The sequence below is a fragment of the Canis lupus genome, chromosome 25 (assembly GCF_003254725.2).
Source record: "Canis lupus dingo isolate Sandy chromosome 25, ASM325472v2, whole genome shotgun sequence".
Lineage (NCBI taxonomy): Eukaryota > Metazoa > Chordata > Mammalia > Carnivora > Canidae > Canis > Canis lupus.
Window position 1 is genome coordinate 17,036,632 of NC_064267.1, and position 121,896 is coordinate 17,158,527.

The window sequence follows — 121,896 nt, forward strand, 5'->3', positions numbered from 1 at the left end:
AGCTCTCTGTAATTACATATGTGCCCAGACTTGTCAATATCCCAAATGGGAGTATCTCAGCACCTAGATTCAGGCTGATTGGAAGCCAGATCATCAGTAATCAGCTTTTAAATGTATATAAGTATATACAGTCTTGTAGCTATCATATTATAAGCCCTACTGGCCACCAGAGCCAAGAGATGCAGAGATATCCTCTGTGTGGCAATTATAAAAATTGGGCTCCAGATGAGTGTATAACCTCTTTTGTGGTAGGTACTAGGAAGCTGGAGCAAGGTAGAAATGCCAAGATGGTGTCTACAGCCTATGTTCCCTGAGAACAGCTCTGTAGGCCATTAGATATCTGCTAAGTCTGAAGCCTGCCCCTCAGGCTTTTCTGTTTTTGTTTTGTCTTTTTTTTTTTCTTTTAAAGATTTATTTATTTATTTATTTATTCATGAGAAAACACAGAGAGAAGAAAGAGAGAGAGAGACAGAGACAGAGACACAGGCAGAGGGAAAAGCAGGCTCCATGCAGGGAGCTGGACGCGGGACTCAGTGCCGGGTCTCCAGGATTACACCTTGGGCCAAAGGCGGTGCTAAACCGCTGAGCCACCCAGGCTGCCCTTGTTTTGTCTTTTTAATAGTGGCCATCTGAATGGATGTGAAATGACATCTTATTGGGTTTGGTTTGCATTTCCTTAATGATTACTATGGTGAGCATCTTTCAAGTGCTTTTTGGCCAGGCATCTGGTTTTAACCTATTATAGACTGTCAAATGGTAGCTATTTTCAGCCAATCTGCATGTCATTTATAAGACTACATAACAAAACATCCCATAAAACAAACAGTCTGAAGGCCAAAGAGCTTTTTCAGGTGACTCCAAAGTTAAGCACATGTCATGTCAGTTGGGTTCTATTAGATTGGAGAGCTTCATTGTGTGCTCAAAGTACACAGTACTTCTAGCTCAGTCAATGTTTAAATAAGTTGATGAATACTCACTTGGGAGGTTTACAAAGACCTCTTAAAAGAAGGGATATTTTATCATGTATAGTAAACTCCAGGTCTATATGGCCTAGATGGCTTCACTAGTGCTTTCTTCTATCCATTTAAGGAAGAAATAAGACCAACTCTACACAAAATAGGACACTTTCAAACTCATATTATGAGGCTGATATTGTTCTGATACCAGAGCCAGATTGTATATATAAATACATATTTTATATATATGTATTTATTTCTATGTATACATTTTATGTACATATGTGTATAAAATTATATAGGCATCCTCCTTCTTCTTTCTACACTTCTTAGTTATCCATTACAAGCCAAGAAAAAAAATGCATTTCACAGCTTTTACCTTGATGGTAAGGTGCAAAGGGTGGAAGCATAGCATTAGCAATGTAGGCTACTCTTTGGTGTGACCCATCAAATTCCACCCCATGCTCAGAATCGTAGCCTTTTGAACTGGTTGGCCACCATCTGAAAAAGGAAAAAATTCTGTAAGCCAAAATGAATTGAAAGGTTGACATGCTTTAAAGGAGGCTGATTAGGGATAAAAATATACCATTGGATGTTCTTCTGATAAACAAAGTAAACAAAACCATGGGATAGACCCATTAGAAGGCATTTGTGAGACACTCAGACTCTGAGAATTGATGCTTTGATGAATTAGAAGGGCAGGGAAAGATTGCAGGGTTAGTTTCCACTTGAGCAGGGGTTTGTTTACCCAAGTATCTGAAGTCAGAGCCAACACATCTAACGGTACTGACTCTGTGCAGTGTTTCTTTGCATTTGAGGGGTGGGCTGCAGTCTCTAAAAGTGGGTTTTTCTTTAAAGAGTGGAGCAATGATCTCATCCTTGAGTCCCACACAAGCCCAGTAGGCAGCCCTCCAGGCAAGGGTGGGATTGTCAGGATGCTTTCCATTGGTACAACAGGAGGACTAAAGGGGCTTTCCACAGATGTGGAGTTTCCTTGGGATCACATTATAGTTTTTGACCCTTCTGTTTCCCTGCTGCAGTGTTGGCTATTCGATGGTAGGGGGCATTGTTTTATTCAGCTTTGTATTTCCTCAAACCTGACCCATTGCCTGGCACCCAGTTGGTTTCCAGTAAATAGTGTACCTAGTTGGGGGCCTTAAGACACCTCTCAGTTCCCTAAGGGCTTCATTGTATGAGGGACATACCCCTGCAGTTCCTACAAGTAAGGTGGACATCTGTGCATTTCTCCTGAGCCCCCTGAAGCCCATTTAGCATTCATTACTTAATAATTAGTTGTATCATGAGCTAGCTTAACACAGAGGCCCAAACTTGAGTAGTTTTCTGCAGTGGCTCCCTAATGTGGCTCAGCAAGCCTGCAGATACTTAGAAGGGCAACCTGGTTCATTCCAACCCTGTGGTCCCCCTTTGATTGGCTCTGGCCTCCAAGCCAGTTCTCAGCATTAGGTTCTTCTCTTCTGCTTCCTGGTTTCCCTGAGCCCTCAGTGGGGAACTCATCCCTTAGAGTGTTTAGTAGAAGTCCAGACTTTCAGCTGAGAACCCAAGACTTTGGGACCTGAACAGATTGGAATTATTTAAGGGTAGCATGTCAGTAAAGAGCAGGGAGTTCTATTTCAAATCTCTAAATGACTTTACTAACACCCACCATTTTTTTTAATACACAGTTAAATTGCTATAACGAAAAAAATTTTTTTAAAAATAAAGCCATAAATAATATAGAAGTTTCTTTTTTTTTTCCTATAATGGTCCAGATGTAGTGGTCCAGGCTTGTGGGAAAGTTCTGCCATCTTATGTTTGGTGAAGACTCTGGTTGTTGATGTTTTCCTACTAAAGAAAAGAAGGAAAGAGGTAGAAGAAGCTCTCCCCTGATGTGTTTTAAAGATACTGTACATGACCCCTGCAATCACAATCCAGCACAAGAACCTAACCCAGGGCCACAGTCTATGATGCATACCTAGGGCCCTGTTAAAATCTCTGCTCCAGGGCCTGGCTGTTCCATCCTCTCCTCTTTATACCAAGACACTTGTTTCCCCTATAAAACAAAATATTTGCCCTTGTCCCTAAAGGTGACATTTTGCCTTCTGCCTCTGTACTGTTGTAATTACTGTCTTTGCTGGAAAACTCTCCCTTCCTTTCCAAAGCCAATCCCTACTCATCCTTCTGGGTGGGAAGGCTGCTGAAGTAGCAAACCTGAGAGATTTAGAGCCAGCTGTACAAAGTGCTCCTTATATCCTGGAAAACACCATGTCTCTCCACCCACTGCTCGTGCCACAGCCCCAGAAGTCATCCTGCCTCACCCCTACATCTGACCCATCACCAAGTTCTATATTCCAAAGAGCTCTCAAATCCCAGCTGGTCTCTCTCTGCTTCCACTGCCACTATTATAGGAGCCCCCAAACCAAAATGTGTTTGAGAGTGAAAGGCACCTCAACAGGTGGCAAGAGAGGACAACAGTCATAACTTGGGTAGATTCTAGGCAAACCAGGGCCTGGGTAACTAGGCTCTGAGGTCACTCTAGTTTCTAGCATGGTTTGGATCTCTGGCCCTCCTGCCTGATTTCCCTGTTTCCAGGCTGGCCCCCTCCATTCCATTCGCCACACAATAGCCCAAGTGCTCTGTTTAATACATAAAACTAATCATGGCACTGCCTGCTACAAACCTTTCAGTGCCTCTTAGCCATTTTAAACTCTCAATGACATTATTATTATCACATCCTAAATAGTTGATTGGTCTGGGAGTTTTAGTTTAAATGATGTGAAGTTCTTGCTATAACAATAACTCCTGGTGCTGTTAGTTCCCAACATTTTATAATTACTTCATATCTTACAGTTTTCATTAGCAAATTAGCTGTAGATTTAGTTAATTAATAAAGCAGGGAACTTCAGAAAAATATATGATAGAAATAGATAGATAATCTGCCAATGGCTCCCTAGTGCCCTCAGGACAAAATACAAATTGATTAATGTGATATTCTAGGTTCTTTGTAACTGGCTCCTGCCTACTTTTCTAGTCTTAACTCACCTCTCTAGCCGGGCTCCTAAATATTCCATCTCCTGTCTCTGAGCCTTTGTACTATGTTCACTCTGCTTGAAGATCATCCCATAAGCCTTGTACCCAGCAGATTTCTATTCCCTTTTCAATTCTCCATGTAGACATCATTTACTCTAGGAAGCTGTATATTCCAACATATTACATTATTTTTGTAATAATTGTCCAGTTGTTTGGTGCCATCCATGGAAGTCTGCAAGTTCTGTGAAGGGAAGGCCTATGTAAGTCTTGTTCACTGTTCTATTCCTAGCCCTTAGCACAGATGGCCCTGATCCCACATGATCTTTGGTCAAGTGTCCATGTTTTCAGAGTCCTCCTTGCTGCTATGGTAAGTCCTCTCTCAGCCATCTCCACATTCCTTTCATGTGTTGTGGTGTGCCGAATGGTATGAGGCTATCCTCAGGCCGTCTGCTCAGGAGCCTCACCCAGCCAGGCCACTATACAACTATCCTGCCTCAAGGGGTCTGGAGCTCCACAGAGGGCCTAATGGCCTTCCTGAGCTGTGGGATCCCCTTAGTCTTTTCCAGGGCTGCTGTCAGCTTTCATCCAGGCTGAGCGAGGTTACTTTTCAGAGACACTACCAAAATGTGTCTCCATGGCCCTTATCTTCATCTCTCTGAAGTTCATCTTCAGCTCAGTGACCTTTAATCTCCTCTTGGGTAGAACAACTTGCTTTTACGTCATCATGAAATTTTCCTGAATCAGTTGTTTATGGCATGAATTTTGAAAGATTGGCACTCATATAGGTTTTGGTAACTCAAAAAGTATTTTCTTTCAAAGCTTCTGTCTCTGTCACAAGCATCAAAAGTCTATTTTGATGACTCATTTCTTTGGGTTGTGATCTGGATTTAATGATGCAAAGGAATGTGGGATAAAAAGGAACTAATAAGAATGAGTTCATATGTCAAAATACTGCCTCTATACAGACACAACAAACACACAGACACTTTTTACAATAAAATGGGGTTGCCCCTCCTCCTGTGTCTCTGCCTCTCTCTCTCTCTCTATGTCTATCATAAATAAATAAATAAATAAATAAATAAATAAATAAATAAATATTTTTTAAAAGGACAAATTTCAAATAAATAAATAAATAAACAAATAAATAAATAAAATGGAGTTGCATGCACAGGTATTTATCCTATAGAAATCATTACAAAACAAAGTAAAAAGGAATACATAAAAAGTTTTATAGTGTTTTTTGTTTGTTTTAGAGAGAGATGGAGAATAGAGGGAGCATAAGGAGAGAGACAGAGAAAATCTTATTTATTTATTTATTTATCCATGGTGGTACAGAATAGAATGGTTTCATATTGCAGCATAGCAAATTAAATATATTCTTAGACTTGCCTTTTTAGAAAAACTCATTAAGCAATGAAATCAGAAGTTCTGGGGGTGGAGCTCAAGAATCAGGTTTTTTTTGTGTGTTTTTTAATTAAGTTATTCTAATATGCAGCCTGGTTTGAGAACCACTGAATAAATCCATTAAATCACTCTAAGGAACTGGTTTTTCATACTAAAAAAGGTCATCAAGATATTTCTTTTAAAGATTTATTTGTACATTATTTTAGAGAGAGAGAGAGCGACAGTGCGCAAGAGTGCACGGGGGGAGGGGCAGAGGGAGAGGGAGAGCCAGGATCTCAAGCAGACTCCCTGCTGAGTGCAGAGCCTGGCAGGGGCTCCTGTCTCACGACACTGAGCTCAGGACCTGAGCTGAAATCAAGAGTCAGATGCTTAACTGACTGACCTACCCAGGTGCCCCAATAAAGATATTTTTGCAGGGGGTGACTGGCTGGCTCAGTTGGTAGATCATGTGACTTTTAATTTCAGGGTCATGAGTTCAAGCCCCAGGTGAGGCATGGAGTCTATTTAAAAAAAAAAAAAAAAAAAACTTTTGTAAATAAACATAGATTCTCCATCTGAAAAACACCCTTTTCCCCTGATTTCCTGGCTTTAATAAAAAATATTCTTTCCACCACATTAGGTAGACTTATTGTTTCATGTCTATTTCTTTTTCTAGTTTCTAAGCTCCATGAGGACAGGATTAAGACATTTGTTTTGTTCATTACTGTTTTCCTCCCCCAACACACAAATATCCCAGTTTTTGAGACAAATTAGTCACCCAATAAACGTTTGTTGAATGATCAATAAATTTAGAGTTGCAGAAAATTTGTAACAAAGAATACTTTATCCATGTAAAAATTGATGTAGAAGAATTAAAAAAAGATATTTAATTACTAATATTATATTAGTAGTTAATGCTTTTATTAGATAAAATGCTTCCATAGGAGTTTAGGAATACAAATTTATATTATGGGTAACTTTGAAATAAAAATATACAAGAAAGAGGAATTAAGTGCCATTAATGGAGATGGAGATGAAGAAGAGGGGAGCTGTAATTCACTCCCATGGTATTGAGTTTCTTTTTACAATGGACATATTACAATATTTTAATTAACTTAAAAACTACTTTTATACTGATAAGTGAATTCAGTAAAGTCACAAGATACAAAATCAATGTGCAAAAATCCATTGCATTCCTGTACACTAATAATGAAACAGCAGAAAATGAAATTAAGAAACAATCTCATTTACAATTGCACAAAAACAATACAATATCGAGGAATAAACTCAACCAAAGAGGTGAAAGCCCTGTAAAGTGCTGATGAAAGAAATTCAAGACAACACAAAAAAATAGAAAGGCATTCTATTCTAATGGATCAAAAGAACAAATATTGGGCAGCCCTGGTGCCGCAGCGGTTTGGCGCCGCCTGCAGCCTGGGGTGTGATCCTGGAGACCCGGGATCGAGTCCCACATCGGGCTCCCTGCATGGAGCCTGCTTCTCCCTCTTCCTGTGTCTCTGCCTCTCTCCCTCTGTGTCTATGAATAAATAAATAAAATCTTAAAAACAAAACAAAAGAACAAATATTGTTAAAATATCTCTACTACCCAAAGCAATCCACACATTTAAGGCAACCTCTATCAAAATGCCGCCAGCATTTTTCACAGAACTAGAACCAAAAATCCTAAAATTTGTATGGAATCACAAAAGACTCTGAATAGCCAAAGCAATCTTAAAAAAAAAAAAAAAAAACAATGCTGCAGGTATCACAATTCCAGATTTCAAGTTATATTACAAAGGGTAGTAATTAAAACAATATGGTACTGACATAAAAACAGACACATAAATCAATGGAGTAGAACAGAAAACTCAGAAATAAATGTACAATTATATGATCAGTTGATCTTCAAGAAAGGAGAAATGAATATACAATGGGAAAAAGTCTCTTCAACAAATGGTGTTGGGAAAACTGGACAGACACATGCAAAAGAATGAAACTGGACCACTTTCTTTCATCACACACAAAAATAAACTCAAAACAGATTAAAGTCCTAAATATGAGACCTGAAACCATAAAAATCCTAGAGAACACAGGCAGTAATCTGACTTTGGCTGTAGCAACATTTTTCTAGATATGTCTCCTGAAGCAAGGGAAATAAAAGCAAAATTAAACTATCGGGACTATGTCAAAATAAAAAGCTTCTGCTTAACAAAGGAAACGATCAACAAAACTAATATTCAACCTGCTGAATGGGAAATGTTTGGAAATGACATATCTGATAAAAGGTTAGTATCCAAAATATATAAAGACCTGATATAACTCAACACCCAAAAAACAAATAATCCAATTTAAAAATGGGCAGAAGACATGAATAGGTATTTCTCCAAAGACATACAGATGGCTAACAGACACATGAAAACATTCTCAACATCACTGATCATCAGGGAAATGAAAATCAAAACTACAATGAGATATCACCTCACACCTGTCAGAATGGCTAAAATCCAAAACATAAGAAATAACAGATGTTGGCAAAGATGTAGACTAAAAGTAACCCTTGTGTATTGTTGATGGGAATGCAAACTGGTGCAGCCACTGTGGAAAACAGGATGGATGTTCTTCAAAAAATTAAGAGTAGAACCACTCTACAATCCAGTAATTGCACTATTGGGCATTTCCCCCCCAAAATACTAAAACACTAATTCAAAGGGACATATGGACGCCTATGTTTACTGCAGCATTATTTACAATAGCCAGGATATGGAAGCAGCCCGAGTGTCCATTGATAGATGAATGAATAAGGAAAAGGTGATGTGTGTGTGTGTATGAATATTATCAGCCATATAAAAGAATGAAATCTTGCCATTTGCAAGGACATGGATGGAGCTAGAGGGTATTATGCTAAGTGAACTAAGCCACAGGAAGTCTGATCATACCATATGATTTCAGTCACATGTGCAATTTAAGAAACAAAACAAACAAGAAAAGGAGGAAAAAATGAGAGAGAGAGAGAGAGAGAAACCAATAAATAGACTCAACTATAGAGAAGAGACTGATGGCTCCCAGAGGTGGGGGGGCAGGTGGAGGAAATAGAGTACAGAGACTAAAGAGAACACTTACCATGATGAAAAAAAAATTAAATGATAAAAAAATTTAAAAACAAACTGTTTTTATCATGTACAACATATCGTGAATGTTTGCATTTGTAGTGGAAGCACAGTATTCCATCCCAGAGATGCAACAAAAATATTAACTTTCTGCATTTAGGTTTTCTCTAATTCTTAAAAACATTTAAACAAAGTTGGGTGAGTGTCCTTTTACATACTTGCATACTTAAATACTGACTTTTTAAAAGTCTTTATCACAAAAAATGTTCAAATATGCAAACATAGACTAGTACAATGACCCTCCATGCATCGCATCCACCTCCCACAATTACCATCTTGTTTACACATACACACCCAGCAACTTCCCCCATCCCTGATTATATTGAAGCAAATTTCAAAAATAATATCATTTCATCCATAAATGTTTCAGTATGTGTCATTAAGAGAGAAGATTCTGCTTTTAAAATATAACCATAATACCAATATTACACCTAAAATAATTTTAAACATTAATTTCCTAGTATTAGTAAATGAATAGCATTCAAATTCTCACAGAACTTCAATCTTTTTGTACAATTTCTTTTGCTAGCTAGGATCCAAATAAGATCTGTCTCCTGGCTGCTATACTTCTTAATTGTTTTTTTAGAGCAGCTTGATTGAGGTATAACTTACACAACATAAAATTCACAAACTTGTTTCTCTTTTTATCCATAAACTCCCCTTCCATCTCTTTTTTTCTTTGCAAATTTTTGATGAAGAAAGTGGGTCACATTTCTCACAGCAGCCCCATGTAATGTCACTTAGTGAGTTTCTCCCATCCCCTATATTTCCTGGAAAGTGGAGTTAGATTTAGATGTGGGATCAGACTTAAGCTTTAAATTTTTGGCAAGAATATTTCACCGGTGGTGGTGTGTACTTTCATACACAATGTCTGTGTGTTTATCAACCATTGATGCTTCATGACTGGAGTCCATAGAAGGTCACACAGTGGTGACCTTCTACTGTGTTTTCTTCATTTGTTAACTGGAATACTTTGTAAATAGAAGCCTCCCCTCATCCCTCTCAGGTTACCCAGTACTATATTCATACTGGAATGGCAGAAATGAATACTTAATTCTTTCCTTTTATGTGCCAGTCTGAAAATAAAACATGGGTCTCTCACATTCTCTGAAAGTGACCAGTGAGGGCCTTTCCATTGCTGTTTTTACTACCCTTTTGAATTCATAGATATAGATATTTTTAAAGTGTTTCTATCCAATGTAGTAAGATTCCTTGTTGTGACTCAAACTGTCCTTTCTTTGGCCGACGAGAGCTTTCAATTCCATCCTGGACTTTTTTAACTTAACAGGAGAAGTCAAGTCAATTCTTCCTGCCGGCGCAGGAAGATATTCCAGGCTCGTTCAACCCACTCACTCTAGGACCTAATAATGTCACAGACCAAGGAAAGCACAAGGAAACAAATAAAAACTGAACAAAGGCCCTCAGTTTAACGGGAAAAGGCCCTGGGGCATGAGTCAGAATATCTGAGTTTAAGTCCTGACTCTGTAAGCTGTTGAGTATTTCATTTGACACAACTGGTATACTCTGATTCTCTCTCTTTTTAAAATTTTCTCTTATTTGTCTTATTTGTCTATGAGGATAATAATAGCAGGAACAGCAGAAACAATGACCATGGCCTGCTTGAGCAGGTGTCTGTGTAAAGTCATTTTAAAAACCGCACTCTAGGGGATCCCTGGGTGGCTCAGCGGTTTAGTGCCGCCTTCAGCCCAGGGCCTGATCCTGGAGACCCAGGATCGAGTCCCACGTCGGGCTCCCTGCATGGGGCCTGCTTCTCCCTCTGCCTGTGTCTCTGCCTCTCTCTCTCTCTCTCTCCCCCTCTCTCATAAATAAATAAATAAATAAATAAATAAAATCTTTAAAAAAAAAAACGCACTTGAACTATACGCTATCGCCTGGGGACCCTACCTGAAGAAGCTGTCCACCAGGGCAGGCGGTGGTTTCTCTTCCTTCATCTGCCTAGTGGTTTCTTTAAAATGCTCTCTCTAAAGGGCTCTTGAAACTCCTTTCTAAAATACCAGTGAGAACAAGGCTGGAGATGAATCTCCAGAACTCAGTGCCTGAAAGAGTGTGGGCAAGTGGGCACAGGCATGTCACACTGTTGAGAGGGTCAAGCAGTAGGACTTTCCCGAAGGGTCATTAGCCTGTATGTAACCACCTTCCTTTGATTCAGCAATCCTACCTCCTTGAGGGAGCAATAAGACAAATGAGATAAGATGAATTTGTGAGAATGACCATTACAGAATGATTTGTGAAACCTTAAAAATTGGAAAGAATCTAAATATATAAGTAGTTATGAAAATGATGAAACATCCATGATATAAAATGGAATACCATACAAAAACTGAAAATAATTTCATAGGTCTATATTGACTGACATGAGACATATCTGTTCTTAAACCTAGACAAATCAAGACACAGAAACTGGGGTGGGGAGGGACATAGGGGAAACCAGAAACAAGCAGAGAAGTCAATTCACAAATATGCAGCAAAAAGCCAGGGGTGGTCAATGCCTCATGTCTTCCCTTGGGGTGGAGCCCAGCACCTGGCCATGCCCACGAAGCTCTGTAGCACGCAGACAGGAGCCAATCTCTGGTGGTAGGAGCACTGCTCACGTGAGCTGCTCCCCTTGTACTTTTTCTCATTTTCTGAAATGTTTTACAAGGAGCATATGTTATTACAACAACAACAAAAACTGAACGATGTTTGTATTGGTTTCCTGGGGCTGCAGTAACAGAGAACCACCCTCACAGCCGCCATGGTTGTCTCACGGCTCTGGAGGCTGGAAGACTGAGGGGTGGTCAATGCTGGGCGGAAAAATAAAACAGGAGAGGAAGGAGGTGACTGGGAAGGTGGTAAGGTTTTAGCTTGGCAGATCAGGAAAGGGTTCTTTGAAGAAATGGCCTTTGAGGCAGGAAACCTGAAGGAGAGGATGAGCCATGTGAGTATTTGAGAGAAAACCAAGTGTGGAGATTTCCTCCTTGTGTTCAAGAATAAGCGAGAAGCTCCCGTTCTGGACAGAATGGAGGGGAGGGCAGAGAGTTAGGTGGGGGTCACCTTTTATTTTGTTGGTGACGGGAAGTCACTGGAGGGGGAAGAAGGGACCAAGGGGTCCTGGCTGCCAAGGCTTCCCCTGGCTGCTGGTGGAGAACAGGCTGGGGGGTCAGGGGGGTAGGCACACAGGAGGCTATGGAGGCACACAGGAGGCTATGGAGGCAGTGCAGGCAGGAGATGCCACAGCACTCCAACTCACTGGGGGTCCTGATGAGTCAAAGAGGGGGCACCTTCTACCTTCATATTTGGTAAACAGCTAGTCTTCCAGAAGTGTATCTTTTTAATTATCTTTTTTAAAAACAAAAATGTGGGTCCCTACTACATATGCAAGGGAAGACTGAGACCAAGACTGGCAGGGCTGGTTCCTTCCAAAGGCAGAATCTGTGCCAGGCCTCTCCCCAGGATGCTGATGTTTCACTGGCCATCTGTGGTATTCCTTGGCTTGTAGATGCATCACCCCGATCTCCACTTTCATCTTCACATGGCATTTTCCTTGGCATGCGTGTCTGTGCCCCAATCTCCCCTTCTTATAGGAACACCAGTCACAGTGGATTAGGCATCCGCCCCCCATGAGCTCACTTGATTACCCTGTTTCCAGATAAGGTCACATTGTGAGGTGCTGGGGGTCAGGACTTCATCATATATTTTTGTGGGGAGGGAAGGGGGCACAATTCAACCTATAGCAGAAGTGTTTCCTTAAAACAAGAAAAAATGAATTTCTGAAATTTAAATGTCAGAAATGTGTGGAAACCTGTGTGTGAGGGGAGGATACTTACCTGGAAACATGACCTCTTGGATACGTTTTCTTTCAGGTCAATGATTTCACTATGTCTAAAGCTGCCTAGGAATATCTCAATCGCAGTGTTCTGGATCATGCCAACGGAGCACAACTTTCTTTAAGATGATGTTTTGTTCATCATTTTAATCCTCTACCACCGAGACTTTCCTGCATTAAAAGATTGGCCCCACTTTCTTGTGGCAAAAGGCCTCTTAACTAAGCCAAGAGGAGCCGGTCACCTCCCAGAGGGACCTTCCTCTCCCGTGGTGGGTCTAGATGTCCCACAAGCCGGGAATCTATCTTAGCCACCACCGTCTCCTTGCATGCAGCAAGGAGGGACTTCCTTTGGAAGTGGGAGGGGGGGGTTGGTCTCATTAAATGCTTTTAGAGTGTCTTTTATTTTTCTTCTTTAAAGTTTATTTTTGTATCCTGTTGTTAAATGAAATGTAACCTCCCTCTGTGCAGAAAGGAAGGAATAGTTAATTTTCTTTTTTTTTTAAATCAGAAAACCTAGAATTTTTCTGGCAATTATACAGTGACTGACATAGCTTAGTCACTTTTACACAATTCTTTCCTGTTCTTTGTGTTTGTTTTGTCCTGAGGTAATTCTAGTACTTCAGCTTCTGTGGCCCTGTGTGGTTCCCGTGTGCTTTGCCTGCGCCCCCCCTCGCTGTGGGAGAGTAGTGGGGGTTCCTTCTTCTCTTCTCCCCAGCTCTGTTTGCCATTCACACACCACTGACTTCTCCACATCGCCTGCCAGATGGGGCGTGAGGCCGCCTGTGAACATCAAAGCCCCTTTCCCACCATCTTTGATCCTGGCCTACAGGCGAATCCTGCCCAGGAAGTGGGGGGTGACACAACATAGATAGAGGAGAAAGCTAAAACGTCATGCCAGAACGTGCTGGTAGGCTTTGCAAAGCCAGCCCACCAGGTTTTGTGAGGATCCCACCGAGAGGAGATGTGGGCTGGGAAATGCAAGGAAGGGGACCCGAAGGTGCAGGCTAATGGTGCCCGCACGCTTTCGCTCCCTACTCTCTTAGGAGCTGGTGGCTAGACAACCACTAGTGGCCTAGATCTGCTGCCAAAGTCCTTTATTCAAATATTTTCTCCGTTTTATTCATTTATTCACTGGTAACATATTTTCGGCCCCAGCGGCAGCATTAACCACAACGTTAACTGCACCTCCTCTGGGCCAGGTGTTACACTCCGCACTTCACAAGAACCTTGTGAAGTAAATATCACTGTTCTTCCCACTTCCTTTTTTTTCCCCTCCAGATGGGGAGCCTCGGAGGCCTGGTGGGGATGCAGAGAGCAGGGTCCTGGCGGTGTCCTTCCAAGGCACTTGGCTCAGGGCGTCTCCCTGTGGTTTCACTTGTGAATGCTTTACCAAGAGTGTCAGTAGGTCACAAAGTGGCCCAACACTGTACAAGCCAGACTCAAATCCAGCCCTACTGCAGTCTTCCCAGTCTAACTGGAACCACCCAGTGAGGCAGCCGGATAGGACCCCCAGCAAAGGAAAGCCTGCCCCACGGAAGGCTGTCTTGCCACTTGCCAAAGCCAGACGTGTTGTTCTAGCGTACTTCTTTGGAGGTGTCTTTAAAAGATGCTTTCACTTTCTAGAAAATATATGTATCTTATTTTATTAGGTTCTTTTAAAAAGAGATTTATTTATTTATGTATTTATGTATTTATTTATGAGCGTGAGAGAGAGAGAGAGAGAGAGAGCACAAGCAGGAGGAAGGTCAGAGGAAAGGGAGAAGCAGGCTCCTTACTGATTAGGGAGTCAGACGTGGGGCTAAATCCCAGGACTCGGGGATCTAGTGCTTGAAACAAAGGCAGGGGCTTAACCGACTTGAATCACCCAGGAGCCTGAAAATATATGTATTTTAAATATAAAAATATAAATGTGTAAATACATTCATATACTCAGATGCTTCCCTTAAAATTATCAATCTATGCACATTAACGCTAAACATCTTCCACAGAGAAAAGGCTTGGGTTGGGTGCAGATCAAGTTATTTATCAAACCAACAAGTGCTGTTTTATTTTTATTTATTATTTTTTTAAGATTTTATTTATTTATTCATGAGAGACACAGAGAGCGAGGCAGAGACATAGGCAGAGGGAGAAGTAGGCTCCTCCCAGGGAGCCCGACAGGAGACTTGATCCTGGGACCCTGAGACCACACACTGAGTCAAAGGCAGACACTCAGCCACTGAGCTACCCAGCATCCCAATAAGTGCTCCTAGATTTCTGATCTGCTCAGAGCCCTCGGGTGCACCCCTGGGCTTTGATGTCACGTGAACTGGAGGCAGTTCCCTGCCCTGCTCTGGTCCCTGCAACTCGAGAGTGGCAGACCCTGATGTTCATCTCAGGTTCCGTGGCCTCAAGATATGAAGTGCCTGGCGCCTTGTTGGTGCCTAGTGGACAGAAACTCCTTTAAGGAGATCCCAGCCTAGAAGAGGATCTGATAGCTAACGTTTCCAATATTAGGGTAATTACATAAGTATATGGAGCATGAATGGTATTCCCTTATACACCAAATGAGAAAACATGGAATTTTTTAAAAAGCTACCAAATGTAATCTTTTCCTTAAAACCTCATTTATAGACTGAAATGACTACTCATTGGGTTTATCTTTCAAGACCTCTCTTTATGTTGTATTGCCTTAAATTGTTCATTATTTTTTACAAACACAGCACATGTTAATTGCACAAAATTAAGGGAAAAAATCAAGGTGAAAGAAGAAAACTTAAGAATTGTCCATGAACCTGCCAGGCAGCAATAAGCACCACAAATATTTTGGTATTTTCCATTCCTTTTATGTGGAAACACATCTACATATAAATATAAAACAATAAATACATGCATATTAGGCATGACACTGTAACATTTGATAATCTTCTTTTCTATAAAATTTTTCATTGATATGCACATCCTACAGAAACCTGTTTTTATGCAATATATAACAAATATCTTAACATATTGTTGAATCTTCAATAGCATGTTTCATAATTCTAGTATTCCACTTTGTGAACATATCACCTCTCTGGGATTCTCGAGTTGCCTAAGGTCAAACAACTCTCTGAAATGAATTTCCATTCTTAAGCAGGACTCTTATATCAAGATCCTGCACATTCTCACAGGCCATTTAGGGAAACTCATGGGCCATAGGACTATCTCTATCAGGATCCTGGGGCTCTTGATAAAATGCAGATTCTTGCCTAACTGAACAAGAAGGCCAGGATTTGGGGACCAGGAACCTTCATTTAAATAAAGTAAGCTCATTTGGGACACCTGGGTGGCTCAGTGGTTGGGCATCTGCCTTCAGCCTAGGGCATGATCCTGGAGTCCCTGGATCGAGTCCTGCATCCGGCTCCCTGAATGGAGCCTGCTTCTCTCTCTGCCTGTGTCTCTGCCTCTCTCTCTGTGTCTCTCATGAATAAATAAATAAGATCTTTAAAAAATAAATAAAATAAAATAAAGTAAGCTCATCCAGGAAATTCTTATGAGAATTGAACCTTGAAAGCTACTGGCCTTTTATCATTTTAATGTGAACATTCTTCCTTGGGGTGTCATTATCCAGAATAATTGAGGAAGTAACCTCACTTGCTTTCATGTTCCTCTGTGACACCTAGATTGTAAGGTCTGCTTAATGGGAGGTTGTGTGGGGATGAGATATCTCAGGGGAGAAGAGCCAGGCTGTCTCACCTACCCACTGAGCACTATTGGGCAAGCCACTTTCACCTCTCAGAGCCTTAATTTTCTTATTGCAAAATGATGTTGGTGAAAATAATTATCTCACAGGGTTGCTACGAGGACTGTATGAGATAATGTCTGGGAAAATCTCTGCAAACCCAAATCTGCTCTAAAATATTATTACTATTATTATTATTATCCACAGCTCAATTTTTTCCTCTCAGTCATGAGGGTCCTGGTTAATGGTTATTTCTACACCTACAGTGTCTAATATGGTAGCCTCTAGCCACCATAGTGACTTTTGAACATTTAAAATGTAGCTAGTCTGAATTTTATTATAGAAGTGCTGTAAGTTAAAACACAAAAAATTTTTTTAAAGATTTTATTTATTTATTCATAGAGACACAGAGAGAGAGAAGGAGAGAGAGAGACAGGCAGAGGGAGAAGCAGGCTCCACACAGGGAGCCCGACGTGGGACTCAATCCTGGGTCCCCAGGATCACACCCCTGGCTGCAGACAGCACCAAACCACTGCGCCACTGGGGCTGCCCAAAAACACGAAATTTTGAAGACTTAGTACAAAATACAGAAGGTAAGTATCTCTATAAATTTTTAATGTTGATGACATGTTAAAATAATAATTTGGGTTAAATAAAATATATTATTAAAATTAGTTTCCTTTTTTTCCTTTTCCTAATGTGGCTGACTAGAAAATATTTAACTGCACATGTTATTTGCATTATATTTTTATTGAATAGTGCTATTCTAGAGACATTTTCAAAAAATACTTGAATTAAAATTCCCAAGTTAAAATGAAGAATGTCAGCAATAAGAAAACAAAGAATCCTATTAAAAAGGGGGCCAAAGACCTTAATAGACACCTCACTAAAGAAGATATAGAGTTGGCAAATAAGCATAAGGAAAGATGCTCCACATCGTATGTCATCAGAGAAACGCAAATTAAAACAACAATGAGATACACACCTAACAGATTGGCCAAAATCCAGAACACTGACAACACCAAATGTTGACAAAGATTTGAAGCAACAGGAACTCTTGTTCATTGTTTGTAGGAATGCAAATGGTACAGCAACTTTGGATGATAGCTTGGCAGTTTCTCAAAAATTAAATATACTTTTACTTTTAGGCCCAACAACTGTGTTCCTTGTCATTTACCGAAAGGAGTTGAGAACCTATATCCACACAGAAGCCTGAACATGGATATTTATACCAGTTTTACTTATAATTGCCAAAACTCAGAAGCAACCAAGATGTCTCCCGGTAGGTGAATGGGTAGACAAATTGTGATACATCCAGACATCAAAATGTTATTCAGTACTAAAAACAAATGAGCTATCAACCATGAAAACCCATGGAGGAAACTTAAATGCATACGACTAAGTGAAAAAAAGCCAATCTGAAAAGGCTACATACTGTGATTCCAATGATATGACATTTTGGAAAAGGCAAAACTTTGGAGACAGTAAAATGATCAGGGATTGCCAGGGGTTGGTGGAGGTGTGGGAATAAATAGGTAAAGCAGAGATTTTTAGGGCAGTGAAACTATTCTGTAGAATACTGGAATGGTGGATACCTGTCGTTATACATTTATCCAAACCCATAGAACGCACAACTCCAGGAGTGAACAGTAATGTAAGCTATAGACTTTGGGGGATTAGGATGTGTCCGTGTAGGTTCATCAACTGTAGCAAATGTGTCATGCTGGTAGGGGATGGTGATAGTGGGGAAGGCCGTGCTTGTGTAGCAAAGGAGGTGTAAGGGAAATCTCTGCACCTTTCTCTCAATTTTCTGTGAACCTAAAGCTGCTTTTTTAAAAGAAAGCCTTTAAAGAAAACAGAAGAAAAAGAACATTGTGGTGGTCTGAAGGAAAAGTCGGCCTAAAGGCAGGGCAATGTTATACTTATGTCGGGGGCCTGGGGGGTGGGGGGAAACCCCAATTTCATGCACCTAGCACTGCTGGCAGCCTGTGGAATCACGGGGGCCTTTTATCCTAAGAGTTTCTAGGAGAAGATCAAGGGGGGGAACAGAGCACCAAACTTCATGAAGTCACTTTAAGGAAATCATAGATTATAGAGTAGAAAATATTACTACGGCCCAGGGAAGGTGAGGTGCAGATTACAAAAACCAGCGTCCAGCACACAATGTTCTTATGAAGACAGGTGTTGCAATATCTGCAATTTATTTTAAAATACTTCAGTGCAGGGGCCCCTGGGTGGCTCAGGTCATGACCCCCTGAATTGGGCTCCCTGCTCTGCGGGAAGCTTGCTTCTCCCTCTCCCTCCACCACTCTCCCAGCTTGTTTTCTCTCTGTTTCTATCTCTGTCAAATAAATAAGCAATACTTCAGTGCAATTGTGTGTGTCAATCGACCTCAAACCTAATTCTAAGATTGTCCAGCCAACAGCATGCTATCGGTAGTAAAATACTGCTCAGAAATAAAAGGAATCGGGCAGCCCAGGTGGCTCAGTGGTTTAGCGCCGCCTTCAGCCCAGGGCTGGATCCTGGAGACCTGGGATCAAGTCCCACTTTGGGCTCCCTGCATGGAGCCTGCTTCTCCCTCTGCCTGTGTCTCTCTGTGTCTGTCATGAATAAATAAATATAATCTTTAAAAATAAATAAATAAAAGGAATTACTAATAACATGGTTGAATTTCAAATGTACTGTGCTAAGTGAAAGGTGTCAGACAGAAAAGTTCTCACGTTTTGTGATTTCATTTCTATGACACTCTGGAAAAGGCAACACTATGAGGGTAGAAAACAGATCAGGGGATCCCTGGGTGGCGCAGCGGTTTGGCGCCTGCCTTTGGCTCGGGGCACGATCCTGGAGGCCTGGGATCGAATCCCACGTCGGGCTCCCTGCATGGAGCCTGCTTCTCCCTCTGCCTGTGTATCTGCCTCTCTGTCTCTCTCTGTGTAACTATCATGAATAAATAAATAAAATCTTTAAAAAAAAAAAAAAAAAAGAAAACAGATCAGTGGTTGCCAAGGGCTGGAGGCTGAGAAAGGTATTTACCGCATAAGGGCTTGAAGAAACATTTTATGTCAAGGAAAATATTCTGCATCTTTTTTTTTTTTTTTAAATGTTCTGCATCTTGATTGTGGTGCCTAACTGTATGTATTTGTCAAACTCATAGAACTATATACTATAAAGAGTGAATTTTACTATATGTAAATTCTGGTTCAATAAACTTGAGGAAGAAAAAGATTACACAGTTCACATTTCACCATATGTAAATTTTACCTAAAAAAAAATCCACGAGGGGGCACCTGGCTGGCTCAGTTGATGGAGCATGCGACTCAATCCCAGGGTCATGAGTTTGAGCCCCACCCTGGACAGAACTTAAAAAAAAAAAAGTCCATGTAAAAATACTGGAGTCTAGTTGATATGCATCTTCAAGTGTTTATATCAAAACATGTACTGATTTCTGAAACCTACTTTCTTTTCTTTTTTTTTAAGATCTTATCCATTCATTCATGAGAGACACAGAGAGAGAGGCAGAGACACAGGCAGAGGGAGAAGCAGGCTCCATGGAGGGAGCCTGATGTGGGACTCAATTCTGGGCCTCCAGGATCACGCCCTGGACTGAAGGCAGTGCTAAACCGGCTGAGCCACCCAGGCTGCCCTAAAACCTACTTTGAAATGAATCAGAAGATTGGAAGGATATGGGGTGCTGGGTAGCTCAGTCAGTTAAGTGTCCAACTCCTGATTTCAACTCAGGTCACGATCTCAGGGTTGTGGGTTTGAGCCCCATGTTGGGCTCCGGACTGGGCGTGGAGTCTGCTTAAGATTCTCTCTTCCCTCTCCCTTTGCCCCTCTTCCCTGCTCTAAGAAAAAAAAAAATTGGATGGATAAGTGGATAGATGTGTGATAACATAAATATGGTGAAATATTAAAAGAAGAACCAGTTCCAGCTCTACTGGCAGCATCAGCATCACCTAGGAACTTGTTAGAAATGCACACTTTCAGGCCAGACCCACTGAATCAGAAACTATGGGAGTGAGGCCCACCCATGGATGTTTTAACAAGCCTTTGAGGTGATTCTGATGTATGCTAAAATTTGAGAACTATTGATCCAGACAGTGGTATGTTGGTGGTCACTGTACAATGTTTCTCTTTTCTGTGAGTTTGAAATTCTCATGATAAAAAGTTGGGGCAGAGAGAAGAATGGGAGTCCAGGAGTGGTCAGCTAGCATTTCACCAGGAAGGAGCATCCTTCACAGGTGGCTGCTGCCAGTCCCTCTGCAGTCTATGTCTCCATCAACAACCTACGCCTTTCTAATAAGCATACTGGCTATCAAAAATGGATTTTTATTGGTTAAACAGTGTCTTGTTTTTTGAGTGAGAAATGCCAAAAATGGGCATGAGTGGAAATGAAGGGTAACCAAGCTGGCTAAACAATTTAGAGTCTCTCTAAAATTGGCTAAAACAATTTAGAGTTTCTCCTTACAAGAGCAAGATAGAATTTGGAGCCCTGCAGCCTATACCCTTAAGATGGAGCCTGGGGTTTGAAGGCCTTATGGTAGGGGGTCCAGCCTTTACATCTCCGGAATGTTTCATCTGCTGTGTTGAGGGTACAGGCAGAGCAACTGAAGGATAGAGAGCTGGTACTTCCTTGAGCTTCCAGAACTGGTGGTGTGAACTACTTTGTGCTTGCTTTGCTAATAAATGTCTGTCTGCTAAGTACCTGTTTGTATCTGATTTCAGTCTGAGATTTGCTTTCATTATAACCCAATAGGGAGATGTGGGAGGGTAGCTTCAAAATTCTCTGGCAGTTACCATTACCTGTGAAAATTAGCTGGGGGGTTGTGTGGAATCAAATTAGCTTAGGTCAGGGGCACCTGGGTGGCTCAGTAGTTGAGCATCTGCCTTCGGCTCAGGTGGTGATCCTGGGGTCCTGGGATCAAGCCCTGCATTGAACTCCCCACAGGGAGCCTGCTTCTCTCTCTCCCTCTCCCTGTGTCTCTCACGAAAAAATAAATATTTTTTAAAAAGTTAGCTCAGGATGGGTGTTATTCTGTATGTTGGCAAATTGAACACCAATAAAAAAATAAATTTATTATTAAAAAAAAAAGTTAGCTCAGGTCAGTTACAACAGCAGGAGACAGATTATTTGATGTCCAGATGGTATTTAGGAACATTCATGTAGTTGGCTTCCTGGAAGTGTAGCTGTTTACCACCAGTACTTTAAAATTTCATTTTTAAGTATTCATTGCAGAAATGTGTGGCTTCCAAACCTTCTTTGATTCTTGGTTAGGTTCATTAAAAGGGAGTCTAATCATGTGATGTATATTGTGATCACTGCTAACATTTAATGCCACGTTAAGCCTTTTATCAGGCTCCATGCGGGGGATACTTCGTGTAGGGGATACTAGTCCAGAGTTCTTAGCCTGAGGTTTAGAGATCACCAAGAATCTGTGGCTAGAGCTAAGGGTTTTGTGAACCTGGATAAAGAAAAGTTACATCTTTATTTTCTCTATTTCTAACTGAAATCTAGCATTTCCTTCCTTTATGAATGTAGGCAGCATTCTCCGTAGTATTAGCAGAACCTGTGACTTTGTCTCCAGAAGAAATTACAGATTTTTCCTATCACATGACAATTGCAGTTATTCTTGAAATACCACTTACAGTCATTACTACTTCTTTTTTTTTTTTTTTTTTTTTTTTTTTTTTAGATTTTATTTATTTATTCATGAGACACCCAGAGAGAGAGAGGCAGAGACACAGGCAGAGGGAGAAGCAGGCTCCACGAAGGGATCACACCCTGGGCTGAAGGCGGTGCTAAACCTCTGAGCCACCGGGGCTGCCCCCATTACTACCTCTTAACTATGGAAGTTGTTAGATCTGCCATCAGATCCTAATGCATGAGTAAAGAAACACATCTATTACTTTGTAATATATATAATGATTATATTTCAATAAAATTGGCTTCCTTTGTAATCATATGTACTTTATTTCATGCATTAGAAAATATTCTGAGAAGGGATCCATAGGCTTCCCCAGATTGGAAGGATTCATTAAACAGATTCATTAAAAAAAAATTCTTTTTCAAAAACCCTGCTTCACCAGGCTGAGAGATAGCTGTTCCACTGAAATTTATTTCTGAAACATGTAAGAATTGGAACCGCCCCCAAGCCCAGGGCTCTGCCAGCCAGATTCAACAATCATTCTGAATTCAAGGGAGCTGGAAGGAGGGGGGATGGCAAAGTGCAGGCTGATGGAAAACAACACTTGCTTAAGAACCAGGACCAGAAGAGGAGGCATCTGCCTTGGTTTCTCTCTGTACCTTCCCTCCATGTTCCAAGATCCTCCCATCTGGGCCTGGAGACTTGCTAGTATCTCGTTGTTACAGTGATAGCCTTTGCTATTAAAAATACTAATCTTCAAATTCCTCACTTTTGCTGTGAGCCTCGGTATTTTCAGTGGCACCAAAACAAAAGTAGATTTATTGCAAATGTATTGCATAGTTTTCAGTGAAGCTCAACCTTGGCCCACGGTACAGAAATGCATGATAAACAGTCTCTTCTTTGCCGGCTGTAAAACTCAACTGGAAGCTGTTCCAAGTACAGGACGAATACAGAGTGTTTAATAAGAGAGAAAAGAAGGAGAAAGAGGAAGAGGAGGAGGAGAGGAGAAAGGTCCCTGTTAACTTTCTTAAAGTCACTGGAGATGAAAGGTGCCTGCTGATTGACACCCTCTGGTTGGTTTTAATGGCAATGAAATTGTAGTCCACTTAGTAAATTGTAAACATAGATTTGGATCTGGCTTTGAAACCCGGTTTAGCCGCCGACTCACTATGAAACTTTAGGCCAATTAAAGCCGCTGAGCCTCCTTTAACTCACTATGAAATGGAGTTGGTCAGAGTAGCTGCCTATAGGGTTGCTCTGAGGATCTGATGAGAAAAATCCTAGAAGCGATTTCCCTGGGGCTTGACAGGTGGTGAGCACAAGTCTCAACCCTGGTCCTCACGCTGGCTGCAGGGAGTGATCACAAGAGGTGTGTGTGTGGGGGGGAATGTTTATTGTGGTAAAATATACATAAGATAACCTTTACTGATTCAGTACTCTTAGGTGTACAATTCAGTGGCAATTATGCTACTGTACATTGAAAAACCACTGTCCATCTCCAGAACTTCTTCATCTTCCCCAACAGAAACTCCATCCCCATTAAACAATAACTCTCACCTAGGGAGTTTCCAAATAATGTCTGGGTCCCACCCAGACCCACTGAACCAGGGCCTCTGTGGCAAGGGCCTGGCAGCCGTATTTTTAAAGACTCACAACCACAATGTTGATCATTAAACAAAGAGAGTCCTGCTCAAGTGGGTTTCCAGTTCCCCAACCTTTTTTTTTTTTTTAAGATTTTATTTATTCAAGAGAGACACAGAGCGAGAGAGAGAGAAAGAGAGGCAGAGACACAGGCAGAGGGAGAAGCAGGCTCCATGCAAGAAGCCCAATGTGGGACTTGATCCCGGGTCTCCAGGATCACACCCTGGGCCGAAGGCAGTGCTAAACCGCTGAGCCACCCGGGCTGCCCTCCCCAACCCATTTTTTGATGACCTCAACTCCCTGAACATGCTAAGAAGGTAGAGGATGAAGAGTACTGAGCCTGAGTCACCAGGCTCTGGGACCTGGACATGGCTGCAGGCACACCCAGCCCCACCAGCCCCTCCAGCCTGAAGCCTCGGCTTTGGGATGTCATTTTCAGTTTTTCCAAAGGGAAGTTTATTGCTGTTGTTCTCTGATCACAGAGACAACATTTGCTCCCAAGAGAAAAATCAGAAAATACAGGTAAGCAAAAAAGAAAAATGTTTTCACTTTAAAAATATTCCTCTTGTACTTCCTGACTCCTTAAGCTCTCTGAGCTCTTTCTGCCAGTTGGCTGCCATTTGCCCATATGTCCTGAGCTTAGAATTGATTTGATTTGATTTTTTTAAAGATTTATTTATTTATTTGAGAGAGAGAGTGCAAGAGCAAGGGGAGAGGCAGAAGAAGAGGGCGAGGGAGAAGCAGGCTCTCAGGGCTTGATCCCAGGACCCTGAGATCATGACCTGAGCAGAAAACAAGAGTTGGATGCTTAACTGACTGAGCCACCCCAGCACCCCACAGACTTAATTTTCATTAAGAGCATCCTATATAATTTTAGCCCACGTTCACTATTTCTTAGAATGATTTTTGTAGAGATGGAGGGTTTCTTCCCCCTTTCATTGATGTCACTCAGGGCACCTTGCTTTCCTGTCTTTTATATTTAATTTAATTTCACAGTTCAACCACATGAATGTAATATCTGTGTACATATGTGGTAAAAGACACTGTCAACTTGAATCATAGTACTATTTAGCTGTTTTAGCAAAGTTTGATTTGCTAAGATGCTTTTTATAATGAATGTCCTTGCTTACAAAGGACAGGTAAAAATCAGTAATGACCACAGATACTGAAGGAGTTTTAAGAACTGTGGGGGTGCCTCTGCTCAGTAGCGGTCAGATGTCAGAGAAAGTTGTCATCTTTCAAGAAAACCAAGGTTCTGACTCCTCTTCTTGTGATGCAGGCTGAGGAAATGGAAGCAGGGTTGTACCTGGGCCTCAAATTACCTCCCCACACTTCCTAACTGCAGAAGAATATTTGAGCCAATAAACTTCAGTTTTAAAATGTGATGATCTCTTTCTATATACTAATAATGAAGTAGCAGAAAGTGAAATTAAGAAAACAATCCCATTTACAATTGCACCAAAAATAATTACATATCTAGGAATAAACTTAACCAAGGAGGTGAAAGACCTGTACTCTGAAAACTATAAAACATGGATGAAAGAAATTGAAGAGGACACAAATGAATGGAAAGATACTCCATGCTCATAGATTAGAACAAATATTTTATGCTACCCAAAGCATTCTACACATTTAATGCAATTACTATCAAAATGCCAACAGCATTTTAACACATAACTAGAACAAATTACCCTAAAATTTGTATTGAACCGCAAGAGGCTCCAAACAGCAAAGCAATTTTGAAAAAGAAAAACAAAGCTGCATGTATCACAAACCCAGATTTCAAGATATACTATAAAGCTGTAGTAATGAAAACAGTATAGTCCTGGCACAAAAATAGATACATAGATCAATAGAACAGAATAGAGAGCCAGGAAAAAAAATAAAATTATATGGTCAATTAATCAATGGCAAAAAGACAGGCCCTTCAACAAATGGTGTTGGGAAAACTGGACACATTCAAAAGAGTGAAACTGGACCACTTTCTTTCACAATACACAAAAATAAATTCAAAGTGGATTACATACTTAAAGCCATTAAAAAATCCTAGAAGAGAACACAGGCAGTAATCTCTCTGACATTGGCTGCAGCAACATTTTTCTAGATATATCTCCTGAGACAAAGGAAGCAAAAGCAAAAATAAATTATTGGGACTACATCAAAATAAAGAACTTCTGCACAGCAAAGGAAACAACAAAACTGAAAAATAACCGACTGAATAGGAGATGTTAGCAAATGACATGTCCAATAAAGCATTCATATCCAAGATATATAAAGAACTGAACGTACACACACACACACAATCCAACTTAAAAATGGGCAGAAGAGGGGATTCCTGGGTGGCTCAGCGGTTTGGCGCAGGCCTTTGGCCCCAGGGTGTGATCCTAGAGTTCCGGGATCAAGTCCCACATCTGGCTCCTTGCAGGGAGCCCACTTCTCCCTCTGCCTGTGTCCCTGCCTCTCTCTGTGTGTCTTTCATGAATAAATAAATAAAGTCTTTAAAAAAAAATAAAAATGGGCAGACGACATGAACATTTTTCCAAAGACGACATCCAGATGGCCAACAGACACATGAAAAGATGCTCAATATCACTCATCATCAGGGAAATACAAATCAATACCACAATGAGGTATCACCTCACACCCGTCAGAATGGCTAAAATCAATAACACAAGAAACAAGGATGCCTGGGTGGCTCAGTTGGTTGTGTCCAACTCTTGATTTTTTTGGCTCAGGTCACGATCTCAGGGTCATGAGACTGAGCCCAGCATCAGGCTCCACTCTCAGAAGGGATTATACTCGAGATTCTTTTTTTTTTTTTTTTTTAATTTTTATTTATTTATGATAGTCGCACAGAGAGAGAGAGAGAAGCAGAGACATAGGCAGAGGGAGAAGCAGGCTCCATGCACCGGGAGCCCGACGTGGGATTCGATCCCGGGTCTCCAGGATCGCGCCCTGGGCCAAAGGCAGGCGCCAAACCGCTGCGCCACCCAGGGATCCCTCGAGATTCTTTTTCTCCCTCTCCCTCTGTCCCTCCATCACTCTGCTCTCTCTCTTTCTAAAATCAAATAAATATAAAAAAAAAATACAGGAAACAAGTGTTAGTGAGAATGTGGAGAAAAAGGAACCCTTGTACATTGTTGGTAGGAATGCAAATTAGTGCAGCCACTGTGGGAGATAGTATGGAGGTTCCTCAAAAAATTAAAAACAGAATTACTATATGATCCAGTAATTTCACTACTGGGTATTTACCCCAAAAACCCTGAAAACACTAATTTGAAAAGATGTATGCACCCCTGTATTATTTACAATACATGTAGCATTATTTACAATAGCCAGGATATGGAAGCAACCCAAGTGTCCATCGATAGATAAATGAACAGGGAAGATAGATAGAGATACAGAGATAGATAGATAGATGATAGATAGATAGAGGAATATTATTCAGTCATTAAAAAGAATGAAATCTTGCCATTTGTAACACCATGGATAGAAGTAGAGTATAATGCTAAGCAAAATAAGTCAGTCAGAGAAAAATAAATACCACATGATTTCATTCATATGTGGAATTTAAGAAACAAAATATATGGGGGTGTCTGGTTGGCTCAGTCAGCTGAGAATCAGGCTCTTGATTTCGGCTCAGGTCATGACCTTGGGGTACTGGGATTGAGTCCTGCCATGGCTCTGTACTCAGTGTGGAGTCCCTCTCCCTCCCCCTCTGCTCCTCCTTTCTCTCTCTCAAATAAATAAATAAAATCTTAAAAAAGAAACAAAGCATATGAACAAAATAAAAAAGAGACAAACTGAAAACCAGACTTTTAATTATAGAGTATAAACTTATAGTTACCAGAGGGGATGGGGGAAAATCAGTGATGAGGATTAAAGAGCACACTTGTCATGATGAGCACCAGGTGATGTACAGAATTGTTGAATCACTATATCGTACACCTGAAACTAGTCTAACACTGTAAGTTAACGACACTGAAATTAAAAAAAAAAAAGCTCCCCTCCCAATATAATGACCTCACAGGGTCTTCACTTCAAACTCTTTTGATATCAAGCATCTCTTTCTAACACCAAGGTCAGCCTAATCTTGGGGCTAGAGGTTCCAGCGCAGCTGGGAGCACTGTCGATGACCCATCCCACCTCAGCCTTGAAGGGACTAAAGGCTGCTCTGGGACGCGTGCCTGCAAAGAGGCCAAAAAAGACTGCAGAGGAACAGGTTCAGTTTCCTTGTCTGCAAAATGGGATGATGTGAGAGGGCCAGTGTGAAGGTTAGAGGGAGACAGCATTTGTAAAGCCCTTCGCATAGGCATGGGCACGTAGCAAGCACAGAATAACAGGTACCTGTTACTGTTACATAGTCAACACCATCGTCATTTCTTATGCCATCTCCTTTGGCATAGGTGTGGTGGGTTGCTGATGCCCAGTTTGGATTTATTTCTCCCCAGAAAAAGAGATATATAAGAACTTTCATCCTGGGCAGCCCCGGTGGCGCAGCGGTTTAGCGCCGCCTGCAGCCCAGGGCGTGATCCTGGAGACCTGGGATCGAGTCCCACGCCGGGCTCCCTACATGGTGCCTGCTTCTCCCTCTGCCTGTGTCTCTGCCTCTCTCTCTAGCTGTGTCTCTATGAATAAATAAATAAAATAAAAAAAAAAAAGAACTCTCATCCCTATAATTCTATGGTAGCCACTGACACCACTAACACTAACATCCACTACTAACATGACCCCCTTTAATTAGTCCAGACAAAGATGTCATTAGATAAAACATAAATGATCTTGTTAAGAATAAGTAACATGGGCTGAAGCTGGACAAACTACTTAGGTCAGTGTATTTCTTTGTTTATTCATTCATTCATTTATTTGAGGGAAAGGGAAAGGGCAGGGAGGGCCCGAGGGGGAGGGAGGGCCGGAGGGAGATGGAGAGAGGAAATCTTAAGCAGGCTCCATGCCCACTGCAGAGCCCAGCACAGGGCTCGATCTCACAACCCTGAGATCATGACCCTCGCTGAAATCAAGAGCTTAACCAACTGAGCCACCCAGCTACAAGGTCTGTGTATTTTAGATTGTGGTCCTTAGACCTCCCTTAAGAGAACCACTGAGAAAACTTGTTTAAAAGGAACTTTCCTATGGGACTCCTGGGTGGCTCAGTGGTTGAGCATCTGCCTTCCGCCCAGGGTGGGATCCTGGTGTCTCGGGATCAAGTCCCACATCAGGCTCCCCACAGGGAGCCTGCTTCTCCCTCTGCCTGTGTCTCTGCCTCTCTCTCTCTCTCTCTCTCTCATGAATGAATAAAATCTTAAAAAAAAAAAAAAAAAGGAACTTTCCTGAATACGCAAGGTGAGCCCAGAACATCTTGTCATACAGGAAAGGAAAGAAGCCATTCAAAATGACTTGGGAGGTAAAGTGAATCAGCATGCACTGGTTGAAATGGAGCAGTGTGAGAATAAACATGTCAATGGATCAAAACATATCCTGATATGTTCAAATGATGCCAAAAGCAAACCAAACACTCCTGGGTTACTTTCACAGAATGCTAGAGGAACAGCTGACAAAATAAAGGGGAAAATCAAACATTTATTCTCCCTCTCTTATTAGAACCTAACCTCAGGAGAACCAAATAGTTGTTGCTAGAAGGTTTCTCTTTATAAAGAATTCCAGGGCAGCCCGGGTGGCTCAGTGGTTTGGCGCCGCCTTTGGCCCGGGGCGTGATCCTGGAGACCTGGGATTGAGTCCCACATCGGGCTCCCTGCATGGGGCCTGCTTGTGTCTCTGCCTCTCTCTCTCTCTCTCTCTGTGTATGTGTGTGTCTATCATGGATAAATAAATAAAATCTTAAAAAAAAATAGCCCCACTGTGCACCCCTAATGCAGTAATGGATTAGGTACTGAGCATCAACATTTCCTAATACAACACAGGAGAAACAACCACACTAGGTTGATACTAGGCACCTAACTATGGGAGTATATTACATTCATCTTGCCAAAATATCAAATCTGAATCTGATCAAGCAGCTTGGTCACACCCAATTTACATAACGTAAAAAGAATATAGGAAAAGGTTAAAGGGTACCAGGAATGCAAGCAGTGAAACCTAGATGGCGGAAGGCTCTGCAAGACATCTAATCTGGTTTCTGGGCAGCCCGGGTGGCTCAGTGGTTTAGTGCCACTTTCAGTCCAGGGTGTGATCCTGGAGACCTGGGATCACGTTGCCCGCCAGGCTCCCCGCATGGAGCCTGCTTCTCCCTCTGCCTGTGTCTGTGCCTCTCTCTCTCTCTGTGTCTCTCATGAATAAATAAATAAAATCTTTAAAAAAAAATCTGGTTTCTTCAGGAAATATATTGCAAGTGGGAAAAGAAGAAAAAAAGAAAAAGAGGGGGTGGCTTAAAAGAGACTGAGGCATATTAGTCTACTGCAATATATAGACTTTACTGTAATCCTAATTCAAACAGAAGGCAAAAAACATATTCTTAAAGAGAAAATTAGAAATTTGATCAATGATCCTATTTGGTGATTTTAAGGGATTATCGTTAACTTATGTGTGAAAATCCTATCATGGTTATATTTTCTCTTAATTGAGGCATAATTCACACACAACAAAATTTGCCATTTTAGGGCAGCCCGGGTGGCTCAGTGGTTTAGTGCCGCCGTTAGCCCAGGGCGTGATCCTGGAGACCCGGGTTCAAGTGCCACATCAGGCTTCCTGCATGGAACCTGCTTCTCCCTCTGCCTGTGTCTCTGCCGGTCTCTCTCTCTCTCTGTGTCTCTCATGAATAAATAATAAAATCTTTTTAAAAAATTTGCCATTTTATAGGGTAGAATTCAGTGGTTTTAGCATTTTCACACGGTTGTGCAACGATCATCATTATCTAATTCCAGAATGCTTTCATCACCCCAAAAAGAAACCCCATATTCATTAGCTGTCACTCATCTTTCCCTTCTTCCTCTTGTTTCCTAACAACCAGTAATCTGTCCCTTATGGATTTGCCTATTACAAGCATTTCATATCAATTGATCATACAATACAATATATAGACTTTTATGACTGGCTTATTTTCCAGGTTTATCCAGGTGATAATATGTAAAGTACTGCATTCGTTCCTTGTTGTGGTCAATATTCCATTAAATGGATGTATTACCTTTGGTTTATCCCTTCATCTGGGCTGTTTCCACTTTTTGGCTATTATGAATAATGCTTCTGTGAACATTTATATACAAATTTTTTAAAAGATTTATTTATTTAGTTGAGAGGGGAGGGGCAGAGGGACAGCATTTCAAGCAGACTTCCTGCTGAGCAGGGAGCCATATGTGGGGCTCAATCCCACTATCCATGAGATCATGATCTGAGCAGAAACCAAAATTGGAGACTCAACCAACTGAGCCACCTAGGTGCTCTATGTACAAGGTTTAACATAAACATTGTTTCTACTTCTCTTAGGGATATACCTAGAAGTGTAGTTGCTGGATCCCAGTAACAACTATAATGTTTTGAAGAACTATCTAAGGGATCCCTGGGTGGCGCAGCGGTTTGGCGCCTGCCTTTGGCCCAGGGCGCGATCCTGGAGACCCGGGATCGAATCCCACGTCGGGCTCCCGGTGCATGGAGCCTGCTTCTCCCTCTGCCTGTGTCTCTGCCTCTCTCTCTCACTGTGTGCCTATCATAAATAAATAATAAAAAAAAAAAGAAGTGTTAAAAAAAAAAAATGAAGAACTATCTAACTGCTTTCCACTGTGACTACACCATCTTACATTCTCGCCAGCAATGTTTGAGGAGTCTGCACCCTAGCCAACATTTATTCTGTCTTTTTTTATTATCGTTATTCTAGTGAGTGGGAATTAGTATCTCATTATGGTTTTGATTTACATTTCCCTAATGACTAATGATGTTGAGCATCTTTTCATGTGCTTCCTAGCTATTCGTATATATTTGGGGGGGCACATATCTATCTGTATCCTTTGCTTCTGTTTTAGTTGGATTGTCTCTTGATTTTTGAGTTACTAGAGTTCTTCATATATTCTAGACATATTATTAAGTATATAATCCTTTTATTAAATATATTTCCATAATAAAAAACAAAATGAACATGCCTGGAGTCAGCACTTTGAACTGATTTTTGGACTCAGAATCTCTAGGTAAGGAGTATACTTTTTTTAACAAGCTCTCCAGACTATCCCTATAGACAATATTGCTTGAGGGTTTCCATTCTGGTCTGTGAATTACAAATGAACAGAGCTTCCTTTATCCTGGCCCAGGATCCTCTCCAGGTTTTCACCACCGTGGTGCTTTACCAAACTCAGGTCTGTGTTCAAGAATCCATGATGAAAGATGCCTCTTTACTTTCACAAAAACCTGTGATTCGGCAGTGTCATTTTTATGTTGACTTAGTGAATATTTTGGTTGCTTGAGAATGTCAAATTCCATTAATTTGTCACTCAATTAGTCTGCTTCCACAAAAAATGGGGGATTGTGAGACCAAGCATACATGGTGGAACCCGTTTTTAAATATTCCACTTGTCCATACCTTTTGTCTCATCACTATCAAGTACCACAAGTTTAAGAATAAACTACCTTTAAACCATAACTGTGTAAAGTCACAAAAGCCATTTTTTTTGTTTTTGTTTTTCTCATGAGAATAACTTAGTTCAATACAAGTAGATAGATTTTAAAATACAACAAGAAAAAATATTTAATTCTGCCTTCTAGAGTTTGAAGGTGAAATCATAGCTCTCTGAGCCTCATTTTTGGATGCTATTTAAAAATTATGTTTCCAAGCCCAGACCTGTGTTTAGACCATAAGGCTGCGCCCTGAGCTGTCCCTTCTTTACCTCGTTTGTTGTTTTCCATAGCTGCAGTCATCTGAACTTCAGATTCCAACTGAGCCCTGAATTTTGGTTTGATACCCTCTGAGCACTCAAGCCCTTCTTTGTTAGTATATTATTTTGAACTTCTTATTGCTCTGTTGCAGCATAAAAAGCACGCTGTCTTTATTTCTCTTGTATGTGGGGCTCTCTCCATCAGTCTTTTCTGTTCTTTCTCTTCACAGTCCTTGGCACAGAAGTGCTCAATGGATGCTCTTGGCTAACATCCAGTCCCATCTAACTTTACTAAATAGCACACCTACAGAAACTAAACATTACGCTATTATGGGATCCCAGGCATTTGAAAGAATATTGTAACATGCGCTCCAGATTGGTATGTAGCATTTAGCAGTGAAGCAATGGAGGCAACTGCAAATATGAAATTCATTTGCAGCTGAGCATAGAAGTACTTGTTTTGCACACAAATGAAACCCCATACATCCACGTCTTGCCAGTTGTGCTTTTTTTGTAGAACTTACATGTAATGACCATATCTCAAATTAACGTCCAGGAGTGCCAGGGGATTTTTAGGGCTGAGTCCCTCATACTGATGTTTGTCCTCAGTCAGCCCATTTGGTGTTTGAGATAATGCCCACTAGATAGGAGAACCTGGAAGTGAAAGAGCAAATTCCTCATGGTGTCAGGAATTGCTTCTCTTGAGGAAGGAATTGAAATCATTTGACCATCTCTCTTTACCCATAGTCTCAATTTCCTGACATTCAGAGTTTTTCAGTGACACACTCTGCTGGGCGTGTGAACTGACCCAACAGGGTGTGGCCTCACGGAATGTGACGTGGTGAACAGAATGTCTGATCTCCTGTTTCCAGCTGAGGTGGGGGTCAGTGTGTGTGTGTGTGTGTGTGTGCGTGTATGTGTGCATGTGTTAACAAAGGATAGGGTTTGACTTTGATCACTTCAGCTAATTTTGTTAACATAAAAACAAACCTTCAAAAAGAAGATGAAGTGACATAAGACTATGGGATATCAACAAGTTCAAAATCATCTTTATATTTGCAGTCTAGACTGTAAACCCTGTTTCTTCTCTTTGTATAACAGCACTATAGGAAAACTAGGGTTATCCCTGAATCAGAACCCCAAGTTTCAGAGATCTACCATAACATATTGCTCTACTCTTGCAAAACAAAATACTTGTCAGGCCTTAAAATGGCTTAAAATTAATTCCACAGCTGGCAGTTATGATATTCGAGTTGTGGCGTCCCTCCCTAAGGTTAGGGAAATTCCATTCAAAGTCCCCAAATTCTTTGACTTTTTTTTTCCAGCATGTACAGCACGTAAAGTTTAATATAGACAAATAGTTTTATTTTAAAAATTCAATATCTATGGGATGTTGGTCACAATTGTGCCTTACTTAAGAATCATTATAAATGCCTTTTTTAGATTTTCTGTTCATGATTCCTAAGAAAGCACAGCTATGAGCTATAATTGGTAGCATATGGTGCTATTACCTTCTGTAGAAATACATTTCCCTCCCTAAATTTGATGTTAATAATTTGATTCATTAGGCTGAAAACTCTCAGAAAGATTATTGGCTTTATCCTCCCTTCTAGGATGTTCTTTTCACTCCTTTGAAATTTGGTGAGCTCCAGTTCTTCAAAATTTTTCCTTGGATAAAAAGTTTATTTATTCGACAACCACCTACCATATGCCAGGGACTTCACATACATTGTGTTATTTGATCCTATGACACCATGAGACGGATATGAATCTCTGCTTTATAAATGAGAAAACCAAGGCTCTGAAAAGTTTTGATGAAATTGGTCAAGATCTCACAACTAACCAGATATGCTGACTTCAAAGATTGGGTCTTTCCAGCACACTCAGCTGTGTAGATGAGAGGTTATATGCTTGCAATCCAGGATCAGGAAAGGTTTTGTGGAGAAGGTGGCAGGTTGGGGAACTCTTTTAAATCAGAGTGATGGAAGCTTTCAGAGCAACAAGTGGGAAAAAAGTACTAAGGATCAAAATCATTTGGAAAATAAATAGACATGCAACATACACGTGGCATTTCTGGGCGCCTGAAATAACACCATTGGAAAGTAGTTACTTTCAATAGTTCTGTCACGTTTATGGATCACCTCCTATGTATCAGTCTTGTTCTAGGTGCTGAGGGTGAACAAAGACTAAACTAATCCCTGTCATAGTGCAGTTGACAGTAGCAGGGGAAGGTCTGTCCTTCCTTCCCCTCTTCACTCAGTAGCTCATTCATACCTTTCTTTTCCAGGAACTTCAGAAGTGCAGCCAGGAGGCAAGACTCAGAGAGAAGCCTGGGAGCAGCCCTTGGTTGGTGGAGTATCCCTGGTGTGGCAGAGCTGCACATGGGCATCAGTTCCCCCAGAGAGTCTGTCAGAGTCCAGCCTGGATCCCATCTCAGATGGGTGGGTAGTGCTAAAAGGCAGGAGGAAATGTTGGGAATAACCCACTTACCTTTGAATGGTGTCCTGGTCCAGCTGTCTGGGCCTTTGTTCAGAGTCTTCTTGTTGCCTTGGTCCTCACTTCCAGTCTTCCTCACACATTTGCACCTGTCTGTTGTGCTCATCTCACCAGAGATGAACCAGCCTCCATTTTTGTCTCCCCTACTAGAGGAGAGCCCTTCTGAGGCAGAGGTGAATTTGGCCCTATCTCCCTTGGCTTCACACAGGCCAGGGTGCAGGAAGGCTGAATCAAATTTGAAGGTGGGGGGGGAGGTGGGCCCCAGGGAACAAAGGAGCTCAGTGGAGATGGTGAAAAGGAGCTCCACGGCTAAATGCTGAGGGCCTTCAGGAGAGAAAAAAGGTGGGGTGCATGTGGTGTTGGTTAGGCCCCAAGGTAGACAGACAACTCGGATTTAACAGTTGTGAGGCTCCTCCTTTTACCCCATAAGCCCAATTGGACTCTGCTCATCAGCCTTAGAAGTCAAATGGGAGTTATGAACCAGTGTCAACCTGCATTTGGTTTTCAGATGCATTCTGTTTCACCAGCATTATGTAGTCACAAAAATTGACTTTGTGAACTTTTAGGTGAGGTATGCATCCCCCCCAAAGGCCCCAGTGTTCTTTACTTCTTCCAGGGGTCCAAACATAGGGTCATTTTACTTCCCTTCTTGGTCTGTGGAGGTGTTTGCATATCCTGAGCTCTGTGGCAATATCTGGAGGAGGCACCAGAAAAGCAGGAGTCCCTGATGTCTCCCTCTTTGTCAACCCCTATATAACCCAATACCAAATTTTATCAATCTTGCCCCCTCAACAGCTCCCTTACCCACCCAGTTTTTCTAGGCCCACTGCTGTAGCTCTGGAGTGAACGTTGGCAACCTTTTCCTGTAATAAGCCAGGTAGCAAATGTTTTGGCTTTACAAGCCATATGGTGTCTGTCATAACTACTCAACTCTACTGTAGTGCAAAGGCAGCTACATTTGATACATGAATGAATGAGTGTGGTTGTGTTCCAATAAAGCTTTATTCATGGACACTGAAATAGAGATTCATAAAATATTCATGAATGAATATTTTTCTGACTTTCCCCCCCTATTTAAAAATATAAACACCAGGGCACCTGGGTAGCTCAGTGGTTGAGTATTTGCCTTTGGCTCAGGGCATGATCCTGGGGTCTGGGATCAAGTCCCACATAGGGCTCCCCGCAGGGAACCTGCTTCTCCCTCTGCCCATGTCTCTGCCTCTCTGTGTGTTTCTCATGAATAAATAAATAAAAATTTAAAAAATTATATATATATATGTTTATATGTTATATGTTTATATATATATATATATATATATATATATATATATATATATATATATACACACACCATTCTTAGCTAAAGGGCCACATAAAAAAAGGTAGTGGATTAGATTTGGCCTATGGGCCATAGTTTGCTGACTCTTTGTTATTAGTTGAGGTGTGTCCCTCCAAAATTCGTATGTTGTGGTCCTAATCCCCAGTACCTTCAGTATATGGCCTTATTCAGAAATAGAGTCTTTGTACCAGCAATCAAGTTGAAATGAAGTGGTCAGGCTGGGCCCTAAGCCAGTATGATTATATGTCCTTATAAAAAGGGGAAATTTGAACACAGACACATACAGAGGAAAACTAAGTGAAGACACAGGGAGAAAATGACCACCAACAAGCCAAGGAAGGCCTAAAGCTACAGGAGCTTGTGGAGAGGCCTGGAACAGATTCTCCCTGACAAGCCTCACTAGGAACCAACTCTGTTGACATCTGGATATCAGATTTCTACCGTCCCTGACCATGAGACAATACATTCCTGTTGTTTAAGCCCCCAGTTAGTGGTACTTTGTTAGGCAGCCTCAGCAAACCCCTATCTCCCTGCTCTGAGGAAGCACCATTGTCCCTCACCTCTGTGAGGCTGGTGGCTGTTTAAACTCCACCCAAGCAGCTCCACCATCTGCTCTCCACATGTATCCAGAGTGATCTTTCTACAATCACGTCAGTCCTCAGCTTAGACCTTCTCAGTGGCTGCCCATTGCTCTGAGGTCGATAAAGTCCCACATCCTTACCTTTCCAGATGTCTGGCCCTGCCTTTCCTCCAGACCTTTCCTTTCAGCTCCCTCCTTGTGCCTTCCTGTTACAGGCACTTCCCATGGCTGTGGGGTGACTACTGCCATCATGGGCTCCTTCCTTCATAAAAAATTAAAATGATACTTATGACTTTATATAAAGATAAATATAATTGATAGTTGATATTACATTCACATTTTTCTTCTGATTTTAAAAGATGTTAAAATTAAAATGCTTTTGTGGACCTGATAGGAAGATTGTGCTGACAGTTCCCTCTGGCTGGTGGTAAGGCTGAAAGGGGACATGAGAGGGACTTAGGTCACCAATATCCCCTTCAGCCCCTCCAAATAAACTTTGTGTCCCAAAATCACTCCTATCAGCATCACCACGAAGAGGTTCATTTGGTTAAAAAAATGGTCTTTCCAGCAAGAGTAGACTGGCTATAGTTTTCACAGGATACTCGTTCGCACAGCACTAGTCACTCCACCCCACCCTACCCCTCCTCTCCCATCCTTTATAGAAATCCTCAAGTTCCCAGGCCTGGGATGCTGCTCCCACCCCATCCCTACAGTTTGCCAGCTTACCTTCCCCTTCCCCTTAAGCTCTTAGATGTCATTCATTCCTTCAGGAAGGGCAGGCCTGACTGCCTCCTGTGCCCAGCAGGTTAGAGGAATTAGGTTATATGGTTATATTTAATATTGTTTCTAATCATGCATTTGTGTTTATGATGATTAATTTATTAATTTACCACTCTTCTCAGAGTGATAAGTTCTATGATGACAGGGTCCTGCCTGAGTTTGCTTACCATAATGATCTCAATGCCCGGCACTGTGCCTGGAATTCAACATACATGTGATAAGTGAATGAATGACAAAGTATTTCTAATTCTTGATATTCAACCTAAAGAGATTCAGTTCTTTGAGTCTTAAGGGCTTTACATCTCCTGAGTTCCTTTTAAAATACAAATACTCAGTGGCGCCTGGGTGGCTCAGTGGTTGAGAGTCTGCCTTTGGCTCAGGTTGTGATCCCAGGGTCCTGGGATGGGGTCCTGGGATTAAGTCCTGCATTGGGTTCCCTGCAGGGAGCCTGCTTCTCCCTCTGCCTATGTCTCTGCCTCTCTCTGTATGTGTCTCTCATGAATAAATAAATAAAATCTTTTTAAAAAATTAAAATAAAATGGGGATCCCTGGGTGGCGCAGCGGTTTCGCGCCTGCCTTTGGCCCAGGGCGCGATCCTGGAGACCCGGGATCGAATCCCACGTCGAGCTCCCGGTGCATGGAGCCTGCTTCTCCCTCTGCCTGTGTCTCTGCCTCTCTCTCTCTCACTGTGTGCCTATCATAAATAAATAAATAAATAAATAAATAAATAAATAAATAAATAAATAAATAAATAAAATACTCAGAGGAAATGCAGCATCAGAATGGACTCAGACATGAGTTCCTAAGGCACCCACACCTGTGACCAGCACTGTCCTGGGGACATGGTAATACAGCACTGGTTACCTTCCATGAGGACTTCAAAGAACCTCCTCTTTTCCTTTTGGCCTCCTTTTAGGCTTTACTAATAAAAAGGACTTGTGCTCAGGCATCTGTGTGATCCTACAGTATTTCTAGCACACTTAGTAATTAAAACTTAATCTGGAGAGGAAAACTGAGAAATCTGCCAAGAACAATTCTACGGTAATAGGGTGGGCAACCACAATCCAGCAGCCCTGTCGGTCGCAGGAGCATCAATGCTCCTTGATTATTTTCCTGCTGGGAGCTCAGCCCTCCCCTCTGTCTACCTGCCTTGTTTCCTGGGTGGGTTTTCCTCTGTTCTTCTGCTCCAGTTGTACTTCTTGGCTTCTCCCTCTGTTTTCCTGCCACTTCTTCTCCATCCTAGCCAGTTTTTATCTAAAATTTCTCTAGATTTCTGTAGCTAACTATGTTCAGTATTTGAGTATTTGCATGTCTGCTACAGAGATCTTCAACTCATTTTCATTTTGGAAACTATATAGTATATATCTACTAAATAAAGGCATACTGGGGGCTATTGCGGAAGCTTAAAAACCAGCAAGAGCCTGGTCAAAACAAAATCTATCATTCTGATCTCAATGGAAAATTAAACTGTTAGTTCAGCTCTGAGTTGTGATTTTTTAGTGTAGCTCCAACTGTTCAGAAAATATTTTCTTTTTCTCCTGACTTTTTAGATTTCTAGTTCTGGGATCTGTGAAATTCATGCATCCATTGTCAAGGGACAGTCGTCTCTAATATCTGAATCTTGCTTTATGCTTTTACAGTGATTATTTGAATACCAGAGCTTCATGTCTTGGGATTTTTAGTAGTATATAATGTTCTGTCTTACTAGTATCATCATGGTATTTGTTTGGTATAGATGGGCTTGAACGTATTGATCTGGGAGAATTTTTTTTAACACTTCTCTCTCTTTTTAGGTCCAAATATAATTTATATTCACTATTGTACTCTTCCCTCCCTCATAATTCCACCCTGGAAAAGAAACATTAAAATGCAGACTTAGTCCTTCATAAGTAAACCAAATGCTGTTTAGCACGAATGTAACTGATTATTATCAGCAATAATAAAAAAATAATACCCTGGTTGTCACCAGCCATTTACAGGTAAACGTGTCTCTTTATCCATTCTTATTTATTATCAGTTCCCTTAAGTTCCAAGGTCTGCTTCTGAGGAAAGGCATGAAATATAGCTAATTGAAATTAATTATGTGACAGGAATAATATTTTCTGTTAACAGTAAATATTCAAGTAGTTTGGCCACCCAAACTGGCCAGTAAATATTCAAATAGTTTGGCCACCCGTGATAGTAAAGGAATGGCTTCTAATTTCAGAGTTAAGATAATTATATCTACCATGAGGGAAAAAAGAAGAGAAAGGGTACACTTTACTATGGTTATTTTGCTTCTGCCATCTTTATAGGGATTTCCATTTGTTCATTTATTACATAAAAAAAAAGAAAAAAATTGTTGAGCAGGTACTATGTATTAGACAAGGGGCTAAATACTGTGGCAACTACTGTATGCACCTATATCCTGAACATTTACTCACCTCAAGGAGCTAGAAGTCTAATGAGATTTAGGACAAGTCTGCATATAACCAACATACCAGACCATTTCTCACTAGGAGAGAAGTCCCACCCACTGCTGCTGGGAATTCCAAAGAAAGGATAGTGGTTATTTCTGACTTAGATGGTCAAGGACAGCTTCTTAGAGACAGTGAATTAGGAAGTGTCTAATGGGGATTCCTGGATGGCTCAGTGGTTGAGTGTCTGCCTTTGGCTCTGGGCATGATCCTGGAGTCCTGGGATAGAGTCCCACTTTGGGCTCCCTGCAGGAAGCCTCCTTCTTTCTCTCCCTCTGCCTATGTATCTGACTCTCTGTGTGTCTCTCATGAATAAATAAAATCTTTAAAAAAAAAAGGGGGGGGATCCCTGGGTGGCGCAGCGGTTTGGCGCCTGCCTTTGGCCCAGGGTGCGATCCTGGAGACCCGGGATCGAGTCCCACGTCGGGCTCCCTGCGTGGAGCCTGCTTCTCCCTCTGCCTGTGTCTCTGCCTCTCTCTCTCTCTCTCTCTCTCTCTCTCAGTGTGACTATCATAAATAAATAAATAAATAAATAAATAAATAAATAAATAAATAAATCATCTTTAAAAAAAAAAAAAAAAGGAAGTGTCTAATGAAGAAGAAACCCCACGAAGGAGGGTATAGCAGTCTCCTAATGCTGCCACAACAAATTCCACAAACAATGGCTTAACGCAACAAAAATGTCTTCTCGTACAGTTCTGAAGGCCAGAAGTCCAACATGGATCTCCATGCCTAACTCCAAGACGTCGTCAGGGTTGACTTCTTTTCTGGAGACTCTAGGCAGGAGAGCCCTTTTCTTTTTCTTTTTCTTTTTTTCAAAGATTTATTTTTATTTATTTATGATAGACATAGAGAGAGAGAGAGAGAGGCAGAGACACAGGCAGAGGGAGAAGCAGGCTCCATGCTGGGAGCCCGACACGGGACTCGATCCCGGGACTCCAGGATCAGGCCCTGGGTCAAAGGCAGATGCGAAACCGCTGAGCCATCCAGGGATCCCCTCCGCCTTTTTTTTTTTTTTTTTTTCAAAGATTTTAGGAGAGCATATTTCCTGTCCATTTGGGTTGTTAATAGAGTTCAGGTCTTTGTGGTTATAGGACTGAGGTTCCTGGGTTTTTCGGCTAGCTGTGAATCCAGGGCTTTGCGAAGCTTCTAGAGGCCACTACATTCCTTGGATTGTGGCCCTTTATTTGTCTCCAAAGTCAGCTGCAGGACCAATTCTTCCCATGATGCACCATCCAACCTTCCCATCTGCTCTCTTCCTCTTTTTTTCTTAAGATTTTATTTATTCATGAGAGACACAGATAAAAGGCAGAGACATAGGCAGAGGGAGAAGCAGGCTCCCTACAGGGAGCCCAATGTGGGACTGGATCTTAGAATTCCAGGATCATGCCCTGAGCTAAAGGCAGATGCTCAACCACTGAGCCACCGAGGCGTTCCTGCTCTCTTCCTCTTAAGGACCCTTTTAATTAAATTGGGCCTTATCTGTATAATACAAAATAATCTCCCCCATCTCAATGTCTGTAACTGTAATCACATCTGAGATGTCCCTTCTGCCATGTGGAATATCATATTCACAGGCTCCAGGCACTGAGGCGTGGACATTTTGGGGGCAGGGGATAGAGGGGAGATGGCATTCCACTACCTACCGTATAGGGGTAGGATTTCAACCAGGAGAGAAAGTGGGGAGTAGACAGCCAAACCTGGCAAGGCATGAAAAGGACGTGGAGACAGATTCCAAGCAGGAAACAGCCATTTCATTTGCATGGAGGTCTAGGGTACTTGCACCTGCACACATGCACACACACAAAGAGTGTGAAAGGAGCCTCGAAACACATTTTTTCACTTTATCACAGAGAATGTCAACTATCAAAGAGTCTAGGCTTTGTTCGGTAGGCAGTGGGCCACACAGTAGGCTGTACATTAGGAAAACTAATGTGGCTTCGGGTTGTGAAGAATGGATAGGAAAAAAGATGAAACTGAAAGGAGAGGAGCGCTTTAGGCCACCATATTGGTCTATAAAAGGAAAGGGAATGGTGATGCTGGGATTTCCTATTCCATTCTTCACCTGTGCTGCAGGTGGTCTTTGGACCTACAACGTGGTAAAGTAACAAATATGTGTTTCTGCAAGTCATTAATCGTGCTGTAATTTATTACACCAGCAGAATTCTTCAATTTAAAATAAATTCTACCCTTGAACCCTCATTGTCCTCCAGCTACTTTCATTGCCCAGCTTCTTTGCTACCTTACTCATCACAAATCTCTTCCACCTGACATCTTCTCTCCTCAGCCTCCCAAGAGAGAGCTCTCCACTACGGTTCTCCACTACGGCTGTCAGATCTTTAAATCCAATGGACATTTTTCAGTTCTCATTTCACCTGACTTTTCAGGAGCATGTCTTTTTGTTGATCCCTCCTTCCCTGAAACACTCTTCCTTTGTTTCTCTGAAACACATTTACTTGCAGCTTTCTGGCAGCTTGTCTGTTTCCTGTGCAGGCTCACCATGAAATATTGCATTTCCTCAACATTTGAGTCCCATCCACCTTTCCCTCTACACTGTCCCATGGGCAATTTCCTCTACACCTTCAGCTTCAGTGGCCACTTGCAGTATACCCAGGCAACTCACAAGTTTGGATATCCGGATCAGATTTCTCAGAGCTACAAATGGGTGTCTACAACTGCCTTCAGAACACCTCCATTCACTCCACTCTACCCCAAAAGATAGCTCCAAACCCAAATCTGGAATCTCAGTGCAATGGATGGCACAATAGCCCACCAGTTTGAGAAATCAGAAATCTACGAGCTACTACCATCTCCCTTGGGCCATACAGCTGATCCCATTGTTATTTCTCCATTTCTCCTACTCGTTCCATGTCCATCCCTACCATCTTAGCCCAAGCTTTATCACTTCATTCCTTGACTAGTCTTTGCCTCCTTCCTCTCAGCTCCCACTCATCCTTCATTCAGCAACCAGAGTGATCTTTTGGAAACACATCAGATCATGCCATTCCATCATGTCATTATGACCCTTTCTTTTTTTTTTTTTTTTTTTTTTACTTTTATTTATTTATGATAGTCACGCAGAGAGAGAGAGAGAGAGAGGCAGAGACATAGGCAGAGGGAGAAGCAGGCTCCATGCACCGGGAGCCCGATGTGGGATTCGATCCAGGGTCTCCAGGATCGCTGGGCCAAAGGCAGGCGCCAAACTGCTGCGCCACCCAGGGATCCCCATTATGACCCTTTCATGACTTCCCATTGTTCTGAGTCTAAAGACTAAAATCCTTAAAGTGACACACCAGGCCCTATGTAGCCTGACCTCTGCCTACCTCTCTATCCTCATCTTTTATCTTCCATCCCCTACTTCTGCATGCCAATAACAATAGTCTCTTTTAGCATTTGAAGTGGTGTATTTTATGCCTTTGCATGTGTACTTCTCTCTCTTAGAATGCTTTTCCCTGTCCATCTTGTTAATTTTCTTTGCATCTTTTACATCTCAGCTAAAGTGCTTCCTGATTTATTAGACAAGGTCAAATACCCTTTTTTTAAAAATAAAATCTCAGTTGTCTTTCCTTTATAATACTAATCACAATTCCAAAGTTCCGTTTGTTTGTAGCATTACCTTATTATTATTTACCTCTCCCACTAGACTTTAAAGTTCCACAATAATGCCCATTTTCAGGATTTTGTCCCTGGTGCCTAGCACATCAGGGCACCCAATGGGTTGAATTAGGTACTTCTGGAGAGGGTGACAAGACTAGCATATTGTAAATGCTTGCTAAATATTTGGGTGAATATATGTGTTCCATTTTAGACCACTTTGAAAGGTTGTCAAGACATATGTGAAAATGTCTAACATTGGTTGGAAGTGTAAGAATGAATATGTGGGACTTTCAATTGAAAATTGTAACTTTCTTATCCATGAATACACCCAAAATTCCTATTTATGCAAAATCCCAGGGGGAAGAGGTAGGCAAACTCAAGATCTTGTTTTCCTTTGAGATCACCTTTCAGTGTAGACATAAACCTTGCTCCGTTCTTTTGTTGTGTGACCCCTGGGCACTGTGATACTTTCCACCAGAGTCCTTTACCTGAGCTCAGTTTAACTTTCTCTCACCTCCTGTGATATCTCCCCAATATTCTTTCAGCTCCTTTCTCCCCCCTAACTATTAATTTGACAGTACATACGCACAGAGCGATGCCATCTGGTCTTCTCAACTTCTCTGTTTACTTCATGGCCCTATTTCTCTAACATTCTTCCCACTCTCTCCATTCTGTCCATTCTCTGCATGCCTGAAATACCAGGCTTTCCCATGACTTTGCTGCTGCCCTTCTCCCCTTCCAAGTATCTTTACCTCAAACATTAGTTCCTTCTCTCACCTCTTTCTAAAGGGTATTAGCTCTGGGACATTTTTCAAGTTTTGACCCCAAACCAAAAAACTCTTTTTGTTCTGGAGTTGCCAGCTACCAAATACAATATGCATGACTGCTTCCTGACTTTTACAGATTTTCTTTTGCTCTCTGAAATTTGGCAGCCTGTCACTGGCCTCCTTCCACTTCTGCATATGAAATCACCTTATCATCATCACATCGTGGTTTTTATTATCAAGACCCATTTATCAAGCATCTGAAGATAACACACTCAATTGTTGTTGTTGTCTTCAGTTCTGCTTAACAAAACAAAATCCATAGTTTTAAAGTGCTGTTCAATAACAACCAAAACATTTAGTAGTTAATTTTAAAGTTAAAAATAGACCATGAGCCTCTCTCTGTGTGTCTCTATGAATAAACAAAATCTTTAAAAAAAAATAGACCATGAAAACATTTCTATTACAATTACTCAATTAAATATTTGTCAATTTAGATGAACTCAGATGTTTCCCTTTGAAAATGTTAATTTTGCCATTGAGATTGATTTCATGGAGAGGACAGTTTGAGCCTTATACTTTTAGTTTTTCCTAAAGCAATTATTACCAATGTTTCCTGCAAAAGATTAAATTAAAATTTTGAATGGAAGGTTTTAGAACATATAGGAGCATATAGACCTTTTCAGTGGGATTTTTATTTCAGTTATAGACATAACAACATGCTGCTCATGTCTGCAGATAATATAGAAATTGCAGCCAGCATTAAACGTAATGAGAAATAAGTAAATAGCTGGTGTTACTGTCATAGCTCACTCAGCATAAAAAGTAAGCTAATGGAAGATGTGGTAAGAAAAGAAAATTTGTTTTAGCAATTCGTCTCTTAATAACGTAAAGTGTCAACATAAGAATTCTCTAAATGCAGAATGTGATTTTTATCTTGACAGTGTTTCTTTGAGGTCTTCTGGGAACAAATCTTAAACTCTTGAGCAATTCTGACTTATGCAATCACATACTTTATTACTCATCTGAGAAGCAGAGCGGCTATGTGGAGAATGAAGCCGTACTCTGTAGTGTTGGAGTGCTGGAAAGGCAGGTCTGCAGAGACTGACCAGGTGGCCCAGGAAGGCTTCCTGGGACCCTGGGCCTTCCCCTAAACATACCCCAGAGAGTTTTACCAAGTTTTTCAGGAAGTCTTGTTTTCCAAAATGGTGAAAGCAAGTAGAAATAAACCAGAATCAAGAAAATTTTACTTTCTCATGATTTTACTATTAGAAAACACGTGTAAGAGTAAAAATTTAATACTGGGGATTTTCTCCTCTGGTATCAGGACTGTTTTCATTATTGTGAAATATAAGAGTTTATACACTTAAAAATGGTTAAGATGTTAAATTTTAAGTTAGGCATATTTTGCCAAAATTGAAAAAAATTGAAAAAGAAACCTAATGGCAGAACCTATTAGGTTCCTATAAAAGGCTTTTTAAAAATTACAAAATATAAAACATTTCTGGTCATTCATCTGCTATCTAGTAATCTGTTACTCTCTTAAAAACAATAAACTACTTGTTTGTAAGTCTGACTTTCTACAATATAAACCTTTTGGGAAATGTCCAGAAACTGAAGAAGCAAAAGGCCTTTTAACAGTTGAAATAGTCATCACAAAGTCCTAGTTCTTTCTTGCAGAGGAAAGTCTTTTAGGAATAAGTTCTATTAGCTCTTACTTTACATACAATTTTGATAAGATAAGTAATCTCTCTTATCCAACAGCAGATTAAAAGCAAAAAATTAGTAAGGTATGGTATTTTACAAGAGACTGGAATCTCGATAGGAGAGAAACAAAAAGAGTTGATTTACCTAACAGAGGCAAAGCAACTAACTGCAAAGAGGTCTCTCAAAAAAGCCCCCAAACAAACAAGAAGGGGAGGGGAAATGGGATTTGTTTAATGGGTAAGAGTGTCAGTTTGATGATAAAGTTCTGGAGATGGGTGGTGATGATGGTTGTACAACATTGCAAATGCACTGAACTGTACCCTTAAAATTAGTTAAGGTGATAAATTTTATATTATGTATAGTTTATCACAGTTACCAAAAAATGTTTAAAAAACAAGTTCATCATTGAAACAGAGTCCCGACTAATAGAGATGATATTGTTAACTTTGATTTTTTTTCTTTCCTTTTTTTTTTTTTCCTTTTTCTGGAAGTTGCTACAGGTTTGCAGAACCGAAAACTCCAAACAATGAACCAGATCTCTTTGGCTGACCCAGAGTCATTGGTTTAAAAAAAAAGGTTGTATTACATTTTGATATTGGAGATACTAAAATGCATTCAATAAATTCAAATTAGCAGTTAAGAAGTTCTTTATATGTAGTCTTAGGGGAAGAATATGGTTCCTTTATCTTGTGGAGTTTTTTTTTTAAAGATTTTATTTATTTATTCATGAGAGACACACACAGAGAGAGAGAGGCAGAGACACAGGCAGAGGGAGAAGCAGGATCCATACGGAGCCTGATGTGGGACTCGATCCTGGGACTCCAGAATCACACCCTGAGCTGAGCCACCCAGGCATCCCATCTTGTGGAATTTATAATCTAATCAAGGAAACAAAATACATGAGTATAAAACAAATTAAATCAGTGTAGCTCATCTTCTAGTTTTCTAGGGCTTTTAAGACTAGAGCCTGCTTTCTAGGCACTAAGGCATAAAGAAGCTGAGCCATAATCAGGTTTCTTGCATTGGAATCTTGGGGAGAGGGTGAGGGCAAGGTAGATAGTCTTAAGGCATATTCCTCGGGGGCCTCAGTGAGAACCCCTAAAACATCCAGACCTCACAACTGCAGGGGACTGGCGGGGAGTGGATCTGCAGGCTCTCTTGGCTCTGGCTGGTGCTGGAGACACATCTTTGAGTTCCCCTCTTCCTCACTGCACAAAGCCCAATCCCCCCACCCTTCTCAGACAAAGCATAAGGGAGTCATTTGATTTCAGTTTCCTTATTTATAAGTACATTGTAATCATGATTCTTGAGGTCTGTGTTTTCAAGCTTTGGAGTCAGATCTATCAAAGTTTGAATCCCAGCTCTTAGATCTTGGAATTACTGGGGCTCTCTGTTTTAGGGTGAGTAACGCATAGAATTGTTGAATCACTGTATTGTACATCTGAAACAAATGTAACACTGTAACTACACTGGAATTAAAATGAAAAACTTAATAAAAAAGAAAAATCAAGTATGTATTAAAAATAATAAAACAAAAAGCCACCCAGAATCACTACATCCAGAAGTACTTTTAATATTTGGCTGTGTACTTTTCTGGACTTAAAAAGAAAAAAAATATAAAATATATATATTTTTTTTGAAAGAGAGAAAGAGAAAGAGCAGGAGGAGAGGCTGAGAGATAAGCAGATTCCCTGCTGAGTGCAGAACCAGAAGTGGGGCTGGATCCCAGGACCCTGAGACCATGACATGAGCTGAAGTCCACCACTTAACCAACTGACCCACCCAGGCACCCCTATATATGCATCTTTTAAAAAATCCTATATGATATGTCATATATTTTTGTATATATATATTTTAAATATAAATATATACATACTTATTTTACAAAATTGTGTAATACTTGTTTTTTTTTTTTTTTTTTTTGTTTTTTTTTTTAAACACATTTACAAGACTGTCAGCTCCAGCAGGGGATAAATCATGTGGTTTTGCTCTCGATGGTATCCCCAGTGCCTGGTTTAGCCCATGACTCATAGCAGTATTCAAAAAATAAAAAAAAACAAAAAACCCAAAGCAATGAATGAGTCTATATCAATAAACACATATATCCAGAATAACAATAAACACGACCATTAATCATAATATTCTCTTGCATAGGTGTGTCAATTTGTCCAAGCAAGCTTTGGACAAGTTTCCAATCTGTTTCATACATAAATATTTGAAAACTTTATTTTTTTTTAAGATTTTATTTATTTAGTCATGAGAGACAGAGAGAGAGAGATTGAGAGAGAGAGAGAGAGAGAGGCAGAGACACAGGCAGAAGGAGAAGCAGACTCCATACAGGGAGCCTGACATGGGACTCAATCCCCGGTCTCCAGGATTAGGCCTGGGCTGAAGGCAGCGCTAAACCGCTGAGCCACCTGGGCTGCCCAATATTTGAAAACTTTAAAAAGATTTTTTTTTAAGGCGCAAAGAATAACACATGATTGAACCTAATCACACAGAATCAACAAATTTTAAGACTTTGACAGTTTTGCATTGCTTTTTTAAATAAAAGAAATAACATACTGGAGGTAAAGTTGAAGTCCTCATTTTACTCTTCTCAATTTCCCTCCTTCCTTCTACATAGTCAACAGCCATAATGAATTTGGTGCAACTTCTTGCATTCTCCATGTCTACACCTATAAAAGTATTGATTAGTATAGGTTCTGAGGCATCCTGTTTATGAATATAGTATCATAGTGTGTATACATATAGTTCTGCAACTTGCTTTTTTTTGCATTCTACAATTTGAATTCTATCATTTATCCTTTGAAAAGTATGGCGCTCTTTCATTCACTTAACAATTTTGTCATTTGAATATTCACCTTTTATTTTTCTACTATTCCCTATTGCTGGGTATTTTAGGTTCTTCTTGATTTTTCACTATTGCAAGCAATAGTATAATGGTCATTATAATTACAAAATTAGGGACTTATACGAAATTTTAAGTCCACTAAATTCCTTTTATTTGCAATATTTCTCTGACAAAAAAAATGTTTTATTTAATTATGTTTACATCTTTGAAGACAGCAAGAGCAGGACCTTTAAACACACAGGAAGAAGAATGGCAGCCAGCCCAGCCAGCCAGGGGCTGGGAAGGAGAAAGAAAGGTCAGTGCATGAGTGAATAGGTACACAGGTGAATGCAAAAGAGACTCGATTACAGAATATCCACTGGGGTTTTATGCCATTCAAGATGCCTGGGTAGAGCACAGGATAAGATTGAAAAATGAAATTTTCAATTTCTGGTAATTAAGCCGCAATAATCGGCTTAATTACCAGAGCCCAAAGAGGAGAGAAAACAGTTGGGGGATCTAGGAAGATTTCCTTGCAGAGCTAAGACAGAGGCAGGGCTGAAAGCCTGGGTGGGAATTAGAGAGTAAAGTGTATAGGATGGCCCACCAAGGATTGCTAACTAAGGTTGTTAAAACGGCCAGAGCTAATGACCTTCATGACGGTTTCTTTTCAGATTAAAGTTTAAAAAACAAAACAAAACAAAAAAAGTTTAAAAAACTTCACAAGAGTGTATTAGGAAAGGAAATTGGACTGCCTTTTAAAACAATATTAGCCCTCACCATCACCTGCCGCAGACTGCAGGTGGTAGGAAGTATGATGCCAGGAGAGTCCAGTAGTGGGTTAGGGGTTTGTTCGCAAGCTATTATTTGTACTCACATCTCCGCACCATCCCTGCACATGCCCTTGCACCACATGCACAGCCCACAGATGGACATGCACGACTCAGAGTTTCACTCGTTGGTCTACGTTACTATCTCGTTCTGCACATCAGGAAACATTTCTCATAAAATATCCATTGCTCTGGGGTTTGATTAAATGAAAACGGACTAAATCGGGATATATATATCTGAACGTCCTTTATTACTTGCTCGCACGGGTGAAGTTGTCCTCTTCTGCCCTTACTTGTAACAGCTGACACAGACTTGGGCACTTCGGTGGCTCCTCTAGGCCTGTTAACTCACTCTCTCAGCCGAGGCTGGTGTGAGATGCCTCGAGGACGGGGTTACCAAGTTTCCGAGTAGTGCGGCTGGAGGGGCGACCCTGGAGCGGGGCGGCCGGGGCAGGTGGCGGCGGCGGGCGGGCGGGCGGCGGGGACCCGGAGGCAGGAAGCGGCGCGGGGCAGGGCGGGCGGGCGGGGCGGCCGCCGAGCAGCAGGGCCGCGGGCGCCCCGCCCGGGCTGGTATGCGGCCGCCGGTGACGCGGGAGGCGGGGTCACGTGACGCCCGTGGAATGCCAACAATGTAGCGAATGTCCCACTTGGGTCTGCGCGCTGGAACCTCGGCGTGAGCGCCCCGGGAAGATGGAGCCGCCGCCGCCCGCGCCGCCGCCGCCCGGGGCTCCCCCGTGCCCGCGGGGCCAGCAGCCGCTCCAGCCACTGGCGCCCGGTCCCCCGGCGCGCGAGGCCCCGGAGCCGCGGACCGGGACGCCCCGGAGGGTGTAGACCGCGCCCCAGGAGGTGAGGGGGCAGGGGCGGGGGGCGTGGGGCCCGGGGCCAGGGCGGGGCGGCTGGAAGTTTCCGCGGGCCGGCGGGGCCCCGGGGCTCGGGGCGCCCACCCTCGGGCCGAGGCTGCGGGAGGGGCGCCGGGCTCGGCAGGGCGGCCGAGGAAGTTCGTCCCGAGCGGAGCCCTCGCCCTCGCCCTGCCCCCACGGCCCCCGCCCGGCCCGGGCCCGGAGCCGCCTCCGCTGGCGGCGCGTCGTCGCGGGCCGTCCGGAGTCGGCCGAGCGGGGGCCGTGGGGAGGCAGCGCCCGGCCGCCGGCGCTGCGCCGCTTTGTTGTGCGCCGGGCTCCCGGCGGGGCTGGGGCGGCCCGAGAGGCCGTCCGCGCCGGGGGCACCGCTGCGACGGCCCGGGCTGCTCCCCGCGACCGGGGCCGGGCGCCTGCCTGCTGGCGGCCCCGGAGCACCGGGGTCCGCGCCCGCTGCGCCGCCGTCCCCGGAGGCCGCGCCGTCGGCCCGCCCGCGGGCTGTGCTGTGCGGTCGTCCCCTCGCACCCCGTGCGGTGGTCCCCCCGGGCCGGGCCGGCCGGCCGCGCCGCGTCCGCCGTCCGCCGCGCCCCCCGCCCCGACGGCGCCGCCCGCAGAGCCGCAGCGTTGCCCACCCGCGTCGACCCCTGCAGGTTCGCGTCCCGGGTCCTCGCGGGTCGCGGCCGGGAGAGCGGCGGCCGTTGCGTAACACGCTCCCCGTGCGCCCCAGTTCACCGACTTTGCGGAGCTCCTCTTTTCTGATGCAACCTCACGTGCGCTCGGGTCCCCGCCGGACCCCGGACTGCCCGTCACTGCTCCGCATCCTGCCCTCGGAACTCGAGGACGGGCGTCTCTCGGGGTGAAGTCCCGCTGGCGGGGTTGGGCGGCGGCGCCAGCCCGGAGCGAGCCTGCCGTCCGCTGGACGCGAGCCCCCGGTGCCCCGGAGGCGGGGAAAGGTGGACAGACCCCTGCGGGCCGGCGAAGCTCCCGGGAGGCCGCGGCCCGTGTCCGGCGCTGCAGGCAGCACGTGCTGACCCCTTCCAGGGACAAGTATTTTGTTTTCTTGCAGTCATAACCGTGGAAGTATACTTTCTTTATTTGTAGATTGATAAAGACAAATCCTAAACGAGCACTTTGACATTTTCACAGCTATGTAGGATATAAGTGACGGTGCTCTAAAAATAATAGTAATGTAGCCTTTGAAAAATCGCGCAACGGTACTCAAGCCAGAGACTGTCCATTCGGCCGATAAAAATTCGGTGGCCAAACAGCTCTCTCCCCAAAGTATTCGGCAAATATGTTAACGTTTTTAAAGGGAAGTTGGCCCACGTTTTACTAAGAAACTTAAATGGACTAAAATTTGAATGTAAAGTCACAAAACGTGTGTTGTCTTTGTACAGGTGTCCTGTTTAAACTTTAAATTAGTAGATGAGGGGCCTTCCTTTAATAACGGAGAAAAGCAATTCGTGGCTTATTATTAGGAAATTTGTACTTAGTAGGTCTTGTTCCATATCGTTGACTCTCAGCGTAAATCCCTTCCATGGTGGATCACGATTTCCGAGTGCTAAATCAAGAGACTAAGCCGCCTTGTATCTTTTACTTTTTTTTCTTTAGCAGCTGTTGTAATAAGGTAGTAACAGAACAATCTTCCAGGAGAAGAATGCAGAGACTGTTTAAGAAAGTCTGTTTTAAATTATAATTAACAAGACACTATATGTTATTCAGCGTCTCATAAAATTTGGTCTCATTATCCAGATATATAGTACACTGTTTAATGAGTACACCAGTATTCCTTTGATATTAAAATTGCTAAACATTTAATAAATCTCAAAATGTCAAGTAATTTAAAATGGTATCTGAGCAGAAGACATCATGCAAAAGTACTAAGGTGAATTACTAGAATCATGGAATTTTAGAACTGGAAAGGATTCCCTCCATCTTGTTGGAAATAGTTTTGACCTAAGTGTAAATTGGAACTGTACATATTTCTCTCCTTAGCAAATCACAGGGTTGATGGGAGGGACTTTCCTTTGGTGGGAGGGGAATGTTTTTACAATAAGGTGCCTTGTTATTTTAAATGCTGTGTTGTAAATAGCCAGCCCTAGGCTTCTAAATCCCACTGTGTGTGTGTGGGGGGGGGGGGGGGGGGGGCAGGTGGTGAAGCTGATAAATTCACCATAAACACATAGGAAAGATTTGGGAAAGCTTTTGGAGGGGGCTGGGTGTTCTGCTTTGTATTAGATAAACCAGACCAACTCTGTTTTTCAAAGGTTGCTTTTATATTTTATTTCATAGTTATGATATGAAATTTCTAAGCAATATTCCCTACTGACTTTTTAAAAAATGGCTTGAAATACAGAAGATAACTCCGTGCATTTACTTTGTCTGGACTGTAAATCTGCTTTAAAAAGGAGCACCATATCCTGATCAGCAGAATGAAGGGCTTGGGCTTGATAATCCTGAAAGTGACTGATTTCCAGCTCAAAAAATTCTCTGAATCTCCTTCCTTTTTACAAAAGCCTATTGCTTAATAATTTCTCTGGACAGAACTGGGCCTCTGTGGCACAAGTCCAGGTGTCGCCATTCCCATTATACATACGGTGGGTGGATGATTCTGTGTGAACCAGGGCTTTATTACACAGAGCATCTGTGAATGGCTCCTGGTGTTTGAAGATAGCCCTGCTTGGACTACCAGTTTCACTAAGTCCAGCTATTCTCTCAGTATTTTTAAAGCTGATGTTATTTGATTTATAGTTTCATTTTAGAAGTCGTATTCAAACAAAGTAGTGTTGGAAATAAAGATAATGGTTGTGATACTGAAATTAGGACAGAAATTTGACATTACTTAATGTTTATCATTCACTATTGTGAAAACCTTATGTTGCTTACCATGTAGGCATGTCAACCTAATTGTGACAAAGGATTTCTTAATTGAATACTTTTTGTTCATGTACTAATATTTGACATTCATAAGAATTTTTCTGGAGGACAAGTGAAAAATCTCTTATTTTGTAGCACTGGTTTATATTTGTTGTTAACTAATCATTGTTCTATTGTGTAGCTCGTAGATTCTGTAACCTCTAAATTAGCAAGGACGGTTACGAATTTTAAGTTGGCTTTTGAATGGCTAGGTCTCTGGAGGTATTGGCCTCCCTGCCTCCAAGCAGTTTTCCTGATTAGGAATGCTAAGGACCAGAGAGTTCCATTACTAATTAACATTATCTTACCTCACTCTTGTGTTTTCCTGAAGTGTACCCAGACAGTACCTGCCCCCTCCCCAACATTATCTGCCTATTCATCTTTCTCTTCTATGTTTGAGCCTTTTCACAGGAAGTTCCAGACTCTAAGAATAGCCTCACACTTCCTTCATCAAATCATAGCCTTTTAGACTTTCCAGTTCTGGTGAAACAATCCTTTCTCTAGTAGATTTTCTCCAAATAGGCAAGTGTATCGGGATTCTTTGGATGGTCCACACTATTACCTCTGTCCATAGCAGCGACTCTTTCTTTAATGGGACTCTCTAACGGGACTAGGATTAGTCTCTAGGGATCAAGGACTCCCTAAGTGGTGTATGTCTGAAATTTGGAGGGGAAGGAAGCAGGGCTTTCTCAGAGATCGAAAAGCCTTACTAGGGTATGGAGTTGAAGATAAGGAGACCCATCCTGTACGGTTGCTTGCTGTTAGGAATGCTGCAAGTAATGGATGCTAACTTTGTCTACAGCCTGATCATTCCTTGTGGTCATCTTGAGTACAAACTTCTGTAGCTCCATTTTTTTATGCCATTGTTCATAATGCATACATACATCATACATGTACCATAGATAACAGGTACAGAGCCAACAGAGAAGGTGATGGTTTGTTTTTCCTCCAGATTGTAAGCTTATTTAGAGGGAAGACCCTGTTCTACCTCATAACATCCAGTGGAGTATCTGGCATACATATGGTGCTTCTGAATCCACTACAGCCTTGTGATTGCACTATTTATTGGAGTTTTCTTGGATCCCCAGAGGAGTGTAATCATTGATTTCTTCAAAGACCCTCATTATGAGGGATAGCCACTGTTGTCTGGTTTCCTGGCCTGAACAATACTGGAGAGGTGCATCAGCATGGTAGTCTGTGATTCTTACATTCAGCATCTGGCTGGAGCCTGACCCATCTGCCTGATTTAGTTTCAACTTTGCTAGTTAATTATAGTAAAAGAATATGATTTAAATAATTCGAGTTTTAGGTCCAAGAAATACTGATTTTAAAAATGCCAGTGTTTGTCGTTAGTGTGGGTCTTGAGATACATGGGTTTGGTTGATTCTTTGGTTGGTGCTTGATGTGTGTTTAGCATCCATCCTTGATGTGGGTTCATGAAGCACTAACAAAAATTAGAATGAAAGTTCATGAACATTTGATAGCACTTTCCAGGATTGGAATTGGTCTTGATAGGGCCAAATTAAGGGATACTTCAAATAGAGTTCTCACATTTTTACATGAGCCACCTATACTAAGTAGTTGTCTCAGCTCCAGGTTTGAAAATGAGGTGTTTTTGAGTTGTTAAATTCTGGCATCTGACAGATTCTTTTAAAGTATATTTAAATTGATTGATGATGCCAAACAAATTTCCAAAATTAGATTTACTTTGTGTGATACCTCTTTTTTTAAATCCACATTCATGAGGCCTTAAGGTCATATTTAGAAAATTCTTGATGAATGAACTTACTGAAATGATATAGTAGGGTGTCAGAGTAGCTCATTTCCAGCTACAATCTTTGGTGAGTATTCTCGTGAAGAATTCTTTCATAAGATCATAATTTGGCCATGAAGTCAACTGTCTTCAAACTAAAATCTAAAATACAAGGTCTCAAGCTGAAAAAATACATTTCATTCTTTATGGGATTGAAGGAAAGTTTCATGCTTTCCAGATTGTTCAGGCAGGAACACAGTTTACCCAGCGGTGCTATTTTACATATTCACTTTCACATATTACATATTCACATTCACAGAGACAGGGCAGTACATGTGGTAGTCCTAGGACCGCTGCTTTCTGTAAGACAATGGTGGGAGATGGAAAGAACATGACAAGAGTGTGTGGTGACCTCCTACTCCCACCACATGGAGGAACTTTTCCCAGGGGGTGTGTTTATGGGGTGACAATCATTCTTTCAACTTCTCTGTATGCTTGAAAATTTCTATAATAAAATGTTGTGGGGGAAACAGAAAAGAAAGCAAGGCCTCTGATCCAGATTCTGGTTAAGGGCTCATCCCCTTGGCATTTCTTGGCTAATGCATAAATACACCTGTGCTGGCTGGCTTTGTAACTGGAATGTTTGTGGGACACATGAGTGGTTACAACTCCCGGTATCTGATGAGCGCAGCTCTTTGGAAGCTGCTCCCTGCTGTGTGTTTCAGCCTCCTGGTGGTAGGGGTGACTGTGTGCTTGGGAGGGCATAGGTGGCACCCGGCAGGTTAGACTCCACTCTGTGAGGGGACTTTGCCTTACTGGCAGCACCCTGTCCCAAGGTTCGGTCTCTGCATGTGTAACTGTTTAGAAAGGGAACAATTCTTCAAATGCTAGTTAGCTAAATGTTAATAGATGATTTTTCCCCCATTTTCCCCCCATTTTTATATGAGTGTAAAATGTATGTAATACTTATCATTTTATCCATTCATAAGTGTATAATTCAGTTGCATTAAGTACATTCACATTGTTACTGCTGTCATCACTACAGTCTATACCCAAAGATTTTTCATCATCCAAAAAGAAACTGTTTGCACTAAATAATAGCTCCCGGTGCCCCTGGGCCCTCGTCATCTCCATTCTGCTTTGTCTCTCTCAGGTTGCCTATTCTGGGCTCCTCATGTAAGCAGAATCATGTAGTATTTGTCCTTTTGTGTCTGGCTTATTTCACTTAGTATAACATTTCCAAGGTCTATCCATGTTGTAGCCTATGTACAGTTTCATTCCTTTTTCTGGCTGAATAATATACCGTAGTTATAAAACTTTATATAATAGTCATGTGTGAACTTCATGTGAGAACATTTTATCTGGGCCTACATCTTACACTTCAGAGAAAGAGCGCTGCTGTTTACTGAGGGTCTTTCATGTGCTCAGCCTAGTGCCAAGAGTACTTCTGCACTGCCTTTAGATCTCCAGCAGGTTTTGTCACCAGCTTAGAATGGAGGGGATGGCCCCCGAGTGGCAGGTGGCTGCATGTATTCAATCAACAGGTGCTTCTTGGGCCTGTGTGCATGTACATGCCAGGCAGTGGGTGCAGGTCCTCCCGCCCCCACGGAGCTTACAGTTAAGGTGATTGAAGTGGGCACGTCAGTCATTCATCGTACACTGTGATGAGGCTGTGAGTGAACACCACAGTCTTTGAGGTTGGGTGGGTGGGGAAGTCCTTCTGTGGAGGGAGTTTTTATTTTTATTTTTTAAAATTTTATTTATTTATGAGAGACACACACACACATAGAGAGAGAGAGGCACAGAGCAGAGGGAGAACTAGGCTCCATGCAGGGAGCCCGATGTGGGACTCTATCCCAGGTCCCCAGGACCATGCCCTGGGCTGAAGGCGGTTCTAAACCGCTGAGCCACCCGGGCTACCCTGGAGGGAGTTTTTAAACTGAGAATTCGAGCAGGCATAAGTGAACCAGGCTGAGAGTAGTATTTGTTCCTAGCAGAGAGAATGGTCTTGTTAAGTTCCAGAGGTAAGGAAGGATTTGTTGCTTTTAACATGTCTCTGGTCATCCAGATGGAACCTGATCCTGGCTGGTTGGGAAGCAGTCAGCTTCTGGAAGCTCCGGTACTGCTCAGAACTGACCATCCTAGGCCCTGCTGCAGGCACATGTTTCAGACATCAAGTCTGATGACTTAAGTTTTTCCCTCTTCATGCTTTTCTTCTTTAAAAAAGAAAATACTTTAACTTTTCAAGTGTACTTATCAAATAGTCATTCAAAGAGGAGTCACTTGGAATAAGCATGAAATACCCACATTTCTACATTCAGTTTGGAACCTTTCCCACCAGCCAATCTGACCTTTACCCTGGTCATGTCTCTTGACTTGAATAAAGCCTTTTCTGTCTGATTCTGAGTCCTGAACTTATTAGTAATTCTAATAATTAGCCAGTGTGTTGTGCATTACAGATGAGAGTGATCTCACATGCAGTTCACCTGTGATCTTCAGAGCAGCCCTGTCAGGTAGACAGAGAAAGGCTTGTTACCTAGCAGGAAATTGAAGCTCTGAGAGGTGAAGTGCTTGCCCAGATCACATGGAGCTCAGTGCCAGAGCTGGGGGTGGAAGCCAGGCTTCTCACCACCAGTTGCTTTTTCCTTTGCACCGAAATGGCCATATTCCGAATGCCTCCCCCAGACATGTCTGTCCTTACCTCCTGAGAACTGCCCTCTTCCATCCCTACCAAGGCGTCTTTCTTGATGCTCATTGTCCAAGTGGTTGTCCTGGCTCAGAGAATGGGACTATCATCAGCTCTGGTCTCTAAACCAGAAACTTGGCCTCCCCTTTCCAACCAGTCCTCTAGTGAATATCACCAACCCTATGGGTTCTATTTCTTAAGCTATTGAATCTACCCATTTTTCTTTGTTCTCCAGCTATTCTTCTATTTCAGATCCCCATAATTCTTTGGGTAAACTTTTATTGTTACATTATCTAAGTAATTGATTTTCTTGTTTGTCTCCCATCTTAAACTGTGAACTCCTTAAAGTCAGAGGCTGGTCATTATTTTCTGCTTCCCTGAGACCTAGTAAGAGGGTCACCTTGTATGGGTGTATGGGCCTTACATGTAAAAGGGCATACCTCACATCATACAAATGCTCACTTATATGAGGGCATGTGTAGCCTATTTGGAGACTCTGGACCACTCATGGAATACCTGTACAACAGTAGAGAATCATCTCCTGAGATAAAGCCACATGGTGTGCATGTTATGCACATATTCTGGAGAGTATACATGATCACTCCACCGTCACCTGCCTCAGAAGTCCAGTTCCAACTCTCCTCATAATTCAGACTTTACCTGTCCCCCTTCACCTGGGGTATGTGTGGTAGACTGTGGCATCAGTCTATTTAGGAGTGGGCCAGGCCACTGCCTGCAGAGCTCTGGAAGCTCCCCAGGCAGGAGTTGCTCATGTTGTACAATAACATAGTAACAATTTACTTGAGGAAGGGGTACATTTTTATAATCCCAGAGAGGTACTACATGAACCACTAGGGCTCTGCCAATAACTACACAGAAAATATTTGATGTGGTGGTAGAAGCAGTATCTTAGAGCAGACGACTCACTCTTCAGCTCCTCATAGCTCTGGGGCTGGAGCCATAAGGCAGCAGCAGTTTGCAAAAGCCCCAGACTGGGAATAACCCAGATGTCCTTTGGTGGCAGAATGGATAAACAATTATGTTCGTACAGTAGAATATTACTCAGCAGTGAAAAATGGCAAAAACTCTTGCTGCATACTGCTGTATGAATAACCAAACATTTTGGTGTCAACCAAAATCAGCCAGACATGTAAGGTACAGACTATGGATACAGGTAATTCCATGGATATAAAGTTCAAAAACTGGTCAAACTAATCCTTGGTGTTAGAAATAGTGAAGGCGGTTCCCCTTGGGGCATTGACCTGTGGGGGCCGAGGGCTTCTGTGTTGTAATGATACACTCCTTGATCCAGATGCTATTTATAAGGGTGTGTGCTTTGTGAATATTCATTGATCTTATGATTTGTGCACCTTAAGAAATATATGTTAAATAAAAACATTCCCAACCCCCACCAAAAAAAGACTTCTTCACTAGATTTTAGCAACTTTACGTTTTTAGAGTGAATTCAGAGGGCTTTCATCAACCAACCAGGGCCTCTTTCACCTGTGCCTGGCTCCCCTTCTCTCTGCTGATGTAGCCCCTCCCCCATCTTGGGTTGGGCATTCTCACAGCTTTTTTTCTTCATGTGGACCATCTCTTGTGGCCCTTGCCCTTTTCTTAGTGGAGTATGAAGCAGCTCTGTACTTTCTTTTCAGTCTGTTGATGTCATTTGAGGGTAAAATGAGGCTAACCCTAGACTGCCTCTAGGGTTAGGGAGGGATAGGAGTTCTCCACTCACTTACCTAACTGCTGAGCAGACAAGTCACTAGCTAGGTAAATGTCCCGCCTACTGGTAGTTCCCATCCATGTCTTTAAGCCCAAATGTCTGGCCAAGGTGTAACTAGCTCCTGAAACCCCCTCTCCCTCCCTGGGATTACTGCACCTCATCCAGGCTTTCTTCATCTACCTGGTGTGTTGCAGTTGTCCCTTCCAGTCCACCTTCCAGTTGGGCTCCAGACCTCTTTAAACAGCACTTTTGGACATATCGCTCCTTGGCTTACGCAGACAGTGACTTGCCACCATCTCCAAGGAGTCCAGACAATTAAAATGGCTTTGAAGGTCCTTCCTGGTGGAGCCCTGTGCACCTGCACAGCCTCATCCCTCCATAACTGTCCAGGAAGAGCCTTTACGACACAGATGTAAATGTGACGGGTGGGGCCTGTCCCTCTGCTCCTTTGCATATGCTGGTCCCTTTGGCTGGAATTCCATTGTTCCCTACACTCAGATTCAGTTATCTCTACTTCAGAGCTTTTTCTGGCTTTCTCCTTTCTTCTCCCATTTGTTAGGTGACTTTTCCCCCTCCTTTCAGGCATCTCTTTTCCTTTGAAGCTGTTTTTTTGGCTACCTCACCTTTACCTTGCTGAAGGTGGGATTTTGTTCTTGTTTGTACTAGCAGTCCCTGAGACTTAGTAGGCTTTTGATGAATGTTCGCAAGGTGGATAGGTGGGTGGATGGGGCGTAGGTGAGTAGATGGTACAGGAAGGTAGAGGAAGGGTGAAGACATTTTGACAGTAAAGAAACCCTCCCTGATTATTTATTGTGAAGGGAGTATGATTTATGTCTTGTGTATTTCAAAAAAAAGGAAAAAAAGACCCCAAAGATTGGAAACAAAGTGATGTTTGAGAGAGACTCCTGCCTGTTCTCAGACATAGCGAATCACTCAGGATTCTCCCTACGTGCTTGGCAGCTCCTTGAGAATCTCTATTTTTGCTGGAATGGGAATTCATGGTTTTAGAGAGTTAGGTATTTCAAAACAGATGCTTAGACCACGAAGTCACTGAAAATGAGTGTGGTTGCAATATGCCCCGTTTTACACCAATTAAGCAGAGCTCTGGGCTTCTGGCCTCCTGCCAATACTCTGGTCCAGGCCCCAGGGAAATCTCAGCAGTTCTTGGATCTAATTGTTCACTGTCTGCATAGTCTTAAAACAGTCATTTCGGTGACTTTACTATGTTAGATATTGTGTATTGAAGTATGGATTTCATGTTGAAAAAGGTATTTAGTCTGCCTCAGATTCATCGAGAAAGAGATAGCTAGAACCTTTTAAGAAAAGAATCTTCCCACCTCTAAGAAAAAAATAGTAATTTTAATGTAATTTCTTCAGGTTTACGGGCATATATGTATGGTTATGAAAAGATCTACATAAGTAAATTCACATAGAACGCTTAGAGCCTGGCACATAGTAGATACTGGGTAAAAAAAAAAAATTTTTTTTTTCTACATGGCAAAGCCTGTGAAGCCAACTTCCATCTTATAGTTCTACAATTCCTTACTGAGAAAATCCAGATCTCTCTGCCCCCCTCCTTTTAAAGACTGTTTTTTTTTTTAATCAGTTTTTCTTTGTTCATTAAAATGCAAAAGGACTTATCCTTTGCAGTTTGCTCATTGAGTTCTGTGGATTAAAAGGAGTGAAATGAGTGAGGGCAGAAGAGGAGGGAACAGGTAGAAGGGGCCACCACAGCTTCAATTATGAACTCAGAGACTGTGTAGGCCTTTGCTTTTGCCACTGGTGGGCATCTGTGCTCCGGTGATGATAGCTAATTACACAAGTAATAATAACAGGAGTAGTTGAAACATGGTTTACCAAAGATGTGATATGTTCCAAGTGCTACTGAACCAGTTACTTGCATGGTCTTATTCGGTGCTCACTACTGCCCTCTTACCAAGTGTTGTCATCTGTTTCACCCAGGGAGGGTGAGGGAAGTTAAATGACTTGTCCAAGGTCACCCAGTCACCTAGTGACTGGAGCTGGATCCTGCTTCCAGTAGAGCTGGCCGCTAAGGGCAGTATCAGATTGGGCTTCATTTTGTTTTCTGAATGCAAGAACAACAGAGTAGTTAGTGAATTAGGCCTCAGGTAGGATTAATTCACTATCAGAAAATGGCTTTGTGATATCTAGTTCTATGTGTAGAAGCCATTTCCATGCTGAAGTAGTAGGTGATCTATATGAATAACTTTTATCGGTATAGCCACTCATCAGTACTGAAAGAAATCACCCACATGCTTTTACCAGTCCCCTTCCATGTAAGTATCAGTTTCTGCCAGAAAGGTATTTAGGTCACAATGCTGATAAGAACTTGACCACTTTATTAAAAAAAAACAAGAGAGTAGTTACCTCCAGAGTCTCAGTAACACATTGTGTTAGAACTGCTTTAAGTTGCAAGATAGGACACCTTTAATGTGACAAGTTTTGTAGTATCTTCCAGGAAGTTTGGGAGGGCTTTATAAGGAAAAATTTCCAAATTTTTGGAAGACACAGGTTCAGGTGGGGGGAAAGGTCAGTAAAACCACGAAGAGACAAAGGTATGGGCCCTGAGCTGAGTGGTAATTAGGGGCGAGCCAGAAATCCAAGACTTCATGTAGAAACTTTAACCCTAAATACTCAGGTTTGAATTTCAAAATGAAATTCTATTATAATGAAGTATTATAAGTGAGCTATCAATTGTTAATACTACTTACTGTTCTTGCCTGAGTTACATATTTCTAAGTCAGTATGAGCTTGTGGAGATTTACTTTATTGCAGATTACATATTACAGGAAACATCTTGGGACAGCCCTAGATGTCATGTGTGCCAACCAGTGTTGAACAGTATTTTTATCATTTCTGAGAGGTGTTGTGTTCTTTCTTAATCCTTCCTAGTGGAATATTTTCAAGATCATTGTCCATTTCTGAAAAGTATTGTTAACAGTTTGTGCAAATCACAAATGAATATGTTCTTTCCATTTTCTTTTTCAGATGGTGATGATCTTCAAAATGAAGACTCTGGAAAATTTTGGGTTCTCTATAGGAACTACAAAAATTGAAGGAAAGAAAATTTTCAAAAGGAAATTGTTTTGAAAGTATGTTTACAACTAACTGATACTGTTGACAGTTTTTTTTTAAATAATAAAACACTTTAAGAAGATTGTATTTATGGTAAAAGGAAACTGGACTAACAATGAGGCCAAAGACTTTTCCTGCTACGACTTATTCTGGAAATAGCCGTCAGCGACTGCAGGAGATTCGAGAGGGCTTAAAGCAGCCGTCCAAGTCTTCTGCTCAGGGGCTGCCCGTGGGACCAAACAGTGATGCTTCCCTGGCCACCAAGGTCCTGGGGGGCAAGGATGCTGCCAGGCAGCAACAGCAGATGAGAGCTACTCCAAAGTTTGGACCTTATCAGAAAGCTTTGAGAGAAATCAGATACTCCCTGTTGCCTTTTGCTAATGAATCCGGCACTTCCGCAGCTGCAGAAGTAAACCGACAGATGCTGCAGGAACTGGTGAATGCGGGATGTGACCAGGTGGGTGTAACTTCCCTGAGGCTCCTGCGGTGGCAGTTACAGTAAGTAGTCCGTCCAGCACAGTTGAGACAGCCAAAGAGCCCGTGGTTGCCACTTGAAGGCTCTGAATTGCTTACAAAGAGAAGTGTGTATAGGCCAAAACCTGAGACCCTTCCAGTGTGCCATTGCATGGTTTTCCACCTTCTCTCCAGAACTGACTTCTTGGTTGCTTTTCCTTTTCAGGCCAGACCTGGACATTTCTGAACTCTAGTGAAATTGTACCTGTGTATTTTCTGTCCTGTCCTTGTGAAGTTGAGAAGGGCTTTCACACTTAGCCCTGTCTTTGAGATTGATTTGGGCTTACTCTGAGCTGTCATGGGGAAGGTACTGGCTTCCTTGTTTTTGGTTTGTGCATTTTTTTGATTTAGCTAACATTGATTAACATGAATTCGCTCTTCTTAGACTCTGTTTTCTCCTATTTTAAAAAATGGTATGTATACTGTTATAGGAGACACAACTCTGTTAAGGAAATGATCAAGCTTGAGAAGTCATCAAAATGGTGACAACATAGTCTGACTTCTCAGTTGCTTAAGAATAAGGGACACATTAATGGAGGTGGCACCAATAATATCTAAATAAACAACTTGTAGCTCTATATTTATGATCCTGTGGCGATTCGCATAGCCACGTAAAACACAGGTTGAGAGGCTGGACCATGTAAAAGGGAATTAGTGTTCAACCCGGTAAAAATGTATTTAGTAAAATGTAACTGGTAAAAATGTAATTGCCTTATAAAAGGACTTCTGAAAGCTAATGCTTTGTTATACATCTGTCATCTTAAAAGTCACAGTTTCATGAAAATGGAAATCAGCTAGGTATTTTTTGCTGCCTTGGAAAACTAGTAAGATTTCATGCTCAAAGCAACATCAAGATGGCTTGAGCACTTGTACTTTCTTAGAAATAACCTAATTACCTACTCCTGGCCTCACAGTCACAGGAAAAGCCTAACAATGCCCTCTTTTATTTCCAAAAGCCATATCAACCTTCTTGTTGTAGTTGATTACCACAGAATTTAACTAGAGAATTTATATTTCTCAGATGATATGTCTGTGAAACTAATCGTGCTATTTTGTAGGGCATTTCCTTGACACTTTAGGATATACTAGGATTAACTTGTGTGAAGAAGCATTGTTATGTTGAGTTGCTTTTATAAAGCACAGGATCATGAATAATGTGGTGCAGAGTGTTTTAGCAGTGGAAGCTGACAGCAAAGGCATGACCTCTCTCATTGTGAAAATATGAAGTTAAATACGCTGCCAAGTGCTATCCCCTGACAAACAGAACTTGATGGTTTTGAAAGTAAGAAGGAGCAGTCCTGGGGAAATACTAGAGTAAGATTGCAGATACTTGAAAACCAACAGCAAAGCCTAAAATCTTCTATAAATCACTTGCAAACAAAAGAGGTAATCAGAGCAGGGCATTCTTTGCAGTTGTGATAAAAAGAAACGAGTGAAGCAAATAATCCAAAATACAGGTGGAAACTCATTGTGGCAAAATCCATTAGCGATAATTACAGTGCAAGAAATAATGAAGCCATTGCTGTATCCAAGACGGTAAAATACAAATAGAGTAAAATTAAGGATCATGACACCAATGATCTTCCCATGAACATTTAATTTATGCTAATTGCTAGCAGAAAGGTCTCCATTTGTCATATTTAATGCCCCTGAAATAATTCAATCACTTTGGTGTATATAGTGTTACTTGATAAAGTAAAACAGCTCTGCCCTCGCCCTTACCCTCCGATTTGGACTGTTTTTGGTCTGTATACAGGGTACATTTGCTTTCAGAGAATCCTGGTCAGAACCCCATTATGAGAATCCAAATAATGTGAGCGCAAACCATCAACAGAACCTCTAGAGTTGTGTGTGTCCTCACTAAAGCAGATTATCAGATCCAATATGATAGGTATAGAGAGTAGCTAGTATTGCAGCTTTTCATTTTCCTTTGTCTTCTACTGTATTGCCTTTTAATTTAGGTTTAATTTTTTCTCTTGTACTTTGTTATTTTTAACCCTAATACTAATCAGAATGGCAGTGAACACGTTTTCTCAAGATCTTACTGGTGAAATACATTTCTTTCTTTTTTTTTTTTTTTAAAGATTTTATTTATTTATTCATAGAGTCAGAGAGAGAGAGAGAGAGGCAGAGACACAGGCAGAGGGAGAAGCAGGCATCATACAGAGAGCCCGATGTGGGACTCCATCCAGGGTCTCCAGGATCTTGCCCTGGGCTGTAGGCGGCGCTAAACCGCTGCGCTACCGGGGCTGCCCTGAAATACATTTCTATATGCACTATTTTATCCATCACATATGTATGTGCATACATTTTTTCCCATGTCATTTGACCTGAGATTTAATGAAAGTATTTACTTGAATATATGTTTTCTTTTAAACTTTTTATTAAAATAAAATTTATACGGGGCAGCCCGGGTGGCTCAGTGGTTTAGCGCCGCCTTCAGCCCAGAGTGTGAACCTGGAGACCCGGGATCCAGAGTCCCATGTCTGCCTGCGGCTCAGGGAGTGATCTGGGGTCTCGGGATCGAGTCCCACGTCGGGCTCCCTGCATGGAGCCTGCTTCTCCCTCTGCCTGTGTCTCTGCCTCTCTCTCTCTGTGTCTCTCATGAATAAATAAATTTTAAAAAATCTTTTTTAAAAAAATAAATAAAAATAAAATAAAATTTACATAAGAAAAATACATGATTCTCAAGGGTACAGCTTGGTGATTTTCGCCCAGTGAATGAATCACACCCATGTAACCAGTATTTGTGGGTATATATTTTTTTAAACTTTTTTTTTTTTTTTAAAGTATTCTCTATACCCAATGTGGGGCTTGAACTCATGACCTTGAGATCAAGAGTCACATGCCCTTTTGGCTGAGCCAGGCACCCCTGCCTGGGGTGTGTGTGTGTGTGTGTGTATTTTAAAGATTTATTTATTTATTGTGAGAGAGTGCCTGCATGGGTGTGGAGGGGAAGGGCAGAGGTTGAGGCAATCTCCTGCAGACTCCCACTGAGCATGAAGCCAACACAGGGCTCAGTCTCAGAGCCCTGAGGTCATTACCTGAGCCTAAACCAAGAGTTGGATGCTCAACTGACTGTGCCACACAGGTCCCCCTCCCACCACAGGATACATTTTTAATGTAAATTTCTAGGAAAAGTACAAGACTAAGTATTTTCTGTGTAATGATATAGTGTATATGTCAAATGATAGAGTGCCTAAAATGTTTTGCACATAGATTTCTAAAGACTTATAAAAAAATACTATAGAAAAAAAAAAGCCAGTAGGTTAATATTCCTTATGGAAGGGGCTGTTCTTTATATATAGATTAAAGGAATTGGGAAAATAAGTGTTTTGGTTATTAGTGTCATATTTTGTATCATGGATACTCTTCTTATTGGCATAGGTAATTTAAATTTAGCTTTTACTTTATCTTATAAAATTTAGTTTCACCTTTTCTTTTAATGGTTTCAAGTGATCATATTACTGGGTTTTCCCTCTTCCTGACAAAGTTTTAAAAACCACTAATTTGATTTTGCAGCATCGTTAATACATATAACATGTCTGCTTCTCAGAAGCATCTGACTTGTGTCTTCTCACTGAATTGCAGTGGGTTAACAGGTGTAAGGATGCTGTTGGGGCAGGTTCACTATACTCGGGCCTTCTCAGGGTGCATGGGATGGATGGATGGATGGATGGATGGATGGATGGCATGGGGGCCTTATGATAGCAAGGATCCTATTCAGTAGTAGCTCCTGCACTCCTCAGAAATAGCTAAGCATTTTATCACCTAGAGGAAGACGTAGGTGCAAACTTCCTTTCAGATGTGAGTACCAGGAAACGTTTTTTGCTTCTCTTGAGCAATTAGCCTGTGCTCTTTCTCTGTGGACAACCCATATCCTGACCTTCGTGAGCCTCCCACATTGGGAGGCTGTGAGTGGTGCCAAGTCTGTGGCAGCTTTGAAGACTTTTTAGGGCTCTGGCTTGTCACAACCATATTCTTCCAGTCCTGAATATCTATGTTAGCATAATTTTCCTAATCCTGATTTAATCCAGTTTTTCCTCACTTTATTGTGAATGTCTGAATGACTTAAATCTTTAATGGAACGAGGATAGGAAGAAATGTAAACAAACAGATTGATGTATTACACCAAATTTGGCCTAAGAAAAAAGCTGCTGGTCAGGATGTATATTCAGAGACAGGCTTCCTGAGAATAATGGCCACAGCAACAAATAAATCTGAGGTAGTGTGGTTAATAGGAAAAGGGAGTGATTTAAAAAAAAATTTTTTTGTGTTCTCAGGCTGAAAAGTGCAAAAAAATCAAGTTTCTTTCTTTCTTTTTTTTTTTTTAAGGATTTTATTTATTTATTCGTGAGAGACACAGAAAGAGAGGCAGAGACACAGGCAGAGGGAAGAGAAGCAGGCTCCATGCAAGGAGCCCGATGTGGGACTCGATCCTAGGAATCCGGGACCATGCCCTGAGCCAAAGGCATACGCTCAACTGCTGAGCCACCCAGGCGTCCCAGAAAAATCAAGTTTTGTTTTGTTTTTTTTTTTTTAAATCATGTTTCTCAACCATTCTACTAGTTATTCATCAACCCACGTCCTTTTGCCAAAGGAAATATCACTGCAGAGGGGTGAGGCCTGCTGGGGCCTGTGCATCTCTCAGAGGAAGGACAGATACTGGTGTTGGCAGCAGCTTCCTGTGCCAAGGACCATTCCAACAAGCACTTGCACTGGTAGCCTCATTGAAACTGCACAGCAGGCATTTGAGATGGATTCCAGTCATTAGCCCAGTATTGCAGAGGAAATGATGGCTTGGGCGGTCAGGCAGGTGACTGTAACCCCCTCTGCCACCCCTCCCCCAGCTCTTACTGACCTTGTATCTTCAGTGAGGGTTGGTTAGACATAGTTGTTACACTTGACAGGAAAGACTTCAGTGCTCCTTTAATGTGGCCACGCAGACCTCTGTCTTTGGCTTGCAGTGTGTTTGCTGATGTATATACCTTGTCCTGGTAGGGGTTTTTTCTTCCCAACTTGGTCCTCTGCTCCCCTCATGCCCAGTGAGGACATCCATCCCCTCTCCTCTCACTTCCATGGGCCAGTGGCACATGCTCAGTGCTTCAGTCCCCCAGGTCCCCTGGCTATCAGGCCCCACCTGGCCCGACTCCTCCCCTGTGCACCTGCCCTGGGTGTGCGGTGCTGCCTCCTCCTGCTCACATCTCCACTTCACTTGTTCTGGGGACTTCTTCAACATACCATTCTGTTGGCTGGTAATGTTGGCATCCGCCTTCCCTAGCCTGGATTTGGGCACCTGTGAGGGTCCAACCCAGATTCTTACTGCAGGGTTGTAATTCTTCCACCTGGATTTGAACTGTTCCTGTTCAGACTTCCATAGTCTTGTATTTCCATAAGGCCCTGGATGCTTGATGCTTGATGCCTAGCCCTGTGAGGACAGGTGTTCATGCTGTGGTCTCACTCGCATGTGGTGTGCAGGCCTCTGGGTGCTGCGTCTGGTGCATCCCGGGTGTGTGCAGGGCCATGGGTGTGGCTCACCCTCGATGTGCACTGTGGGTTTGCACACGCATTGTGCATGTGCCTGGAACACTGCCCAGACAGTTCCCTGTGCTGGTCAGTGCAGAAGCTATTGCTGATTTGTCAGCCATTGAGGCAAACACCTCGGCGGGGGTTTGGGGGGGAGAACTAATCCTGCCTAGGGATTGGTTCTGTGTAATGTAGGTATTTTGCTTGAAAAAAGGTAGAGGGACACCTGGGTGGCTCAGGGGTTAAGCATCTGCCTTTGGCTCAGGTCCTGATCCTGGGGTCCTGAGATCAAGTCCCACATCAGGCTCCCTGCAGGGAGCCTGCTTCTCCCTCTGCCTGTGTCTCTGCCTCTCTCTGTGTTTCAGGAATAAATAAAAAAAGTCTAAAAAAGAAAAAGTTTAGATAACATGTACATTTCCTCCTCCCTTCCTCTGGAAAGGGAAGGACTTTTCAGTATTACGGAGCACTGGGTACTGCCCTGAAATATTCGTAAGAGGAGAAGGAAAAAAGAAACACTTAAGTTTAGGAATGCCAGTAATGTAACAGGAAATTGTATTACAATGGCTTTTGGGTGTAGCAGTTCCTTGCCTCCCCCCCCCCCCCCCCCCCCCGTTTTTTTAGCCTTTCAAATTAAATCTGCCCTTGCCAAAAGATAAACTGTATACTTTGTTAAAGTAGGATATTTGACAAGATACAAGACACAAGCACATCATACCGACTCCCCCCACAGTGTTCCCCCTGGTTATTAGAAGAGTATGTGTTCATTGTGTAAGTTTGGAAAATCTAGAAAAGTATAAAAAGAAAATAAAAATTGCCTATAATTCTATCGGCTCAGATAGGACCACTTTGAACTTTTGGTATAAAAGCAGCCAAATTTTTTTGTAATGAAAGGAAATGAAGAAAAGTGAGGAGGGATGTGACAAGTGGAAAAAAACAGAATATGCAGTATGATCCCACTTCTTCCTTTACAAGAAATACATGTGTGTAGTATAGCCCTTCTCACTCTCCTTACCTAACGTCAAGGTCAGTCAGTGCTCTCCCAGAGTGTATCTTGCTCCTGTCTATGCACTTATGGGGCCTGCTCCCCCCACCTGCCAACCCTCCATCTTTGCTCGCTGACAACACTGCTCCTCCTGGCCCCTCTGCTCAGAGCTCTCTGGATGATCATTCTAAAATGGAAAAGATCCTGTCCTTTCCTTCTGGAAACCTTGCCACTGCACTTGGGATGAAGCTCCGGACCCGTAGGCAGGGCCCGCCCCACAGCCTCAGGCGGCTCCCCTTCTCCTGCACTTGGTGCTCCGGCCCTGCCAGCTTTACAGCCTTTCCCCGGACTTCTCAACACTGGCCCCTTCTTGCCTGAATAAAGCCTACTCCTTTTAGAAGGCTTGTCTTGCTGTCCTGGATTCAGAAAAGCATTTTCTGATGCCCTAGTTTGAACCAGATCCCTCTGTTTTATTCTCTCTCATTACAGAAGTTTCTTTTCATAGCATTTATCAGACTTTGTTACTGTTTAGTTGTGTATTTCGTGTAATATCCATTTCTCTCTTTAGATTTAAGCCCCGTTAGGCAGTGGCTTTGTTCTGGTCCTCATTCTCAAGTACCTAAAACTGCAAACTCTAATAAGCATCGGATGTATAAGTAAAGGGAGAAACACTTTGTTATACAGATTTTCATTTTTTGTGCCTGTATTATATTCCATTGTTCAAACAGTAGTTCTGTAATTTATTATAAATAACTGGTGTTAAAAGGTAAACTGAAGCATATTAAAATTTTTTTAAGTTTATCTGAGCAAAAATGATTCCGATCAGTAGTGGCAAACCAGAAGTTAGGAGCGCTCCACTAATAGGTGTTCAGGGGACGACTTTCAGAAAGAAGAGGCAGAAGCAAAGTAAGAAAACTATTTGTTTACAGCAATGAAGTTACAATATTTGGGAAAGCCTAGGTTTAGGATTGGTTGTCCTTATCAGGCTTAGGTTTGGTATGTCAGCTTAGGCAGAAGGTCTTAGAATCACTTCAGTCTGATGGCTTCCTTATTTAATTAATTTAACACTGTGATGGACATTCTTCTACGTAAATCTTTGTAGATATCACTGATTTACTTAGACTAAATTTTAGAAATGGACTTACTAGGACAAATGAGAAGAGCAGTTTTTATTTTGCCAAGTTTCTCTCGAAAAAGTCTTATAAATTGCCTTTATATTTCCAACCCTGCCAGCAATGAATACTACCACAAAACAACACATCTGTTTGTCAGTTTAATAGTTTGTTCTCTATTCTTAATTGTGGCAGTAAGTATGTGGTCATAAAAAAGTGGTGACAGTTCTTCAATTTTAAGTAGCAGAAAACTCATATTTTGAGGGGGGGGCTCTGAGTGTCTTGAGATTAGACCCATTTTCCTCCTTTTTTAAAGATTTTATTTATTTATTCACGAGAGAGAGAGAAAGAGGCAGAGACACAGGCAGAATGAGAAGCAGAGAAGCAGTCTCCATGCACAGAGCCCGATGCGGGACTCGATCCCGGGACTCTGGGATCACGCCCTGGGCCGAAGGCAGGTGCCAAACCGCTGAGCCACTCAGGGATCCCCCCATTTTCCTCTTAAAACATAGTGCAAAGTCTAGTACATCAAGACCAAAATGCATCTTTTTGAGGAATGTCTTCTCTCTCCTCCCCAAGTGACTTCTCTGTGCATGGGACAAGTCCTGGCCAACACAGGATTTTGCAGTCCTAGAGGTTTTGCAAGAGAGTAGCTGGCAAACAGGTAGGCAAGGCCTGGCGTCTTGGGAGGACAGGCCAGAACAGCCCCAGGAGCAGCACCATCTGGACACTTCAGCTTTCTTTGCTCCCCAGAATGTTTTGTGTGCCGAGCAGAGCACTTGGCTGGTGTTTGGGGATGACAGGCTCTGAGTTTGCTGGGGTGTGGTTCTGCTGCCTTCAGGAAGCCAGGTCCTGGCCTCTTTGAGCAAATGCAAACACGCAGTACAACCATCAGTATTTTCTCTACATGCAACAATGTGGAAAATAGTGGAGATCACCAGTATTGTTTATCTAATACCTATTATGGCACACTGAGCAGTTTTCTACCTGAATTATTTGCTACTTTATATATATATATACACACATACATATATATGGTTGTGGCCATTTGATGGCTCATGCCATCCTAGTAGGTGATTAATGAGCATTTGAATATATTCTATAGCATGGTGCTGTATTTATATAATTATTTTCAGAATTTTTATAAGCATACTTGGTATTTTCCTAGAGTTCTGGGAAGCCATAGGAAATGTCTTTTCCCTTTGTACCATTCTCTCATGCCCTCACCCTTACCCCGACCATCTAGCAGAGTCCTGGGTAAATAGTGAATGCTCAACAGATATCTCCAGCTGTTAGAATCAGACAGACTATATTTCAGTTCTGACCAAGCTTGCTCTGAGCATGATTTGGGAATTGAATCAAGCTGCTGGAAATAGATCCCCAGCTACAGGGTTTAATATACATAGGTGGCATAATAAAGGAAGGTTGGCAGGATATGGCCAGCCTGGTGGTATGCGCTGTCACCAAGGCCCCAGGCTCCTCCTCTCTTTCGGTTCTTCTTAATAAGAAGCTAACATTTCCAGGATTTACCAGGTGGTACCTCTCTGAGAGTCAACAGTTTGTACAAGAAGCAGAAATATGGCAGCAAAATGCTGCTCTAGCTCTGGCTTGCTTTTTTCTTTTCTTTCCTTTTCTTTCCTTTTCTTTCCTTTTCTTTTCTTTTCTTTCTTTTCTTTCTCCTTCCTTCCTTCCTTCCTTCCTTCCTTCCTTCCTTCCTTCCTTCCTTCCTTCCTTCCTTCCTTCCTTCCAGATTATTTATTCATGAGAGACAGAGAGAGGGAGAGACATAGGCAGAGGGAGAAGCAGGCTCCATGCAAGGACCCCGATGTGGGACTCGGTCCTGGGACTCTGGGATCATGCCCTGAGCCGAAGACAGATGCTCAACTGCTGAGCCACCCAGGCGTCCCCTGGCTCTTTCTTAACGGGCTTTCCTCCACACCTCACTGGCCAGAACCTAGTCACAAGAGGTTAAAGCAGCCTTGGAAGTGTGTACTTGAGTTGTGCATATGGCTGCCTGGGATAGAACTGGGCTGCTATTAGTAAGGAAGAAAGGATCTCAGTAAGTCAAATGGTATATTTGGTTAGGAAACCAGAGCATAACAACATGTCACACATGTTAACAGCTTACCTTTCTGAGCCTCACAATTCTTCATCTATACCCTGGGGGTAACAGTTACTCCTACACTGTGGGTTGTTTTAATCGACCAGAAGAAATGGAAAGTGCCTGGCATATGATGGGCACTCAGGAAGGTGGCTGAACCATAGTGTCATCAGCTGGAAAGCTGGCGAAGTGTGCCTCGAGAGCTGGGTTTCAGAGTGTTTCCTGTGAGATTGTCATCCTCTCGCCAGCCTTGGTCCTGCAGGTCGTCTCTCCCCCAGTAATCACACAGAGCAGATCTGCTCTAACCTGTGCAACTTGTGTACCCTTGTGGTTTTCATATATATTTGGCTAATTATTATATTAGAAGAATTATCATGGGCAGAAATAAAGGTTGTTTGAAAACAAATGACTGATGTAATGAAATTTCCCCACCCAACAAGAAAACATTCAGTGTAAATTTAAAGCAACTTCATTGGATTTATGAAAGATTTACTGAGCAGAGAGCCTTCGTAAAGCTAGTGGCATTTGGCATCTAGGAGGCTCAAGAGTGTGGCGGGGCATACCCGAGTAAATCAGCCTCTGTGCCAGCTATCAACCTTGAGGACTTAGAGGAGGCTCTGGAAAGAGCGTGTGTCTCTGCCACCTCCCCTTTCTGCCCGCATACCAAACGGCCTCATTCAACTCTTTGGCATTCCCACTGTTTCTCTGGTGTTTTCAACTGGAAGTGTTTGCGCCAGAGGACTCACCTGTGGCTGGGGATCTGTTCATAAGTCTTGATGTGCTTGTTTCCAATCTGCCAAATCTACCTTTTGAAGGCGAAGGTTTCTGAGATCTCCACAGTAGAAAAGGGACTTATGTCACCAGAGGCTCAGCCTACCCTTCCTTTAGGATTTCATTGGTAATTTTGGAATTCTTTCTCCTACAACATAAAGATAGGTGCTCTGTCTCTACTTTCTCCCTCAAGAAGTACTGGGAGTAGTTTCTGAAGAAAGATTGAGACCTCTGTTGTTGACTTGTCTTTGACTATACTCTGTGTACTTCCCCAGTACAGTACCTACCTTTTTCCTCCGTTTTTTTTTTAAAGATTTTATTTATTTTTGTGTGAGAAGAAGCACAAGTTGGGTGGAGGGGCAAAGGGAAAAGCAGACCCCCCACTGAGCAGGGAGCCTAATGTGGGGCTAGTTCCCAGGACCTTGGGATCATGACCTGAGCTGAAGGCTGACACTTAACTGACTGAGCCACCCAGGCACCCCCATATTTTTTTTTCTCTTGCATAGCTTTCATGTCTGTGTGTTTTCGGTGCTCACACCCTGCTCTATACCCAGATTCTTCTAAGTAGTCTCCCTCAGCCAGTATTTCTGCCAGTGAACTTTTCCTGAAAGGTGACAATCAGCCACTCTCTCAGTATCCACTCCCTTCCTTTTCCTACCATCTGATCGATCACCACTTACCAAACTTGATTATTTCTCTCATTACCAGCCCAGCCTGCTTGCTTCAGCTGTGTTTGCCTCTTTACACACCAACTGTCGCCAAGCTGTGTGACTTTCTCCCACACTGACTTTATGCCTGTTTTTTGCCCTACCTGGAATGCACCCCCACCCCCCAGGCCAACCATGCTCTGCCCACTCAGGTCCCGCTTCTTCCATGATTCATCTTTGTGGCCTTTTCCAGCTATTCATTCCAGTACATGTGTGGTTCTCCCTTTTCTGAATTCCCGTTTTTATCATACCATCTCGGGAACCATGGTAGGTCTACAGGGTTTTAGGGGCTATTTAGCCTGCATGGCTCACGTTAAATTAACTGAGACCCAGAGAGGTGATGTGCTCAGTTTAAGACTATACAGCAAGTGAGGGGCAGACCCAAAGCTACAGGTCTCTTAGTTTTTTCCCATGAAACTTGAAAGAAAAAGAATTAGCCATCACCTTACCATTTATAAAAGTAAGATATTAATTACCATACAGTATAATTGACCCATCAACCCACTGTCCTGGGATAATTGTTATTATTTGGCCACATATTTTCTTTATTTGTTTTTTTTTTTTTTTTTTTTTTGTTGTTGTTGTTGTTGTTGTTTTGATGGACTTTTTATTTTGGAAAAAATGTAAAAGTACAAGAGCATCTATCTCTGTAGTACTTTTTGGAATAAACATTTAATTGAAGTATAATATCTAGAATATTTTAAAAACAAATACCAGACATTATTTTACTTATCACTCATATACTCATATATTTAAACGTATCTGTAAAAGATCGGAAAAGATAAAAACACAACAGAATAAAAACAATCGCAATACTATTATTACATTCAACAAAATATATTTAATTTTAATGTAATTTTTATGACTACATAGTTGATATTTTGAACTACTTATTAATGAAATTAACATTTTTGAGTGATTACTATGTGAATATCACTATATCTTCCCAGCAAGTCCACAAGGAAGATTCTGTTATTGTCAACATTTACAGATGAAAACACTGGTTCACAAGTTAACTTGCACAAGGTAAATAATGTGTCTGTTAAGTAGTGGAACTAAGAATCAAATCCAGATCTGGCTCTTTCTTGTTTTGTATGCTGAATTCTTTTCCCTCAACATTTGTATACAAAGCATCTCTTCATATCAGTAATAATAATCCAAAGCGCTTATATGCCGTCATGGTAGTCTGCTAGAATTTAACAATTCCCCTATTTTTCAAATTTTTTACTATTATAATGCCACAGTGAACATGTTTATTCACAAATTTTGGAAGACATCTCTGTGGCTTTCTTAGGTTAGATTTTTTAAAGTGAAATTACTCCAGGATCCTTGTCCTATAATTGTTTCATGTAAGTTAGTTTTTCCGAGGTTGAATAACATTTAGTACTGTTAAATGACTGGCAGAACCAGACATAAACCTAAATAATGTTTGTAGTCCTTCTTTGATCGTGTGTTTTTTGAACATCTATGAGTTATGCACTGTGCTTAAGCATTGAGGATTCAGAGATGTTTGAGACCTGAGATCCTTCCTCTTAATGTCTGGCTGCTCCTGGCTGGACTTTTTTCTCATTTACCAGAGTGCTGAAGGAAAAAAAAATCTATCCACTGAGGATTCTGTATGTAGTAGAACTGTCCTTCAGAGATGATAGCAAAGACATTTCCAGGGAAACAAAAATCTGAGAAAATTTGTCACCATTTGCACTAAAAGAAATACAAGATACACAGGGAGGAATGAAGAGCACTAAGGATGGTAAATATCAACAAGTATAAAACACTAATTTATTCCTTTAAAAGACGTGTCAGTATTTAAAGTAAAAATTACACTGTATTAATGAATTTATCACACATACAGATGTAACATAGGACGCTATGGATAAGTGGTTAAATGGAATTGTATTATTGCAAGGTTTCTATGTTTCTTCTGACATAATTAGAAATTAACACTTAAGTAGATTGTGATAATTAAAAGTCTATATTGCAGTTTATAGAGCAATCACTAAAATAGAATTCAAAGAGATAAAGCAAGAGAGCCAATTAAGGAATGAAAATGGAATACAAAGAAAAATTTGATTAACATGAAAGGAGGCAAGGAAGGAGGGACAAAGGAACAAACATACAAGATAAATAGGAATGTCAGGCTTAAATCAAACCATATTAACAATTCCATTCACTTAAAGGGATTAAGCACTCTACTCAAAAGGCAGAAGTTGTCATACTGAATAAAAAAGCAAGATTCAACTATGTCCTGTCCATAAGGCACTTTTTTGGGTAAAGACTATTTATTTGAGAGAGCACAAGCTTTTGGGCAGGGCAAAGGGAAAGGGAGGAGCAGGGAGCCCGAAACCATGCAGGGCTGATCCCAGGACCCTGGGATCCTGATCTGAGCCAAAGGCAGTTGCTTAACCAACTGAGCCACCCAGGCGCCCCAAGACACACTTCTTAGATGCAAGGACACAAATGGACTCCAAACAAAAGTCTGGGAAAAGATAAGCCATGCAAACTGTGAACATAAAATAGATGCAGTGGCAATATTAATATCAGATATGACCCCTCAGGATGAGTATTACTTGAGACAAAGAGGACCACTTTATAGTAAAAGGGCCTGTATATCAGGAAGATGTGGTAGTGAGTATGCATTTAAACACAGAGCGTCAAACTATATGATGTGAAGTAGATGGAGTAAGAGCTAATGGAGAAATAAGCAAATCCACAATTGTATGTGGAGATTTTAACCTGCCTCTCAATAATTGATGGGATATAGGTAGATAAAAATATGTAAGTAAGGATATAGGAGAATTGAACAGCATTGTCAGCCACTTTAACTTAATTGGCATCTATAAACATCACACTCAGTAAATAGAGAATACACATTCTTTTCTAGTGCACATAGAATGTATACAGAGGCGGATCATTTGTTAAGACAGAAGTCTCAATAGCTTCTCAGAGATTGAAGTCTGTGTTTCTCTGACCACAATGAAATTAAATTAGAAAAAAGTTAAAATCTCTGAAATCCCCAAATATTGGATGTTAAGCAACTCACTTCTTCTTCTTCTTCTTTTTTTTTTTTAAAGATTTTATTTATTTTATTCGGGAGGGGGCAGGGGCGGCAGAGACACAGGCAGAGGGAGAAGCAGGCTCCACACACTCGATCCCGGGTCTCTAGGATCAGGCCCTGGGCTGAAGGCAGCACTAAACTGTTGAGCCACCTGGGCTGCCCAAGCAACTCACTTTTAAACAAGTCATGACTCAGAAAAGAAATCACAAAGGAAATTATAAAATACTCATTCTGAATAATCATAATTTGTGAGATTTTGCTAAAGCAGTGTTTAGAGGGAAATTTGTATTTTTAAGTGTGTATATTTTAGAAAAGAAGTCTAAAATTAATCATCTAAGCTTTTCCCTTGGGAAGCTAGAAAAAAGAACAGTAAATTAAACCCAAAGTAAGTCAAAGAAAGGAAACAATAAAGAGAACAAACTATAAGAACAAACAGAAAAATCAATGAAGCAAAAAGCTAGTTCTTTGAAAAGATCAGTAAGATTGATAAACCTCTAGGCAAACTTACCCAAAAAAGTAAATAAGAAAGAGAAAGAGGGCACCTGGGTTGGGCCTAATTGGTTGAGCAGCCATCTCGATTTCAGCTCAGGCCATGATCCTAGGGTCATGGTTTCAGGCCCCTCATCAGGCTCTGTACTTAGCATATGGAGTCTGCTTTTCCCTCCTCCTCCTGCTTCCCTCCCTACCCCATGCCTCTGCCACAAGCTTGTACACATGCTGTCTCCCTCTGTCTCTCAATTAAATAAATAAAATCTTTTTTTTAAAAAAGAGAGAAAAAAGGCACAGAGAAAACAAATGACCAATTTTAGGAGTGAATGAAGGGATAGGGGTCCTACAGACAAAAAGATTGTAAGGGAATATATAAACAATTTATGATCTAACAAATGTGACTTAAATGAAATGGATAGACAAATTTGTTGGAAGACCAAAAACTACCAAAATGAACACAAGAAGAAATAGAAAAATCTGAATAGCCCAGTTTCTATTCAGTTCATAATTAAAATTCTTACAAAGAAAACTAAAGGTTCACATGCTTCACTGGTGCATTCTATTAAACAGTTAAGGAAGAAGTAATAGTAACGCTAGCCAAACTCTTCCACAAGATAAAGCAGTAGGGAGTAGTTCCCAGCTAATCTCATGAGACTAGTGTTGCTCTGGTATCAAGACTTGACAAAGCCATTATAAGAAAACTACAGACTGTCTTTTTTATTTAAGATTTTCATTTATTCATGGGAGACAGAGGCAGAGACATAGGCAGCGGGAGAAGTAGGCTCCCTGTGGGTACCCTGATGAGGGTCTCGATCCCAGGACCCCAGGATCATGACCTGAGCTGAAGACAGATGCTCAACCACTGAACCACCCAGGCGTCCCCCAACATCTTTTGTAAATGCTATATAAAGGCAAACATCCTAACCAAAGTATTAGGAAATACGCCATTCAGTAAAAATATATTAGGACCAAATGATATTTATCCCAGACATGTAGGGTTGGTTTAAAAATAGAAAATTAATGTAATTCACCATGTCAAGATGAAGAATAAAGCCATTTCCATAGATGCAAGAAAAGCATTTCACAAAATCCAATAGCCATTCATAACAAAGCTAATAAAAGAGAATTCCTCAAATTGCTGAAGGACACCTGTGTAAAATCTGCTAGCATAACATTTAAGGGTGAAACTCTGAATACATTGCCTCTAAGATCTGTAATAAAGCATGGATGTCTACTTTTCATCTTCTTTGGAGATCATGGGCAGTGCTTTAAGAAGGCTAAAAGAAATAAAAGTACACAGATTGGAAAGTAAGTAAAACTGTCTTTATTTGCATTTGACACGATCCTTTTATAGGAAATCCTAAGGAATCTATTAAAAATTACCAGAACTGATAATTTCCTACATAATAATAATGCATAATTATAAGAGGCAAGGTCAATATGCAGAAATCAGTAGTTTTCTGTAGTCCAGCAATTAACATTGGAAAATTGAAATTTAGAATATAATTTCATGGGGCACTTGGGTGAGTGACTCAGTTAAGTGTCCGACTTTTGATCAAAGCTCAGGCTTTGATCTCAGGGTTCTGAGTTCAAGCCCCCATATTGGGCTCCATGCTGGGTAGGGAGCCTACTTTAAAAAAATAAGTGATTTCATTTACAGTAGCATTTAGAAACATGAAATACTTAGGGATAAATTTAATGAAATATGTATATGTATAAGACCCGTAAAAAACAAAATAGAAATGAATGAGTTTAAGAAGATCTAAATAAATGGAGTGATATACCATGTTCATAGATCAGAAGACTTAATATTGTTTATGTGGCATATCTCCCCAAACTTATTTGTAGATTAATCACAATTCCAAGAAAGCCACAGCAGGCTTTTTTTTTTTTTCCTTTTTAATTGAAATTAACAAACTGATCTTAATCTTATGTTCTGCAAAGGACCTAGAATAGCAAATGCTATATTAAAAAGAACATAGGTAGAATACTTAAACTATATAATTTTAAGACACATACTAGTTAAAACTTCAGACTATAATAGATTGTATAGATTCTAGAGCTATAGAATAATCAAAACAGTGTGGTAGTTTCATGAGGACACACAGATGAGTGAAATTCTTAGAGTCCAGAAATAAGCCAACTCATTTGCAGCAAGGATGCCAAGAGAAAGAAGGAAAGGAGTTTTTGGTTTTTCAGCAAGTGGTCCTGGGATAAATAAATATCCTAATGAACAAAATTAACACTCTTACACCATTCACAGTAATTAAATCAAAATGGATTATAGACCTAAATACAAACTATAAAAATTTTTAGAAGAGAATGTAGTAGAAAATCTTTGCAATCTTGAAAAAGGGAAAGATTTCTTAGATCTAATATGAAACATGTATCATAAAAGAAAAATTGATAAATATGACTTTTCTGAGATTAAAAATCTTTGCTTTTGGGACATCTTGGTGTCTCAGTCGGTTAAGTGTCTGCCTTCAGCTCAGGTCATGATCCCAGGGTCATGGGATCAAGCCCCACGTCTGACTCCCTGCTGAGCAGAAAGCCTGACATGCTTGCTCCTTCTCTGTCTCTCCACTCATGCTCTCTCTTGCTCTCTGTCTCTCTCCAGTAAAATAAATACATCTTTTTTTTTAAGATTTATGTTATTTATTTATTCATGAGAGACACAGAGACATAGGCAGAGGGAGAAACAGGCTCCCTCTGGGGAGCCCAGTGTGGGACTCTATCTCTGGCTCCTTGGATTAGTCCTGACCCAAAGGCAGACACTCAACCACTGAGCTACCCAGGTGTCCCTAAATATACCTTTATTTTTTATTTTATTATTTTTTAAAGATTTTATTTATTTATTCATGAGAGACACATAGAGAGAGAGAGAGAGAGAGGCAGAGACACAGGCAGAGGGAGAAGCAGGCTTCACACTGGGAGCCCGATGTGGGACTCAATCCCGGGACTCCAGGATCACGCCCTGAGCTGAAGGCAGACGCTGGACTGCTGAGCCACCCAGGCATCCCCCTAAATATACCTTAAAAAAAAAAAAATCTTTGCTCTTGAAAAGACATCATTAAAACAACAAAAAGTCAATCCATGGGATAAAAAAACTATTCCGCATACATACATTGGACAACAGACTTGTTTCTGGAATATATGAAGAATGCTTACAATTTGATAATGACAAGCCTTCAAAAATGGGCAAAGATCAGGGTCGCCTGGGTGGCTCCGTCGGTTAAGTATCTGCCTTTGGCTCAGGTTGTGATCTCAGGGTTCTGGGATGGAGCCCCGTGTCAGGCTTTCTGCTAAACGGGGAGCCTGCTTCTTCCTTTCCCTCTCTGTGTCTCTCCCTCTCAAATTTATAAAAATCTTAAAAAAGGGCAAAGATTTGAGCAGACACTTCACAGGAGAATATACAAGAATAGACCATGGAAAAAAATACTCATTATTAGACATCAGGGAAATGCAAATGAAAACCACAATGAGATATCACTACATTAGAAAATATAAAATTTTAAAGTCTGATGACACGAAGTGTTGGTAAGAATGTATAGCAACTAGGATTTTCTTATACCTCTGGTGGAAATGTAAAAAAAACTTAATATATACTAGCCATACATCTTGGTCATTCCTATTATTATTTCTCAAAAATGAAAACATATGTCTTTAAAAAGGTTTGTGCATAAATATTCATAGCAGATTTATTTGTAGTAGCCAAAAACTATAAACAGCTCAAATGTCCATCAGCCGGTGAATTAGCTGAGCAGCATAAGTTTAGTACTCTTGTAGATGATGGCATGAGCACTGTTAAGACAAGGACCTAATTTTGAGTCCAGAGTTCACAAAAGCCAGGCAGAGTTTCATGGTATACTACCTCATAGGTCACGAATTAGAGGTAAACAGCTAAGTAATCCTGTATGAAGGAGACACTGAAAAGTAGACTTACTGAACAAGGTGGTCGCACTGATCTCAGTCCCTGTCCTTTCCAGAAACTCTCCACAGCTTTTCCTGCAAATGTGTCCATGCCTCACTCCCCACCCATAGACACCAACCAGAAACTCTTCTCCACTGGTGTACGTAAATTATACTTCATTAAAGACACAAAACTCACTGGGAGTGATAGGTAGAAGGGTAGCCATAAAGGAATAGTGATATATAACTGATAAGAGCCTGTTAAATAGGAAACTGTGAATAAAACAAAACAAGACAGTGACTTGAGAGCAGTCCGCTGGGTTCTTCATAACTAAGGGGCCTAGTGGGCACAGCTGATGCTGTCAGGCCACACTGCCCAGGCAGGGCCTGAGCCACTCATGGCTGTGGAGCCCCTGAGATATGGCTTATCAGAGTTGAGATATGTGAGTCTATAATACACACCCGATTTGGAAGACTTCATGCGAAAAGAGAATATGAAATATGTCCCTATTTTTAATATTGGTTACATGCTGAAAAAATTGTGTTACAGAACATATGTTAATGTTAATTCCCCTTTTATCTGCTTTTTTTTTTCTTAAGATTTTTTATTTATTTGTGAGAGAGCAAACACAAGAAGGTGGAGGGGCAGAGGGAGAGGGAAAAGCAGGCTCCCCGCCGAGCAGGGAGCCCCCTGCAGGACTCGATTCCAGGACCGCGGGATTATGAGATTACGACCCAAGGCAAGGGCGGATGTTTTAAGACTGAAGTATCCAGGTGCCCCTATCTCTATTTTCTTAAACGTGGCTACAAGAAAATTAGAAATGACCATGTGGACAGTGCGGTGCCAGTTAATCTCTGCCCAGACTACCTGCTTAGAACTGTCCTCAGTAAAAGTTTAAGCAATTTAGAAGGGACAACTTTATAATTTTGTTGTCATTTCATTATTTCTAAAACAATAATCTATACTCATTGTAGAAAACTTTGGGCACCATAAATGAAGAAAACAAAAGCTGTTGAAAACCTTACTTCTGAAAGGCAACCACTGGTAAAATTACATTTTGTAACATGAGTATATTGATGTGAATATATCGCTTCAGTCTTTTTGTACATATTCATTCTGTAAGAAGCCAAACTGCAATCACATTGTTTTATAATCTTGTTTTATCATTTCATGAGCTGCAGCTTCTCTCTGGATTCCACTTTTTCTTCTTGTGTGTTTAAACCAATGCATGTTTTTTTCCAAATTGGCATTTAATTTTTCACAGTTAAATTTTTTTTTCTAAGATTTCATTTACTTATTTATGAGAGACAGAGAGAGAGGCAGAGACACACACAAGCAGAGGGAGAAACAGGCTCCTCACAGGGAGCCCGATGCAGGACTTGATCCTGGAACCCTGGGATCACGCCCTGAGCCAAAGACAGACGCTCAACCACTGAGCCACCCAGGTGTCCCTCACAGTTAAATATTTAACTTTTCTCTGTGAAGGTCTAAAAATTTACCTGGTGGGTGGGGCACCTCCCTCAAATGATGCCAGGATGCCTGCTTTCTTTTTCTCCAAGTCTCTGTTTTCTTTTAGCCAATAGCACAAAATGTGTTGTCAGTTGGACCTCCCTTCCAGTCCTTTTGGAATTTTAAGATCTTGTTTCATTGTTAATCCACAACTTCAGAAGACTCAGGAACCAAGCGTTCTCATCAAGAATGTCAGTTCAGCACCTAATGTACATTGGTTGCGCCATGCACATGGTTTGGGGATGAATACAGGTTCACACCACAGGCCGGCAAAGGCCGTTCAGTGCACTTGGCAGCTCAGGTTCCAGTCAGTATAAAGCAGAGATCACGGACTGGAACCATAAGGATCCCTTTCTTTAGCTGCAGTGGTTTTATTCCACCCTCACTTAGTCTTGCAGTTAAAAAAAAAAAAATCAGTTTCCAATTTTTAAAATCCAGGATGTTTCACATTAAAATTTAGGTTTGTAGCTTCCCTTGAAAAGGAGAAGTCCATGACCTGTCTGTCTTGTACAGAAGCTGGTTCCAGAGCTTTTGGGTGACCTCTGAGCCCTCAGTGACAGCTCTGGTTCAAAGGTGACACAGGCAAAAGTATGGACTAATGGAATCTAAACAACCAAGCCCCGGAGCAGCCCAGCTGAATGGTGTTCCCCTCCTGCAACACCTCACTCTCTCTAACCTGCTGCTTCTCTGCTTCCTATGTTTGCTAAAGAGAAGAGATCAAAATGCCGGGTGGAGGGAATATAATACACCAGCCATTGTAAAGCATCCAGCTAAAGATTAAGAAGGGGAAATTTTATTACTTTTTAATTTATGTGTGATCAAGGTAATAGATGTGCCCCAGAAAATGTGATTATTTCTTTTAAAGCCAGGGTATTATGGCTCCTCCTACCTCCCTGAAGAGTAGCTGGAAAATCCCTTTGTGAATATAATGAAGATCTTTTATTCTCTATCAGGGTGAATGACTTTTTATATCAACTTGAGTTTCTCAAAAACATGTAAATGAAGCGCTCTACTTTCATATCTCAGTTGGTTGTTTCTATAATATCTCTCATCTCTGACTCCTGCTTGCTTGGATATTCAATTTCTCTGACTCAGGTACTAAACACAGGACTCCTGAAAGCACCTGATAATTAAATAAAAAGCTCAATTTTGACTTTGATACAGCTCACTTTGTCTCTTCAAAGACTTGGAAGAGGGACAAGATTTATTCTGTATGGTTTGAACTAGAGCAGGTGGGAGCAAGTTCCATGTGATGTGTGCACAATATGAGGGGGAGCTTCCTAAAACTGCCGTCTGAAGGTGGGGTGTTAGAAGGGTTAGCTCCACCTCGGGGGGTACGTTGGGGGAAGTCTAGAACCTCAGGGTAAATGCATGAACTGCAGCAACAGTTCTTAGCCCTGAGCAGTTAGACTCACTGTGGGGCTCTGGGAACACATATGAGCATGCACATTCTCTTTCTCACTCATGCTCACACACTCAGCAGGCCTGGGCCCCAGCCCCAGGAGTTCCAATTTAATTGGTCTTGGATGGGTTCTGGGCTGTGGTATTTTTAAAAACTCAGCAAATATGAGAACCCACTGGGCTAGTCTTCTGGGCTGTCACCTTCCTGTTTCCCTCTGGGCTCACTATCCTTTACCCCAGTCACTTGAATGTCACACATGAAATTAGCTCTTCTTATTTGGGGACGAAAGTATTGAAAGCAAGTCCAAGTACAATTTGTGGAACTGAGGAGGTTGAGAGCAGCTTTCACTTGCTGCTGCTTTCTGACACAGCTGGTTTGTGGGGTGCTGTGGTGGATAGGGATGTGCTGGGTTTGCACGCCACCAGAGCAGCGGTGCCCCAGCAGCCTGGGAGCGTTGGGTCCTGTGACACGGATTTGGTGTTCTGTGTCGGTGCCATATCACCTGGTGGTGAATCCCTTCAGCATCACTGCAGACCCCATACTTAACAAGTGCTCTGAGAGGGTCATCCTTTCCAAATCAGGAGGAAACTTGCCTTGGCTTATCTCCATAAACAGTATTTCTCAAATATATCTCCACTCTCTGACTTAATTCTAGGTATTTGACACATGCCTGAGGGGATGTCTTAGGACTTACAGGCCTTTCTGACCTGTTAGGTTGCAGATCTGCTAACCAACTAGGTGATGCTCTCATATGTCAGGGAAGTCGATCCTGAAGAGAATGGACCAGCTGGTGACTTCCCACTTCCATGGAACCTTTAAACTGAGAAGATGTCAAGAGGATCATGGCACCTAATTGAAGGGAGGGCATTGTCAAAAGTCTCACATGACCAATATGAAGAAGTGAATGATCCTTCTGGTGGAAGGCAGTGGTTGCTGACAGCACCCAAACATTTTAGTCAGGTGTCTCAGCCTACAGAATGAGGCATGGATCAAACAAGCATTTTGTGGGCCATGAATAATATGCAGAAAATCATATCACATGTAAATAAGGATAAATTGTTTACAAATTTGTTAGTCATGATATAAACAAAACAACGACACCACAGTTCCATGTAGAATGTGAATTTTTACTACAAGGGGAATGATGGGCGACAAGCTCCGTGTTTCACATCATCATCTAGCTGCTGTTCGCCTGCTGGGCACTCTGCTAAGGGTTTTCCTAATGGTCTGCCACTTCCTACTACAATGCTTCAGATTCTTTAGAAATCTGAGCGAGAAATTCACAATGAGAATGGATTTGTTTCTGGTTTTGCCATATTCTGTGGGACGTGTTTTTTCTCATGAGTGAGTTGGTGCCTTGATCAGTCTTCTATCTGAGAACAAATAGATGGCCCAGCGTTGAGCATGGTATTATCCTTTGTCCTGGTGTCCCTCATTTCAAGGAGTTGGATTTAGCAGAAAACTAGGTAGTCTTGGATCCTGCCCATGGTAGAGAGTTACATCAGGTTTTCTGTGGGGTTTTTTTAAGCAAGAGGTTTTCTGACTTAATTTCTCAACTGTGAAATGAAAAAACCAGTCACTTGTTGTTGGTGTGGGGAAACTCTTGTTTTTACTCAAGGTCACAAGAGAGGCTGTGCTTAGTGTCTTAGTATTTATGGCAGAGTGCTGATATTTCCTGATTGTAGGACAAGGGTTAAATGTGAAGAAAGATACTTTTTTCTGGCCATTTTTTTTTTAAGATTTTATTTATTTATTCATGAGAGAGACAGAGAGAGAGGGGCAGAGACACAGGCAGAGGGAGAAGCAGGCTCCATGCAGGGAGCCTGACGTGGGACTCGATCCCAGGTCTCCAGGATCAGGCCCTGGGCTGAAGCGCTAAACCACTGAGCCACCCAAGCTGCCCTTCCTGGCCATCTTTAAAGGAATGAACTGGTATAAAAAGTAAAACTGCTGGGACAGCCCAGGTGGCTCAGCGATTTAGCACTCACTCTAAGGAGCTCCCTCACTCTGAGGAGTTGACAATGGAAGAAGAGTAAAGAAATGTATTACTAAACCATTCTTGCCAAAGTACAGTATAGGTCATTGCACAGTAATCTAAATATTAGTGGACCGAGAAGGTTATACAGTTTTACCTAGAATACCACGCACTGGACACTCCAAAGAAATTCCTAATATTGCTGATTCAGCACATACTGTGGAGTGCCTACTGTGTGCCAGGCACTGTGTTAGGGCCCCAAGGGTGCTGTAATGAGCATGAGAGACCTGATGGCCTCTCTTGGAGTTTACAACGGCCAACAAATACATTTTCAACCTTTTTTCAAAACCAAATTGTCGTAAAACAGACAAGATCTTAGAATAGCTTAGATTGCCCAGCTGGATAAAGAATGTTACGTGTTATTTGTGAATTTCTGAGAAAGGATTGTTCATGTGGTTGAGGCTCTAAAGTTAAACTGCTCAACAAACTTTAAGTATCATATTGATTCTTTCCTTGGCCCTGTGATGTTTATTTTTGTTGCTCAAATTGGACTTTAAGGCTGATAGCAGCAGTGCTGGCTGCAGAAACAGATTTTTCCAGTTCAGTGAGATCAGCAGAACTTGTGTTAGTGGATGGGCTTATGGTCAGTGCCTTCCTGACTGAGTGGCTGAGGTGTGTATTGCCAGTGAGGGGTGCTGCTTCAAGGCACTGTTTCAGCATTTCTGTGCTATCTGAAAGAGTTTTTGTAAAACCTTCCTGGCATATAATTTTCTAATACACATCAAGCATATACTTTTCATCCAAAAATACTTTCTTCATAGCAGTTCCTTAGCAAAGATTATGCTTTATTCATACTTCAGTATTGAGCTAGGCCAAACCATGCAGCAGGGCAAATTGGCTTTTTTGGTTTGTTTAACCTGACTGTGTTATTACTTTCTTTGGCTGGTGTGTTTTGGTTTTGGAATTTGTTTCAGATAGATCATTTGAACTGAGAGGATAGATGGTTGAATTGCTAATTGTCCTCTGTGGTTTGCTCTCATCTTTGAGAGAACTGATGAAGAAAGCTGCTGATTTCCTAGCACCACGCCTTCCCTTCCAGGGAGTGGTGACTAGGGTCACAGACCTCATTATTGTCTTGTTCTTGTTTTTAGAATGATTCCCTTTTAGCTGTTTTTCCCCCCTAAATTATGTAGCCTTTTACGTCTACTTCCTTATCTCATTTTTTAATGAGCTATACAAATTTAATGGGAGGACAAGGAAAAGGACATTTCAGAGAATAAATAAAAAGAGCATTCCAATATAAAATGGAACTCTGTTATAGGACCTTGAAGCAAAGGTCAGGACTTTATATCATTAACAGCCTTCTTGACTGCAGCTTTTCAGAGAATCTTATCTTTACCTTTCCTGCTCATTTTAGATCTTGTCTACAGAAAGCGCGATTCTTTCCATGCATTTTTGAAATTAGCACACACTGATTTTTGCTTTTATAAAGTATGATAATAAGTCTTGGCTCAAGCACATTGCTCACATCCTGAGGATGAGCGTATTACTCAGGCAGCAAGCCAGGACAACTGTTCAGGTCCCATTGGGATTAACCACAAGCTTCCATAACTCTAGTGAGTAGTTACTCATAACCCCTGAAAGCCCTGCTTTAACCCATCACTACAGCTGGTTGGCTTACCTGGCCTAAATGAGCAAGCAATGAGAATTTTTAGGTATAGGCACATTACTGACCACTGGAATAGGACTCCTGTGAGCCAAGGACCACTGTCTGCTCTGTCACTGCTGCGTCCCCAGTACCTAGAACAGGGTCCCTTACTGTTTGGTGATTTAATAACTGTTTTGAATGAATGGAATGTTCTAGCCGAGGAAGTCACTGACTTGAACAAAGTCTCTATACCTTAAATAATTACTTTGTAATAGAAACAAGCCTCTCCTCTCCTTAACACTGCTCCATCTGTGTTATCTTTGTCACTTTGGGTATATTGCTAATCTGTTCCAGTCGCAGTTATTCCATCTTGGAAGCATGGCTGGTAATGTTTATTTCCCAGGGTAGTTGTGAGGTTGGCAAGAGATGATTTAGGTTAAGGGCTTTGCACAGCACGTGACCCTTTGCTAGCATTCTCCCCTCATGCTGCCCCTTTCTTTAAAAAATCTACCAACAGTTTATAGTTACGGGCTCTGGTCAGTGGCATAAGTGGCATTTCCTAAGAATTGAAGGTGGGAACACTGTAGGTGGAAAATTTGACTAGAGGGGCACCAGGCTGGCTAGTCTGTACACTTGATCTCAAGTGCAACTCTTGATCTCAGGATTGTGAGTTTGAAAGCCCATGTTGGGTGTGGAGATTACTTAAAAATAAAATCTTTTTTTTTTTTTTTAAGATTTTATTTATTTAGGAGAGAGATTTTTTTTTTTTTTTTAAGATTTTATTTATTTAGGAGAGAGAGAGCTAGTGAGCAAGAGAGAGCATGAGCAGAGGGGAGGGGAGAGCAAGAAGCAGGCCCCCCGCTGAGTAGGGAGCCCCATACGGGGCTCCATCCCAAGACCCCAGGATTATGATCTGAGCCAAAAGCAGATGTTTAACTGACTGAACCACCCAGGTGTCCCCAAAATATTTTTTTAAAAGAAAGAAAATTGGATTAGAAAATTTCCTAGTGGAAGTGCTGAAGCTTTTGGCAAATGTTAATAAAGGCAACATTCTATCATTTTTTGGAAATCTGTTAACTCTACAGGAGCCAGCTGGTATTTTGCCCCCAGATTGTCCAGTCCAGAAAGCAGCACAACAGATTTTGAAACCCTGGACTCAGGCAGAGCCTCCTAGCAATAGCAGGTACTTAGAACTGTTTAATGCTCTTTCACATAGAGTCACTTTGTCATGCAACATAGCCATTTTCTCAGAGAAAATGTTAATGCACCTGAGGAGTTACACATTTTCTGATTTTTTGTTTATTGGCTCCCTGACCCTTGTGGGTACAGTGACCAGTTTAAAAACAAAATCCTCCCTGAAATGAGAAGCATTACCTCCAACCACATCTTTTGCAGCGGTGTCAGAGTACACGTTTTGTAAATGTCTGAGACCCATGGATGGGTGGGAAGGATTTGTAGGATGTATAGATTCTTTCAACCAGATGTTGACACTTATTCACCATCTTGAGAACTCAGTTTTGAGTCTGTGAAGGAAGGCAGATATTTCAGAACAGTAGCCAAAGAAGTGAGAGAAAGTAGGAAGGGTCATGGGTCCTGTTAAAAGGTATTTGGCATGCATTTCTGGAAAATCATGCTGTTACCCTCTCTCTACAAGGAAGCCACTATTCACCATTAATGTTGGTATATGCTGTGATTTTTAAAAATTTTACAAGAACAGGATCATATTGTATGTACTGTTTGATTTGTGTTGACTTTATTTTGGGAGACATTCTTAAGTGTCTAGTGATTTGGGGCTGTTCATATTTGGGAGTGGTGCACTAAAATGCTGATTGGAAAGACTGTGGGATGGAGCCTATTGATGGGACTGTCACTGTAGGATGGAGAACCAGACCCACAGATGTCTGTTTCTAGAGGCTTATCTGAGGGGCCCTTGAGTTTTTCCAGGGGAGACCCTCAAGTCTGTGAGATGGACAGAGGCTCTGGGAGGTGTGTTCTCACGACAAGGGAGGATTGCTGACAGGCCATGGTCAGTTTGGTGTGTCTGGCTTAGTCTCTCTACTGTATCCCGGTGCTTCCTATCTGCTCCTTGCTGTGCTGCAGTCTGATTCGAGTGCTTCTGGTTCAGTGTCTCTTGCACAGAGTGGGGACCCAGGGACCTGGGTGCACAGCATATGCACCTCCAGCGGAGCACCCTCCTTTCTCCCCTGCCCTGTGGGTTCACATCACTGCTACTCCATTTGGTGCTGAAGTAAATCCCTTCCTCACTGTGTTTGTCACCTAAGAGCTATGATGGAAAACTAAGCAGAGTAACAAGAGTTGTGGCTAAGGCACCAAGTACCAGCTGAAGTCCCATATATTTTTTTATTATTCATTTTTTGTTGTTTGCTTTTACTTAACTATATATTATAAACATTTTCCTATGTCACAAAATTTTACTCTCTAGCACTTAAAAAAAAAAGACAGTGTTGTATTTTACCAAATGGATGATAGACATTAGTTTATTTGGGGACACTCGGTTCATTTGTAATTTTTCACCCAGGTGGATATACTTCTAATCAACTCTTTCATTCCTAGACATGATTTGCGGGGCCAATTGTCAACAGAGAATTTGAACCAATTTCCTAGAGGGATTTTCAGCTAGTTGCCTGAGAGGAGAGGGTGAGGAGACAGGAGCAAGTGCAAAGGAAGAAGGAAGAATTGGTTCTTTGACACTGTAAAAAAGGTCTCCAGGGCACTGAATCAGATGTGAAATGGTGCTTGTTCCTGCCTCCTGAGAGCTTGCAAGGTGGTAGAGAAACCAAGGCATGAAAGAGCTATGCTGTCATTTATTCATTCGTTCATTGCTTGAGCAAACACCGAGCAGCCTCTATTTGCTAAGCAGAGTGGATACAAATATGAATATGACTCAGCGTTTGGCGCTGAAAGCATACAGGACAAGGAGGCAGGATTGTGAAGAAAGGCCGTGGGACAAAGAGAAGCTGGGTCTTGGTTTAATTGTTCAGTATGTTTGGTGATGATTGATGATGATGATGTAATCTTTCAAACATTTATAAAGGGAGAATAAGAGAACATTTCCCCACATTTGTTTCAGACTTTTAAAAAAGTTTTTAGTTTAATTCCAGTTAGTTAATGTACAGTGTGTTATTAGTTTCAGGTGTACAATATATGATTCAACACATCCATACAACATCCAGTGCTCATCACAAGTGTATGCCTTACTCTCATCACTTATTTCACCCAACCCCCTTCCCGTCTCCTCCTCTGGTAGCCATCAGTCTGTTCTCTAGAGTAGACGTCTTGATTTGTCTCTCGTTCTCTTTTTTTTCCCTTTGCTTCTTTGTTTCTTAAATTCCACATATGAGTGAAATCATACAATATTTGTCTTTCTCGACTGATTTCACTTAGTATTATATCCTTTAACTCCATCCATGTACTTACAAATGGCAAGATTTTATTCTTTTTTGTGGTTTAATAATATTCCATTGTAAATATATACCACCTCTTCTTTATCCATTCATCTATTGATGGACACTTGGGCTGCTTCCATATCTTGGCTATTGTAAATAATGCTTCTATAAACATAGGGGTGCATATATCCCTTTGAATTAGTATTTTTTGTACTGGATCACAGGGTAGTTCTATTTATTTTTTTTTGAGGAATCTCCATACTATTTTCCACAAAAACTATACCAATCTGCATTCCCATGAACAGTGCAACGAGAGTTCCTTTCTCTGTCTGTCCTTGCCAACACCTGCTGTTTCTTGTGTTGTTGATTTTAGCCACTCTGACAGGTGTGAGGAGATAGGTCATTGTAGTTTTGATTTGCATTTCCCTGATCGTAAGTGGTGATGATCATCTTTTCATATGTCTGTTGGCTATTTATATGTCTTCTTTGGAGAAATGTCTGTTCATATCATCTGCCTATTTTCTAATTGGATTATTTTTTCAGTGTTGAGTTTTGTAAGTTTGTTATGTTTTGGACACTAACCCTTTATCAGATTTGTCATTTGTAAATATCTTCTCCCATTCAGTAGTTTGCCTTTCAGTAGTTTGCCTAGTTTTGTTGATTGTTTCCCTTGACTTAGGAGACATAGCTGGAAAAATGTTGCTATGGTTGATGTCAGAGACATTATTGCCTGAGTTCTCTTCCAGGGTTTTTATGGTTTCAGGTCTCACATTTAGAACTTTAATCCATTTTGAATTCATTTTTGTGTATTTCTGACAAAAAGTGGTCCAGTTTCATTCTTTTGCATCTAGCTGTCCAGTTTTCTCAGCACCATTTGTTGAAGAGACTATTTCCCATTGCATATTCTTTCCTGCTTTGTGGGAGGGTAATTGATCATGTAATTGTGGGTTTATTTCTGAGTTTTCTATTCTGTTCAACTGATCTGTGTGTCTATTTTTGTGCCAGTACAATACTGTTTTGATAACTGCAGCTTTGTGATACAATTTGAAGTCAGGAATTGTGATTCTGTTTCAGCGACTCTTGAAGAAACACTCTATTACATATATAATGGCGCTTCTCTGGGCTCTTCCAGCCTTGATCGCTCCCCTTCCTCCCCAGCCATTGTTAATCTTCTCATTCCCCTACAGATTATAACCAATCTACCATACCATTTTACAAAATTTTTAAAAAGCTGTGTACAGTATGATTTTGCAGCTTACTTTTTCATTCAACATGTTTTTGAGATTTATGCTTGTTGACAGAAGAGGTTCTAGTTCATTTTAATTGCTCAGTTGTATTGTATATCATCACTTATCTATCCATTATCCTGTTGATGGACATTCAGATTGTTTCCAGTTTTCTTTTGCCAACAGAAGCGCAGCGAGTATTCTTCTGTATGTTCTCTTGTGTATGTGGAAATTTCCCTAGAGTATACATACCTAAAAGTAGGATTTCAGGGTCATGGGATTTAACATCTTAAATTTTCCTAGATATTGTCAAAGTGTTCTCCTATGTGGATATTACCAATTCACACTTCTTTCCTTGGTTTAATCAGGGCAGGTCTCACTGTCCTTGCCAGTAACTGGTAGTGTCAGACATTTTAAATATGTCAACCTAAGGGGTGTGAAATAGTCTTTAAAAATGCAGTTCTGGAGGGAGACAAGCCATAAGAGACTCTTAACCATAGGAAGCAAAATGAGAGCTGCCGGAGGAGAGGGGGTGGGGGGATGGAGTAACTGGGTGATGGGTGTGAAGAAGGCACTTGATGTTCACTGGGTATTATATGCAACTGATAAATCACGAAATTCTGTCCGTGAAACTAATAATGTCTATGTTAACTAAATGGAATTTAAAATAAATTTTTTAATGCAGTTCTGGGGGTGCCTGGGTGGCTCAATCAGTTAAGCATCCAACTCTTGATTTTGGCTTAGGTCATGATCTCAAGGTTGTGAGGTCGAGCCCTGCATTGGGCTCTGCACTGGGTGTGGAGTCTGCTTGAGATTTTCTCTCTCCTTCCCCTCCCCCCCCCTTGCATGCATGCTCTCTCTCTCAAAAAAAAAAAATTTTTTTTTTTCCAGTTCTTGATTACTAATGACTTTGGACTTCTTTTGACTTTTTGAGTTTGAACCACTGATAGCATAAACCTCTGATATGATTACTCATTCTGACCCTCAATCTCCTGATTTTCATTGAATATGAATATCAACATTTTGGAGTCATTCTGAGGATTGGAGACCAATGTGCACAGCTCCTGGCCCTATTTCTGTCTCAGTCTTGAGTCATTCTTCCAATAATACCCTCAGGGCTGCCCCCACATTGAAGTGATAACCCTAATACCCGCCCCCCACCCCCTGAACCGTGGGCTGTGGTCTGGAGCCCATAACAAAAGCCCTACTGGAGCCGAGAGCACCTTCTTGAGCCCCCAGCAGGAGCCTCTGCATGAGGTTGCAGTGCCACAGAACATATGGACAGTCGGTCAGGTCTGTTATGTCAACTGATCTCCCTTTTCTCTCCTTGTCCCTTTTAGAGCCCATTCTCACCCAGCAGCTGGAGCAATCCTTTCAAAGCAGAAGGCAGATCTTGTGTTCTGGTATGGCTTCTGGTCTCACTCGGTAAAAGCCAAAGTCCTTATCGTGGCCTGTGCATTGAGTTTCTACCCAATGTTTTGTCACCCCTTTTAATCCTGAAATGCACCTGAAGGATCATGTCTAGCATTTCAAAGCCAGGAAGTAGAGGGGGGATGTCAGAAGCAGCTGCTGCTTAATCAGTTGGATCCGTTAGGTGCACGTGTACTGAGTTTTCATGTAAAATGTGGCCATAGTCAAAGTAACGTTGCAGCCCGTGAGCCTCGGTGGGATGGGGACTCCTCACTCTGGCCTGCCTGCTCTGTTCCAGCCACTGAGCTTGCTTTTTCTTGAACACACTTAGCTGCCTCAGGGCCTTTGTAGTCATGTTCCCACTTCCTGCAGAAGACTTTGGGCTTCCTCCCTCCCTTCCTCAGGTCTTCAAACATCCTTTGTAAAATAGTAGCCCCCTACCCATGACACACACTCGCTGTCACCCTTACTTGACATTTTTCCACATAGCACTTGTCACTCCATAGTAGGTTATTACCTAACTTGTGATTTTCCTCAGTTCTGTTCACCTCTGCGTCCGCAGAGCCTAGAATGGTGCCTGGCACGTGGTGGGCCCTTGGTAGAAATGTTTCTGGAACAGATGACTGAGTTGCAGACTTTCAGTAAATGTTACCACAGTCCAGTACGGGCAGACAGTATGTAAACCAGTAAGGACAACTCCATAACATCAGTTTGATGGTAGCTTTACAAGGCATTTTGATACAGGAAGACTGAGAAACGAGTTCTTCTGGGTGGTTTTGGAGGATGAGCAGAGGACATCAGGGAGGGTTTCATGGTGGAAATGAGGCTTGAGCTGAGTCTACAGAAGTGTGTAGACCTTAGCTGGAGCTAGGAGTGGGCTGACATTCCAGCATTGGCAGCAGTGTGAGCAAGGGTCCCAGGACCTTAAGCTGTGTGACAGATTTCTGTGATGCATTTCAGAGTGGCAAACCATTGAGAGCATAGCCCACGTGGCAGGTGACAGCTAAGGGGAAGGGGACAGAGGTCAAAGAGGGCCCCAGGTGTGTGGGTCCCTGGGGGAGGGAAGGCCAGGAGGAGAGGAGGAGCTCCTGAATTCAGGCAGGACCAGAGTGGGCTGCTTGTGTGTCTGTATGAGAGGGTGGTGGTGACACATCTTTATAAAGACTTTATTTTCTGAGTACAGAAACAGTACGAACTCACTATGGAAGATTTGGAAAGTGTAGGAAAAGTGGTGAAGAACATAAACCTCACCCCTGATCCCACACACAGAGATGACACAGTGTTAACATCTCAGGTTGTTCCTTCGGTGCGTGTTTGATTGTCTATCCTCACTAATAATGATAATCCTTCTCCAGTTACAAGCTGCGATCCGATATTAGTCTGACAGGGTGGAAGGCACTGCAAGCTGGTGGTAGTGGTTACTGGCATGGAGCCCCTGCAGTCGTGTGTTCTTGGTCCTTTTTGTAATTTTAGAGGAAGACACTTTTTAAAGTCTTCCCCCAAATTACATTGATTTTGACCCCCTTTCTCTACAACAACCAGTTAGTCCCTCTGTCACACCTATCTGCACCCACACCCACTCTTCCGTCTCCTTGGCCATGGCTGTCCAGGCTGACGTGGTTGCTCCGGGGTGGCTGTGCTGGGCCTTGCCACGTCTTGTCACCTGAGTACGAAGGAGCTCCATTGCACTGTAGACGGCAGTGAAGGCTTTTCAGAGGCCTGGGTTCACTCCTTGGTGCTATAAGAAATGCCACTGATGAATTTCTCCTTTCTAGGAAAAATTGGGGCCTGAGAGACATGTTTGTAATCTGAACCTGGAGAAAGCTATTCTTCCCTTATTGGCCATAATAATTTAAATGCAGCATTCTATTTAATATTAAAAATATTAAAATGTTAGGACTGGCCGGTGGCTCAGTTGGTTAAGTGTCTGCCTTTGGCTCAGGTCATGATCTCAGGGTCTTGGGATCGAGTCCCGTATCAGGCTCCCTGTTCAGCAGGGACTCTGCTTCTCCTCCTCCCTTTGCCTACTCACCCCCACCTGTGCATGTTCTCTTGCTCTCTCTCAAATGAGTAAATAAAATCTTTTAAAAAATATGTTAAGGGCAGCCCCGGTAGTGCAGTGGTTTAGCGCCATCTGCAGCCCGGGGTGTGATCCTAAGGACCTGGGATCGAGTCCCATGTTGGGCTCCCTGCATGGAGCCTGCTTCTCCCTCTGCCTGTGTCTCTGCCTCTCTCTCTGTGTCTCTATGAATAAATAAATAAAATCTTTAAAAAAAAAATTAAAATAAAATAAAAAATATGTTAAAATGCTGTGCACATAGATTTTTTTTAACCGAGGTAAGATTAACATATATTAATTTAGGATATACAACATAATGATTCAATATTTGTATATACTGCAAAATGATTGTCACATTAAATCCAGTTAACATCCATCACCATGCATAGTTACAAATTTTTTTTTTAATTTTTATTTATTTATGATAGTCACAGAGAGAGAGAGAGAGAGAGGCAGAGACATAGGCAGAGGGAGAAGCAGGCTCCATGCACCGGGAGCCCAACGTGAGATTTAATCCCGGGTCTCCAGGATCGCGCCCTGGGCCAAAGGCAGGCGCCAAACCGCTGCGCAACCCAGGGATCCCCAAATTTTTTTTCTTGATGCGAACTTTTAGGATCTATTCTCTTAGCAACTTTCAAATATACAATATAGCAATAACTGTAGTTAAACTGTAGTTACTATGCTGTACATTACATGCCCAGGACTTATTTTATAACTAGAGGTTTGTACCTTTTGACCCCTTTACCTACTTTGCCCACTCCCCACTCTTCACCTCTGACAACTGCCAGTCTTTTCTCTGTGCCTATGAGCTTGTTTGGGGCGGGGGGCTTTGGGGTTGTTGTTGTTTTTTTTTTTAAGATTCTACATACAAGTAAGATCATATGGTGTTCGTCATTCTCTGGCTCATTTTTTAATGGCTGAATAATATTGTGTGTGTGTGTGTGTGTGTGTATGTGTAGATGTAGATATAGATACCACATTTTCTTTATCCATTCACCCATCAGTGGACACTTAGGCTTCCATGTCTTGGAAGATAATGCTGGAACAGACATAGGGGTGGAAATATCTTTTTGAGTTAGTATTTTTATTTCCTTTGGATAAATATCCAGAAGTGGAATTGCTGGGTCACATGGTAGTCTTTTTAATTTTTTCAGGAACCTCCATACTGTTTTCCACAGTGGCTACATCAGTTTACATTCCCAACAACAGTGCATGAAGGTTCCTTTTTCTCCACATTCTTGCCACACAGATACATGTATATTTTTTTAAGCATAAACGTTATACCACAATTTGGCAATGCATGTTCTGAAATTTCACTGTCAGCAACATAGAATTAAGAAAAAATTGTAACTGGTAGTCACAGCCAAGTTTGAAACAAAATGAGTGGATTTTAAAGCATTGTTGGAGGGGCACCTGGCCGGCTGGCTCAGTCGGTAGAGCATGCAACTCTCAGTCTCAGGGTTGTGAATTCAAGCCCCACATTGTATGTGAAGCCTGCTTAAAATAAAATGAAGTAAAATAAAATATAAAGCATTGTTGCAAAATGAAAGTTGTTCAAGCCTTTAAGCCCTTGGAGATGTGAATTAAAAGTTAACTCCCCAATATGTATCTATTTCAAAGTTATACTGTAACTTTTTCTGAAAAATACATAAAAACTGGAATACCCTGCTGGCTCAGCGGGTTGAGCAACTGCCACTGCCTTCGGCCCAGGCCGTGATCCTGGTCCTCGGATTGAGCCCCACATCAGGCTCCCTGCATGGAGCCTGCTTCTCCCTCTGCCTATGTCTCTGCCTCTCTCTCTCTCTCTCTCTCTCTCTCTCTCTGTGTCTCTCAGGAATAAATAAATAATTTTTAAAAATACATAAAAACTTAACTAGGGAATTTCAATTTTCACTACCATGTTTCATAACTAAAATACTTATGGATTTTAATAAATTATACTGTAATTAATATATTACATGGTATCTTTCAAAAGTACTTTTAGAAGTAGCAGATTGCTGTCTTCCTTCTTTAATGAGCCTATAGCTTTCTAGATATTCCCCTTTACGTTTAAAAAAAATAACCACAGGGAAGAGAGCTCTGTGTACATTGCATCCAAATGCCCCTCCCCTTGATGCTTATGGGCTGACCATCCCCAACAAAATGAGACAGAGACAGCATGGAGGACCAACAACACATGGTAAAATACAGTTACTCATTTAAGGAGCAAAGAAAAGGAGCTTCAAGTTTTATGACAAAAGTATGGGTTAGGAAGTATGCCTACATGCTGTTTTCAGGTAAGTGGGTCATAGACCAGGGTAGAACTTGGTCTGGAAGAGAAGAGCAGCCAGTCTTCCCACATATTGGATAGACTTCAAGAGCCAGGATTGGCTTGGAGCCCAGTAGGAGAAATCTGTTTGTCCAGAATCACATATAAGCTGTTCGTGCTTCAGCTTCAATGGCTGGTTTATCTTTTGGCCAGCTTGATGCCCAGGCCTGACACAGGCTAGTCCTTCATAAATTCAGTCTCACATAGCACATAAGTTTGGTGGCATACGGTTCTTCGTAGAGTTGAATCAGCTATCCACTTGCCCTTTCCAAGCGTGTATACACCGGGTGCTGGAGACCAAGGACAGGTACCAGTGTCTTTGATGAAAGCACGCACATCTTGGGGTAAAGTTTTCTTTTGCTCACTAATGACAGGTTTCCATGCTTTGTTCACAGGCCATTGGTCCTGCCATCTGTCTTGCTATGATTTTTCTTCTTCAGGCATCATGAGTTGAAGCAGAAATTGAATCTTTTCCTTTATGGAGACTTTTCCCTCTAGTCATGCTGCTGTAGGCAGCCAAAGACAAACGGCAGGTGGCCTTTTGTCTAACTTAACTTTAGTATCTATCTTATCTCTGTTCCGTCAGCAACACTGGAAGTTCAGGGTTAAGTTTACAGATGAACTCCTATGCTTTGGCAAACCCTTGCTTCTGGACCCTTGTCCTGACCTCTGAACCTATCTGGAAAGGAAGAGAAAGCCACAGGAGAAAGCCTGAGATTGGTGCAGAATCCTGGCCAGCCTGAGCCCTACCCAACAGGGGGAGCTGAGAAGGCTGGCTTGGGTCTTTTAGCATCTGTTCAATTATCCACTCTGTCAAGGTCGGGTTGTATTCTAAGTTTTCTCTGTAAAAGTTTTCTCCCTATTTCTCTTGAGAAGTTTCTCTGATCTTGTCTTCTCTACCAGAAAGGTTGTTGATCTGTCTTCTACCTGCACTCAGCCCCACCCTCATCCAAGGATGCCACCTGGCATGCTTCAGCTCATTCTTTGAAAGTGTGTGCTCTGACTTAGGGATAGGTTTTCTTTTGTGCTAGGAAGGCATGGACCTCTGCCTGCTTGAGAAGTCAAACTCTCTGGTTTATCAGTTACCAGAATTTTCCCTAGAATTCTGTCTTCTGGGGCCAACATCTTTGCTTCCTGCGGATTGCACCATTTCTGTGCTGTCTGCCAAAGGCTTCTTGCTTCCCTAAGCACTCAGAACACTGGAAGTGCAGATCTGGATTTCTTTCATAGTTTCCTTAGGCAGTACAGATTGTTTTAGAGACTCGGTAAAAGTGAGGCACATGATAACTCCCCTGTGTATGCTTTTTCTTTTTTGTTTTTTTTGTTTTGTTTTGTTTTGTTTTAATTGTACCAGCCAAATTTTAGAGTATACTCGTTGTTTTTGTTTTTTTTTTTTTAAGATTTTATTTATTCATTCATGAGAGACACAGAGAGAGAGAGGCAGAGACACAGGCAGAGGGAGAAACAGGCTCCATGCAAGGAGCCCTATGTGGGACTTGACCCTGGGACTCCAGGATCACTCCCTGGGCCGAAGGCAGGCGCTAAACTGCTGAGCCACCCAGAGATCCCCTATACTTGTTCTTCTTAAAACCAGGGATGTCTTGTTGGGTGGAGGAGGTGCTCTGGAAAGGGCCAGAGCAGATTCTGCCTTGTGAAGCTCTTTTGCAATCTCTGTTGGGCTTTGGCTCTCACTCCTTGGATCAGGATGCTGCTGGATTGTTCCCTGGTGCTGCTGGAGCCCAAGGGCTTCCTGCCAGAGCACAGGGGTACCTGCAGGTTGCAGGCTGGATTGTTCCCTGGTGCTGCTGGAGCCCAACGGCTTCCTGCCAGAGCACAGGGGTACCTGCAGGTTGCAGGCTGGGGCCGGGAAGCCCAGTACAGTGCTGGTTTCCTAAGCCCAGACAGTGGGCTGTATGCACACATGTATGTGTGCCTATGCACACATATGGTTGGGACCTAGGAGTTCTCCCCCAGCAGACACTGACAGTGAACAGACGTGCTGTGAAAGATTAATTTGCCCAGGGGTGCCTGTCTGGCTCAATTGGTTGAGCATACAACTCTTGATCTCAGGGTTGTGAGTTCAAGCCCTATGTTGGACATACAGCTCACTTAAGAGAAAAAAAAAAAGGATTCATTCACCTATTCTTTCCTGAAGCACTGTAAAGTGTTTTGTATTTTTATTTTTCTATTACTTTCATTACTGAAAAAAATAGTTTATTTTTCTCAAAAGAGATTGGACCTAAGTTATAACAAGTCATACCCAAGAGTTTGTTACTCCTTTAAGAGAACAAAAACATTTAGAGATATAATAATAATAATTTTGTAGTCCAATATTAACCCAACCAAGTATTTATTTGGGGGCCTACAGAGTTGCAAGTAAAAAGGCAGTACTTACTGTTGAATATGCAGCCAAATTTTTATAACTAAATGCAGAGTTTAAGATAAATAGGTGAACATACTTTTTCAGAGTATACACTGCAGAAAAAGAAGTCAATCATCAGTTATCTATTGTGTAACAAACCATCCTGGAACTTTTGGTGACTGAAAAATAACAATAATTTATTATTTATGATGATCCTCTGGTTGGCTGGCCTCTCCTGGATAGTTCTGCTCCACGTGGTGTCTGCTGGGGTTCCTTGTAGCTCATTCCCCTGGGAGCTCAGCTGGGGCTTGAGCATCCAAGATGGCACACCCCATATGCAGAACTACAGCAGGCAGGGCAGCCTGGGACTGCTGAGGCTGGCTGGGTTTCTCTCTAGTCACACAGAGCCCAGAAGCATAGACAGAAGCATAGAAGGTATTTTTATGGCTGTATTAGTATGTTCTGGGTAAAACATTAATTAAAATTAATGTAATCCTTCTATCATTGTATATTTAAGCTCCTTGTCCAACTCCCATCCTATCCCCCTTCTACTTAAGGGGCCAATTTATTTTACCTATTTCTGACAACTCTTTGTACACATTGAATTTAAAAATATTTTTATAATATTCTTTTAAGTTAACCGAAAAAATGGGCAGCCCGGGTGGCTCAGCGGTTTAGTGCCGCCTTTGGCCCAGGGAGTGATCCTGGAGTCCCGGGATTGAGTCCCGTGTCGGCCTCCCTGCGAGGAGCCTGCCTCTCCCTCTGCCTGTGTCTGTGCCTCTCTCTCTCTCTCTCTCTCTCTCTCTCTCATGAATAAATAAAACCTTTTTAAAAATTATAAATTAGCCCAAAAGGGACACCTGGCTAGCTCAGTCCATATAGAGCATGAGACTTTTGATCTCTCGGGGCCATGAGTTCAAGCCTCATGTTGGTGGTAGAGATTACTTTAAAAAAAAAAAATAGCCTGAGAATAAATCGGAAGAAGTAAAATTATTAAATGAGGATACAAACAAATTTTGTAACTATTGATACTTAATAATAAACACTCATCTCAAAGGAGTATTATAGTTTATATTGCCACCAAAAATATGAAACTGTTTATTAGTGTTTCTTTGATCACTGGCAAGGTTGAAAATTTTTCATATTTAATTTTAGGCCAAATTTATTCTTTATTCCCTTACCTGCAGGTTACTTTAAGAAATTTTTTTTCCTCAAAAGTGCCGAGTGGTCACTCTACCCAGAGCCACTTGCGTAAATAAAGTACCGGTGCAGTGGCTTTTTCCTGTTGAAGTTTCTATGAGCTGCACTAATGTGCAGTAGTAATTAATTTTCTTTTCTTGTACACACACATTTAAAATTCAGAGGTTGCTTCTGTTTATTCCTCACTTTATTTTTCCAGCCATAGAGCACATGCACGCAAGCTTTTACAAGCCCACGCAGAATGCTCTTCATTCTCTTTGGGAGCTGTGTATAATGGTAGGAGGCTGGGTCTGCCGGGTTGGTCCTCCCCGAGGCCTGTGTTTCTGATTGAGGCTTGACAAACTGGTGGCAAGATGCACTGAGACACTAGGTTCTACTTTGTTTCCAAAATAACTCCTGGAAGCATCTGGTTGAGGAGATGCAGCGCAGCAGCGGACCTGGTGCCTGTACCCACGTGTTCCATGGTGATGCCTCTGGCCACTCCCGGGAGTGGTGGGAGCGTTACTGTGCTCCCTGGCCACTGACTGCAGGTACCCTGAGGAAATACCGTGATACTCAGTTCTGCTCTCCATCTTGATAGTGGTCTCTTCAGGAAATCAGGTCTTCTGGATCACTTTCCTTTTTAAGGTGAAGAAGAATAGTTCCCAGTTTCAAAGCTGGCTGTGCGGTCTTCTTTTTCCTTGACAGGTGAAAAAAATGCCTGTTGATTGGGGGGGAGAGGGGAGCATTTGAGTCCCAGGATAGCAGTGCTCAGGTGGCTATTAGGTCTTGGCCAGAGATGGGGTCTCCAACAAGGGGTGGCCAGAGACTTCCTCCATTCCAACTTTGAACTAAAATGGAGAGTTTGTATTGAGAAGGCCTGCAATGCAGGCCACACAGACCCAACGAGGCCCAAGTTCTACATTTCTAGTTTTTCAGCCAAAATTCATAATTGGAATGTGAAAATGTTGGGATTTGGCTTTACTCACAAATGAAAAATGCTTCCTTACCAGGAAGGGGCTGGGGGAGGGACCTCCATGGGAAATTCCTTCCTTCATACATAATAACTCTTCACTGCATTTCAATTACTCTCGGCCCTGCGTCGATGCCCGTAAAATAATTGAGCTGTACAGAGTGTGTGAACCCAGCTTTTGTCTCCCTATGAGCCAGGAGTCAGAAATAGTAGGCGTGTGACTAGGTTTGCTGCAGCTCTTCCCTGTAGGGCCTGTGAGTGGTGGTGAAAACACAGCCATTTGAGAGTGGCCAGGTCAGGAGAGCAGAGGCAGGTGGGACACAGACCTGGCCCAACCACACAGCCTTTGCCCCGGGCTGGGGGCAGAGGTGGTGCCCAGTGCCCATGCACCTGCGGCCAAGGAACAGCAGAACTGATTGCTGGTCCTCCTCATGCTGTTTGGTGGGCTTCCTGCCATGTCCGTGGGTTTCAGGGCTGGCAGGCCAGCTTTGGGGGACCTGCGGCAACTGGAGAACTGGTTGCTGGACGAGGCAGAGGGGAGGTTAGATGGATGATGGACCTGCAGCGGAGGCATTGGCTGATCCCAGTGGACACTCTGGAATTGGGGTGTGGGGAAGCCCAAGAATCTGCCAGGGCAGAGGGAGGGCAGTTTGGCTACGTGCCCCACACCTTATCCACTTGGCCATTTTGTTAAACTGCATCACTGCAGTCTCTTTCATATGAGATGAGATATAGGAAAATCTCATTTTCCAGAATTCATTTTAGCCAGAACCAGTTGTAAGTTATCAATAGTTTGTCAATAAAATGTGAAAGGAGAAATCTCTTGGGAGAGATACCAATGGTGGAATGCTCTTGCCTTCAGAGCATCCAGAATCTTTTACCACTCTAGTCTAGGTAAAGCTTAGAAAAAAATGCTTCTAGATTAGATGTGAGATATGAAGGAAATCTCAAAGTCAAGATGCTGCCAAGGTTGGGAGAATGGCATGGTTGTTTACTGAATGGGAAGACTAAAGAGGTAGGTCCGGTTTGCACAGATGCCATCATTGTAGTAGGTGGCACGGAGCAGTCACCGAGGAAGTGAGTTTGAACCTGGAGGCGTCTTGTACGACTTTAGCATGCCTGGTAGAGTGACTTCAGCTCCAGCATGGTGGCTTTCTGGAAGAGAAGGCAGGCTTGCGGGGATCCCTGGGTGGCTCAGTGGTTTAGCGCCACCTTCAGCCCAGGGTGTGATCCTAGAGACCTAGGATCGGGTCCCACATCAGGCTCCCTGCATGGAGCCTGCTTCTCCCTCTGCCTGTGTCTCTGCCCCCCCCCCCCCCCTCTCTCTCTCTCTCTCTCTCTCTCATGAATAAATAAATAAATAAAACCTTAAAAAAAAAAAAAAGAAGAAGAAGGCTGGCTTGCAGACATGGTACCTTTAGTCCCTACTAGAAAAGCCTAACTTTTGTGTGAGACAGTAAGCAATCCTAACTGAAGCTTTCTGGAGTGCTTTAGAATTTAATTGTATGTGACATTTTCTTGGTGCATGTTGCTAGGTGACATAAATGTATCAAAGTCTTGTTAACCTTCTGTACCGCCCAGGTTTAGACTGTTAATACTTTGTAAAGGGTAAGCAATTTAAGAGGCACACAGTAGGACAGTTCAAGATTTCATGAACTTCTATAGAAAAGGCTCTCCTGAAGAATAGCCCAGGTATGCAAATTAGGTAGGGTAATAGAGTAAAACTTGGGGAAATCAAACTTAGTTTGATTTTTGTGTTAAACATTGGTGTTTTACATTCCCTACAGCCTGTATTTGGGTACAGCTCTGGCTTGTGCTTTCTCTCCACTTCCCCACAGGCAGGAGGCAGCCTGCCCAGAGAACCGGGAGCACCTCCTGGCCGCCACCCCACTTGTAGTTCTTTCCTCCTTTGTTGATCTGAGTCTCATTTGGTCATTCCATCCACTTAGCCAGCACTTTCTAGTGTCAGACACTAGAACAGATACCTGACTCTCCTTCCCCTTTCACAGGGGCCACATGCTTGCTTTAGGGCAGGACTGCCTGACCTTGTGCACATCTCAGCACCCATGGAAGATAGTAATATTTATGGGGCAGCCCTAGGTGAACTGGAAGAGATTGGAGGTGTCCGTTGAGACTTGGTGAAAGAACCCATGACATTTCTCTTTAGAAGTATGGTAAAAAGGATAAAGTCCTTTAGATGAAATATTGACCCTGTATAAGACCTACAAATATAATCTTTACGTTTGTCACCAGAGATGCTTAAATACTTCTGTAGCTGTAAGAGCAGACCCTTAAATGATGCTGTTTTGAAACATGTCATGGTCTTTTAATCTGCGGAGCAGTACTATTCACCTTATTTCGCAGGGAGAGAAACAAATGCTCCAAGTAGGCAAGTAATTGGCTGAAGGTCACACAGCTGCTGTGTGACAAGGGGCAGGGTGAAGCCAGGCACTTGGCTCCATGCCCCACGCCAAGGCTCTGCCACCCTGCAGCCTCTTCTGGAGCGGGTTTTTTTTTTTTTAATTTATTATTTATGATAGTCACACAGAGAGAGAGAGAGAGAGAGAGAGAGGCAGAGACATCGGCAGAGGTAGAAGCAGGCTCCATGCACCGGGAGCCCGACGTGGGATTCGATCCCGGGTCCCCAGGATCACCCCCCTGACCGAAGGCTGGGAGTCCGCACTTCCCTGCCGATGGGCGGGTGCCGAAGCAGTGAGCATGGCTGGCGGGTCACCCCAGGGAGACGGAGACGGTGGTGGTGGTGGTGCAGAGCCAGCGCGTGCTGGTTAGGGTCAGCTCCCCAAGGGCGCAGTGTTTAAATGGGCGCCGGAAGCTCCGGGGCGATCCTGATAAGATGCGGCCTTATACCATGTTTTTCTGGAGCTGTTGAGAGTTCTCTGCAGACATGACCTCATCGCATAGCGCCGCCCTGAGGCGGGGAGGCTGAAGCGTTACCTCCGCCTGCAGGTGAGGCATCACCGTGTTGGCTCGTGCGCCTCCCTCTCAACAGCCCCACGGCACTTTACACGCCTGCTCGCTTTCAAACACCAGCCCTGTTCTTACTCCCAGGTCTCCGTCTGCCTCCAAAGCTGCCTCTTCCGGCCCCGCCACGGCCCCCAGGCAGCCTGACCGTGCCCCCCCCACCCCCCGCCCGCGCACCTAGGCGTGTGTGTGTGTGTGTGTGTGTGTGTGTGTGTGTGTGTGTCCCGCCCGCACCGCTTGCTCTCTTGGCGTCAGCAGGAGTATAGGCACGTGTGCTTTGTCCTGCCACAAGGCGGGAATCGCTGGGAATGGAAAGCTTGGCTGGAGTATGCTGTCACCAGGGGGGTAGTGAGCGCTGAAGTCACTTGTGCTGTCGTGGCCAGCGGCCAGGTATAGCCTCAGGTACTGTGGGCTGCAGGCCCCAGGATGTGCGCCCGGACCTGGAGGAGGAGACAGATGGACCGACGCACATGTTGGTCTGATAAAGGTCCTGGGGGTGTGATATGCCTGGCCGAGGGCCATTGGGAGCACAGTGGTCTGTTGGGAGTCAGCCTGGAAAGGCGCTGGGCTGGGAAGGGCTGGGCTGGACTCACTCTGAGTCGGGGACAAAGTACTGTTTCCCCAGAGTGGCCCTGTGCTAGCGCAGCCACAGTCTGCCTGTCCAGAAATACCCCGAGCTTTCTTCTTGTCATTCTGAGGTCTTCCCACACCCTCACCGGAAGGTGAGGTGTCTGAGCCCCGAGATTCCTTTTGCCATGCTTTCCCTTTTCCTCTCTCCTGTCTGAGCCCCGAGATTCCCTTTGCCATGCTTTCCCATCCCTTAAGCCCTCGGAACCCTTCTCATCTCCTGTCACCACCCCTACTGCATTGTTTCTTCCTCCCCACTGGCCTGCCCTCCCCGTTCACAGTGCTGTGTTCCCTTCCATACATGCCCCATTTGCTGCCTCGACATGGCTGTTCTGTCCTTGCCTCCAGGAGGCTGGGCTCTGAGGCTTTCTCTCCCCTCCGCCACCCGTCCCATTTGCCCACAGCTCTGCTGAGCCAACCAGCAGGTGCTGTGTCCCCTCCTGTCTACTGTCTACTCTGGCCTGTTTTATCTCTCCGACTTGAGAATCTGCTTATTGTCTCTCTGCCCCAAACTGATCTCATTGCCCCATATCCCCTGTTGAAAAGCCTCCATAACTGCTTTCAACTAGGAGCAGGCCTGGGCACAGTCTGGCCCCAGCCCGAGCCCCCCTCTGCTGTCTCTAATGCCCCTTCTCGGTGCCTGCCACTCTGCCCGTTCTCTGCCCCCTGTCCTATACTCCGACGGTTCCACCTACCAAGAATACCTTTTCTCTCCTGGGCTCTCTGTCTACCCAAATTCTGTCTGTTCTTGAGGGGTCATCTGTGTCTCTGTCTCCTCCACAAACAGTCCCTGATGCCCTCTCTCTCAGCAGAAGGAGTCCATCTCCTCTGACCCTCGGCTGCTGTGTCTCCCATGGTGGCTAGTCGCCAGCTTCTGTCTCTTGTTCATCCCACAGGCAGTTTTAGGGGGCTTGTCCTGTGCTGGGTCCTGCTCCAAGGGCTCCTTTGGGGCCTGTCTTCTCTTCTATTAGATCAGGAGCCCATGTGCAAGTTCCCAGCTACTGTAGCCAGCACAGGGCACTGGAAACAGTAGGCATCCAGCAAGCTCTTTATTATCGACCCTGCTCCCTCCCCTCCTCTAGGGGGCACGAGGGGGGGCCACTCCTTCTCTGTCTCCTTCTCCCAGTTAGCCTGGGGGTCAGCTGGGGTTAAAGCTAGGGTCTCGGACTTTAACCGTTGTTCAACCGTTGTTCACATTAAACTGTTCTAGTTTTAGGTTTACTCCCAAAGCAGGATTTTTTTTTGGGGGGTGGGGGGGTTATCACATTGGTTCTTTTATTTTTTATTTTTTAAATAAAATTTTTTTTATTGGTATTCAATTTGCCAACATACAGAATAACACCCAGTGCTCATCCCGTCAAGTGCCCACCTCAGTGCCCGTCACCCAGTCTCCCCCAATCCCAAAGCAGGATTTATCAGTCCAATCACAGAAGTTTTCTAAGGAGAAGCAGAACTTAGGATTCTTTCAGGTCCACCCATCAAAATTCCTGTGTGTTTGTGACATACAATAAATAGCCTATGGGTTAATGTGTGTTAGGCTTTTGTCATGAAGCACCTGAGGACATGTGGCCAACTGTGCTCGTTCTGAGACTTGTCTGCGGCACGTCACAGACCCCAGCAGGCACAGAGGCAGATATCACAACAGTTCTGAGCAGGGTGAGAATAGAAGTCCCTGCATGGCTTTGTGTCAAGATGACACACATTGAGACTTCCCATTCATCTGTGTGCTTTCCTCCCAGGAGATGGCAGGCAGGGCCCTCAAGCAGACTGGCAGCCGGAGCATCGAGGCCGCCCTGGAGTACATCAGCAAGATGGGCTACCTGGACCCCAGGAATGAGCAGATAGTGCGAGTCATTAAGCAGACCTCCCCAGGTGAGCTCAGACCTGCTGCACTGTGGGTGAAGACGGTTTGCAGGAAGTGAGGTCCAGTGTGGCCCTGGTCAGTGCATTATCTGTTGGCACTCACTGCCCTTACTGGTGAGCTGGGCCTGCCCTGCTCTGCATTTGGGCCCTGAAAAGAGAGGCAACAGGTGGCAAATCATGGGAATTACCTGGGTCCTGAAATAGCCTCTGGTACTTTCTGGGGGGCGGGGGTTGTATACATATTTTTTTTTATGGAGTTTGAAGAACTCACTGGATAGTAAAGTTAGGCAACCTAGCAGAGAGTGAGTTTTAAAATGTTCTTTTTACTTTCTCTTGGGCCTGCGAGGGAGTCTTTGAAAAGGGAGGTTTATTTCCTTGATTTTTTTTTTTAAGATTTTAAAAAAGATTTTATCTATTTGAGAGAGAGTGAGTACAGCAGGAGGAGGAGGGAGAAGCAGACTCCCTACTGAGCAGGGAGCCCAGTGCAGGGATAATCCTGGGACCCTGGGACCATGACTGGGGCCATGACTGGGGCCAAACGAAGTTGCTTAACCGACCGAGCCACCCAGGTGCCCCTATTTCATTGACTTTAAAATACAGTGATTTCTCACACTGTAGCCTCAGAGCAGGCTGGAAGACGTCTCTCCAGCCTGGAGGCCGTAGGCAGTGGCCTAGACAACCCCTCAGTATCCCCTGGGAAGGGCCAGAGGCACCAGCACCAAATGCTCTGCCTCATTGGCTGTCAGTGAATGTTCCTTTTTGAGGATAGAGCAAATGGGAGGGACAATTTTTGGTACCTGAGGTCCCTGGGCATGATAAGGGATTTAGGATAGTTAGCAAAAAGGGCTTTCCTTATTTTGTCTTTGATCTTTGATAAAACTCCCTTCCTCTGTTGAGTGAGAAATTGTATCTTTGTTAAGAGGGCACAAACTCTTGTTTTCTTGTTGATAGAAGACCCTTAAACCCTTGCCTGCCGGCTATCCCTGTCAAGATTCTTAGAGTCCCAGAGTCTGTCTTGGGGCAGAGCCCCAAAGGGAAATGCAGGCCCAAATCTGTTATGATTTTCTTCTACATTTGCCTCTGATGTGTATTCATTGATGCATCTTCTTAGCCCAGGAAGACAGTCATTGTTTGTCTGTGCTTCTGCACTAGTTGATGTCTGTAGAGGTTCTCGGCTCTGCCAGGTATCCCTGTGAGGGACCTCGGGGGGCAGGGCAGAGCCTGTGACCCAGAAGTTCCCCAGGATCTGCCCACAGCAGAGTTCAGCCTTTGTCAAAGGGCCTTCCAGAGGGCCTGGGCTCATGGAAGAGCCTGCAGCAGGGCCAGCCCCAAGGACACTGCCGGCAGGCGGGGCCAGTCTGCAAGAGGCAGACCAGCTGCACAGGCTCCCCACTAATGCCATGTCCCTCTTCTGTTCTCTGCAGGAAAGGGAACCGTACCAGCCTCTGTACCACGGAGGCCAAGCTTTGAAGGAACAGGTGACCCTTTCCCACCCTACCATCAGATGAGTGCGGCAGCCTACGAGGGTGGCAGCACACTGGAGGAGGTGCCTCGCCAGTACATGGACTTTCTCTTCACTGGAAGCACTCACAGTGTGCCCAGTGGCCATCAGCACCAGCCCAAAGGCTATGCCGCAAACATGGAGGCCGCGGGCATGAGCTTCCCAGTGGCTGGCCCTGGGGGCCAAGCCCTCCCGCTGCAAGGCCCCCACTACAGGCCACACCTGCTGGTGCCTGGGGAGCCGCTGGGCTATGGCATCCAGCGCAGCCCCTCCTTCCAAAACAAGGAGGCCGGAGCTTATGCAAACTTGGCTGCCAAGGGCCCAGGTGGGCAGCCTGGGGCTGGCCATGCGTTCCCGCCCACGGGAACACCGACAGGTCTGTATATGCCCCACACGCACCACAAGCAGGCCCACCAGGTGCACATGCTGGGCTCCAGGGGCCAGGTGTTCACCAGCGACAGCCCCCCCCAGAGTCTGATGACACCCTCCAGAAACAGCCTCAACGTGGACCTATATGACCTGAGCAGCCCTCCTGTCCAGCAGTGGCAGTCCTCTACCCTGTCCCGCCGTGACTCTCTTCAGAAGCCAGGCCTGGAGGCACCAGCCCGCCAGCACGTGGCATTCCTGCCTGAAGGCCCTGTCCCTAGCAGAACCAACTCCTTCAACAACCACCAGCAGCCAGTGGCTGTGCCCATCCGGGCGGGAGTGCCCAGCAAGACAGAGCCGTCCATGCCCTCCCCCAACACCATCACAGCTGTGACAGCCGCCCACATCCTGCACCCAGTGAAGAGTGTGAGGGTGATGCGGCCCGAGCCTCAGACGGCTGTGGGGCCCTCCCACCCAGCCTGGGTGCCAGCGCCCACCCCCTCTGGAGCCGAGGGTCTGGACGCCAAGGATGAGCACCCTCTGCCCCTGGGGGGCGCCAGTGCGTACCCGCTGGATGTTGACTATGGCAGCCCAGACCTGAGGTGCCCACCCCCGCCCTACCCCAAACACCTGCTACTCCGCAGTAAGTCCGAACAGTACGATGTGGACAGCCTGTGCGCGGGCCTGGAGCAGAGCCTCCGTGGGAGCCAGGCTGCAGAGCCTGCCGACAAGACTGACAAGAGCCACAAGAGCGCCAAAGGGGACAAAGCAGGGAAGGATAAAAAGCAGATTCAGACCTCTCCTGTTCCTGTTCGGAAAAACAGCAGAGATGAAGAGAAGAGGGAGTCCCGCATCAAGAGCTACTCCCCATACGCGTTTAAGTTCTTCATGGAGCAGCACGTGGAAAACGTCATAAAAACCTACCAGCAGAAGGTCAACCGAAGGTTGCAGCTGGAGCAGGAAATGGCAAAAGTAATTTCTCATTATGTCCTTATCATTGAGCCCTGGTTCTTTCCTAAAGTGGTAATGGGAATTACAGCAGAATCCCATTTCTGTTTCTGCTTTATGCACCTTTATTACAAACAATTAGTCTCACGGGGCGATGGTGGGTTATAGGCGAACAGCTTGGCAATGTCACAGATGTTGCTGGATCTGTTGCACGTTCACACTGACTCTGCAGGTGAGCAGTGAACACTGTGCATGATTCCCCCAACAGGCAGATTGCCAGATCGATTTTTAGGGTCAGTCCTTATTTATTAACAAAATTTGTCAAATTTTAGTAACTGGTACTTAAACACTTTGAAAGGGTAGAAACAAAGTTTGAGATTTTATAAATTGAAATTGTGGGATTTATAAAGAAAAATATATCTGGTAACAATCTATTTATCCTTTAATTCTATAATTAACAAATATTTTTTTTTAAGATTTTATTTATTTGGGAGAGGGACAGAGGGAGCACAGCAGGGGGAGAGGCAAAAGCCAGAGGGAAAGGGAGAAGCAGACTCCCCACTGAGCAGGGAGCCCAATGCATGACTCCATCTCAGGACCCGGAGATCATGACCTGAGCCCAAGGCAGATGCTTAACCGACAGCCTCCCAGACACCCAGCAAATACATATATATGTTTTAATATTTTATTTATTTATTCATGAGAGACACTGAGACAGAGAAGCAGAGACATAGGCAGAGAGAGAAGCAGACTTTGTGCAGGGAGCCTGATGTAGGACTGGATCCCGGGACTCCAGGATAATGCCCTGAGCCGAAGGCAGATGCTCAACCACTGAGCCACCCAGGCGTCCCTCAGCAAATATTTTAAATGTACCTTAGTTGACAGTAATCTGCTAGAGAAGGTTATTAAGGAAATGATTTAAATTAAAATGTTACAGTAAATTGAAATCACACAAAGTCAATCATTGCAAATTCTAAAAATCTGTGCTCTTACTTTCTGCTCTCCCATTTTCATTGATTTTTCTTTGTTCCCATTTTCCTTGAGCTATTCAATTATTAGATTGCTCTTAGAGTTCCAGGAACTTTGTGGTCCCCTTTTCAAAAATTTTTATTTATAGAGGTTTCCTTTAGAGCCTAAAAAGGAAGTAATTTCACCTGTTTTATCTTCCCTTTAGATTCCAGATGTGTGTCTACATAAGCATATAAAGAACAAACCAGTTGCTTGTTAGTATACTGGACCTATTCAGTGTTCTTAAATATGAAAATTAAGTTAGGACTGTCTCAGTTCTAGGGTCTCCCGCCCCACCTGTTTCCTATCATGTGACCAATAATGTGACTTCCTTGTTTTCCTTCTCCACAGGCTGGACTTTGTGAAGCTGAGCAGGAACAGATGAGAAAGATCCTCTACCAGAAGGAGTCTAATTACAACAGGCTGAAGAGGGCCAAAATGGACAAGTCCATGTTTGTGAAAATCAAAACCCTGGGGATCGGTGCCTTTGGAGAAGTGTGCCTTGCTTGTAAGGTGGACACTCATGCCCTATATGCCATGAAGACCCTGAGGAAGAAGGATGTCCTGAACCGAAATCAGGTGGCCCATGTCAAGGCTGAGAGGGACATCCTGGCCGAGGCGGACAATGAGTGGGTAGTCAAACTCTACTACTCCTTCCAAGACAAGGACAGCCTGTACTTTGTGATGGACTACATCCCAGGGGGGGATATGATGAGCCTGCTGATCCGGATGGAGGTATTCCCTGAGCACCTGGCCCGGTTCTACATTGCAGAGTTGACTCTGGCCATTGAGAGTGTCCATAAAATGGGCTTCATCCACCGAGACATCAAGCCAGACAACATTTTGATAGATCTTGATGGTCACATCAAACTGACAGATTTTGGCCTCTGCACTGGGTTCAGATGGACTCACAATTCCAAATACTACCAGAAAGGTATTGTCTCAGACGTGCCACATCCACTTTTTCTTTTTTTTTAAGATTTTATTTATTCATGAGAGACACACAGAAAGGTAGAGGGATAAGCAGGCTCCATGCCGGAAGCCCGATGTGGGACACAATCCTGGGTCTCCAGGATCACACCCTGGGCTGAAGGTGGCGCTAACCTGCTGAGCCACCGGGGCTGCCCGCCACATCCACTTTCTACATCTAGACATAACTGAACTAAGGCAATGCTTTCCCATCCTGGTGGCTCCTGATCATTTTGAAATTATCTGTTTTCCATTATTCTATAATTTGATATGACATCCTTTTCTTCCTGAAGGAGATGCAAGTTATATTATAGTATTTTTAGGACAGTAGGCTGTGGGGTGTGGACCTTGGTTGGGAACCATCGCTCTGCCCTTATAAAATGAGCCTTAAAAACTAAGCCTTACAACCTCCCAAGAGTCCTCTTCTTATAGCTAATGTGATTTTTTTCTATAGGTATCTCTAAGTGTAGGTATAGGTTAACACCATCTTTTGCAGTCCTCCTGGCCATTATCTTATTTATGGCTTAATTTCTTGAAATAGTCATTTTAATACCATGGCTCAGCCTTTTATTTTATTTAAAAAAAATTTTTTTTTAATGTAATCTCTACACCCAATGTGGGGCTTGAACTCAACCCTGAGATTAAGAGTTGCATGCTCCATCAACCGAGCCTCATGCTTCTATTTTTCAACTCAAAACTAATCCTAATTTAATTCATTCCCATTAATGCCATTCATTCTGGCATTAAAGTCACTTTTGTTTATATTTTTTAATTCCTCTCATGCTTTTCCACGCTCATCTTGAAACATGTCTTGTCAGACAGGTAGTAGACTTTGGCCCGCATGCTATGCACGATATTGCCACAGTTACCTGAGCTTTGCTCCCTCAGCATCACACTATCACCCTGCACAGCACCCAACTCCTGTCATTGCTTCATCCGTTGTTCGTAGTGTTTGTGTTACCTCATGGATTGAGTCTACAGAGCAGTTGGGGAGGATTCTTTCTCTTAACATGTCAGGAGCTGAACTGAATTACTTTCCCCTTTGAAATTGTGGATTTGTTGCATTGTTGAATAGTGGAAATTCATTTTTTTATTCCCTTCTTCACTGCCCCTGATTCCTGGATGAAAGGGAGCCACATCAGACAGGATAGCATGGAGCCGAGTGACCTCTGGGACGACGTGTCTAATTGTCGATGTGGAGACAGGCTGAAGACCCTGGAGCAGAGAGCCAGGAAGCAGCACCAGAGGTGCCTGGCTCACTCCCTGGTTGGGACCCCAAATTACATCGCACCGGAAGTGCTCCTCCGAAAAGGTGCGTGCTTCCAGCCACAGCCAGCTGCCCAACTGGCAGCCATCTTCACTTCAAACCTGAGCCAGATGACCTCTAAGAGTCTCTCCAGCTCCAGCTGTCTGAGACTCTGAATGTTCTCATTGTATTTTTGTACTTGTGGAAGCCCAAGAGTGAAATTATTTCCCTAACAAACAAGCCTCCAATGTATCTCATGTCTTTTGCAACTGCCCTTGCTTCCAGGGTGAAAGAGGACATACACCATTAGACGTGTCTTGCTAGTTCACTCCTTTGGCTGGGAAGTGTTAGGTTGGGGTGTAGGGTTGGGCTTTCTATCTAGAACCCAAGAGAATCTCTCCACATTGCTTTGACAGACACATCTCTCAGAGCACAGGGACACTACTCAGTCTCCTAAGCCATACACGTCCAGGATCCCGCTTTGACTCTTCCTTGCCTGAGTTCCTAGCTGCTTATACCAGCTGGTTATGGTTATATTCAGCTGGTTATGAAGTATGACAGGACATAAGTATTGTTTCCCTCCAGTTCTCCCCCTGTTGTTCCAGAAGTGCTGGAAGGTGAGATTTGGGGGCAGTGGTGTACATGCAACTACAAGCATTCAGTAGAATTAGTCTCCTGTGTGGATGCTCTGTTTTATCAAATACGACATTTGATTGAGTACGAGAAGAACCTTTCAGGGATCAGTTGCAGGGCTTTTAGTGACAGTATAATAAATCCAGAGATCGGTGGTCTGTCTTTTCACATGTGGTGGTCTGTCTTTTCACATGTGTTGTTTTACTCCAGTTTTCTTTGTCAGCTGTGGAAATCCAAAGCAAAGCACTTAACCACTCAGAGCCACAGGTATAACAATAACTACCTTGAGAGGTTGCTGTGAACATCAGCCTTACCGCACAGGAAAGTCTCATTGTCTCCTTCCTCTCACAGTGGGAGGTGAGAAGTATCTCCAGCACCCTAATGTGTGCAGTCCTGGAACTAGGGATCCAAGTTACCCTGCCACCTCTAGTGCCAGACCAGGGTGGAAGAGCTGGGGGATGGGGTGATGGGAGAACACAGCAAATGCTGCTGGCAGGTCTTAAGGCCCAGTTCAGGCTTAGCCAGGATCAGGTGACATCAAGACTGGAGCATGACTGGGACTAGGATGCAGAGCTCTGAAGGACAAGTGGGAGAAAATTGAAAAATGGGCCTGTTGTACTGCCTTGGTGAGGCTGGCTCGCCTGACCAAGCTGCAGGCGCCCTGCCGCAGCTACCGCACCTTGGGAGCTCCGTGAGGAAGGGCCTGGCTCTCTGAGTGCATCGCAGTAGGTCTTAGGAGACAGTTGTTTTCTTTGCCCTCCTCTTCATACTCCTCAACTTCTTCCAAAACAGACTTAGCAAGCCTCCCAGGGAAGCCCTCAGGACTGGCAGGTAGAGCACTTTCTGGTTTTCAGTTAGTCCTATTTTAGTTTATGTCTTTCAGTTCTTTAAGAACTGAAAATCCCGGTTAGTGATGTTACTAACAATAGGCTTTTAAAAGTAGAAAGTCTTATTATAAAAGCATCCTGTGTTTATTACAGACTAATTGTAGAAAATAAGAGAATACATGAAGACTGTCACCACCCTGGCAGGTGTCCCACCCAGCCTGCTATTCTGAGCCACACGTACAGGGAGGCACATTTTGTGTCGGTTGCTTTCCTTTTACATGACATGTGTGCTGCTTGAACATGCTTTCCCCTTCAACGGCAAATTAGCATTTGAGGATTTTGCAAAACTCTTCTCTGAGAAGAATGCACACCTGTGTGGAATTGAGTGAGACTTTGTCTTTCAGGATACACTCAGCTCTGTGACTGGTGGAGTGTTGGTGTGATTCTCTTCGAGATGCTGGTGGGACAGCCACCCTTTCTGGCCCCTACCCCCACGGAAACCCAACTGAAGGTAGGTACTAACCAGCCCATGCATCTGCTCGCTGCAAACACACTTGGTTTTCTGATGAACCCATGAGTCTCTGGTCAGCATTTGACCTTTAATTCTGAGTAGTGGAAGAGTGTCAGTTGTATGTTTTTAAATCATTATTATTACCTGTATAAAAAGTTTTATTTTAATAAGTAAAGCCACCAAGTTAGACCTGTGTTTTGATATCTATGTATATCTGAAGTTTTACTTGAACCATTGGTCATCCGCCATCTTGAACTATGAACAGGGAGAAGCAGTAAAGGTGGGCCCTATGTCCATTCTCTGCTGCCACACGTGCCTACCTGCAAAAAATACTGAAAACTTTATGAACTGTACTTGAAGAAATCAATTACTTCTTTGGATATTATACTACATTATACACTATATCCATTATTGCTTGCAGATTATCAGCTATGTGATTGGGCTAGTTGCACATTTTTCTAATATTGATTGGAAGTAATCATTTAATAGTAAATAATTAGTTTTGGAGTTATAACCATTATTCTCTGAAATAAATGATTTGATTTCTTAGGAAGGACTGAATTGAGAATTTGATAAAATCTTTGGAACATCTTTGAACAGTGCACTTACCCACCAAAATATGTGTTCACTAAAAATTCTTGAAGTATTCATAAGTCCCAGAGTCCATGTTAGACCCTAAATTAATAATCCCTTATTTAGAAAAATCCTGAATGAAGGCTTAGTTTTCACTCTGGTAACAATAAAAATGAAATTTGACACTATTTCTATCCTAATTGAATTGCCATACCATTCACTAATTTGCTTGTATGATAACTCAATTTTTTATTGTGATAAAATTTACCAGTTTAAACATTTTTAATTTTACAGCTGAGTGGCTTTAAGTGCATTCACAGTGTTGTACGACTGTAACCATAACCTATCTTCGATAGTTTTATCATCCCAAACAGAAACTGGGCTCATCAACAATAGCTCCCCATTCCTCCCACCCCCAGACCTCTCTTTGACTTTTTTCTCTGTGAAGTTGCCTAGTCTAGGTATCCTGTAAAAGTGTAATACCGTATTTGTCCTTTCACCACTGGCTTATTTCACTTTAGCATGTCTTCGAGGTCCATCCATCTTGTAACGTGTCAGAATTTCCTTCCTTTTTAAGGCTGAAGAATATTCCAGTGTATGTGTATAGCACATATATTTATCAAGCATCTGGTGATGAACAATTGGGCTTTTTCTACCTTTTGGTGATTGCGAATAATGCTGCTGTGAACATGAGTACATATACAAGTATCTGTTTGAGTTCCTGCTTTTGTTTTTGGGGTTACATACCCAGAAGTGGAATGGCCAGATCATATGGTCATTCTACATTTAACTTTTATTTTATTTTTTTTTTTTTTTACATTTAACTTTTTGAGGAACCACCAAACTGTTTGCCACAGTGGCTACATGATTTTACATTCCCATCATCAGTGCTTGAGGCTTCCAGTTTCTTCACATGCTCATCAACATTTACTTCATTTGTTGTTGTTGTTGTTTAATAGTAATCATCCTAGTGGGTGTGAGGTGGTATCTCATTGTGGATTTTTTTTTTTTTTTTTTTTAAGATTTTTACTTATTTGTTCACGAGAGATACAGAGAGAGAGGCAGAGACATAGGCAGTGGGAGAAGCAGGCTCCCTGTGGGGAACCCGATGTGGGACTTGATCCCAGGACACTAGGATCATGATATTATATATTCTGGACAGTAATCCCTGATCAGATATATATGCTTTGCAAATATATTCTCCCTTTCTGGGGGTTACCTTTTCACTCTGTTAATAGTGTCCTTTGATGCACAAAAGTTTTAAATTTTGATGAAGTCCGTTTTGTGTATCTTTTGTTTTGTTGCCAGTGCTTTTTGGTACCATATACAAGAAATTTTGCCAAATCCAATGTCATGAATATTTGCCCCTATGTTTTCTTCTGTGGCTTTCACAGTTTTAGATCTACTAAAACAACTACTCAAGTTTGAACCAGCCCTCCCACCCATACCCCACCTGCCTCCATGCCTTACCAATGCCCTGTCACCCCAGCCTGTGGCCTGTTAGCTTGGCCTTGCTTTATCCTGATTCTAAGTATAAATAATAGAGAAGTCTCTTAGGTTTTCTTTTCATAGCAGATGCATTTCATAACAAATGTATTTACTGAACATCCCAATGGCTGCTCTGTGTGGTTGACTGTCATGAATATGAGGCCAGGGCCATTGGTTCAGTCACCTTTATTTTCCTCTGTGAGGTTGTCTTTTTTTTTTTTTTTTTTTTAATAAAACCTCAGTTGACCATCTGTTGGCCATAATAATCACAAAATTCTTTTGCTAAACTCTTTTTCTGATAGAAGAAAATCAGTCTCTTTTGGTCTCTATTTGGCTTCATCACCCCCTGCCTCAGGCTGTGAGCCCTTTACTAAACCACACTGGCCTTTCCTAGCTGCTCAGGTTTGCAACTGCTGCTCCTGGGTTTGTTCTAACTGTTGTCCCGTCATGAAAGTAAAATTATTTGAAAGCCATGTCACCACATACTGTCTCAGAACTGCCCTAAACTGGCCTTAAAATGTGAAAAGAAAGGAAAATTTGGGTTCTGTTGTCTCGTCAGGTGATAAACTGGGAGAACACGCTCCACATTCCAGTCCAGGTGAAGCTGAGCCCCGAGGCCCGGGACCTCATCACCAAACTGTGCTGTGCTGCCGACCACCGGCTAGGGAGGAATGGGGCCGATGACCTGAAGGCCCACCCATTCTTCGGGGCCATTGACTTCTCAAGTGACATCCGGAAGCAGCCGGCCCCGTATGTTCCCAAGATCAGCCACCCCATGGACACCTCAAATTTTGACCCCGTAGATGAAGAAAGCCCTTGGAATGATGCTAGTGAAGATAGCACGAAGGCCTGGGACACGCTCACCTCCCCAAATAATAAACACCCTGAGCACGCATTTTATGAATTCACTTTCCGAAGGTTCTTTGATGACAACGGCTATCCCTTTAGATGCCCAAAGCCTTCAGGAGCAGATGCTTCCCAGGCAGAGGACTCCGATTTGGAAAATTCTGATATGGTGGATCAGACTGAAGGTTGCCAGCCTGTGTACGTGTAGACCGTGAATCGGTATCCCTGACGCTCTGCTTCAGAGGTCCAGGGTGCCAACAGCTGGTTTCCTAACAGGCCTGATGGAGAGTCGATGTCAGCGTTGTTCAAGTTAGTCCATTCATTACTTCACTTGAAGTTCTGGTCTTCACCAAAACCCCCCAAAACAAAAAAGCTTTTTAAAGAAGGACTCAAATCTAGCAGATTCTGGTTGATGGGGTTGGGGGCAGGTATCAATATTGCTTTGAATTGGAAATGGCTTTTGAGGACCTTCACTGCATTAAAACATTATTTTAAAAAGTTTAGTACAGTTTAGAAAGAGCACTTATTTTGTTTATAGCCATTTTTCTTACTAAATTATAGGGATTAACTTTGACAAATCATGCTGCTGTTATTTTCTACATTTGTATTTTATCCATAGCACTTATTCACATTTAGGAAAAGACATAAAAACTGAAGAACATGTGATAAGAAATCTGTGCAATAATGTGTAAAAAAAAAAAAAGATAACACTGTTCTGATATTACTGATATCATTTTATTCACACAATGGTTTTTGTTTTATATTTTTCCCACATTTCAAAATTGTGATATAATGTTAAAAGCTGCTTTTTTTTTTTTTTTTTTTTGCTTTTTGCATATTATAGTATAATAGAAAGTGTGAGCAAGGTGATTACGTGGGTATGATTTCAGATGTCTGATGTGTAGAGAGTACTGCATGAGCAGGGTTTTTCTATTATAAAATTACCATATCTTGCCATTCACAGCAGGTTCTGTGAATATGTTTTTACTGAGTATCTTTAAATGAGATGTTCTAGACAGTTTGCTGATAACGTATCGTGTGGGTGACTTCCTCGCTGTGATTGTATCCCTTATTGTTTTGTTAAAGAAATGCAGATGTGTAACTGAGAAGTGATTTTTGTGTGTGTGTCTGGGGTATGATTGGATTCTTTGGGGGATGATCTTAGACATTTGTCATGTAAGAAACTTGTATACATCAAAAGGGATTAATTTAGCTATGCCAAAAAATTTTAAGTCAATCATAGAACTCTCTATTTCACTGGTCAGTACCCTCTGGTTGGCGTAGCTGATATGTGGAATCCAGTAGCTGCCACCCTACTGCCAACAGACTGCCCGCACTGAAAGGTTTGCGTGACATCATTCCTCCTGTTGTCATAGACAACGGAGGTGTTATTACCATGATGAAATTCAATTCTTTCACTTTTTTTTTTTTTTTTGGTGTGCTTTGAAGTATCAATCTTAACTTGGTTTTAAAAATACAGTTTTCTAATCTTTGTAAAACAGCAAGGATTATTCAAAGTGACATTGGAATAAAAAAACTAATTAAGCCATACATATTTTCTTAGAAGTGTAGATGTACATATAATTACATAGATAAACACACAAAATATTCCTTATTTCAAATTAGTATGATTCCTATTTAAAGTGATTTATATCTGAGTAAAAAGTTCAATTCTTTTTTGCTTTTTAAAAATCTGAAGCATCATATTTTTCATTATATTATTCCACATATTTTTCCTTGAATTTTTTAGCATAATGTATCCATTATTTAGTATATATCTAGGCAACAACACTTATAAGTTTATCAATGTCTAAACTAAAAAAAAAAAAACAAAAAAAAAAACAATTCCTGTGTACTGGTTTACATTTGTATGAATGGCAAATTCTGAAGTCTGCTGTGCTTGTATCGTGACTGTCAGTATTTTCGCTATTTTATAGTAACGCCCCGTTATTTACAGCGCTCTGACATACTTTCATGTGGTAGGTTCTTTCTCAGGAACTCAATTTAACTATTATTTATTGATATATCATTGCCTTTGAAAAGCTTCTACTGGCACAATTTATTATTAAAAGTTTGAATCCAAATCCCTTGGTGTCGTGTTGTCCTGGAATTTGTCATTTCCTGACTTTATCAGTGTGTAGTTTCTCCCTGGTCCATATGCAGCCAGGATTGCCAACTGCAGAGGAGGCGCTATCACCAGAGGGAAGGGGGTGGAGCCTCCCCAGACAGTGTTCTGGCTCAGGAAGGAAGGGATACATGTGGGAAGAAGGAGTTTCCAGATTATACACAAAAAGTCCAGGTGAGGGTGTG

At 42.6% G+C, this 121,896-nt stretch overlaps 1 protein-coding gene and 1 long non-coding RNA gene across 2 annotated transcripts; one reads left to right on the top strand and one right to left on the bottom strand.

Moving 5' to 3' along the window:
* Nucleotides 1-46,532: 46,532 nt before the first annotated feature.
* LOC112670106 (uncharacterized) lies at nucleotides 46,533-50,001 on the bottom strand. Its single transcript, XR_003142763.3, has 3 exons — nucleotides 49,591-50,001; nucleotides 48,446-48,558; nucleotides 46,533-47,321 (listed from the first exon to the last, which is right to left on the bottom strand). It is a non-coding gene; the product is annotated as an uncharacterized LOC112670106 (long non-coding RNA).
* Nucleotides 50,002-50,199: 198 nt separating this feature from the next.
* On the top strand, nucleotides 50,200-121,670 carry LATS2 (large tumor suppressor kinase 2). The gene is made up of 8 exons (XM_025462737.3): nucleotides 50,200-50,389; nucleotides 62,488-63,031; nucleotides 108,547-108,679; nucleotides 110,095-111,509; nucleotides 112,845-113,427; nucleotides 114,592-114,774; nucleotides 116,573-116,679; nucleotides 119,300-121,670. The coding sequence occupies exons 2-8, from the start codon at nucleotides 62,690-62,692 to the stop codon at nucleotides 119,792-119,794; spliced, it is 3,258 nt and encodes a 1,085-aa protein (XP_025318522.2). The 5' UTR covers nucleotides 50,200-50,389; nucleotides 62,488-62,689; the 3' UTR covers nucleotides 119,795-121,670.
* Nucleotides 121,671-121,896: the final 226 nt, after the last annotated feature.

Excerpts from the sequence above, each read along its gene's own strand:
- LATS2 (XM_025462737.3), top strand. The coding sequence starts at position 62,690 with ATGAGGCCAAAGACTTTTCCTGCTACGACTTATTCTGGAAATAGCCGT. Across the intron at positions 63,032-108,546 it reads TGAATGCGGGATGTGACCAG|GAGATGGCAGGCAGGGCCCT; the intron begins GTGGGTGTAACT and ends CTTTCCTCCCAG. Across the intron at positions 111,510-112,844 it reads TGGAGCAGGAAATGGCAAAA|GCTGGACTTTGTGAAGCTGA; the intron begins GTAATTTCTCAT and ends CCTTCTCCACAG.